The 144,179-nt window shown below is 43.3% G+C and overlaps 2 protein-coding genes across 3 annotated transcripts; both read left to right on the forward strand.

Moving 5' to 3' along the window:
* Positions 1–377: 377 nt before the first annotated feature.
* LOC143788194 (inter-alpha-trypsin inhibitor heavy chain H3-like) lies at positions 378–70,139 on the forward strand. 2 transcript variants are annotated; one of them, XM_077277634.1, is made up of 22 exons: positions 378–638; positions 3,962–4,075; positions 5,872–5,889; positions 11,905–12,071; positions 14,628–14,732; positions 16,895–17,057; positions 19,135–19,245; positions 21,493–21,618; positions 22,602–22,718; positions 24,271–24,439; positions 25,196–25,321; positions 26,633–26,814; positions 29,732–29,917; positions 32,826–32,965; positions 36,611–36,771; positions 37,441–37,482; positions 38,285–38,320; positions 43,607–43,720; positions 45,855–46,059; positions 46,769–46,941; positions 47,106–47,217; positions 69,484–70,139. In XM_077277634.1, the coding sequence occupies exons 1-22, from the start codon at positions 618–620 to the stop codon at positions 69,623–69,625; spliced, it is 2,730 nt and encodes a 909-aa protein (XP_077133749.1). In that variant the 5' UTR covers positions 378–617; the 3' UTR covers positions 69,626–70,139. The 2 variants fall into 2 exon arrangements, with proteins under 2 accessions (XP_077133749.1, XP_077133750.1); XM_077277635.1 differs by lacking the exon at positions 37,441–37,482 and having other exon boundaries at positions 521–638.
* Positions 70,140–97,022: 26,883 nt separating this feature from the next.
* LOC143788168 (uncharacterized) lies at positions 97,023–102,869 on the forward strand. Its single transcript, XM_077277596.1, has 8 exons — positions 97,023–98,353; positions 98,648–98,925; positions 99,250–99,341; positions 99,450–99,512; positions 100,029–100,167; positions 101,271–101,462; positions 101,765–101,893; positions 102,515–102,869. Exons 1-8 carry the CDS (start codon positions 97,081–97,083, stop codon positions 102,713–102,715), a joined length of 2,367 nt encoding a protein of 788 aa, XP_077133711.1. The 5' UTR covers positions 97,023–97,080; the 3' UTR covers positions 102,716–102,869.
* Positions 102,870–144,179: the final 41,310 nt, after the last annotated feature.

The raw sequence follows: 144,179 nt of genomic DNA on the forward strand, positions 1-144,179 counted from the left end.
GATCCAGAGCTCAGTCCAGACAGTACAAGCTGTATACTTATCTGCTGTACTGTACATGCATGACAGATGCTGCAAATTATTACGTTGGAAAACTGGACAAATGAATAAGGGCACTGAGACACAAGAAACGCCTCAGTGAATTTTCAGACCATGCCATGAGGATTTTAATCTTTATTTCTTTTATTTATTGATACAAAAAATGAAATTATTTTTTTAAATGAATTTTTAACTTAATTAGACAAATATTTAATAAAATGACATTTATGTTTTGACAAGGCTGGCGCGAACTGTGTTGGTGCACACATGATAGTTTTAAAACGTGCACACCCCTATCTCTAAACTGCTGCATGCTGATTGTTAGCTATAAGCAGAAATATTCCACATAAAATTCCTTTACTACCTCCTTGAAATACTGATAAATCTGAAAAATTCAGGAATGTGGAGGATGTTGAAAGCATTTTATCAATCAAGATAAGTAAAGTATCACATGTTAACAATTCCTGCACTATCAGACATAAGTAGGACCTTTTGAGTCAGGGAAATGTTGTAGGTGGGACACAAAACAGAAGACACTGGATTACTGGTGGGGCGGAGGTCCTAATATCTATGTTTATTACATGTACCTACGCAGCAAAACGGTGAGTGTTGTTACAGTTATGTTATGTTAAATATGTTTTATGCTTCAGATATTGTTTTTCTGTTGACACAGAATTGGTAAAGAATGTTTTCAGTACCCTCGAAATCCACAACTGCTTTTTTTAGTATAACATTTCCACTCCACATCCGAACATCGATTACAGACCTGAAAATCCACAATCATTAACAAGCAGTAACCCAGTTAGGAGTAGTTATAGCTTCCTTCCTTCCTTTTCCTGTTAACAGCGCGCAAAATGTTAATAACGTAACAATAAGAAAGTAAAAACACTTAGTTTTAACCCCTTCTGCACTGATCAATGTTGGGCTTTCAGGACAAATCCTTTGCATTCAAAAAGCTATAATATTATTTTCTCCGCTGATATAACTGTATGAGGGCTCTTTTTTTGCAAGACGAGTTGTATTTATTTGTGGCACCATTTTGGGATACATACAGCATACAACATATAATCAGCCAACTTTTATTAATTATTTTATGGAAAAGAATAGTAATAAACATCAATTCTCACGCTATTTTTTTACCTTTTATGTTTTATATTAGAGCCAAATTAAGGGTTATCTTTATTCTGTGGCAGTGCGGCATGGACATAATTATTATTATCTTTTACATAAGATGACCGTACATTTCTTTCTGAATCCCTACTGGAAAGCTGCAAAAAAAAAAAGGAATTATTTTCCTTCTGGTTGTTGCAAAAGTTGCTTTCACTTTCACAAATGAAAACAGGATAAAGTCACCAATCCAATCAGTCCACCGGTACAATCTCATTATTAACAATTCTAACGATTCCACGAATACTTCAATCATTTATTTCCTGGTTACTCTCAACCGAAAAAAAAAAAGAATTAAGACCCCAATGCATCAAACAATTTTCACCAGTTTTCTGGCATAAAACTGCTTGATATGTCACCCCAAAAGAGCAAAAGAGGTATAAATTACTACAGAAATATATATCAGCTACTGACGAGACTAAATTTCTGGCGGTGGCGCACGGCAGTTGAAAGATGGGACAAATTCATTCAGAAACATTGTGTCATGTCGGACGCTGTTCAGACCAGGTCGTCCGACAGACAGCGGTAATTCCGCTTTTGTCCACTATGTGCTCATTGGCGTCGGCTAGATTTTATCTAGCTGGTCCGGGGTTAATTTATCTGGTGCTCTGATTGGAAGCTGGGCCATGCCCACTGCCTTTAAATAGTTCTCCTGAACATTGGGCGTCGCCGATTATAGCTTCAGTCTAGTGCTTGGTTATCTCGGTCTGGAGTGGTGAGCTAGGAGTTGGAGTATCGTATCTGGTGGTGTATTTCCCTTTGTCTTATTTACTCCTTCCTATATTTGTATTTGTTTTGCCCTGTGCACTTATTGTGTATTCCTGAGTGACTGCGGCGTGGTGTATATTTTCAGTTATCCTTGTCTGTGCTAACTGTGGGTATTGGTGTATTATCTCTTCACTGGGTGGTGGGCAGTGGTTTCAGCCTAGGGTTGAAACAGGAGATAGGGTGAGGGTGGAGGCCTAGACATGCACACCATCAGTGTAAATTCTAGGTTGAGGGTCAGTCAGGATTTCCCTAGTCTTAGGGAAATTGCAGGGGCCCGGGTTATTAGCTCTTGCCCACCCAGGCTTCCCGTGACACATTGGTTGTAATTCACTTATTTAAAAAAATGTGTTGTATTGTAAAGGAAAAGAAATTTGCACATGAAGATTTTTGTATTGAGTTTGTTGGTTGTGTTATTCTCTGGGGTTGTGTGTCAGTCAATAAATTAAAACATGTACTATTAAATATCCACAAATTTGGAAAGTCAATTTCCCGCTATTGAAGAAGCCGTAAAAATGTTGGATATATCATATCAGGGGCAGATAAAGACATCTGAGAGCCTCTTTGCAAGAACAGTAGATGTGTAGAGTATATTCTGGTATAATGTCCCCCAACCTGGGCTCCTTTCAGTAATATATGCCCCCATCCTGGTATAATGTCCCCCATCATGGACCCCTTGCAGTAATGTACTGTATGTTCCCCATCCTGGTATAATGTGCCTCATCCTGGGCTTCTTCCAGTAATAATGTCCTAGGGCTGCTGCTCTTCTCCAATAAATATAACAAAAACCCTAATCTACTCACCTTCCGCCGCTCCCATGACGTGCTGCATCATCTTCTATAGGCGGCGCAGAAGCCGGCTGTAAGTGCAGAGACCCAGTGAGAATAGGAGTTGAAATAGTTGCTGGCGTCAGTGGACCCCCCGTCAACCGGGGTCTGATCACAGTTACACTCTTTGTGACCATGATCATTATGCTCTTGCCCCTCTATAAGTGAAAGTACTCCCTTATCTACTAGGTCCTGTGAAACTGCATCGGATGTACACATGGGTTCACCTAGGGAGGTGAATTCTGTAAGCCATAGGTAAGATAGAACACAGAGGGCATGATTTGCCAGATGACACATAGATCAGCTAGGACCATGACAATAAGGTATACAAGACTACAGGCAGATAAGAAGACCAGGAACAATAGAATACATAAAGCCAGGAGTGTGGATATACACAAGAACTGTAGATGTATAGTCAGCACAGCATTTGGATCAAATAAATAGTTAATGGAAAAGTTGTACGCTATCAGCAGACAAATGGTCAATGGCAGGGATGTAGGCATCCACAAATAACTCGTTAACTGCAGGCAGAAGTGATGATTTTGGATTCTTGCTAAAAAAAAATACACACTGCTGCAGTAACATTGTATTCTGAACAGCACCAGTATAGCATGAACAGGCAACAGAATACTTTCTTGCAGAGATTACTATGCGCTGCTTTAGCAGTGCTATAATGTAAACAGTACCAGTATCCGAGAAGAGTTTCTTATGCTTATAGCAGACAAATGGTTAACTGCAGGTTTGACACAGGAAATAAATGGAGATAGATGATAAGCAAGCAAGAGAATTCTGAAGATACATCTCTAACATATTAAATACCAAAGGATATTTCTCAACTTAAGCAAAACAGGAGCGGAGAAAATCCTCCTAAGGCAACAATACTGAGAATGCTATCTGGTACAAGAAACATGTGTGCGGAATTTAGGTACCCTTTGTCAAAATGTTAAAGTGGATATTCAAATGATAAAGTGAAACTAGCAGTTGTAAATGTATTAATTAAAACAGATTAATGTTTTCTAACAAGGAAATAACATTTCAAATTAAAAAATATCTGGATGTGGCGAATTAAAATGTGACAGTCAGTCCTCACATGCAGAGATCCTGTTGATATTGAATCTTTGAATTCCTATTGCTTATTTACACCCTTTTTATGCCTAAATGCCCAGGTAATAGCCAGGTTTCCAGGAATGGATCAACTCCTGCTGCTTTTTACAGTATTCATGCATGCTCTATCTCCAATAAATGGTGATCTACTGATTGAAGGACTAAGAAACATTCAGGTCAGTAAAATCTTTATTGGGCGTAACTGTTATATGCAAACGTACTTCTGAATATACATATATATATATATATATCTATAAATACATATATCAGCCATCTAAATCAGCCATAACATTAATGATCTTAATAATAATAATAAATAACATTAATTATATTCTTAGAATGTCATATGTCGAGGTGCACTATATTGGGTAGTAAGAAACCAGTCAGTCCTTGAAACTAATGTTAAGCAGGAAAAAAGTGAAGGATTTGGGATACTTTGAAAGGGTCAAATTGTGCTGATTAGACGTATGGGTCAAAGCAATTCTTTAGCAGTAGGGCATTCTCGATACTGGGTGAACAAAAAATGGTTCAAGGAGGAGCAACGGCAGAAGTGTCGGTAGAATCTTGGGTTTCAGGGCTCATTGAAACACTTGGGAAGCAAAAGCTAGTCTGTGTAATCCGATCCAACAGTAGAACTACTGTAGCACAAGTCTCTAAAAAAGATCAATGAATTGTCTGATTCTTAAAAAAAGAAAAGACAAATGGTATCAAGTACGGTAACAAAAAATCTACTCACCTTTTTGATCCCATACTAACAGATGATGCAGCGGTCCCATCAATGGTCGCTGCCAGTGATAATGTGATCACTTCACCAGTACAGTCAATGAGTGGCCTCAACAGATGTGTTGTACTGACTGGCATGAACTATTGAGGAGTCACAAGTGCATCTGACCTAAATTAGTGGAAAAATTAAGTGTTAGTGAGTGTTTTTTTTTTTTTTTTTTCTTAAACATCTTTGTCTCTTTTTATTTTTAAACAATGCAGTCTATTTGATTCTAGATATTGTAATGTCTGATGGCACCTCATCATGGTTCCCCTCCTTCCCCCATATGGTGATGCCAGCTTACTCAATGCTCCGGCTGCAGCAACTTCCTTGCTTGCCCCCTCCTCCTTCCCTCAACTTAACTTTCTCCAAGACTATTTGACAAATCAACTTTATGGTTCATGCACATGACCATAATAATCGAATGAGTGCTATGCATCGTTTTCACAGATAGCACTCGCCCCCCATGTTATTCTATGGGACTGTGCACATGTCCAACGTTTTCCTCGGACCAAGCAAGTCTGAGGAAAAAAATCTCAGCATGAACGATTTGCCTTTGAATTAGATGGCACTTGCCCATTCATGTCTATGGGTCCATGGAAAGGATCGGAAAGCACTTCGATGACATTCAAGTGCGATCTGAATTTCACGACACACTAAATGGACAAGATGGAAAAGATTTTTTTTAATTCTCCACATCTGAGAAAATTGGATCACAATCTGATCAGAGTGTAATTAGCATAATCAGCGCAATGAAAGAAAATCGGTCGTATGACCCCAGCCTAAGACGATACAGCCTAGTCAATTTTTCACTTCCACCATAAATGTTCTATCATATTGATCTAAACTGTTTTCTGGCCATGCCATTGAGTTCATATGTCTTTCCTGTACAAAAACTTCAGCACTCTTTGCTGAATGGCAAGTTGCATTATCCTCCTAAAAAATTACTTTAAAAAATACTCATCATTTGCTGGAGAGCAGGGAACCATCTGCAGGCATTTTGCTCTGTTTTCCTTATTTTTTTGGCTCTACGATTTTCAACAGATTGGACACAAGTGCTAAATATCTGAAGTGAAAAACATCTAAATTGAGAAGACACTATATAAAACAAAATAGCATTATTGTTTTACATAATTCAGTCATCGTTGGTAGGATGTGTTCCATTTTTTAATATTTTTAATATGTAATTTTTTTTCATTTCTTCTACAGAAAAGAAGCAATGATAAGGTAAGTACTGGGAAAGATACAACACAGCACAATACAGGTATAGAACAGAGACTGGTGCATTACATGGAGGTACAAAAGTTCTCAATGCCAGACAGACTTTAAACATATTTGTCTGTGTCTTTGTAGCATGGGTGAAAAAGCGTATGACACTTTAGATGTCCCCACTACACTATAGATGAGACAAGATGAGTTTACATAGACGGAACTTGATGCATTGTATCAAACTGTTTGTCTTAAGACCCCCATAAGTACTTGTCGATATTGATGGGTTCGGCCTTCAGTCTAATGTCTATCGAGGCTTCTGATTCTTCCCCAACAGATGATGTCGGTGGGGCTCAGGATCTAGCATGTCCAATTTCAGACTGTAGTTCCTTTTGTTCTTGAAAAGCTAACCCGCTGCCAGAGAAGTTTGGCAGTGTCTCTCTAAGAGAGAACACAGGAGCACTTGTCAGAACACGTGCTCATGGGTATGGGTGAAAATCAAAAAAGGTCCAAAGCACCGGACGTTCTCCTGCAAGTAACCTCTTTATCGGTTACCACATACAAAAGGTAAAAAGTACATGCAATGTTTCAGCCATACTGGGCATTTTTCAAGCCAAATGACCACCTTTTACTACATTTGGCTTGAAAAAGACCCTCTGTGGCCGATACATGGATTGTACTTTTTACATTTTGTATGCAGTAACCAATAAAGAGATTCCTTGTAGAAGAAGATCCAACGCCTTGGACTTTTCTTGATAATTAATGATCTGGTAGTACTCTGGGGAGTTGCCCCTAGACAGCATAGATCATGGAGTGATGCAAGGGAATAGACATTCTTAAAACATGGGTAATTGGTGAGTCAGAGGAGATAATTGCTATCTAATGACATATGTGTACTTCATGGATCCTCGAGGCAAAGCACTCCATAACATTTACATCATGGAGCACCAAGGAATTACATGGGTTGGCCACTTAAAATTTCGAAATGTGCTGGAATTAACATATAAAGCCACTTATACACAAAATCACTAATATATTGTTATTAGGCTCGACATTGCCGTGTAGAGCGCCATTTTACATTATACGAGACTTTGAATTAAAATGAAAATGTACCAAAGATCAACTGATCGCTAGTGTGTTGAGGACTCTCACAATCATGTGCTTGGATCTGCTTACTTCTCAATCCCAAACATAGAAAAAGTCCTGCAACCTAACAGTAACCAAACAGACACGATAGTAATTAATGGAGCTTGGTTGGCGCTTTCTGTGTCCTTCATAGAATGGATAATTTTACTGGCCAGTTCATGAGCGCCTGTATTTTTTCATACCCTATTTTAACCATGTTAAATGGGAATTCCCAAGTTTGAAAGGTATACCCCCTATCCAAGGGGAGTCTGACCGCCGTGGTCCCCAGCAATTCCATGAATTGTAGCTCTGAGGACCCTATGGCTGAATGGAGCAGAGGATGATCATGCATGCTGCCAGTCCATTCATTCTAAGCTGAGCGCAGTGCTTCACAATCACTGGTGTTTTCATTAGATGTAATAGTATCAGTGCATATGATAGATCACTGCTCCATTCAGCCAGGGGTCTTCAGAGCCCTGGTTCTTCGGATCGCTGGGACTCATAGTGGTCTGACCCCCAGTAATCAGAAAGTTATTCCCTATCCCATTGATAAGGGCTGATGTTTAAAATTGAGAGTACCCCTTTAAGTCTCATGGGATTATCTCTGCATTGATAGATTTTTTTTTATTTGTTTGGGACCTTGAAGTAAAATTATCCTTTCCATGAAGAACACAAAGAAATCCAAAATAATGGTGTCTCTTTGGTTTCCTTTAGGTTGTCAGTCATTTTAACAGAAAGAAATTGAGCAGCTACAGTATTGGAGTGTCTTGTGCAACAATAATCTGAGGCTTATAACGCATTTGTATAGAGCTGCCGCCTTGTTTAGGTCAATCTTTTATACCAACTACAGTTACATACCCCGGCAGAATTTTTGCTTTCTTGGCCTTTTGTCAGAGAATATGAATGATAACACCAAAACTTTTTCTCCACTCATGGTTAGTAGTTGGGTGAAGCCATTTATTGTCAAACTACTGTGTTTTCTCTTTTTTAAATCATAATGACGGCCCAAAACATCCAAATGACCCTAATCAAAAGTTTACATACCCCATTTCTTAATACCGTGTATTTAGCCCCCTCTAACATCAATGACAGCTTGAAGTCTTTTGTGGTAGTTGTGATGAGGTTCTTTATTTTCTCAGATGGTTAAGCTGCCCACTCTTCTTGGCAGAAAGCCTCCAGTTCCTGTAAATTCCTGGGCTGTCTAGCATGAACTGCGCACTTGAGATCTCCCCAGAGTCGCTCATTGACATTGAAGTCAGGAGACTGAGATGGCCACTCCAGAACCTTCACTTTGTTCTTTTGTAACCAATGACAGGTCGACTTGGCCTTGTGTTTTGGATCATTGTCATGTTAGAACATCTAAGTACGTCCCATGTGCAGCTTCTGGGCTGATGAGTATTTGCTGATAACGTGCTGCATTAATCTTTCCTTCAACTTTGACCAAGTTTCTTTGCCTTTGTAGCTCACAAATCCCCAAAACATCAGCGATCCACCTCTGTGCTTTACAGTAGGAATGGTGTTCCCTTCACCATAGGCCTTGCTGAATGTAATGTTATGGCTGTGGCCAAAAAGTTCAATTTTGGCTTCATCACTCCAAATTACCTTGTTCCAGAAGTTTTGAGGCTTGTCTCTGTGCTGTTTTGCGTGTTGTAGGCGAGATACTTTGTAATGGCTTTCTTCTGGCGACTCGACCATGCAGCCCATTTTTCTTCAAGTGCCTCCTTATTGTGCATCTTCAAACAACCACACCACTAGTTTACAGAGATTCTTGGATTTCAGCTGATGTTATTTGTGTGTTTTTCTTTGCATTCCAAACAATTTTCCTGGCAGTTATGCACAATATTTTTGTTGGTCTACCTGACCATGGTTTTGTTTTTACAGAGCCCCTGATTTTCCATTTGTTAATCACAGTTTGAACGCTGCTGACTGGCATTATTAATTCCTTGGATCCTTGGATATCTTTTTGCATCCCTTTCCTGTTTTATACAGTTCAACTACCTTTTTCCATAGATCCATTGACAATTCCTTTGCTTTCCCCATGACTCACAATCCAGAAACATCAGTGGCTGGATGAAAGATGCAAGAGTCTGTCTGGATCCCAGAAATTCACTCAGCTTTTATGCACAGACACACGCAAACATGTCACAGGTGAAGATGTTACCTTTAGTAGCCATTCAAATCCATTCGTGTCAACTTCTGTGCTTGCTATCAGACCAAAATCACCAGGCTATGTAAACTTTTGTTCAGGGTCATTTGGATGATTTGGGTTGTCATTATGATTTAAAAAGAGAAAACACAGTAGTTTGACAATAAATGGCTTCACCCAACCACTAACCATGAGTGGAGAAAAAGTTTTGGTGTTATCATTCATATTCTCTGAACAAAGGCCAAGAAAGCAAAAAATTCTGCTGGGTCATGTAAACATTTGAGCACAACTGAATATAAAATGACATGTGATCAGACCTGTCCATTTCATCAGTGCTCTCCAATAAATAACTGTCACATAGCTGTTGGGTGACCCGGGAGCAGGGGCTCCTTCCCTGTCCCTAACACTAAGGGGCACCCTAGATTGCCCTACTCCCCAAGATAAGATACTTCTGAAGGTGAAGAAGCCAGGGCTTCCACCTTTGCCTTATCTCCTGAATTAGCCCTCTGTCTGTTCTCTTCCCCCACCCAGGGAAGAGGGGTGGTACTGTGCACCGTAGTACACCAACCTGACAAACAAGGCAAGACAAACAAGGATTAACAGAAAACTCCAGGCATACAAAATATTCACTCGCTTATAATAGAGGAATGCATCGGGATGTGGAGGTAGGGGAATAATCCAAAATAGAAAAGGATAAGAAATTACCACACATACAATCCAAGCAACAGTCACTAATAACGCCTCTCCCTCCGTTAGCCATGCAGCAATTGCTACATCTGACAAGGATTTGTAATAGAGCCCAGATTATAAAGGGGAAAGGAGTAGCTAATGGAGCTCAGCTGTGAGCACAAGGATTTCCAACATGGCCGAGTAACCCCTGTTCTGCCAGAAGAAATAAACACATTTAAAATAAAGAAGAAGCGCTCCTTCTCAGCGCTGGAGTAGGAGCAATCAGACGTTGTGGTCTTTTGGCTCCACACTGTCAAGGTAACCCCGTGACAATAACACTGAATGCAGCACTGCACTTGTTTCCCTTACTATGCTCTGTGTTATCCAATATAGACAGCTGATGAACAAGTCCGATAATGCACCATGTTGGGACCGGAGCCCTGTTTAGTCAGCACCAAAAATTAGTGTAAACAAGGGGGAAGCACAAAGAACAAATTAAGACATCAACACATTACATTATATCAGAAAGTAACTTTATGTGCTGTTTCCAGCACATCTGGTAAACGATAATAGCCAACCCTTGTATGTGATTATATGAGAAAATGCAAGACTATATACTTTTCAATAAATCAATCAATATACAATGTGCCATAAGATAATCATTACCTCATTAGTTGTGAAGTCTGACATGGAGATGTCGGAGATAGTTGGACTTGGCAAGTACTGAGACTTCGACAATGGGGACTTTTTGCTATGCTCGGTGAACCTACACCTTGTTATACTTTGCGACTTTCTTCCTCCTATCTAGATACGAGGGGAAAAAAAATTCTGAATTATTATACGCACGACTACCTATGTATTTATTGAATAATTTGCAATATTGGTACTATGGTATTGGTAGAGGCTCATATAACAATTATTCTCACTTATTTTCTTTTTAGCCACTAATTACTCTTCAATATAGGTTTCATTATTTATCCGTTACTGATTTCACCACTAGCCTCTTTATTAGTAGAGCTCGAATATCCTACACAACATTCAAAATATTAGTATTCCTTACACTAACAATGCATATACTTTATATTTTATTTCTTTTCACAACACATTCTTTTTACACCACTGTCACTTTTGATATTAATTCCAGAACATTTGATACCCTTACACTTGTATTCTGTCACCCTTCTTACCTCCAGAGTAAATGCGCCATATAGTACACATTAAGCATATAGTTTGCTACTAACAGTTGTGAAGCGCATGATGAGTTGAGTGCCACCCCCCGACCTTACAGTTCACGCCACTCACACCCTGCTGGCACGCACTGCCATCATTTTCTTGACTGCACTGCTGGCCTGTGGGTCACTGCCCAGAAACCGGAGGTCAAGCGGTAGGGGTGGGCATATGATGTCATGCCCCATGTCTATTCAACCAAATGAAGCAGCATACAGCTACACGCCCTACATCACATGCTGTGATTTACGGCATTACATTGGACACACACGAGCATTTAATGGTTCGGTGTTCCCCTCCCTGACACATCCCCTGTGGAAGTGTTACAAAACGCGCGTCGGGGCAGAGGGACTCATGACCTGACCAATGCCCGTTATCATCACTGCAGTACATAAAGTAAATAAGAAATATTTATGCATATTGAGTCACTTTACTTATACTATATGGCCACAAAATTACCCTGTTGATCAGTTACTATTACCATCAGTTACTAGCACTGCTACAATATATGCAAACCTTACCTGGTGCATACATTATCTACTCTGTTACCAGTATATGGCCATTGAGCCACTGGGGAACTGATTATTTGCAATATATGCTTTTCATATTGTTGACATACAGTATATAATTACACTAATGTAGTATATACAGTGGGTACGGAAAATATTCAGACCCCTTTACATTTTTCACTCTTTGTTTCATTGCAGCCATTTGGTAATTTCAAAGAGTTCATTTTTTTCACATTAATGTACACTCTGCACCCCATCTTGACTGAAAAAAAACAGAAATGTAGAACTTTAGCAAATTTAAATTCAATCTCTCATACTATAATAACCTAGTTTATTATTCTGTGTTACACCATTCAGCCACTGAATGATATCGAAGTCTACAGTATAGACATCAGCAGCCTGGTGACATCTCGCTTTGCCCATAATGTCATCACAAGCAGAGCTGTTAACAGAGCCAACATATCAAAAGAAGCCATCTTTGATGTGGATTTACCAAAAACGGCTTTCATAACTAATTTTACCATGTAAGTACAACAAATGTATATGTGAAGACGTGGTAGAATTAAATTTATGGCTAGTAAAATGCTCACTGGTACCTGGAGTCTAGGACATAACTACAGGGAGGGTAAAGGCTGCAGATGCATCTGGGCCATAGGAACCATTTAAGGGTTTATCCAGGACTATTTTTTTCTCTATGAACCTAAAAACGAACAAGCAGGTAGTTGCTAACTACCTGCCTGTTTTATCCGGTGGTCATTGGTCACTCCTGCCGGCGATTCAGCTGCTCAACATCAACAGAGCAGCTCTTCTTGCTTAGAGACATGGAATGACTGCAGATATCATGCTGATTGACAGCCAATTCCTCGCAGTTATGCAGCAGGGAGCGTCTGTCAATCAGCATGACAACGGCAGTCACGCCCTATCAACAGAGCGGAAGAGAAGCTGCTGGTCTGTCAACTGGGTGTGACTGCAGACGTCTTGGTGATTGATAGCCAACTCCCCGCAGTTATGCAGCAGAGAGTGGCTGTCAATCAGCATGACATCGGCAGTCACGCCCTATTAACAGAGCGGAAGAGAAGCTGCTCGTCTGTCAATGTGACGTTAGCGGAAGCCACGGAATGTCTGGTAAAGATCAACGCCGGACACAACATGCAGGTAGTTAGTAACTACCTAAACGTTAGTTTTTAGATCCTTAATAAAAAAAATAGTCCTGTATAACCCCTTTAAATCCACATAAAGAAATACCAATGTTTGTTTTCCCTGATCTCTGAGATCACCGTGATACTTACCTTTTATTTCTCTAATGACTCAGTGGTTAGTTATCAGTACTATAAAATTCATGAAAGTTTACGGATCTTGTTATAAAGTTCGATTCAAGGCCCAGAAACTTTAAGATGCACCTCTGCTCTAAGTCCCCATTGCGGGGAATGAAACAAGACCAACTTACGTCTACTCAGCCCACGGAGCTTTCTGCTTCCTTACAAAAAGTAGAAATATTCTCAGCTAATCCTCACAATTTTGTTTCATAGTAACAAGTTTGGAGTTGTCTTTATTATTATTATTATTATTATTAGAGAGACGGTCCTATCCAAAGACTGGAAGTTGTACTGGACCCCCCAGGGCTACGCTAACCCTTTCCTGTAAAATTGACATACATGTACAGTACATCATTGTTATTATGTGGGTACAACTGCTGTGGGAGTATAGGACTAAGCTGATAGATGATGATTTAATAGAAAAAATTATGAGTGTGTCAAATATGCAATGTCCCATCATTTTATAGAATATAAGACAATCTGCCATTGAGCTGGCAGCGCCTTACAGTCTGATAATTAATAGCCACGGTCACATAATAGCTGCAGGCAATCAGCGGCTGCAGATCAGATGCAACCTTCACTGTTAGAATTAATAAATATATCCTCCATGTATAAGATTTTTTATTTTTATTTTAAAGCACAATAAATTCTAGTGCAATTTATACATGACAAAAAATTGCTGGCTGAGAATGAGTTAACTAAGAACTTGGCAGTGAGCTTGTTCCGAATAGAATTTTATCGAGTTTCTCAGCTGATTTATAATCCTGTGAATGTTTATCTCTCGTTTCATGTGATTTGTGGTCACATCACCTGAGCTCTGTAAAATACAGATAAAAGAGTTACAAACTCCCTGTTGGAACAAGCTCACTGACAGATTCTTAATTAATTGAAATCTGCAGCCAGCATTGAACAGGAAAACAAAGCCAAACGGTGCAAAGTGGCTCATGAAACACAACTGCAAACAAATTTTTTAACCAAAAAAGTTATGCTAAAAAATTCCCCCATATCATTTGTTTCATCTTCTATCAATATACTTTGGCACTCTGTATTTTCCTGTTATCACCCAGACCAATGGTACACCATTCCTTTATGTGTGATATTTTTATTAAAGGAAATCTGTCACCAGATTTTTGCTACCTCGTCTGAGAGTAGCATAAAGTAGGAAATAGACCCTGTTTCCAGCGATGTATCACTTACTTAACTGGGAGCACCAGTTCTGACACAATCAGAGTTTTTAGATGTAACATGTAGCAGAGCTCAGAAACCTATCCCCGCCCACACCAGGCCCTGTATATACAGCGTCTATGTACAATGAGCTGCTAATCAGGGGAGAGGGCGTGGTGTGACCAGGTCTCACGTGAGCTGTAGTCCAGGCAGTGATAATCTTCTGGTGATAAATCACTCATTGTATGGAAACAACAGTGCACAGCCTACTAAGTGACACATCCCTGAAATCTGTTTCTCAGCCTTATGCTGTCCTCAAATTATACAGCGAAAATCTACTGACAGATTCCCTTTAATGGATGGTTCATTTTATGTCATTTTCTAGTTTATTGTTTGCAATATTATAAGTAAAGCCTTAAAACATGTAAATTGAAACAAGGTTAAAAATCAATAGTATTTGGCCAAAAAGTATTTCTGAAGAACTCGGCACCTTGGCGTGACTTATGTTTATTATTGCTATGAGTTGATTTTAAAGTTGCATGTATTGAAGGTGTTGTATTGTTTTACTTGTAATGGCCATTACTTATATTAAACACATAGGATAATAGATGGAGTACCATATCCAGGAGTGATTAAGGGAAAAGAAGATGCAAAGAAACAGTATGAAAAAGCTGTATCCAGGGGCCAAACAGCCGGACTGGTCAGGTAATTCTTACTATTATACAGCATGAATTTATTTTTAATGTGTTACATACCAATATTCATTAGATAAAAGTTACTTCTTTCTGAGAAGTTTAGGGAAAAAACATCTAATTAAAGGGCATTTGTGAGAATTATCCTCTCCCCGAAGACGTCTATATGGGCATGTAAGTCATGTAGAAATGTAGAAGGTTGAACAAAATGAGGCCTTGATATCTGGGAACCGATATCTTATTCCTTAGTATCCATAAAAAGTACAAAATCCCTTATTTTGTACTTTTTATGGATACTAAGGAATAAGATATCGGCTCTTTGACTACACCTGACTTTGGTGTAGTAAAATAGCCCCTACCTGGTAGCAAAATAACCTCCCAACAGGATTATAACTGAACAGTATACACTAAACCAAACAGTCCATATATAATCAGAAAATAATGCCGTATCATCACAAAGGTGAAAGGAAGTGCTTCAGATAATATACCACGGAAGGGTAGTTCCAGTGAGCCCATGTCGGTTCCGGGTCTTGGAAACTCTCTGGGTCACTTCTTTGTAAACCACAACCAGAAAAAAAAGGGGAGTAGCAACAAACCACAAAATAGATAAAAATTACAAAAACTTTATTGTACAATTAGAGTTAAAAACAGATCAAGCAAAATCACCAAATCCATATAGACATAATATGTATAAATATAAATGGAGGAAACATGAAGGTAGGTGGAGTATGAATGGAAAGGTCAAGGCATACATGGATCAGGGGAAGCTGAATGAAAGAAATATCCCAAATGTGCCAGGGCAATATTACATTTGAAAAGTAAATAGATTATTGTGGCACCCCAGGAGTCCGGTTGCCACAGTGGCATTGCCTTCCTCATAGGGGGTGATGCCATGCCTGGAAGCAAGAGCGGTCCCCTTTCCAAAATGTGCCAGGGCAATATTACATTTGAAAAGTAAATAGGTTATGCCCATATAAAATGGCCATAAAAAGAGTGTATCATCCATAAAGAAGCTTACCCATAAAAAGTCCAGACCGTGGCAGCCCACCACCACCCCAGGGGCTGCTACCTCATCTATGTAAAGCATCTGAATTGTTGATGGCTTCCATATGTTTAGAAGTCGGTTTCCAAATGAGATGGCATGTAAAAGGGTCTTGGCCCTGCACTTACAGCTATCCGGTTTCTTTCTCCTTCCACCGCCGGCCTCTTGTCAGTGACTGACAGTTCGCTCTTCTCTGTGACCTACTCTGTTGCCTGATGTCTCACCTAAGCGCCATTATTCCTGAGTGCTGAACATACATAGTAATGTCGTGATGAAATTAGGAGAGCCGGACTTTCAACGGGTGCATGCCACTGGGAATGATATCATCTGCGTGAAATCTCGGGTAAGGAGCAGGTCACAGAGAGGAGAGACCTATCAGTAACTGACGGGAGGCCGGCGGTGGGATGAGAGGCCGGAGAGCTGTAGTTGCAGGCCAAGCCCCCTGCACTTGAGCTCATTTGCATAAACATTCGAGAAACAGACTTATAATACAAAGGTATGGACATAATCAACATTTCTGGTGCTTTACAAGATGACGTTAGTTTAGGGTCTAGAAAACTGATGATAGGTCCCCTTTAATGCTGGTAGAGGACCATGGGCAAAAAATGTAGTGGACCCCCATCACACCTCTATTTGACCACAAATAGTAGAAGCGGATATATATTCTTTAAAGTCTATGGAAGTTATCAGTGACCCCCCCAGACTTTAAAAGAGAGAGCCTCATTAAAGCACTTAGCCACTTCTGCACCAATTTTTAGCTGGTCAAGATTACCGAATGCCCACCAGGGAAGGTGCATGGTGGAGGCAAAGGGGGATGTTTTATCTAGTATTTCATCTACATAACATGGATCAGTGCTACCCTAGATTAGTCTTCCAGATTTACTAAAAATATACATTGAAAGTAGCAGGGTAACGTTCGCCTTCCCTTTGGTTACGCAGCACTATTGTCATCAGCTATTTTATTAATGGTGGGACATTTGGGCATCAGATTATCCAAATGAAAATCCTGATGCCGCCATAATGGCTTGGCCTTCTGTTCTATCTATTATCTCCACAACTTAATATTAGGTTGGTTGTGTAATATTATAGGTATGTGAGATAGTACATTTGAATAATGTGGATGGTTCACGCAGATCCTCTGGAAGAAAGATGGAGAAATTTACTGTGTCCGTTAATGTGGCTGCAGAAAGTCACGTCACTTTTGAGTTGGCCTATGAAGAAATGCTGAAACGTCGTCTTGGAAAGTATGAGATGTTCATCAGAGTTCAGCCTAAAACTCTTATTAAAAGCTTCCAGGTAAAGTTTATGTAATATTACACAGACTGATAATAAAATATTACGTTAATTGTATTTTAAGCTTTTCTTACTTATACACATAAGTAGTAAAGCTGTGTCAATGCACTAGATAGAACAAAATTTGGCGCATTATTGTCTTATCGTGATTTTCTCATGTGTAGCCTTTAGTTTAGCATAAACACCTAAATATATCCTCCGCATCAGACCATGAAGGAAATAATAGCAAAAGCACCAAAAGACTACCTTCATACAAGGCCAGTAAAATACATATAAACTTTATTAATTATAATAAAAACAGTAATCAGTAATGGGTATATAACTACAGCACAGGCAAAACGGTGGGACACCCAGGCAGAGGCTCCAATAATAGTGGTTATAGTAATCATTCCATAATATAATAAACCATGTGCAAATGTGCCATGTGACCATGTACAAACATGCCAGTAAGAATGAGCAAATAAATGATACAAGTGTATAAATCAACAAGTAATAATATAATAATTACCTATGGAGCGCTCCTGGGGACCCACCACACCCGACGCGCGTTTCGCACTGAAATGCTTCGTCCGTTTTTTTTAGTTTAGCATATACGAAAAGGTACATTTTTGACATTAACAACAGACAATTTTTGCCCATATGCTATTATTAAGGCCATTTATGAGCAGCCAGAGGGAAAAGCCTTTCTGTATGAGCAACTTGTAATACAACACAACAGAACCATGTGCATATCAGAATCATGTCCTCTTATGTCAGTTTACTGAGGCCGTGTAGCTCTTTAGCATGGAGAGCAGAGGTAAACATATATTTGGTGCAAAATGTGCAGCTGCGCAGTGGCCCAAGTGGTAAGGGGCAATGAGCTTCTATCATAGACCAACTTTTGGACTTCAAAGGGCCCATATATTGTGCTTGCACAGGGATACTTGTATATCTGTGTCCGCCATTGACGGAGCGGCACAACCTCCATGCACTGTTGTGCAAGCTGAGTTGGGTGCTGTATGAACAGGGATGTTCTCCCTTTATTGTTAAATTCCTAAAGAATATTGAGCCATATGGAGGAACATTGGAGGTCCTATGTATCTGTATGGTATCCATCCTAATAAGTGACACATCGCTGAATTCAGTGTCTCATCCCTTACCTGATGGTGTCCTCAGATTATATAGCAAAACCGGCTGACAGATTCTCTTTTAAAGGGGTTGTCCAGTTCTTGAAAAAAAAAACAGCTGTAAATAATGTAAAATAACAAACAAAATACTTTTCACTTCTTCAATCGCCTGCCAATTTCCATCATGGTTTATTTATAAAATGCCAGCTGTGACGCTAGTCACTACTCACAGACAAGCCGCGTTTTTAATTTTTTTCTTGTTAAGACGTTTATCGATTGAGTTAATTATTTTTTTATATTGATAGATTGGGCGATTCTGAATCCGGCGATACCAAATATGTGTATGTTTGATTTTTTTATTGTTTCATTTTGAATGAGGTTCAAGGGGGGTGATTTGAACTTTTATTTTTTTTATTTTTTCATATTTTTAAAAACTTTTTTTTTACTGTTTACTTGCTTCAATAGTCTCCATGGGACACTAGAAGCTGTAGATGATCAGATCACCTGTGTGTAGCAGAAATGCTCACTTGCTATGAGCGCTGACCATCGGGCGGTGCTCATAGCAATCCGGCTATGACAACCACAGAGGTCTGCTGGAGACCTCTGCTTGTCATGCCAACCCATTGGTGACCCGCGATCATGTGATGGAGTCATCGTTTGGCGAGATTTCTGGCGCGCTTCCGGTTAGCGCGAGTTAAATGCTGCTGTCAGAGATTGACAGCAGCATTTAACAGGTTAACAGCTGCGGGTGGATCGCAATTCCACCTGCGGCTGTTAGAGGCACTTGTCAGTTGTTCAAAACAGCTGACATGTGCCAGGAAAGGTGTAGGCTCAGCGCCGGAGCCAACATCAAAGGGAGGGATTTCGACGTAGGCCTACTATTACACCCAATGTCAAAAAGGGGTTAATTTACAGGTTGAATCACACAGTTTATACATTTTCTGAATAAGATGAATTTTGTTTCCTAACTTTAGATTGACATAAACATACATGAACAGCAAGGCATCAGCTTTCTAGATGCTCATGCTCCCTTCATAAACAATGATCTGCTTCCTGCTATCAAAATAACTCTTCTTGGAGAAAAGGTAATTTTTTTGTGAGCTGTGACATAGCGAATATAAGTGATATATAAACATCAGAAGACTCAGAATTAATGTATATGAATTAGTAATGAGCGAACGTGCTAACAGAGTGACTTCGGCGCGCTCGAATAATATGTTTGAGCCCCCGCAGCTGCATGTCTCGCGGCTGTTTGTTGGGCAATCCCTGCTTGTGTTGCGGCTGCCGAGTAGCCGCGAGACTCGCAGACACGGGTCCCAAACATACAATTCGAGTACGCCGAAGTCACTCTGCTAATATCTGCCTGTTGTAACATTATACTTCATAATAAATGGATTTGTTTGCTCTGCTGACACATCTGTTTTTTGTAAATACTTACGGTATAATCCCTATGAAATACCAATGATGGAGAAACTTGAAGCTTTGTGCCAAGGGCTGCAGAGCCGTAAGCCAAGCTTCAACCTCCACTGTTCACCTTCACTCCGACTCCAGCTCCGACCTCTTCATAAACAGCTCATGTATTTAATTTAGTAATAACAAATTTACTGTAGTAAATGGTAACATCACACTTGTCATTACCATCACCAGCATAATCTCATTCCTAAGAAAGTAAACTTGCAACAAGTTGTGCATTTAGTAAATAAATTATACAATATTAAGAATATATATTATTTCATATTTTTATGTGGATGTCAAAGGTGGAGTCAATACATATCTACCAGGTGCAACTTGATCCCAGAACAGTGCAATGTGGTTGCTCCTAATACTATACCACCTGTTTACCCCAATACTTCACCAAGTGTCTCCCAAACCTAATTTAATTCTATCCATTCAGTCGTGTCTGACCCTTGGACACTCTGTGAGCCAGTTCTCACCATGGTTTCTTGTTTTCCATGGCTTATTTCAATTGCTTGAAATGTCATTCTTGATGGTATCCAGCCAATGCCCTTTTGGTCTTACGCGTTTCCTTTCACTACTTATCATTCTGAGTAGTGTCTCCTTTTCTAATGAATTTGCTCTCATCATGTGTCCAAACTATCGACTACATCCTCTGCCAGCAAAATTTAAAGAGATCAATTTTCTCTACGAAAACACTACTAGACGAGACTGTGGGTCTGATCACCAACCGCTCGTAGCCAAAGTCGTGATCCAACTATGCAAGATCAAGCATGCAGCCATACAAAGGAAGTTTGACGTTAGTAAGATCCCTGGGCAATATGTAATCAAAGTGAGCAACAGTTTCAACTTGCTCGGTCAGGTAGAAGTGCGCCCAGATGAATTTTGGACAGATATCAAAGGAACCATCACTGAAACTGCTGAAGACCATGTACCATACAAGAAGCCAATAAATGGTGGGAATTCATTAACTGCAACCACCATCTTTATTGCTAGTAATAGGCGTGAGGCCCAGGCTAAGAGCAGATTGAATGAGGGAAGGAGACTTAACGACTGCTTCCAAAGAAAAGCGAGGAAGGACAAGAACAACTTCATGAATGCATGCACCTCAAGGAAGCCTAAAATTAAGATGACACAGGGAATTATTTGCCATGGTGCAACAAGTAAAGAAGCCTTTATTAGCACACCAAAGAATGATCAAAGACCATGATTGGAATGAAATTAGCGACCAGCAGGACATCAAACAGTGGTGGAAAGAATATACAGAGAAACTATAGGCCAGCACCAGCACTGACAATCATCATCATGAGGAGCACAGAGGCCAAGAGGAACCAGAAACAGTAAAGTGGATGGGAGTTGAGGCAGCTGTCAAACAAAAAAGCATATGGCATTGAAGCTGCTCAAACCAGTCCCAAGAGCCACTGGAGAAGACTTCTACAAATCTCATAGACAGCTAGGCTCAGCAACAAAGATGATCTCAATCATTTAAACCCAGAGATGTTCCTGGAAGGCAAGATCATCAGACAGACACTGACCCCACCTTCCCAAAATATATATATATACCTTTCTCTGAATCTGAGCCATGTTCCATGAAAATCCTCACCCAATCAAATCTCAGAAGGTCCCTCATTCATTAAAATGATAACTGCAAATTTTAATATATTCACTTTTTAACTGGAGACATTATTAATGCAGGTGAAGGTGAATGCACCACTCAGTAGAAAACATTTCTAGGTCTCCTTTATAAGGTCTATTACATGTTGAAGCATCAGTAAGCTACAGAATTATATTCTACATTCTTTAGATTTTTAAAACTTGCATAGTACTCTCAGCATGAAAACCTTCAAGATGCTATGTCTGTTTGCTTTTTTCTTCAGGGTCATGTCTCTTTTAAGCCCACCATAGATCAGCAGCGCTCATGTGCTAGCTGTACAACCACCTTACTAGATGGTGATTTTACTGTGACCTATGATGTTCATCGAGAATTCCCTGGAAACATACAGGTGAGTGTGGGATCATTTAGCTTTTATTAAATTGTAATTAATGATGAGCGAGTATGCTCGTTACTCAAGTTTCTCTGAGCATGCTCGGGTGGTCTCCGAGTATTTGGTGTGTATGTCAACGCAGCTGCATGATTTGCGGCTGCTAGACAGCTTGAATACATGTGGGGATTCCCTAACAAACAGGCAACCCCCACATGTATTCAAGTTGTCTAGCAGCCGCAAGTCATGCAGCTGCGTTGACAAAAACTAAATCTCCGCGTAAGCTGAAATACTCGGAGACAACCCGAGCATGCTCGGAGAAACTCGAGTAACGAGCATACTCGCTCATCACTAATTGTAATACATAATATATTTTGAAATGAAATTCAGCCCTGGCATGCAAACCTTGCAAAAAGCAGCCTACATACAAATCTTTATTATTAAAATGGGATTGCATCAGATTATTTGTATTATATACTACAATACTTTAGTATTGCAATATATAAAACAAGTCACAATTTTCCCTGCTTTTTATAGTTATATCAAGATGTTGACTGTTGACTAGTGATGAGCGAGTACACTCGTTACTTGGGTTTCCCCGAGCATGCTCGGGTGGTCTCTGAGTATTTTGGCATGCTCGGAGATTTAGTTTTTGCCACCACAGCTGCATGATTTGCGACTGCTAGACAGCCTGAATACATGTGGAGGTTGCCTGTTTGTTCGGGAATTCCCGCATGTATTCAGCCTAACAGCTGCAAATCATGCTCCTGTGGTGACAAAAAAATAAATCTCCAGAACAGGTGGAATGGTGCCTTATGATGATCTATTAGACTGCAAAGGGTCCAGATTTTGTTCTTGCACAGGAGCCTCCCTTGTCTGTGTCTGCCAGTGCCCTATCGTTAAGTATAGCTCATCAATATGTTTTAACCAGATAAGCCCTTTAGTATGTGACAATAAATATTCTATCTAACATTAATCAAATATAATTGTTCCGTATTTTTTAGGTTGTGAATGGATATTTTGTTCACTTTTTTGCTCCCCCCAAGTTGTCCGGTGTTCCAAAAAATGTAGTTTACGTCATAGACAAAAGTCAATCAATGTGGGGTAGAAAAATAAAGCAGGTAAGATAGGCTAATTTCAAGTTATTTCACATTAACATTCACATTCTTTGTTGTAATAATGGAGTTATTCCCTATTTTATGTTTTTAAAGTCATTAGAAATATGCAAGCCATAACTTACTGTATATATCAATATATAGTTACATACAGTAGGTTGTAAAAAGTCTCAGGTCCATATAGTTAAAAAAGCTTATGCATTAAGGCTCCATAAATGCTCCAAGAACCACTAAACCATTATATGGTGCCCATTAATATCTGTGTAACTTTACTGTATTTCCGAAAGTCTCCTATTAAAGTTTTTTCCAGGCCATGTTCCATCAGACCATGTATTTTGAACCGATGACTTTTGGAGAGAAGAAGTCTAGCATCTGGCACTGTACTGAAAAATCATAGGTGTCTGCAATATGCTAAGGCCAGATGCTAAAACCCTGCACAGATTTAAAGGGGTTGTCCGAGAAACAAAGTACATTTTAACCAATAGATGCTGGAATATTAAGTTCCATAGTTGGATGTCTTTAAAAACTGTTGTGCTGACATAATCTTATGAAGGTGCTTCTGCTGTGTACTGTGTAACCAGCTGTGCCCGACCATATAGAAATGCTGCAGCTTATGGTCGTGCACACACAGCTTGTTGCCTCTGGGGGAAGCATATGTACGAGGTAGCTCATTTTCCTGCCTAAGGACTTAATCAGATATCAGTTTTTCTTGTACAATTGCTATCTGTGTTTTTCGCTATTACTCACTCCTATGATAGTCTTAAGAGGTAGTTCACATGTCTGATCAAGTGGTCAGCACAAAAGCACAGAGGCTCGTACGATATTGATCCGAGTGTCAGAACACACTCACCAATGCAACTCTATGAGCTAGTGAAAAAATCAGACTCTGATGCCATTTGTGTGCTGTCCATTTTTCACGCACTGATAGCAGAAGCTTGAGAAACCTCCATCAGTTTTTTTTTTTCATCCAAGGGAGGATAGGTAGACACGAGCATATAAAAAAAGTCTCATCGTGGGACGATTTTTTTTCTCACTTGTCAACCTTATACAATGTTTTTTACAGCAGCTATTAATCCTTTACAAGACAATATATAGTTTCCTGTGTAACAGAATCGCACTGTATCCGTAAATTCGGATGTTATAATGTGGCGCCGTATGGCATCTGATTTTGTTTACGCACCCGTAGATTTAAACAGGCGAGTCTCATCCGATTTACGGAAGGAACTAGTGCATGTTGCAATTTTTTATCACACGCAGATTCGGTCCATCAAAAAAATTGCTTATCTGCACTGCCCGATTGATAGGAAGGGTGTCCGTTTTTTTCGTGGACAACACTTGGACCGAAACTATAGTCGTGTGTATGAGCGCTAAAACTGACAAAACTCTGATGGCAAAAACTGACATTGACCAAACTTTGATTAAAAAAAAACTTATGAAACTTCGACCTTTTTTGCGAAGGACAAAAATCACTGAAGCGCGAAGGAGCCCTTATTTCAGAGTGACGTGAGATTCCAGCATATATAAATGCATGCTTACTTAACAATTTATCTGTACTTAGACGAAAGAAGCCCTTCTGCGAATTCTGGATGACACTTCGGAGCATGATCACTTTAGTTTCATTCTGTTTTCCTACAATGGTAACATTTGGAAAGATTCTTTGGTAAAAGCTACTCCAGAAAACCTAGACGAGGCAAGAACATTTGTCAAGGAGATTACAACAGGCGGCAGTAAGTAAAATTGTCTCCTGAGCAGCAGTGTAAAATCTGTTATGAACCTTCTTATCCTTATGTACAAGGCGCCATTTAGCCCTGGCATCTTATTATGGAAACCTTGAGCCCCCTGAGGCCCTGGGTCTGAGTGCTGTCTATACCCGTTATAGCTACATCCCTGATCAACGGCGTGTATGCAAATTTTACTCGAATGACAGTCGATAATCGAGAACAATACTCTATAAGGACGCATTCAGATGACCGTAAAAAATCAGGATGATATCGAAATGTAGTGCATGGACTGGCCGGCAGCTCTCTTCTGACCCGAGCGTGACTGCTTCATGCATTTCCACAGAGCTATTACTTCCTGTTCTAACGCATTCTCTATTATGGAAGTTTGATTATCTTAAAGGATTCATCCCACAAACAACAGTTGTCACCGTTCCATAGGATAGTTGGTAAGTGTATGATTGGTGGGGAGATGATCTTGAGAAGGAGAGTCCTTTGTCCCCCTTGTGAATGGAAATGGTGGAGTATATACATTACCACCACTAAATTGAAGGGTGAGGCTCATGATTATCATGGACTACATAGCAACAGCTCATCATTGAGAGGACTAGCAGATCTGCAGGAGATAAAACAGAGTATAACAGCATTTTATCACCAATACATCAAGAAGTTCAGTTTCTGTAAACATTAATTCTATGTAGGAACTCTAAAACTTCTATAAATTGTGAATATAAACCTTAATCATTTTAATGTGTCTGCTTGTAGATACAAACATTAATGACCCGGTATTAATGGCTATTGAACTGCTGAATAAAGCCCACAATTCTAAAATTTTACCTAAGAGAAGTGTTTCGTTAATTATACTCCTCACTGATGGGGAAGCCAATGCAGGTAGGTAAAATAAAGGAGATTTTGTAAAATTTTTATAGTTTTTATACTAACATAATAGTGAAATTTGATACATCTGTCATGAGAACCCTTAAAAAGGCCAGAGGACAGAGAAAAGTGATACGTACCATGTCATCATACAGGTAGACAAGGTCTCCTGACATATAGATATATTTTAAACACAAATTAGGTTTGAAGCTACGCTGCAGATAAGGAGTGATGTTAGTGATTAAGAAACGCGTGCAGCTTACCCATATGGACATACTTCTTCTGTAGCTGTTAGCTGAATGCTCATTTGACCAACAGATTTTGCTCAAAATCCACCCACCCACATGCACAAGTGGTAAATACCTCTGGTAGGGGCCTATCTACCTGTTAACAATAGAATAATGAGCAGAAGTTAAACTGCCTTATCCTTGGAGACCATCTCCTATTGAATGTTGGGAAACGTCATTCACATAGGATGGTTGGCCAGTCCAGCCAATATTGGCAGGATCGACTGTCTTTGCTCTAATTTGTTTGGGCACCTTTTGTTGGGTGACTTCTTGGACTAGATCTATGAATTTGTGTCCAATATTGGTTTTTTTTTGTCTCAGATTCTGTGAAATTCCAGAAAACAAATAATAGTATGATCTACCACAGGCTATATTTTAGAGATATTCCTTTCGAAAAGTCTAAAGAACACAATACTTGAGTGGAGGATCCTATCGCTTGATTCATGCTTCCCAAACCATGGGCAACATGAATCAGAGACTGGCTGCCCGTTTCCAACTGGGTATATATTTCTCTGAAATGCTCCAGCCATGCGCCGATGCAGGTGATTGACACGTGTCTTCCATGTGTGTACTGTACATAGCAAGAGACCTGTCAATCTACTGGAGGGCTGCTAGGAAAAGCTAGAAGTGCTGGACTAGTCTTGTATTTGTCTATGGTCCCGACTCCCCAGTTATTGAAACAACACGTTCTTTGAAATGCTGGAGCTTTTCAAAGAAAAATATACCTGGTTGTACTTGAGCATCGGGGCTCTGATTCATGCTGCCAGTGGTTTTGGTAACATGGACATAGTGACAGGTTCCCTTTAATGCAAACACCATATTGCAATCACCATCCAACAACCTACAAACTGTAGAGAGTCCCTGTGCTGCCATAAAGGGTCTGCACACATAGCATTGCTACGTTCTTCAGCCCTTAGCAAATTAAAACCCTGCAGTTCTTTAGTGCAATGGTCAACTCATAGGTCATCTCTTCTGCATCATTGAGGAAAAGACAATGTGCAAGACAAAAATAAAGTAAAATTCACCATTTTCATTTAAGGTGAATCTAACCCAGCAAAAATCCAGGAGAATGTAAAGAAAGCCATTCAAGGAAAATATACCTTGTACAGTCTTGGCTTTGGTCATGGGGTTGATTATCCCTTTCTGGAGAAGTTAGCACTGGAAAATTCAGGAATTGCCCGTCGAATATATGAAGACTCAGACGCTGCTTTACAGTTGCAGGTAACTTTCTATAGAGAAGGAATATTATTATTTTATATTATTAGTATATAATTCCCAGGATAACCAAAGATATTAATTAGCAAATGGACCACTAGATAACCAAGGGTATCTAAAGAACTAATGAAACATCCATATCAGTTCGTATCAACTTGTTGCAGTGGGTGACTGCACCATCGTATAACTCGTGAGTGCAGGAATGGCTGTGCTTTAGTCTCTGGTTCTGGTCTGTGTTCAGTCTCACACAGACAGGCATACACAAAACCTCCTGCTCTGATGCTTGCAAAGCAATACTGACACACCCAACCCTTAACTCAAAGTTTAAATGGGAATCGTGGACATGAGCCACTTCGAAGACCTGGACTGGAGAAAGAGATTCGTCCCACTACCTTCCTACAAATCTCTCCAAAAATAAAAGTCCATCTGAGGTTTTCCTAAATCTAACTTGGTCAAATAGCTTGACCCAGTCCACACTCAATGTTATTTTGCGTTATAACCACAGCTGTGGATGAAATTACAACACTCTCCAGAGGGTTCAGGATGTTTGTATATCCTGGGGGACATATAATGACTCTCGTATATGATTCTCTTCACTGCCTCCGACATTATATGAGTTATCCTAGGGAGAATCAAGAGCCACCCATATACACACGATTGATGACCAGTAGAGTAGGTACTGGGGGACACAAGGTGCGGTCACCATGGGTGGCGAACTCTAAGGGCCCAAATCGGAGCTACGCTACTTTTAATTATATCGGCATGCGCAATTCACCAATACAATTAAACTCTCCCTCAGAACAGACGCGATCTCCCTGCGCTGCTAAGCGGCCGCTATGAGGCCTGTGAACTGGGGGTGCTTGAAAGCAGTTGATGCTCCCTGTCTCATCATTCCACCTCTGCGTCTGACATCTCAGCACATCGGGCGCGATGACATCACTACATGGCGCCCACTGTGCTGAGATGTGCGGGCACTCAGAGCTCTCACTGCAGAGACCAGAGGAACGGGGGAACGAGGAGGAGAAGTGAGCATTGTTTTTTTATTATTTGGAGTTCTATATACTATAGAGAGGCCTATGGGGGTACATTATACTGTATGACGGACTATGGGGAGTTTATTATACCATATAGAAGCCAGTGGGGAGTGCATTATGCTATATGGAGGCCTATGAGAAATGCATTATACTGTATGGGTTCCTGTGGGAAGTGCATTATACTATATGAAGGCTTATGTGGACTGCATTATACTATATTGAGGACTATGGGATGCATTATACTATATGGAGGACTATGGTGAGTGCATTATACTACACAGGGGTTTATGGGGAGTGCATTATACAATATAAAGGCCTGTGGGGAGTGTATTATACTATGTAGAGGCCTATGGGGAGTGCATTATACTATATGGAGGCTTATGTGGAATGCATTATGCTATATTGAGGACTATGGGATGCATTATAGTATATGGAGGACTATTATGAGTGAATTATACTATATAGAGGCTTATGGGGAATGTATTATACTATATTAAGGACTATGGAGAGTGCATTACACTGTATGAAGGCCTATAGGTAGTGAATTATACTGTATGGAGGCCTATGGGGTGCTTTATACTATATGGAGATGTATGGTGAGAGCATTATACTATATGGTGGCCTATGGGGAGTGCTTTATACTACATTGAGAACAATGGGGTGCATTATAGTATATAGAGGTCTATGGGCGGTGCATTATACTATATGGAGGACTATGGTATGCATTAAACTGTATGGAGGACCATAGGGAGTGCATTATACTGTATGGGTTTGTATGGGTAGTGCATTCTATATGGAGGCCTATGGAGAGTGCATTATACTGTATAGATGCCTATGTGGAGTGCATTATACTGTATGGAGACCTATGGGGAGTGCATTATACTATATGGAGGCTATTTAGGGGGCCATCATACGATGTGGAGATTTCAGTGACAGTCAATCATACTATGAGGGGGCTATCATACTGGGAACTAATCTGGGGTCTTTGAGCAGTATGGAGGTCATTATACAGTGTTGGAGCCATGAAACAGTTTGAGGGTTACTAAGGGGTCAGTATCCTGTGTGTGGGTACTATATAGTGCAGGGATCATTACACTATGCATAGGAGAGCTTCATATTGTGTAGAGGGGAGCTGTACAGGGTGAGACTCAGGACATTATTAAATGTAATGTGGGCCCTTATTGTTATAGGCACACTCAAGTTATTGTGACTGTCAATGGGGCACACAGAGGACATTATTATTTTTTAGAGGACAAAATGTGGGCACTTTTATTTTTAGCGTGCTTGCACATGGCATTAATATATTCTAGAGGGTTGTTTTACCATCTAGAGGCTATAGAGAACCACACAGCAGGTGCACTGATAGGGACAGTAATAGGGGCACAGCATTAGGATATCAGCAGGATAATTACTTTGCAGGTTGGGAATAGATGGGTATGGTGCAGGAAATGTAAGAAGTCACGTGTCTTTGTTGTAATTTCTGTAGACGAGTCCTGGCTGGAAGAAGTTGTCATGTCGGTCTGGGCCAGATGGAAAAGACTGGAAAAATGAACGATTCCATCAGAAAGAACATCAGCTGTAAGTCACTATCTGTAACTGTACTGGAATTTCTTACATGTCACCATAAGGCGGGAATATCAGTGTTGATCATTGTATAGATATTTTCAGTAACAGCATAGTCATCTGTTGTGGTTCATCTATACCCACTATTAGGATCTGCCATCGTAGTTGTAATCAAGGTTACCTGGTTAGGGGCTCACTGAGAAGTTACGCCTCCCCTGAACCAAAACCCCATAATCGGGTTTTGGCCAATTTGTGGTCTACCTTAACTGACGCATTAAAATTATTCTGAAGATTTCCATAAGTGACATTTTGCTCTCACATGGCAGGGTTTCTACACGGAAATTGCAAACCCAACACTGATTAACATAGCAATGCAGTATCCGGAGAACGCAATCGCTGACCTCACCGAGAACAACTTCAGACATTACTTTGAAGGGAGTGAAATTGTCGTTGCCGGACGTGTAACAGATAACGACATAAACTCATTTACTGTGGATGTAAAGGCTGAAGGGGTAAGTACAGATGGTGTTCTGTGAGTGCTATAAGATATGTTACTTTCTCTGTCAGTAGTCATTTAGTAGAACTCTGTCGTACGTATAAATGTTCATCTCTTGTAGATTGTGAGCCCTCGCGGGCAGGGTCCTCTCTCCTCCTGTACCAGTTGTGACTTGTATTGTTTAAGATTATTGTACTTGTTTTTATTATGTATACCCCTCCTCACATGTTAAGCACCATGGAATAAATGGCGCTATAATAATAAATAATAATAATAATAATAATCTAAGCTGAGTGTTTTTTTGTGTTTCCAATGGTGAAAGTGGACAACAAGAAGGGTTGGCATTTAAATTAAAACTGCCCAACTCTTATCCTCCCCGACATTATCTAGCGGGGGAGACTTGGGAGATTAGATTGCCAGATGATCCAGCTGAAATGTAACATGTATGGGAGCCTTCAGGCTTTGCTTTCGAAGAGCAGAACATTGGTGACTGGAGCTTCCATTGCGCATTCTGCTTTGTCCTTAATCCATGCTTTCAACATTGTGGACAACTTACTTAGAAGATGGTCTAATGACTTCCTCAAGGAAGAGCATTCAGCGTCATGATGAGCGTAGTTTGCATTTACATGTGCTGCTCATCTATATAAGTAAAAATATGAGCGAGGCACATTGGCATAGCATGGATCGCCAGCATGTCCTCTGCGACCCTGCCTCGAGTCCCTTACACCTATCTGGTTTTGAACCCCTCTCAGGCCTCAAACACGTGTATTGTCTTTTAAGAATATATTAACATAATTATATTATTTTACCTTTGACCCTCTAGTTTTTTTGTGATATTTGCTTCAATCCCATAAAAAATTGTAAAAATAAAGTTATAAATTGTTATTTTTTATGTAACTATTTAATTGCACTAACCCATAACTCTATTTCTTTGCATAACCCTATCCCCACATTCTAAACCTAACCCTAGCCCTAAACCTATGCCTAACAATAGTCCTATCCCTAGCCCAAACCTTAAACCTAATCCTAGCCATAGTTAGGGTTACAAATAGTGTAAAAATGTATAAGTAGCTCTTGATAAAAATGAATGCAGTATTGAATCATATAAAACTTGACATCTTGGTTACTGCCTATGCAGACTGCAGAAACCAATGACAAACTCATCTCTTTATCGCTCTGGACAGGTGCTGATGCCACTTCCTTGACAGTAGATGTAGAAGGGAAAATAGAAAAATGCTGTACCCCTATAGACTTTCCCATCATACTATTGGCAGGGAAAGTGCTTTCTATGCATACTAATATGTATTGTTGTATACAGATGTGGCAAACTTTAAACGAATATTGATTCAAGGTACCAAGCAATTGCAGATGGCATCAATACAAAGTGATTAAATGGAGTTTGTCAGCAGGTTTTGATATGCAATCTGAAGTTAGCAGGAGATAGGGGCTGACACACTGAATTGAGAGATATGTCACTTACCAGGCTGTGTGCTGTTGTTTACTTACAATTAAGGTTTTATCACCATGAGATCACCACTTCCAGTACTGGTACAGGTGTTTTCAGTGGTCCAACCACGCCCCCTCCTTTGATAAGCAGCTTACTATCAATTTACAATGTAGACAGAGAGCCTGGTGTGGGCAGGATTAGCTTTCTGAGCTCGTCTACACGCTACATATAAGACCTCTGATTGTGTCACAACTGATGCACCCAGTAAACTAAGTGATATACTGCTGGAATCAGGATCTTTCTTTCTACATTATGCTGCTATCAAATGAGGTAGCAAAAACCTGGTGACAAATTCCCTTTAAGTGGCTGTTTGCGCTGGTGCACTACAATACCACTGTAGCATATACAGCTCTGGCAAAAATTAAGAGACCACTGCAAAATGTTCAGTTTGTCTGATTTTTCTCTATATACTGTAGGTATGTTTTTGAGTAAAATGTAAATTGTTCTTTTATTCTATAAACTTCTGACAACATGTCTCCGAATTTCCAAGCAATAAATTTTGTATTTTTTTCTGAAAAGAAAACAAGTTTATGATCATTTAGAAACAACAATACTAATGTTTTAACTCGGGAAGAGTTCAGAAATCAATATTTTGTGGAATAACCATGATTTTTAATCCCAGCTTTCATGCGACTTGGCATGCTTTCCACCAGTCTTTCACACTGCTTCTGGCGCAAAAATGTAAGTCGTTCTTCTTTGTTTGATGTCTTATGACTATCCATCATCCTCTTGATTACATTCCAGAGGTTTTCAATGGGGTTCAGGTCTGGAGATTGGGCTGCCCATGACAGGGTTTTGAGGTGATGGTCTCTTAATTTTTGCCAGAGCTGTGTATGAACAGATTGTCACCATAATATTTTTTCATATAGAGAAATGCCCCATGCAAAAAAAAAAAAGTCCAGCAACAAAATAATTATAAATGACATGCCCAATGGAGTGCATGTATGCATGTGATAATGAATTGTGCTGGATAGATGCACACAATAGATTAGTCAAGGTTCAATACAAAAAAAGCGTGCAAACTAGAGTCGAAGAATGCATTGCTCATCCTGAAAGTCATTTGAAAATCAATAAAATACAAAGACGTTTACCAGTAGGGAGGATCACATATGGCCACCAAGCCCAACGCGTGTCGCAGCTTCGTCAGAGGAAGACTTTTTAATATGTATTGGTCCTCTGGCAATTGTTGTCTAATAGCTGTATTATTTATGATTATACTGTGTGTGCGCTATCATTTGCGCTACTTTTCTTTTCTCCTTTTTCTCGTGCACAATTTTTAGCGCCTAAGTTGCACCCAGTGTTATTATGTCCTAGATACACTTTTTTGCGGTGCCCGCCTTATTGGTTTTATGCCTAGACTTTCTATATCTGCAGAATTTTAGATTTTGTTCAGGTGTAACGTAAAGTTGTTGTGTAGGCAGATGCATCTTTAAAATACGCTGAAAACGTGCTACTACGAGAGAAAGATGATGTGAGCGAGCAGCAGAAATACATCTTTGGAGACTTTACAGAGAGGCTCTGGGCATATCTCACCATACAGCAGCTCTTGGAGAAACGGTATGTACAGGGATGAATGGTAGTCATCATGGTGTTATTGACTAGAACAACATGCTGGGATATGCCTAAGGGCCCCTTTCCACTTGCGAGGAAAACGGACGAGTGCAATCCGATAAAAAATCGGATTGCACTCGGACCAATGTTATATATAGGTGTCTTTTCATTTGCGATTTTCTTCTCAGCCGAAATCGGACTGAGAAAAATCTGGGTCGGCTGAGAAAAAAATCGCAGCATGCTGCGTATTGCTGCGATTCTCGGACGAGACTCGCCAATGCAAGTCAATGGGCGCGAGAAAAAAATCGCACAGCACTCGCACCATGCGAGTTCTGTCCGATTTTTACGCACCGGTGTCCTTTGAAAAGCCGGTAATTCAGCGCAGTGTACAGTAAAATCACACTGACAGGTTAGAATAGAGTAGATATATACACATAGAATAGGTATATATACATATATATATGTCAGTGAGACACCTATATATGTATATTTATATTTAATGCAGTGCTAGAGAGCAAAAAAGCCGCTAATTCAATTGCCGGCTTTTGCTCTCTCCTTCCCAAACCCAACATGATATGAGACATGGTTTACATACAGTAAACCATCTCATATCCCTTATTTTTTTGCATATTCCACACTACTAATGTTAGTAGTGTGTATGTGCAAAACTTAGGCGCTGTAGCTTGTAAAATAAAGGGTTAAATGACGGAAAAAATTGGCGTGGGCTCCCGCGCAATTTTCTCCGCCAGGGTGGTAAAGCCAGTGACTGAGGGCAGATATTAATAGCCTAGAGAGGGTCCATGGTTATTGGCCCCCCTGGCTAAAAACATCTGCCTCCAGCCACCCCAGAAAAGGCACATCTGGAAGATGCGCCTATTCTGGCACTTGGCCACTCTCTTCCCACTCCCGTGTAGCGGTGGGATATGGGGTAATGAAGGGTTAATGTCACCTTGCTATTGTAAGGTGACATTAAGCCAGATTAATAATGGAGAGGCGTTAATTATGACACCTATCCATTATTAATCCAATAGTACGAAATGGTTAAGAAAACACACACACATTATTACAAAGTCCTTTAATGAAATAAAGACACAGGTTGTTGTAATATTTTATTATTCTCTTAATCCAGCTGAAGACCCTCGTTCTGTAACAAAGTAAAAATAAAAAATAAACAATATCCCATACCTTCCGTCGTTCCGTCAGTCCCACGAAGTAAATCCATCTGAAGGGGTTAAATCATTTTACACCCAGGAGCTGTGCTAATGCAATTGTGCTCCTGTGTGTAAAAACCCCGGCGAATGAATGAAATGCAGAGTGACCTGTAGTTACCTTGAGTTGCGGTGAGGCGCCCTCTGCTGGATGTCCTCATATGAACTCGAGCGTGGGAACGTTTCCCAGGCTCCAGTTCATGAGGACATCTGTTATGATCCTAGTGGCAAGGATCGCAAATCTGACTAGCTAAGAAACTGAACCGACAACTAGCTCTGGGGAAGTGGTAACTGAATTGACCGCAACCTGATCCTATCCGCAAACAACTATAAGTAGCCGTGGAACGTTACCTGGAAATCCTAGACGTCTCGTCACGGCCTGAGAAACTGACTATTCCTAGAGAGAAAGTAAGTCCTCACTTGCCTCAGAGAAATTACCCCCAAAGATATAGAAAAGCCCCCCACAAATATTAACGGTGAGTTAAGGGGAAAGCACATACGCAGAGATGAAATAGATTTAGCAAATGAGGCCCACTAACACTAGATAGCAGAAAATAGGAAGAGAACTGTGCGGTCAATGAAAAACCCTATTCAAAATATCCACGCAGAGAATGCTCGAGCCCCCGCACCAACTAACGGTGCGGGGGAAGCAACTCCGTACCCCAGAGCTTACCAGCAGCAAGAAATCACATATTAGCAAGCTGGACTAAACTCATCATAAACAGAAATCATATTGCAGACAGATGAGCAAAAAATAATCAAACAGAACTTAGCTTCTCATGAAGAGACAGAAAACCAAGATAGTCAGGAGTAATCAGAATAGCACTGAATACATCGACAGCCGGCAACAAGTGGAGGTGAAGCAGAGCTAAATAGGAACCTCCCTAGAGAATAACGAGGCAGCTGATCCAGCCACAGACCCGCAAGATAACAAACAAAGCCACCAGGGGGAGCCCAAAAATAAAACTCACGCAATACCACCTGTGACCACAAGAGGGAGCCCGAAAACAGAGTTCACAACAGACATCCAGCAGAGGGCGCATCACCGCGAATGAAGGTAACTACAGGTCATTGACCTACATTACCTTCATTCGCCGGGGTTTACAGGCAGGAGCACAGCTGCATTATAGCAGAGCTCCTGCCTGTAAAATATTTTAACCCCTTCAGATGGATTTACATCGTGGGACGTTACAGATCTACGGAAGGTATGTATATTGTTGGTTTATTATTTTTAATTTGTTACAGAACGATGGTCTTCAGGTGGATTGAGAGAGCAATAAAATATTACAACAACCTGTGTGTTTATTTCATTAAAATACTTTGCAATATTGTGTGTGTTTTTTTTAAACATTTCATACAATTGGATTAATAATGGATAGGTGTCATAATTGACGCCTCTCCATTATTAACCTGGCTTAATGTCACCTTACAATAGCAAGGTGACATTAACCCTTCATTACCCCATATCCCACCGCTACACGGGAGTGGGAAGAGAGTGGCCAAGTGCCAGAATAGGTGCATCTTCCAGATGTGCCTTTTCTGGGGTGGCTGGAGGCAGATGTTTGTAGCCAGGGGGGGGCCAATAACCATGGACCCTCTCCTGGCTATTAATATCTGCCCTCAGTCACTGGCTTTACCACTCTGGCGGAGAAAATTGCGCGGGAGCCCACGCCAATTTTTTCCGCCATTTAACCCTTTATTTTAGCAGCTACCGCGCCCAAATTTTGCACATACACACTACTAACATTAGGAGTGTGGAATATAAAAAAAAAAAGGGATATGAGATGGTTTACTGTATGTAATCATGTCTCATATCCTGTCGGGTTTGGGAAGGAGACAGCAAAAGCCGGCAATTGAATTAGCGGCTTTTATGCTATCTAGCGCTGCATTAAATATAAATATACATATATAGGTGTCTCACTGACATATATATGTATATATACCTATTCTATGTGTATATATCTTCTCTATTCTAACCTGTCAGTGTGATTTTACTGTACACAGCACTGATTTGCCGGCTTTTCAAAGGACACCGGTGCGTACAAATCGGACAGTAATACGGATGTCATACGGATGATGCGATTACAAAAAATGGATGATGCGATTAAAAATCGCATTGCACTTGCATGACACTCGCATGACAATCGCAGACGTTACATCCGTATTTTTGGTCCAGATTATGGATCGTTTTTTCTCTCGCAAGTGGAAAGGGACCCTAAAGCTGAAATTCTTAACCTATTCTTACAAGTATTGGTATGCCCCTTATTCACTTTATACATAGGCTATATAGAATAAGTACAGAACGACAGAGCACATTTTTATTTTCCATAATGCATTAAAATGTGTGAAAAAGATCTTTACTAAGAAGTTTCTTTTGTATTAGTTATAGACGATGTAAAGCTTGTTACATGTCAGTCTCTAAACTCAGTTTCCTTCCTCTAAGACTTCTGGCTGACCCATCAGAAAAAGTGAACCTGACAGCGCAGGCGCTTGAGCTTTCCCTGAAGTTCAAATTTGTGACTCCGTTAACTTCAATGGTAGTTACTAAACCAGAGGAAACACATGGGGAAGAAGAAACATTAATTGCTGACAAATTTGTGGAAGGTAACAAAAATTTACGTAAAGCAACAGAAAAAATTGTAAACAAATTTTTGTTTGTTGCAGTTTGGGGTTTAGTCTTCATTCTGATGTCTGTTTCATGTATGGCATCTATTCATGTTTTTCACGGCTAGAACATGGGCCCATTATAGTCTACAGGGTTAATCAAATGTCAGTGTCTGCAAAGAAATAAAATGAAAACGTCCAATTTTGATCTGTCACAAATGGAAATTGCACATTTCAAGTCTTCTTCCTCGGTCCGCATAAAATCACAGAAACATGTCTGATTTTGATTCAATTATTGGATCAAAAATTGGCAATGCTAATCTATGGGTCCCTGGAAAAAATCAGACTGCACTCGGATGGCATCTGCGTGCAGTCTGATTTTCATGGGCAGTTAGACAAGAAAAGAATAGAGAAACTTTTTATATTTTTGTTTTCACATGCGCAAAAAACTGATGACACTCGGATAAAACTCTGACCAAAATAACTTTTTCTTGTACGTGAAAAAAACTGCCATGTGAATGGGGCCTTATTGTCTGCAAATATGGAAAAACTATGACATGACTTTATAATAAAATATCAATTTTAAGGTGTGATTATTGTCTACAAGAGGCACTAGCAATTTTTTGTAACATAATATTACCCTACCAACTTTTATTCTGTTGTTTGCAGAACAAGTTTTATCTCAAGAGTCCCATCTACAAGGATTTTTCGGTAAGGGCTCATGCCCTCTTGCGATGAAATCGGACGAATTCAATGCGAAAAATAATCGGATTGACTTTGGGCCAATGCTAATCTATGATTCTGTGCTCATCTGGGTTATTTTTTCCAGCTCGGATCAGATCACGATCGGGCTGGAAAAAAGTCGCAGCATGCTGTGATTGTAATCAAAATTTTGGATCGCATCCCGCAATAGAAGTTAATGGGTGCGAGAAAAAAATCACACTAACCACTAATCATTACTAACCCCACTCCTGTAATTGAAAGAAAGACACAGACTCCTTTAATATTCTTAATTAAACCATACTTATGACTTCACCTAATTCCAGCGAAGCCCTCGATATCCTGTAATAAAAGTAAAATAAAAAAGCAACAATATACCATACCTGTCTGTCGTTGTGTCCCACGCTGTAATCCATGTCTGGGGGATAATTCGTTTTTCAACCAGGACGCTGCCAAGATGCGACCGTCCCAGCTGAAAACCACTGGTGAATGAGCTGCTGGGAGCGCAGCTTCAGTGACGTCACCGAGGCTGCGCTCCCAGCCATGCTGAACTGGGATGGCCTCTGAACTGTGGGAAAATGCAAGCGATGAGGTCACCGCAGTTCAAGCACAGTGTCTTCACAGCAGATCACCATGAGAATATTTCAGTTGCATGGAATATAACTTGTCATGCGGTTTACAAGATTGATAGACAAGCTGAAGCAGAATAGATAAATGCAACAATAGAATATATGTAAGTCATATGCCATCAAACCATCATAATAAACCAACGGTTCTATCACTCTTTTAACAGGGCACAATATTTTTGCCATGAGGTCACGAATTTGGGGTAAGATATTCTTTAGATCTAAAGGCTATGTGGATACCTTTCACAGAATTTATTTTTCATATGTTACTGATTAAAGGGATTGTCATGGACTGAACTACTGATGATCTATCTGTAGGATTGGTCATCAACAAGAGATCGGTAAGGGTATGTGTCCACGTTCAGGATTGCATCAGGATTTGGTCAGGATTCTTCATCAGTATTTGTAAGCCAAAGGCCGGGGTCACACATGCGTGTTTTACGTACGTAAGAGCGCAAAAACTACGTACGTAAAACTCGCATTACATACGGCACAATGCTTCTCAATGGGGCTGCTCCTATTAGCCGTATATTACGGTTCAGTATTATACGGCTTTCTACGGCCGTACAAAATCGCAGCATGCTGCGTTTGTCAGCGTATTGCGCAAATAATACGCCAATGAAAGTCTATGGGGGCGAGAAAAATACGGATTCCACACGGACCTGCAGTGTGACTTGCGAGAAATACGCAGCGGTGTTATTGAAAAGTCGGTAATTCAATTGCCGGCTTTTTCCTTCTCCTTCACAAACCCGACATGATATGAGACATGGTTTACGTACAGTAAACCATCTCATATCCCCATTTTTTTTGCATATTCCACACTACTAATGTTAGTAGTGTGTATGTGCAAAATTTGTGCACTGTAGCTGCTAAAATAAAGGGTTAAATGGCGGAAAAAATTGGCGTGGGCTCCCGTGCAATTTTCTCCGCCAGAGTGGTAAAGCCAGTGACTGACGGCAGATATTAATAGCCAGGAGAGGGTCCATGGTTATTGGCCCCCCCGTGGCTAAAAACATCTGCCCCCAGCCACCCCAGAAAAGGCACATCTGGAAGATGCGCCTATTCTGGCACTTGGCCACTCTCTTCCCACTCCCTGTAGCGGTGGGATATGGGGTAATGAAGGGTTAATGTCACCTTGCTATTGTAAGGTGACATTAAGCCAGATTAATAATGGAGAGGCGTCAATTATGACACCTATCCATTATTAATCCAATTGGAGGAAAGGGTTAAAAAACACACACACATGATTAAAAAGGATTTTAATGAAATAAACACAGCGGTTGTTGTAATAATTTATTGTTCTCGCAATCCATTTGCAGACCCTCGCTTGGCAAAATAATAAACGCACAATATACATACCTTCTGATGTCAGATCACGTCCCACGAAGTAATCCATCTGAAGGGGTTAACTAATATTACAGGCACGAGCCCTGCTAATGCAGCGGTGTGCTCGTGCTTGTAATTCCCCGGCGAATGAATGAAATGTAGGTCATTGACCTACATTTCCTTCAGTCGCGGTGATGCGCCCCCTGGTGGATGTCCTCATATGACCTGGATCGTGGGAAAAAGTTCCCAGGCTGCAGTTCATGAGAACATCCACCAGAGGGCGCCTCACCGCGACTCAATGTAAGTACAGATCCAGCTTTCCTTTCAGCACCCGGGGATTACAGGCACGGAGCACAGCTGCATTTGCAGGGCTCCTGCCTGTAATATTAGTTAACCCCTTCAGATGGATTACTTCGTGGGACGTGATCTGACATCAGAAGGTATGTATCTTGTGCGTTTATTATTTTGCCAAGCGAGGGCCTGGAAATGGATTGCGAGAACAATAAATTATTACAACAACCGCTGTGTTTATTTCATTAAAATCCTTTTCAATAATGTGTGTGTGTATTTTTTAACCCTTTCCTACAATTGGATTAATAATGGATAGGTGTCATAATTGACGCCTCTCCATTATTAATCTGGCTTAATGTCACCTTACAATAGCAAGGTGGCATTAACCCTTCATTACCCCATATCCCACCGCTACAGGGAGTGGGAAGAGAGTGGCCAAGTGCCAGAATAGGCGCATCTTCCAGATGTGCCTTTTCTGGGGTGGCTGGGGGCAGATGTTTTTAGCCACGGGGGAGCCAATAACCATGGACCCTCTCCTGGCTATTAATATTTGCCCTCAGTCACTGGCTTTACCATTCTGGTGGAGAAAATTGCGCGGGAGCCCACGCCAATTTTTTCCGCCATTTAACCCTTTATTTCAGCAGCTACAGCGCTGAAATTTTGCACATACACACTACTAACATTAGTAGTGTGGAATATGCAAAAAAAGGGGGATATGAGATGGTTTACTGTATGTAACCATGTCTCATATCATGTCGGGTTTGTGCAGGAGAAATGAGAAGCCGGCAATTGAATTACCGGCTGTTCACAGATATCGCGCTGAATGAAATATAAATACAGAATATATATATATGTGTCTCAATGACATATATATATATATATATATATATATATATACTGTATATATGTTTTCCCTAACATTTGAGCACATAAATCCATTAGATGTCGGTTTTGCAAGCCTGCGCGAAAATCTCGCAGTACGGATGCCATACGGATTACATACGGAGGATGCCATGCGCAAAATACGCTGAAACACCCTGACTACGGATCACTATTTTGGGAACATTTCTCCGTATTACAGCCGTATTACGGACGTATAATACGTGGCGTATTGTCTTACGCCATGTGTGACTCCAGCCAAAACCAGGAGTGGGTGATAAATGCAGAAGTGGTGCATATGTTTCTATTATACTTTTCCTCTAATTGTTCCACTCCTGGTTTTGGCTTACAAATACTGATGAAAAATCCTGACCAAATCCTGATGCAATCCTGAACGTGGACACATACCCTAAGGGTCCGACACCTTGTACCTACATCGATCAACTGTTACTTGCCCCAAAGGCCAGATATAAGACATGTATGGGGCAGAACAGAGACGCTCCCGCCATTGCTTAGTGACTGCTGCCAAGTATTGCTGTACTTCTACCATTCAATTGGGAGATAAGGATCATTAATTATCAGCGGCAGCTGCTGTGTAACACCCAATACTTTACTTATTTCAGGCTTCTAAGGGAGCAAATTTCAGCAGATCAGTCAGGGTGCCAGGTGTCCATCCTCACCGATTTCATACTGATGACCTTTCCTTCAGGCTATGTGCACACATTCAGGATTTCTTGCAAAAATTTCCTGAGCAAAATCGGACATTTTCTGCAAGAAATCTGCATGCATTTTTTGCGCGTTTTTGACTCATTTTTGCGCGTTTTTGATGTTTTTTTGACTCGTTTTTTTTGCCGGAGCTTCCCAATACATTAAATAGCGGGAAAAACGCGAAAAAACTGCAAAATTAATGAACATGCTGCGTTTTTTACCGCAATGCGTTTTTTGTGTGGAAAAAAGGCATCATGTGCACAATGCGTTTTTTGTGTGGAAAAAACGCATCATGTGCACAAAAATTGCGGAATGTATTCTAAATGATGGGATGCATAATGTATGCATTTTTTATGCATTTTTATAGTGAAAAAAACGCGAAAAATCCACAACATGTGCACACAGTAGTTTAGTCCTAGACAAGACAATCCCTTTACAGGGAACCGGTCATGTCCCCAAACATTAATCTGAAGGTTAATAGTGTTCCAATGCAGTTGCCTTACTTAAAGTGTACAGTAGCTCCTGTAAGCAAGTAAACAATATTTCTCCTGAGAGCCGCTGGCTTTCAGTCATAGAGGCGTGCCTTCAGCGGTTACAGTCACCACTTTATACACAGTGGGCGGCAGCTGTAAGCTCACCCCAGCACTTTGATTGACAGCTCACACAGGTGCACCACAGAGCCACCTGTAAATCAAAGTTTCGGGGCTCACTGTGTGAATGTAGCCTTTCTGGGTACGCTTTTACATCTGAAAGCCTGTGGCTCCATAGGGTAAAAAAAGGTTTTTTTTTCTCCCGGTAGCCTCTCTTTCAGTAAGGTGGCCGGACAGCATAATTGCAGATGAAACCTTTATCAGCAGGTTAATAGCGATTGGGGACACAGCAGGTTCCCTTTAAGTTGCACTAAGCTTCAGACTGCAATATTTATTTGTTCTCAGCCACCTTGATATATAATTTATGATATGCTCCTACTATGATTTCACATTTTGCTCATGTGGTCATGTCCCTCTCTTTAACATATGATTGACGTGGGTTTACTATGCTGCTACGTTTACTAGCTCTCATGTACTAATGCAGCTTCCTTCTAGCATTGCTTTCCCCACCTGTAGATATTGTGCTGTTGACAAATCCTACGAATGGGTCATATGTTAATTTTGATGAGTGTTTCACCATTTCCTTTACAATTGTGCATGTCTAATATTGGATAATATTGGTTTCTAAGGCAGTGACCACTCTGGAATCTACTTTTACTTCTCATATGAACAAGATCTAATAAAGTGATACAGTTTAATATACAGAGGTAATCTAAAGCTGACATTAAAGTCCATCTTTACTACTTGTGTGAACGAGATCTGAGAGATTGTGTTAATTGACCTCTTCACTCTCCATAATGTATATATCCATCTTGAAGTGGGTATGATTGTATGGAGCGGGCACAGGAACTGAGCCCACTATCTCAGGGCAGGTGCCAACTATCTGCAGTAGTTTCGATCACTGGGACACCGGTAAGACTATTCAATCCAAGTACAATGTCGCACACAGTGTAGGAAAGGCTAAATGCATAGCAAAAGGGATAAGGGAAAGGGAACCAAACACTAGGAAGGGGGAAGTGGTGACCCCCTAGGCAGATCTAACAGCATCCTGTCTGCCCTATCGTCCCTATATTGGTTCTGCACCTATCGCCAAGCAGGATACCTAATTACTACCGCACTCTGGCGATAAACCCTGCACCGCGAAGGACAGGATGAGCGCTAGTCAATCTACACTACACTAAAAATAGATGGGACACACAAACAAGGGGGAACACTTAGATTGAGTAGAATCAGAGAGAAGCACAGACATCTTCCAGCAACACCAAGGAGGAAGATAGCTGACAGCAATAGCTCCAAGCCGCAACTGGCAACTGGAAATAGAAATATCAACCGCAACTTCCAGCAGCAAGCTGGGAGTTATATACAACCCAGTCCAGGTGTGTCAACTAGAGGCGGGGGAGGTTGCCACTGCATCTTATAGTCAGGAGGACTAGGAAGGAGTTTGCAAAGCCAACCGCTGAGACCTTCTGCAGCTAGGTGCAGTGCGACTGTCTGCAGCCTCTGACACATCCGTGACATACAGGCAGGCACTCAGTGCATCTTTAGCGTGGCCAAACATTTATGAGAACCTTCCCAAATAGTTGTTTTCCAAACTTGCAAATTTGCCATAATTTACAATCAGCAGCTCTCATGCTGGCAGAAAGTATTTTCTATGCTTACTTGTTTTTGTGTTCTTTCTTCATTTGTGTATTACAGTTGATTCAGACCCTCATTTTGTGATAAATGTTCCTCAGAAGAATGATGCTTTGTGCTTTAATATCCAAGAAGAACCTGGTGTGATCCTAAGTCTTATTAAGGATCAAGAGCTTGGTAATGCATATATAAATTCAATTATCATTAAAGATATTTTATTCAAGGTTTATTAACTCATCACAGTCGTACTGCACTTTTTTGGCCACAATTTTGAAAAATTGTGTCAAATGTGCAGGGTCCTGCTACCAAGGACACCACATCTAATGTGGGAGCCAAACATCTAGAATCTTATATCGTTGTCTTCTGAACTGTAGATGATAGACTTGCAGCCACAACACGACACTGTTTAGACTTCAGCCAATCCATGCTGCAGGCTAAGAGCAAAATTCCCTAGTCCACTGATTTAGTAGAGTAGTGGGCAATTATTTTTCTCAAGGGGCCATATCCGAGACTCTGACTGTTGTGGAACCAGCGGTGGAACTTAATTTTGCCTATTATTTAATATTAATATTTATCACTTAATAATGAGCAGCATTTAGTAAATTAAGCAGAAGCTCCTGCTAATACAGTACATGTTACCACACTGCTTACTGTAACATGTATTCTTACTAGTGATGAGCGAATACACTCGTTACTCGAGATTTCCCGAGCATGCTCGGGTGTCCTCCGAGTATTTTTTAGTGCTCGAAGATTTAGTTTTCATCTCCTCAGCTGCATGATTTACATCTGTTAGCCAGGCTGAGTACATAAGGGGGTTGCCTGGTTGCTAAGGAATCTCCCCACATGTAATCAAGCAGGCTAGTAGCTGTAAATCATCCAGCTGCGGCGAAGAAAACTAAATCTCCGAGCACTAAAAAATACTCGGAGGACCCCTGAGCGTGCTCTTGAAATCTCGAGAAATGAGTATATTCGCTCATCTCTAATTCTTACCTGTAGTACCTAATCAAAACCAAATCATTGACTGCTTTTTATAAAGTTTATAAATCATGCTGCTCCTGTTATTCACCCTTAAATATATTTAATAAGTGTAGATGTACATTGATCAACAGCTCCTCCACACACAGTATGACGTCCCCACAGCCCCCTCAACAGTTTGATGCCCCCACACATAGTATGATGCCCTCAAAAACAGTATTATGCCCCCAAAGCTCCGCCACACATAGTATTATGTCCCTACAGCCCCCAAGTATACTTTGATGTTCCAACAGTCCACACACACAATATTGATTCCCCCCAAACACAGTATGATGCCTCCACAGCTCCCACACACACAGTATGGTACCACCACACACAGTATAATGTCTTCACAGGGAGATGTTGATATGGCATGTCTGATTTCCGACTGCCAGTCGTATTGTTCTCCCAGCTGACATGTTAGCTAATGATTTTCTGATAGAGAACACAGGTGCACTCAGCCAAACGAGCACTCCTGTGTATGGTAGAGTCAGTTGAGAAGGTTTTCAGCAGGTTGATCTGCCAAAACGACGCTTTGGCTGGCGGCAATCTAATGTGTATGGTGGACTTAAGTCTCTCAGGTTGAATCATTGTATTCACTCATATCTTCAGGGGATGCAGATACCAGTGAAATTGAGAGGCAGGGCAAGGGTCGGCCGTGTGATATGGGTCACCATCGGGGCCCACTAGGCAATTCCCCGGTATCCCACCAGGCCAGCCCGACCCTGGTCACCACTGCATCCAGTCTTTGGCTGGTCCGCAGGCCACACTTTGGCCAGGTCTGATTTAGGAAAACAATTGAATGGGGATTGTACAAAAAGTCTGTATTCTGAACAGTGAACTGTGCGCAATTTAATACAGTGCACCCAATGTCTACATCGTATTATCATGCGTCTATGAATTTGTCTGAAACCCAGCACACTATGTCATAAAGCTAAAATTCCTACCGTATCTATCAAGTGTGAACATATTTTCTTAAATTGTAAAATGAAATTGGACGTAGAGATTTGATCATTTTTGGTTTTTTAGACATTTTACTATGAGTTGCAGCGACCATTTTTTTCAAAAAGGATAAATGTGCAACCGTATCAGTTATCACTTTTAAATAAACTGAAAATACTCAATTACCCAGAAAGTGACAGTTTTACCTGTGGATTCTAAGAAGTTAATTCAAAAATGAAAATTAAAGTGTCTGTACTTCCTATTTAACTGAAAAACTGTCGCACAAACCAATGCAAAAATGCAGCATCTTTTTAAAGAATTATCTTGACATTTGATTTGCTGTGTTCTGCTAAAGGTGTATCAGTAAATGGAGAACTTATTGGTAAAGAGATGAGAGGCAACAATGTCTTATCAAATGGAACGTTTTTTGGAAGATTTGGAATTATAAACAGTGATCTGAAAATAAAAATCGAGGTGACCACTGCCAAAATCACAGTTATGCACCATAAAAACAAGAAAATGTTCACATGGCACAAAGCTAGGTCTATAAGCAAGGAAGGGTAAGGAACTTTTTAAAATATATTATAGATAACAGTGGTTTTATAAGGGGCTTAATCATCAGCACCACAAACCTGGCTCCTGGATCTTCCAGTGATTTTCCGTTCATTGTCAGATGTATAGTTCGTCCAGTTAACCTGCAGTGACTGCTGCTTGGTATAGTGTAGTATTACATGTTGTAATGTACAGAGATAGATACAGATTGGGATAATTGTGGTAAATGCTGAATCACTAGAATTCTAGAATTATTAGTACATGTGGCTTTATTATTCTACGCGTTTCAGTTCAAGACTCCTTCATCAGGAGCACCACAGTTAGCTAGCTATTGCTAGTGGTCATAACCATGGATATGTAAGGTCCTGCAATGCCTGCACATGCAGAGACATAGTGCATCAGAAAAACTATACTACATTTCAAATTATTTTTTAATATAATTATTATACCTACTACATATTAGGGTAGGATCTTGGACATGGGAATACTTCTTTAACTCCGCTATGTACTGTGATAGATAGACGATGGATGTGGGAGCCGAACAACCGAAATGGACAAAAATACCCATTGCAAAATATGCTTTTCAGCTAAAACACATGCATTTAACAAAAAAATGATCCGAAGGCAGTCATAACATGCAGAACGCACTATAATCATGGACTGTATAAATGTTTAGTTTTAAGGTACAGAAAGGATCTCATGTATTATTCTCTTCAGGTTTAATCTAGTAATCAATATGGAAACAAATCTGACATTTTCATTTGGAGATGGAGCAACATTTTTCATTATTTTGCATGAAGTTCGGAAATATCATCCACTCCCTATGAAGTTTCTTGGCTTTTACACTTTAGATGATCATACATTTTCTAAAGACGTCCATGGACTGTTAGGTAAATACCATAATTCAATCATATTGTCTTCTGCCATTTCAATACTTTATTTTCTATTGATCTTTCATCATTGAGTAATATTTACAATCTGTTTTATATTACAGATTTTATCATTTTATTTCTATTTTTTTATATTTTTGCCTATTTTATTGTTTGTCTTTTAGGACAATTTTTTCATGGTATTGATTATGAAATATACAGCATTCACAAAAATGAAAAATCAGGCAAACAAACTGGGACAATGAAAGTGAAGAATAAGCTCCTGACTGTAACAAGGTAGCAAATGATTTGTAGTAGATATTTCCCTGTAAGGGCCGAAGTGTATAAAATAGTTCCCAAGTGTAAATGACTCTTCAGTTGAAATTGAAAGTATGACTATATATACAGTTGTGCTCAAACGTTTACATACCCCTGCAGAATTTTTGCTTTCTTGGACTTTTTTCAGAGAATATGAATGATAACACCAAAACTTTTTCTCCACTCATGGTCATGGTTGGGTGAAGCCATTTATTGTCAATCTACTGTGTTTTCTATTTTCAATCATAATGACAACCCAAAACATCCAAATGACCTAGATCAAAAGTTTACATACCTTGGTGATTTTGGTCTGATAGCATGCACAGAAGTTGACACAAATGGGTTTGAATGGCTACTAAAGGTAACATCTTCACCTGTGACCTGTTTGCTTGTGTGTGCATAAAAGCTGAGTGAGTTTCTGGGATCCAGAGAGACTCTTGCATATTTCATCCAGCCACTGATGTTTCTGGATTGTGAGTCACGGGGAAAGCAACAGAATTGTCAACGGATCTACGGAAAAAGGTAGATGAACTATATAAAACAGGAAAGGGATACAAAAAGACAAACAAAAATTTTGGCCACTGCCAGGAAAATTGCTCAGGACGCAAAGAAAAATCCACAAATAACATCAGCTGAAATACTGGACTCTCTGAAAACTAGCGGTGTGGCTGTTTCAAGATGCACAATAAGGAGGCACTTGAAGAAAAATGGGTTGAAAAGTTCAGTCACCAGAAGAAAGTCATTACTGCGCAGATGCCACAAATTATCTTGCCTACAATAAGAAAAACAGCATAGAGACAAGCCTAAAAACTTCTGGAACAAGATAATTTGGAGTGATGAGACCAAAATTGAACTTTTTAGCCACAACCATAAACATTATATTTGGAGAGAAGTCAACAAGGCCTATAATGAAAGGAACACCATTCTTACTGTAAAGCACGGAGGTGGATCACTGATGTTTTGAGTCAGGGTCACTTGGATGTTTTGGGTTGTCATTGTGATTTAAAAAGAGAAAACACAGTAGTTTGACAATAAATGGCTTCACCCAACCACTAACCATGAGTGGATAAAAAGTTTTAATGTTATCATTCATATTCTCTAAAAAAGGCCAAGAAAGCAAACATTCTGCTGGGATATGTATAATTTTGAGCACAACTGTAGGATGAGGAAATTTGTTTGGATGGAATTAAATTCTACTGAATACTACAAAATCCACATTCACCAAAATGCAGATTTTTTTGTAATTTCCTTCCGTGCAAAATGAGGAAAATGACAGTCATAAAGGGTCATCAAAAGGTTAAAAAAAAATTCTACTCTCCTTAACGTTCACTTGTCTGACCCCTCCGCTTTGCAATCCAGTCCTCAGTGCATCTTCTTATTACTACCACGGAATCACCTAGCTTATTCACGCTAGCCCTAGACTTGTGGCTCTGATAAGGCCCTGGACGATTCCGCGCATGCGTGTGCAAGGTCACTGCGCATGTTGTGACGTCATAACGAGACCTGGGAATGATAACAATCGCCAATGACCAGACAGAGCGGTAAAGAGTCAGATGAGTGGTAGGTGAGCATAAGTATTTTATAAATTCCTGGAGAAAACTTAGCTGGAAATCAAGTTTCCCTGAAAAAGACACACAATGTGGCGATTTTGATGTTTGTCATATCGGCTCCTTTCTAACATACTAGATGGTAGCCCGATTCTAACGCATCGGGTATTCTAGAATATGCATGTAGTTTATTTATGAAGATTTTAGAATAATACATTGAATACACGCTGATTGTTCACGGCCGGCCATGTAGTATATAACAGCCCATGTAGTAAATAGCACAGCCACATAGTATATTGCACAGCCACGTAGTATATAGCACAGCCACGTAGTATATAGCACAGCCACGTAGTATATAGCACAGCCCACGGAGAATATAGCACAGCCACATAGTATATAACACAGCCCACAGAGTATATAGCACAGCCACGTAGAATATAGCACAGCCCATGGAGTGTATAACAGCCCACATAGCATATAACACAGCCACTTAGTTTATAACAGCCCACGTAGCATATAACACAGCTCACGTACTGTATAATAGCCCACGCATGCAGTATATAACACAGCCCACGTAGTGTATAACACAGCTCACACAGTGTATAACACAGCCCACGTAGTATGTAACACAGCCCACGTAGTGTATAACACAGCCCACATAGTGTATAACACAGCCCACGTAGTGTATAACACAGCCCATGTAGTATATAACACAGCCCACGTTGTGTATGACACAGGCCACGTAGTGTATAACACAGGCCACGTAGTGTATAACACAGGCCACGTAGTGTATAGCACAGCCCACGTAGTATATTGCACAGCCCAAGTAGTACATTGCACAGCCCATGTAGCATATTGCACAGCCCACGTAGTATATAGCAGCCCACGTATTATATTGCACAGCCCACGTATTATATTGCACAGCTCACGTAGTATATTGCACAGCCCACGTAGTATATAGCACAGCCCATGAAGTATATAGCACAGCCCACGTAGTACATTGCGCAGCCCATGTAGTATATTGCACAGCCCACGTAGTATATAGCAGCCCACATAGTATATTGCACAGCCCATGTAGTATATTGCACAGCCCACGTAGTATATTGCACAGCCCACATAGTATATTGCACAGCCCACGTAGTATATAGCAATGTGGGCATCATATCCCTGTTAAAAAAAAGAATTAAAATAAAAAATAGTTTTATACTCACCTTCCGTTGGCCCCGGATCCAGGCGAAGCGGTTACCGATGCTTCTCGCGCCCTCCGGTCCCAAGAGCGCATTGCGGTCTCGCGAGATGATGACGTAGCGGTCTCGCGAGACCGCTACGTCATCATCTCGCGAGATCGCAATGCATGGAGCGGTCAACGGAGCGTCGCGAGGAGTGGGAAAGGCCTGTTCTGGATCCGAGGGGCCGACGGACGGTGAGTATATAACGATTTTTTATTTTTTTTATTATTTTTAACATTAGATCTTTTAACTATTGATGCCACATAGGCAGCATCAATAGTAAAAAGTTGGTCACACAGGGTTAATAGCAGCGGTAACGGAGTGCGTTACCCGGGGCATAATGCGGTCCATTACCGCTGCCATTAACCCTGTGTGAGCGCTGACTGGAGGGGATTATGGAGCGGGCACTGACTGCGGGGAGTAAGGAGCGGCCATTTTGCCGCCGGACTGTGCCCGTCGCTAATTGGTCGTGGCCGTTTTGCCGCGACCAATCAGCGACTTGGATTTCCAGGACAGACAGAGGCCGCGAACAATGAATATCCGTGACAGACAGACAGAAGGACAGACGGAAGTGACCCTTAGACAATTATATAGTAGACTAGACTGTGGCCCGATTCTAATGCATCGGGTATTCTAGAATATGCACGTCCCCGTAGTATATGGACAATGATGATTCCAGAATTCGCGGCAGACTGTGCCCGTCGCTGATTGGTCGAGGCAACCTTTATGACATCATCGTCGCCATGCTGTGCCCGTCGCTGATTGGTCGAGGCGAATTCGCGGCAGACTGTGCCCGTCGCTGATTGGTCGAGGCAACCTTTATGACATCATCGTCGCCATGGCAACCATTATGACATCCACGTCGATACTGTGCCCGTCGCTGATTGGTCGAGGCGAATTCGCGGCAGACTGTGCCCGTCGCTGATTGGTCGAGGCAACCTTTATGACATCATCGTCGCCATGGCAACCATTATGACATCCACGTCGATACTGTGCCCGTCGCTGATTGGTCGAGGCGAATTCGCGGCAGACTGTGCCCGTCGCTGATTGGTCGAGGCAACCTTTATGACATCATCGTCGCCATGGCAACCATTATGACATCCACGTCGATACTGTGCCCGTCGCTGATTGGTCGAGGCCTGGCGGCCTCGACCAATCAGAGATGCGGGTTTTCCATTATGACATCATCGTCGCCATGCTGTGCCCGTCGCTGATTGGTCGAGGCCTGGCGGCCTCGACCAATCAGAGACGCGGGATTTCCAGGACAGACAGACAGACAGACAGAAAGACAGACAGACAGACAGACAGACAGACGGAAAAACCCTTAGACAATTAAATGGAGCGCCCCCACACCGCCGCAGGGCCGAGGGGTACCCGGAGCCGGGCCTCTAGGTCTCAGTTCTGGGGTTGTCACGGTGCTAGACCCGGTCCGTGGCCCTGTCTGTCAGTGGGGGACGTCCGGTGCAATAAGTGATGTTGTAGCGGTGCAGTTGTGGGGTGCAGGTCGCGGTAAATAACGAGGACACCAGGTTGCAGTCTCTTTACCTCTTTACTGAAGCTCTCTGGGTCCTCAGTCCGGAATACGGCTCACCAGGCTGCGCAAGTCCGGCCGGTCCAATGGCACTTCCAGAGCTCTCCTTGCAGGTGGAAATCGGTGCCTTCCTTCTAGCGCTATGTGTTGCAGTCCTTCCCTGCTGTGCTTACGGAAAGTACCCCACAACTGTTGTGTCTGTTTCTCGTGTTCCCTCACAACAACTTAATTCGCAATGATCTTCCTCGTCCCTCCAGATACTATGGTAGGAACGCACCCGTATGACGGGGAGGCTCGGAGATCTTCCGGGACTCTATCTGCGCCCCTCTCCTGTTGGTACCCCCCTTTGCCTTCCTGGGTGATGCGTGAGACAGTCCGCCTCAAGCTAACTGCCCTGCCGTAGGTCTGAGGTATGGCTTGAAACTCTTTACCTCCTCGGCGTTCCGGCCACCGGTAGTGCGCCTCAGTAAGGTGCTGCCTCTTTCAGCACAACCCTCACTGGTATCTCCTTTCGCTTGATTTCGTTTCTCACTCAGCACAATCTATCTCGCTTCTTAGTCCTTCCTTGGGCACCGCCGCTATGCTGAGCAGGCACGGTCCCTTTACGTTCTTTCCATGCCAAGCCTCTGCCAGGATCCCACCCCTGGCAGAGACCCTACAGTCTCTCCCTTCACAACACCCCCTGCCACCAGGTGTTGCTCCGTTCAATCCTGTCAGCGTTCTCTCTAACTTTCTGCCTGACCCCCAGTTTACCCACTATGGTGGGGAGTGGCCTAATGAATAGCACCCTTAGCTCCCCCCGGAGGCCCAGCTGTGAAATGTCTTGGTGACTGTGATACCTGCTCAGAGAACTCCTTCCGTGCCATCGAACGCAGCATGGCCCCCCTTAGTGGCTGAACCATGCTACTGCAACGACCAGGACTCTGGGGCGCTGCATAAATATATAGATAAGTAAAAAAAAAACAACTATTTTTGAACTCACTCACATCAAGTAATGAATAGCTTTGCACCATGTTTGGGACCACTGCTGACCGGCAGAAATCTAGAAAAAGCAGTCGAAAAAGTGCAGGTGCTACCAGATCTGTCAGTTCACAGACATCTCTCTGACGCGTTTGGGGCATTATATGCCCTTAATCAGAGATATGGTGCTTTGTCAGAAACTATTTAAAATAGCAATCAGCAAATCAGTACACATAATACATATTATTTCGTAACATACATTATACTATATTGTAAGCTATATACATACCATTAATACAATAACATTGTGTCATTTCGGAAATTCATTCTGTTCAGCTGTTTTGTATTCATTCTAAGCATCCATTACATTTCTCTTAATAACACCTTCTTTTGCCAGTCTCCACCTTTATCCGGACAATTAACTTTTTCGATCCCATAACAATTTAAACTATTCAAATTGCCTTTATTTCTATAAAATGTTTAGTACCTCCTCAATATGTTCTATTGTTTTCGTTAATGTTGTATACATGTTCTGATATTGGTTTTTTTAATTTCCTAGTTATGTATCCAATATAGCACATATTGCAAACAGTACATTCTACACATTATACAACGTGGTCTGAGTCAGAATTAATAAAAAAAATGTTATGTCATATTTCTTACCATCTGGCAGGACTATACATCTCTTCTTTTTACTATAGCTTACACTTTTTACTGCAATTATAAAAACCTTTTTGGTATAACCAAGTGCTTTTTTCATTTTTGAATTCTGAAAATAAACTGGGTGAAGATAAATTTCCTAAAGTATTACCCTTTTTCATCAACTATTCTATAACCATCAGTCAAAATTTTATTTAATAGGGTATCCTGATATAAAATAGGCATATATTTATGACAGTATTTTTTCGTACTATAAGACTCACCAGACCATAAGACGCACCACAAATTTTGAAGAGGAAAATAGGAAAAAATGTTTTTTTTATAGATGTACATCCATCTTATATAGCCTAAATTTAAGGTATCATACCTGGGGGGGCCAGCCGTGGTGGTGCGGGGTCATAGGAAGCAATGTCCCTTCCTCAGGAAGCCGGCAGTGGCAGAAGTGGGGTAATTCTTTGGGCCCTTGGTGGGAGAAGTACATGCCCCAGCAGTGCAATGCTGCGGGCCTGTGTCAGCGGCGAGGCAGAGTGGAGTGCATACAATATATGGAATGAAGTGGTAGTTCCAGCTCCTTAAAATTCAAAGTCTTTATTTTCCAAGTTAAAACTTCATAGTCATCAAAGAATCCTTGTACATCATGGATGCATAGGCAGCGAAAAAGAAGGTATAAGCAACGCGTTTCGATCAACTAAGATCTTTATCACAGCTTAATCCTACATCTACAGTACCTTCTAGTTCTTATAAGGTGTTCCATCTACTCTTACACAGCTGATTTGATCACCTGGTATTAATTACAGAGTCTGCACCTATCAAAATTTCACAGAAAAATTACAAATCTTTAAAATGTCATAATACATATAAATGGCATAATACATACAATAACTATTTACAAATAATGGTACAATAATTCATTTCTCCTATTCAGGCCATTTGGATATCTTGTTTCTAGATTATAAATCCAAAATGCCTCTCTGGTTAAGAGGCGTCTTTTTATATCTCCACCGCGCGGTGATTTTTTTATTTGTTCTATACCTTGGACTTTCATTGCTGATATATTTCCAGCGTGGTGGGTTATAAAGTTTTTGGTACCATGGAAATATTGCGATTATTACTATTTCCTTTTAGTGTGTCACTCAAATGTTCGGATATGCGCGTCTTTAATTTTCTTGTGGTGCAACTCACATATGTTAAATTACAGATCTCACAATCTATTTTATAGACCACATTAGTCGTGTGACAATTTATGAATTGCTTTATATTATACATTGATGAATTTTTCTTGGCAGTGAAGGTTTTACTTGTAAGTGCATGTTCACATGTACTGCACGATGTGGTTCCGCACTTGTAGAAGCCATTGACTTCAAGCCATGTTCTCGATTTGGTTCTGGTCAGAAATAGTCCAGGGGAGATTAAGTTTCCTATTGTAGGTGCTCTCCTAGCTACCACAGCTTAATGCCCTCCCCCAATATATTGGATAGCGTAGTGTCCTCATAGAGAATTGGCAAGCGTTTATTAATAATATGTTTTATTTGATTAAATTGTGGGCTATATTGTAAACAGATGAATGGTTTCTTTTTTCTGTGATCTTTTATTTTCCTATCCTGTCTCCTAGGTGCTAACATGCTTTCTCTATCTTTTTTACCCACTTGATTTTCTGCTCTTTTTAAAGACCAAGTATGGCCTTTTGGGAGTACAAATATATATACTCTGTGGATAATCCTTATTCTGGGGGTGTGGTCTGGTATGGCAGATACATCGTTGACCTGCTCATCATATGGGGGGAGATGTGTCTGCCATACCGAACTTCGTTAAATACATAAATAACAACAGTTTTAATATTAAATTCACTCACAGGTGTGATAGGAAACATATTTCATTCCTGGATCTGGAGTTACTAGGCACAGAAGGTCATACCATTATTAGCAAGACGCATGTAAAACCTAACAGTGGGAATACTGTCCTGCATGCTACAAGGAGCCACCCCAAACACACCATTAAGTCGATACCAGTGGGGGAGTACACTAGACTAAAAAGAAATTGTAGCAGAGCAGATTATATGAATAAAGAATTTAAAGAACTGGAAATTAAATTAGGTGCAAGAAAATATCCCAGATGGTCACCAGATGAATATGCGGCTCCACCCCTACGCATATTCATTAATGTAATGAGCGGTACCATGTGACCGCTCAGTACAGGAAGAAGCTGCCGGCGCCGGGGAAAAGACGTGCAGGGACCGCGCCAGGAGCAGGTGAGTATAATTACACAGCCCCCCGCTCCCCCTCCCCTGCCGACCCCTGGGTATGACTCGAGTATAAGCCGAGAGGGGGACTTTCAGCCCAAAAAAATGGGCTGAAAATCTCGGCTTATACCCGAGTATACACGGTAATACCAGGTGATCAAATCAGCTGTGTAAGAGTAGATGGAACACCTTATAAGAACTAGAAGGTAGATGTAGGATTAAGCTGTGATAAAGATCTTAGTTGATCGAAACGCGTTGCTTATACCTTTCTTTTTCGCTGCCTATGCATCCATGATGCACAAGGATTCTTTGATGACTATGAAGTTTTAACTTGGAAAATAAAGACTTTGAATTTTAACCCCTTCACCCCCAAGGGTGGTTTGCACGTTAATGACCGGGCCAATTTTTACAATTCTGACCACTGTCCCTTTATGAGGTTATAACTCTGGAACGCTTCAACGGATCTTGGCGATTCAGACACTGTTTTCTCGTGACATATTGTACTTCATGATAGTGGTAAAATTTCTTCGATATAACTTGCGTTTATTTGTGAAAAAAACGAATATTTGGCGAAAATTTAGAAAATTTCGCAATTTTCCAACTTTGAATTTTTATGCCCTTAAATCACAGACATATGTCATGCAAAATACTTAGTAAGTAACATTTCCCACATGTCTACTTTACATCAGCAAAATTTTGGAACCAAAATTTTTTTTTGTGACGGAGTTATAAGGGTTAAAAGTTGACCAGCAATTTCTCATTTTTACAACACCATTTTTTTTTAAGGACCACATCTCATTTGAAGTAATTTTGAGGGGTCTATATGATAGAAAATACCCAAGTGTGACACCATTGTAAAAACTGCACCCCTCAAGGTACTCAAAACCACTTTCAAAAAGTTTATTAACCCTTCAGGTGTTTCACAGGAATTTTTGGAATGTTTAAATAAAAATAAACATTTAACTTTTTTTCACACAAAATTTATTTCAGCTCCAATTTGTTTTATTTTACCAAGGGTAACAGGAGAAAATAGACCCCAAAATTTGTTGTACAATTTGTCCTGAGTACGCTGATACCCCATATGTGGGGGTAAACCACTGTTTGGGCGCATGGCAGAGCTCGGAAGGAAAGGAGCGCCATTTGACTTTTCAATGCAAAATTGACTGGAATTGAGATGGGACGCCATGTTGCATTTGGAGAGCCCCTGATGTGCCTAAACATTGAAACCCCCCACAAGTGACACCATTTTGGAAAGTAGACCCTCTAAGGATCTTATCTAGATGTGTGGTGAGCACTTTGACCCAACAAGTGCTTCACAGAAATTTATAATGCAGAGCCGTAAAAATAAAAAATCATATTTTTTCACAAAAATGATCTTTTCGCCCCCAATTTTTTATTTTCCCAAGGGTAAGAGAAGAAATTGGACCCGAAAAATTGTTGTGCAATTTGTCCTGAGTACGCTGATACCCCATATGTGGGTGTAAACCATTGTTTGGGCACAGGGCAGAGCTCGGAAGGGAAGGAGCGCCATTTGACTTTTCAATGCAAAATTGACTGGAATTGAGATGGGACGCCATGTTGCGTTTGGAGAGCCCCTGATGTGCCTAAACATTGAAACCCTGTACAAGTGACACCATTTTGGAAAGTAGACCCCTTAAGGAACTTATCTAGATGTGTGTTGAGCACTTTGACCCAACAAGTGCTTCACAGAAGTTTATAATGCAGAGCCGTAAAAATAAAAAATCATATTTTTTCACAAAAATTATCTTTTCGCCCCCATTTTTTTATTTCCCCAAGGGTAAGAGAAGAAATTAGACCACAAAAGTTGTTGTGCAATTTGTCCTGAGTTCGACGATACCCCATATGTGGGGGTAAACCACTGTTTGGGCGCATAGCAGAGCTCGGAAGGGAAGGAGCGCTATTTTATTTTTCAATGCAAAATTGACTGGAATTAAGATGGGATGCCATGTTGCGTTTGGAGAGCCCCTGATGTGCCTAAACATTAAAAAACCCCACAAGTGACACCATTTTGGAAAGTAGACCCCCTAAGGAACTTATCTAGATGTGTTTTGAGAGCTTTGAACCCCCAAGTGTTTCACTACAGTTTATAACGCAGAGCCGTGAAAATAAAAATTCTTTTTTTTTCACAAAAATGATTTTTAGCCCCCAGTTTTGTATTTTCACAAGGGTATCAGGATAAATTGGACCCCAAAAGTTGTTGTCCAGTTTGTCCTGAGTACGCTGATACCCCATATGTGGGGGGGAACCACTGTTTGGGTGCATGACAGAGCTCGGAAGGGAAGGAGCGCCATTTGGAATGCAGACTTAAATGGATTGGTCTGCAGGCGTCACGTTGCATTTGCAGAGCCCCTGATGTACCCAAACAGTACAAACCCCCCACAAGTGACCCCATATTGGAAACTAGACCCCCCAAGGAACTTATCTAGATGTGTTGTGAGAACTTTGAACCCCCAAGTGTTTCACTACAGTTTATAACGCAGAGCCGTGAAAATAAAAATTCTTTTTTTTTTCACAAAAATGATTTTTAGCCCCCAGTTTTGTATTTTCACAAGGGTATCAGGATACATTGGACCCCAAAAGTTGTTGTCCAATTTGTCCTGAGTACGCTGATACCCCATATGTGGGGGGAACCACTGTTTGGGCGCATGACAGAGCTCGGAAGGGAAGGAGCGCCATTTGGAATGCAGACTTAAATGGATTGGTCTGCAGGCGTCACGTTGCATTTGCAGAGCCCCTGATGTACCCAAACAGTACAAACCTGTTGTGAATTTGCTTTTTGCTCCCTCTAGTGGTTACTAGTTTTTTGACTCTGGTTTTTCTGTCATTCCTTTTATCCGCACCTGGGTCGTTAGTTAGGGGTGTTGCTATATAAGCTCCCTAGACCTTCAGTTCAATGCCTGGCAACGTAGTTATCAGAGCTAGTCTGCTGTGCTCTTGTCTACTGATCCTGGTTCCAGTTATATCAGCTAAGTCTGCCTTTTGCTTTTTGCTATTTGTTTTGGTTTTGTATTTTTGTCCAGCTTGTTCCAAATCTATATCCTGACCTTTGCTGGAAGCTCTAGGGGGCTGGTGTTCTCCCCCCGGACCGTTAGACGGTTCGGGGGTTCTTGAATTTCCAGTGTGGATTTTGATAGGGTTTTTGTTGACCATATAAGTTACCTTTCTTTATTCTGCTATCAGTAAGCGGGCCTCTCTGTGCTAAACCTGGTTCATTTCTGTGTTTGTCATTTCCTCTTACCTCACCGTTATTATTTGTGGGGGGCTTCTATCCAGCTTTGGGGTCCCCTTCTCTGGAGGCAAGAAAGGTCTTTTGTTTTCCTCTACTAGGGGTAGCTAGATTCTCCGGCTGGAGCGTGTCATCTAGAATCAACGTAGGAATGATCCCCGGCTACTTCTAGTGTTGGCGTTAGGAGTAGATATATGGTCAACCCAGTTACCACTGCCCTATGAGCTGGATTTTTGTATTCTGCAGACTTCCACGTACCTCTGAGACCCTCGCCATTGGGGTCATAACAGTTTGCCAGGCCAGTATTAAATGTTTAATGCGTTGCAGAAGAGGGATTATAAGAAAGAAGATTCTGAGTTTTTTTTTTTTTCTTTCTTCTTCCCCTTTACCTCAGAGTGGCTATGCTTGCTGCAGACATGAATGTCCAGACCTTGATTACAAGTGTGGACCAGCTGGCTACTCATGTGCAGGGCATACAAGACTATGTTATCAGAAATCCTAGGTCAGAACCTAAAATACCGATTCCTGAACTGTTTTCCGGAGACAGGTTTAAGTTTAGGAATTTTGTGAATAATTGTAAATTGTTTTTGTCCCTGAGACCCTGTTCATCTGGAGACTCTGCTCAGCAAGTAAAAATAGTTATTTCGTTCTTACGGGGCGACCCTCAGGATTGGGCTTTTTCGCTGGCGCCAGGAGATCCGGCATTGGCTGATATTGATGCGTTTTTTCTGGCGCTCGGTTTACTTTATGAGGAACCCAATCTTGAGATTCAGGCAGAAAAGGCCTTGCTGGCTATGTCTCAGGGGCAGGACGAGGCTGAAGTGTATTGCCAAAAATTTTGGAAATGGTCCGTGCTGACACATTGGAACGAGTGTGCACTGGCCGCTAATTTTAGAAATGGCCTATCTGAAGCCATTAAGAATGTTATGGTGGGTTTTCCCATTCCCACAGGTCTCAATGATACTATGGCACTGGCTATTCAAATTGACCGGCGGTTGCGGGAGCGCAAAACCGCAAATTCCCTCATGGTGTTGTCTGAACAGACACCTAATTCGGTGCAATGTGATAGAAAAACCGCAAATTCCCTCATGGTGTTGTCTGAACAGACACCTGATTTAATGCAATGTGATAGAATCCTGACTAGAAATGAGCGGAAAATTCATAGACGCCGGAATGGCTTGTGCTACTACTGTGGTGATTCTACACATGTTATCTCAGCATGCTCTAAACGTATAGCTAAGGTTGTTAGTCCTGTCACCGTTGGTAATTTGCAACCTAAATTTATTCTGTCTGTAACTTTGATTTGCTCACTGTCGTCTTATCCTGTCATGGCGTTTGTAGATTCAGGTGCTGCCCTGAGTCTTATGGATCTGTCATTTGCTAAGCACTGTGGTTTTACTCTTGAACCATTAGAAAATCCTATTCCTCTTAGGGGTATTGATGCTACGCCATTGGCAGCAAATAAACCGCAGTATTGGACACAGGTTATCATGTGCATGACTCCTGAACACCGCGAGGTGATACGTTTCCTGGTTTTACATAAAATGCATGATTTGGTTGTTTTAGGGCTGCCATGGTTACAGACCCATAATCCAGTCCTGGACTGGAAGGCTATGTCAGTCTCAAGTTGGGGCTGTCGTGGTATTCATGGGGATTCCCTGCCTGTGTCTATTGCTTCTTCTACGCCTTCGGAAGTTCCGGAGTATTTGTCTGATTATCAGGATGTCTTCAGTGAGTCTGAGTCCAGTGCACTGCCTCCTCATAGGGACTGTGACTGTGCTATAGATTTGATCCCAGGCAGTAAGTTTCCTAAGGGAAGACTGTTTAATCTGTCGGTACCTGAACATACCGCTATGCGTTCATATATCAAGGAGTCTCTGGAGAAAGGACATATTCGTCCGTCTTCTTCCCCCCTTGGTGCGGGATTCTTTTTTGTGGCAAAAAAGGACGGATCTTTGAGACCTTGTATTGATTATCGGCTTTTAAATAAGATCACTGTCAAATTTCAGTATCCTTTACCGCTGTTGTCTGACTTGTTTGCCCGGATTAAAGGTGCCAAGTGGTTCACCAAGATAGACCTTCGTGGTGCGTACAACCTTGTGCGCATTAAGCAAGGTGATGAATGGAAAACCGCATTCAATACGCCCGAAGGTCATTTTGAGTACTTGGTGATGCCTTTTGGGCTCTCCAATGCGCCTTCAGTTTTTCAGTCCTTTATGCATGACATTTTCCGGAAGCATCTGGATAAATTTTTGATTGTTTATCTGGATGATATTTTGGTTTTTTCTGATGATTGGGATTCGCATGTGGAGCAGGTCAGGTTGGTCTTTAAAATTCTGCGTGAAAATTCTTTGTTTGTCAAGGGCTCAAAGTGTCTCTTTGGTGTACAGAAGGTTCCCTTTTTGGGGTTCATTTTTTCCCCTTCTGCTGTGGAGATGGACCCAGTCAAGGTCCGAGCTATTCTTGATTGGACTCAGCCCTCGTCGGTTAAGAGTCTTCAGAAGTTCTTGGGTTTCGCTAACTTCTACCGTCGTTTTATCGCTAATTTTTCTAGCATTGTGAAACCGTTGACGGATATGACCAAGAAGGGCTCCGATGTAGCTAACTGGGCTCCTGCTGCCGTGGAGGCTTTCCAGGAGTTGAAGCGCCGGTTTACTTCGGCGCCTGTTTTGTGCCAGCCCGATGTCTCACTTCCCTTTCAGGTTGAGGTGGATGCTTCAGAGATTGGAGCAGGGGCCGTTTTGTCGCAGAGAGGCCCTGGTTGCTCTGTTATGAAACCTTGTGCCTTTTTCTCCAGGAAGTTTTCGCCTGCCGAGCGAAATTATGATGTGGGCAATCGGGAGTTGTTGGCCATGAAATGGGCATTTGAGGAGTGGCGTCATTGGCTCGAGGGTGCTAAGCATCGTGTGGTGGTCTTGACTGATCACAAAAATCTGATGTATCTCGAGTCTGCTAAACGCCTTAATCCGAGACAGGCCCGCTGGTCATTGTTTTTCTCCCGCTTTGATTTTGTTGTCTCGTATTTACCAGGTTCAAAGAATGTGAAGGCCGATGCTCTTTCTAGGAGCTTTGTGCCTGATGCTCCTGGAGTCGCTGATCCTGTTGGTATTCTTAAAGATGGAGTTATCTTGTCAGCTATTTCTCCGGATCTGCGACGTGTGTTGCAGAGATTTCAGGCTGATAGGCCTGAGTCTTGTCCACCTGACAGACTGTTTGTCCCGGATAAATGGACCAGCAGAGTCATTTCCGAGGTTCATTCCTCGGTGTTGGCAGGTCACCCGGGAATTTTTGGCACCAGAGATCTGGTGGCCAGGTCCTTTTGGTGGCCTTCCTTGTCAAGGGATGTGCGGTCATTTGTGCAGTCCTGTGGGACTTGTGCTCGAGCTAAGCCTTGCTGTTCTCGTGCCAGCGGTTTGCTCTTGCCCTTGCCTGTCCCGAAGAGACCTTGGACACATATCTCCATGGATTTCATTTCTGATCTTCCGCTATCTCAGGGCATGTCCGTTATCTGGGTGATATGTGATCGCTTCTCCAAGATGGTCCATTTGGTTCCTTTGCCTAAGCTGCCTTCCTCTTCCGATCTGGTTCCTGTGTTTTTCCAGAACGTGGTTCATTTGCACGGCATCCCTGAGAATATTGTGTCAGACAGAGGATCCCAGTTCGTTTCTAGGTTCTGGCGATCCTTTTGTAGTAGGATGGGCATTGATTTGTCGTTTTCGTCTGCTTTCCATCCTCAGACTAATGGACAGACGGAGCGAACCAATCAGACTTTGGAGGCTTATTTGAGGTGTTTTGTCTCTGCTGATCAGGACGATTGGGTGACATTCTTGCCGTTGGCTGAGTTTGCCCTTAATAATCGGGCTAGTTCCGCCACCTTGGTTTCGCCTTTTTTCTGCAACTCTGGTTTCCATCCTCGCTTTTCTTCGGGTCATGTGGAGCCTTCTGACTGTCCTGGGGTGGATTCTGTGGTAGATAGGTTGCAGCGGATCTGGAATCATGTGGTGGACAACTTGAAGTTGTCACAGGAGAGGGCTCAGCGCTTTGCCAACCGCCGCCGCGGTGTGGGTCCCCGACTACGCGTTGGGGATTTGGTATGGCTTTCTTCCCGCTTTGTTCCTATGAAGGTCTCCTCTCCCAAATTTAAACCTCGTTTTATTGGGCCTTACAAGATATTGGAAATCCTTAATCCTGTATCTTTTCGTCTGGATCTTCCTGTGTCGTTTGCTATTCACAATGTATTTCATAGGTCCTTGTTGCGGCGGTACATTGTGCCTGTAGTTCCTTCTGCTGAGCCTCCTGCTCCGGTGTTGGTTGAGGGCGAGTTGGAGTACGTGGTGGAGAAGATCTTGGATTCTCGCCTCTCCAGGCGGAGGCTTCAGTACCTGGTCAAGTGGAAGGGCTATGGTCAGGAGGATAATTCCTGGGTGGTCGCCTCTGATGTTCATGCGGCCGATTTAGTTCGTGCCTTTCATGCCGCTCATCCTGATCGCCCTGGTGGTCGTGGTGAGGGTTCGGTGACCCCTCACTAAGGGGGGGGTACTGTTGTGAATTTGCTTTTTGCTCCCTCTAGTGGTTACTAGTTTTTTGACTCTGGTTTTTCTGTCATTCCTTTTATCCGCACCTGGGTCGTTAGTTAGGGGTGTTGCTATATAAGCTCCCTAGACCTTCAGTTCAATGCCTGGCAACGTAGTTATCAGAGCTAGTCTGCTGTGCTCTTGTCTACTGATCCTGGTTCCAGTTATATCAGCTAAGTCTGCCTTTTGCTTTTTGCTATTTGTTTTGGTTTTGTATTTTTGTCCAGCTTGTTCCAAATCTATATCCTGACCTTTGCTGGAAGCTCTAGGGGGCTGGTGTTCTCCCCCCGGACCGTTAGACGGTTCGGGGGTTCTTGAATTTCCAGTGTGGATTTTGATAGGGTTTTTGTTGACCATATAAGTTACCTTTCTTTATTCTGCTATGAGTAAGCGGGCCTCTCTGTGCTAAACCTGGTTCATTTCTGTGTTTGTCATTTCCTCTTACCTCACCGTTATTATTTGTGGGGGGCTTCTATCCAGCTTTGGGGTCCCCTTCTCTGGAGGCAAGAAAGGTCTTTTGTTTTCCTCTACTAGGGGTAGCTAGATTCTCCGGCTGGAGCGTGTCATCTAGAATCAACGTAGGAATGATCCCCGGCTACTTCTAGTGTTGGCGTTAGGAGTAGATATATGGTCAACCCAGTTACCACTGCCCTATGAGCTGGATTTTTGTATTCTGCAGACTTCCACGTACCTCTGAGACCCTCGCCATTGGGGTCATAACACAAACCCCCCACAAGTGACCCCATATCGGAAACTAGACCCCCCAAGGAACTTATCTAGATGTGTTGTGAGAACTTTGAACCCCCAAGTGTTTCACTAGTTTACAACGCAGAGCCGTGAAAATAAAAAATCTTTTTTTTCCCACAAAACTTATTTTTTGGCCCCCAGTTTTGTATTTTCCCAAGGGTAGCAGGAGAACTTGGACCCCAAAAGATGATGTCCAATTTGTCCTGAGTACGCTGATACCCCATATGTTGGGGTAAACCCCTGTTTGGGCATACGGGAGAGCTCTGAAGGGAAGGAGCACTGTTTTCCTTTTTCAACGCAGAATTGGCTGGAATTCAGATCGGATGCCATGTCCCGTTTGGAGAGCCCCTGATGTGCCTAAACAGTGGAAACCCCCCAATTATAACTGAAACCCTAATCCAAACACACCCCTTACCCTAATCCCAACAGTAACCCTAACCACTCCTCTAACCCAGACACACCCAACCCTATTCCCAACCGTAAATGTAATCCAAACCCTAACCCTATCTTTAGCCCCAACCCTAACTGTAGCCCCAACCCTAGCCCCAACCCTAGCCCTAACCCTAGCACTAACACTAGCCCTAACCCTAGCCCCAACCCTAGCCCTAACCCTAGCCCTAACCCTAGCCCAACCCTAGCCCTAACCCTAACCCTAGCCCCAACCCTAGCCCCAAACCCTAACCCTAACCCTAGCCCTAACCCTTGCCCTAACCCTAACCCTAACCCTAGCCCTAACCCTAGCTCTAACCCTAGCCCTAACTCTAGTCCTAACTCTAGCCCTAACCCTAACCCTAATGGGAAAATGGAAATAAATACATTTTTTAATTTTTCCCTAACTAAGGGGGTGATGAAGGGGGGTTTGATTTACTTTTATAGCGGGTTTTTTAGCGGATTTTTATGATTGGCAGCCGTCACACACTGAAAGACGCTTTTCATTGCAAAAAATATTTTTTGCGTTACCACACTTTGAGAGCTGTAATTTTTCCATATTTGAGTCCACAGAGTCATGTGAGATCTTGTTTTTTGTGGGACGAGTTGACGTTTTTATTGGTAACATTTTCGGACACGTGACTTTTTTGATCGCTTTTTATTCCGATTTTTGTGAGGCAGAGTGATCAAAAACCAGCTATTCATGAATTTCTTTTGGGGGAGGCGTTTATACCGTTCCGCGTTTGGTAAAATTGATAAAGCAGTTTTATTCATCGGGTCAGTACGATTACAGCGATATCTCATTTATATCATTTTTTTTATGTTTTGGCGCTTTTATACGATAAAAACTATTTTATAGAAAAAATAATTATTTTGGTATCGCTTTATTCTCAGGACTATAACTTTTTTATTTTTTGCTGATGATGCTGTATGGCGGCTCGTTTTTTGCGGGACAAGATGACGTTTTCAGCGGTACCATGGTTATTTATATCAGTCTTTTTGATCGCGTGTTATTCCACTTTTTGTTTGGCGGTATGATAATAAAGCGTTGTTTTTTGCCTCGTTTTTTTTTTTTTTTTCTTACGGTGTTTACTGAAGGGGTTAACTAGTGGGGCAGTTTTATAGGTTGGGTCGTTACAGACGCGGCGATACTAAATATGTGTACTTTTATTGTTTTTTTTATTTTATTTAGCAAAAGAAATGTATTTATGGGAATAATATTTTTTTTTTTCTTTATTTAGGATATTTTTTTTATTTATTTTTTTACACATGTGGGGAATTTTTTTTTTACTTTTTTACTTTGTCCCAGGGGGGGGGACATCACAGATCATTGATCTGGCAGTGTGCACAGCACTCTGCCAGATCTGCGATCTGCTGTGCAGGGCTGCAGGCTTACCAAGTGTCTGCTCTGAGCAGGCACTCGGTAAGCCACCTCCCTCCCTGCAGGACCCGGATGCCGCGGCCATCTTGGATCCGGGACCTGCGGCGAGGAGGGAGGTAGGAGACCCTTGGAGCAACGCGATCACATCGCGTTGCTCTGGGGGTCTCAGGGAAGCCCGCAGGGAGCCCCCTCCCTGCGCGATGCTTCCCTATACCGCCGGTACACCGCGATCATGTTTGATCGCGGTGTGCCGGGGGTTAATGTGCCGGGGGTGGTCCGTGACCGCTCCTGGCACATAGTGCCGGATGTCAGCTGCGATATGCAGCTGACACCCGGTTGCGATCGGCTGCGCACCCCCCGTGAGCGCGGCCGATCGCGTATGACGTACTATCCCGTCGGTGGTCATACGGGCCCACCCCACCTCGACGGGATAGTACGTCAGATGTCAGGAAGGGGTTAAGGAGCTGGAAATACCACTTCATTCCATATATTGTGGTCAGGACGAGTTCCGCGCACTTGTAGTATCGGTGAGCTGGCAGAGGTTTAGCCTCTATTTCTTTTTTTATTCCCAACTACCATTTTCCTGAAATGAATTTCCGTGTGCAGCCAGAGGCAGCGCATGCGCAGACTGGGATGTTGGCCTGGCTGAGATCTCAATCTGCGCAAGCAACGCCTCCGGAGACCATCTTTCTGAAGTCGTTGGTTCAGGGAAACAGCCGACGGAGGAGGTGCTTGCATGGATTGAGATGTAGGGCGAGAACACTGGCTGCACCTTGCAATGCCTCTTGTGACCCAAAGGTCCAGGAAAATGGGACCCTGCCTCCTGTGATCCTGCTTCACCATCGCTGCAACGCCCCGTAAGCTACATTCGGATTATAACCCCCCCATTACTCCAACCCCCAATTTGGGGGGGAAAAAGTTTGTCTTATAGTCTGAAAAATGCGGTAATAATTTTTTAAAATATCTTTATATTGAGAATTATATGGGGTACTAAAGGTAGCTATTGAATTATTCTGTGTATTGCTTCTTTTAGCTTTATTACAGCTTTTTAGTACATCTTCTCGTCGTTTACCCATTGTTTTTTCAATGAATTATTTTTTTAAATTATTAATATCACTATTTTTTGTAACCTCTATTCTTTAATCTTATCTTGCTGGTTAAACTTTCTTCTTTAAAATTACTATTCTCTGAGCAGATACATTTTGACCTTAAAAATTCATCATATAGTAAGGCCCTGATTGTGTGGCTGGGGTGACAACTGTTTGCACATAACAGTGTATTCTCACTAACCGTTTTATGAAATGTAGTACGAGTAATACCTAAAGCAAAAACGCCCCTATGTTCAATATCCAAAAACTGAATAAATGTTCTAGAATAATTGGCTGTACTACAAAAGTGAGTATATACCTCACATTTTTGTAAATATTTTATTTTATCTTTTCATGGAACAACACTGTGAAGACATGATACTTTGATACAATGTAAAGTAGTCAGTGTAAGCTTGTGTGACCGTGTAAATTTGGTGTGCCCTCTAAATAACTCAACATACAACCATTAGTATCTAAACCGCTGGCAACAAAAGGGAGTACACCGCTGAATTGGTGTGCATGGCTGTCATCATAGAAGGAAGCCTCTTCTAAAGATCATGCACAAGAAAGCCCACAAACACTTTGCTGAAGACAAGCAGACTAAGGATATAGATTACTGGAAACTGTAGTCTGATGAGACCAAGATAAATTTATTTGGTCCAGATGGTGTCAAGCAATTGTGGTGGCAACCAGGTGAGGAGTACAAAGAAAAGTGTGTCTTGCCTACAGTCAAGGGGAGTTACAGTTTATTGAGGGAACCATGAATGCCAACATGTACTGTGATATACTGAAGCAGAGCATCATGTTTCCCTCCCTCTGGAAACTAGACCTCAGGGCAGTATTCTGACATGATAACGACCCCAAACACACCTCCGAGACGACCACTGCCTTGGAGTGAAACTAAGGGTATAGGTGCTGGACTGGCAAAGCATGTCTCCAGACCTAAACCCTATTGAGCATCTGTGGGACATCCTAAAATGGAAGGTGGAGGAGCGCAAGGTGTCTGACATCTACCAGCTCCGTGATGTCGTGGAGTAGTGGCAGAAAATTCCAGTGGCAACCTGTGCAGCTCTAGTGGCCTCCATGCCCAAGAGTGCATGAAAATATTGGTGGCCACACAAAATATTGACACTTTGCACACAATTTGGCCATTTATGGTTGCAGGCACACCTGCATTTTTGCTATGAACGATCCTACTGCAGTCCTTCTGTCCTGGTCCTACTTTTTCATCTTTCTGTTCTGGTCCTACTTTTTCCATCTTCATAAAATGACCAACCTTCTCTCAACCTGTTGCCCTTTGATAGACAAACACTGATGTCATTGCAGATGTATCCATCCTTCTTGTGTTTTCTCTGGTGAGGGGAGGATGTCACCAGGCAGATTTATTATACATTTGCTTTGAGTAGTCAAATTTTCTATTTGGATTAGAGGATAACTTTATAGGATCTATTTTCAACCTATACCACCAATGAGGGAAGCCTGGGACAAAACACACAAAAGTACACAAAGTTTATGATGCAGCTCTGTGACAGATCAACCATCTTTGTTTATGATTTGCAAATATGTTTCTACTGCAGGTTCCTTTTGCACAATACTTCCTTTTTGTGAGCAGTCACTTAACGTTGTGCTTAATACGTGCATTAATAAAAAAAAATCCACTTAAATGGTCACAATTATACAACTTATTCAACCAGGTAGTCAGTGAAATACTGCGATGGATTGTGATATTGCCGGCAGTGGTGTGTCTAGGCTTTCCGGCATCCGGGGCAAGAATTCACTTTGGTGCATCTTCTTTTCACTACTGCTGAATCCCCTAGCTTATTCACACTAGGCCGGGACTTGTGGCACTAATGAGGCCTTGGACGATTCTGCACAGTCACATACAGACTAGCTGCTCTTCCTTATTCTCTCTATGTTCAGTGAGAAACTGAGAGAAGCAGGAAGAGAAGATAGTTGTCACGTGACGGTTAGTATGCAATTCGCATATGCGTGAAGTGCCATGTAACACACTGTTGGGATTGGCATGCTATAGTGCTTCATTTTATAATGAAATGGTTTGTCCAGGTTTGAGATGAAAGTCTGCAGTCAAGTCTGCAATCTCTCCCACTATCGGGGGCAGCAAAATGCAGCTTCTGGTGCGACACCTCGAACCACTACATCAGGTGGCCCGACAGCACCCCATGCCGGCTGCGCCTAGGGCAAATGCCTCATCTTCCCCCCTAGGTAAGCCCCTGATTGCTGGAATATTTGGACAAATATATGACCCCTCTGTAGTGGAAGTAGGACTGAAGAGAAGCTTCTTACTACCTATACTCCCTCTTGCTATTACAGCAGGTGGACTTTGCAGCTTCCTGTGGGACATGGAGACTCTTTTGCTAATTAGTATCGTAATGGTGGGATCTAGACATGGGATTTGCTAGAATGCCCATTGCAGTGCTATTAATTCATGATTCTTTTGCATGACAAAAATATACAGTATAAATATGTAAAGAATCATTCCTCTCCCTCTGTTTTAGGCCAGAATGTTTCTTTGTACAATATATATATATATATATATATATATATATATATATATATATATAATGCCTGTTAATATTATTTCTTATATTTTAGGAGTTCAGAAAAAGACTACAGATCAGACCCCCGGAATGGCACTAAAACTCCTTGCTGGTTTGTGAATTCCAATGGAAAAGGACTACTTGATGGAACCCATACAGATTATATTGTGCCTGATATCTTTAGCAGTGCCTACTAGCACACTTTATTGTGTTTCATTGACAAAAATTCTGAAAATCCAACTTTATTTTATTCAATGGGTTGTCCCATGAGTATAGATAAAATGGTGATTGTAGCTACATGTGTCCCTATGACATCTCTGCATTATCTATAAAGAGGTTCTACCATCAGGATATCCTCCCATATTTTCCATTACGGCATATATTCATTATAGTGAGGAGTCTCCCACTTACGACTCTGCTCCTTTTAACAAGAGCAGATTGTCACTACATTGATGGAGGGGGCAGGGGATTGGGATTTTGTTTAGGAGGAATATGAAAGCTCCTATTTTTGTACTAATATCTATTTTTCCTGAGTAGTTTCCATCCACACTGCAAAAATATATTCCATAGTTAGTGGGGTAGTGCCCTTTAAACTACTGAATTAGTAGTAACATAATAGTTAATAGTATACAGACTCTAATGTATCCAGTATGTTGTGCCTGAAAATAAATATTATGTGTATGCTTATATTAAAAAGTTTACATTAATCAACTTTTGTTATACGTCTCATGTTTTAAAAACAGAGATGAGAGACCTGTTTTCGCCACGGTCATATTTTGCCAATTTCTAAATTTGATCACAATTCATGGGCTAAGCAGCTTTGAGAGCATTGATCAACCGGTTTGGGATTCACTTTTGGTGAGTTTAAGAGATTGGCCAGGGTCACACTTGCGAGTGCAATGCGAGAAACTCGCTCGAGACTCTTGCCTCAATACCCAGCACAGCCGCCGGCACTCAGGACCGGAGCGTGCAGTTGCATGTATTTCTATGTAGCCGCATGCTCCAATCCTGAGTGCCGGCGGCTGTGCCGGGTATTGAGGCAAGAGACTCGAGCGAGTTTCTCGCATTGCACTCGCAAGTCTGACCCCAACCATTTTCCAATGATAATGTTGCCTGGTGACTACAAATTTTGCAAAACAATTCTTTTAACTTTGTAATTCAATAGTTTCAAAGTGAAAGACCTGTCATACATGATTGTTTTTTGACTCTGGTCCTTTGAATGAAAGTATAACTAATATTATATGTAGGTAGAGTATATGCATGGAGGCAGCAGAGCAGGAGGTCTGTGTGCGGTGCCACTTATTATTGGACTTTGCTTATATCGCGCCATCATATTCCGCAGCGCTTTACAGACATCATCACTGTCTCCATTAGGGCTCACAATCTAAATTCCCTATCAGTATGATATTTGGGAGTGTGGGAGGAAACCGGAGAACCCGGTGGAAACCCACACAAACATGTGGAGAACCTACAAACTCCTTACAGATATTGTCCTTGGTGGGATATGAACCCAGGAACCCAGCGCTGCAAGGCAACAGTGCTAACCACTGAGCCACCGTGCTGCCCACTTCAACCAATTACAGCAGAGCAGGAAGTCTGTAAACTGCCACTTCAGCCAAATGCTGCAGAGTAGGAAGTGATGTCAGACGTGCTGTTTTAGACACTTCTAGCACATGGCCAATGAAGTGTATAGGACACCTTCAAAATAATTACTGTTTTTGTTTCTTAGATAAAAAACTAATTAATTAAACCCAGATAATACTTTTTATTATCTTCCAACATAGAATTGATTTAATAAAGCTCATTTACTTTTCAATACTAAGTCATTCTTAAATTGTTGGTTGTTTACCGCCTGTTTTGAGACAGGACAAAGTATTTCAGTGTGCTCTGAAAGATAAGAAATCCCATCATCTCCCTTTTTTGCCCCTTTAGTTGTTGCTTTTTCACTGAGACAGGAACACAAACAGGATAATATGTAACTAGTATACTGTGATACACACATCAGATATTATATACAGGATAATATGTGAAGTTAAATATTATACTATGGCTACAGAAATCAGATATTATACTAGTCACACATTTTACTGAACATAATATCAGATGTTTGTGCACATAGTATATAACATACAGTATACAGGAGAATATGTGACTGGCATATGATACATTGTGACTACAGACATCTGGTAGTATATAATAATGTGTATTTTGTAAAACATCTGATGTGTGTATCACTGAATATACTAGACCTGGGGTTTGGCAATTCATTTTCACGAGGGGCCACCATGACTGTTGTGGAGGCCTAACCAATAGACTGAAATTAATTCTGCTCAATATTAATATTAACATATTACGTATAATTATTTTATATTACTTGTATCACTTAATATTGAGCAGAATTAAGTATGCTGACATCCCCCTATTTGCTGTATGAGCCCAGACACAGCCCCCTATATACCATAAGAGCCTCACACAGTCCCCTATATACCTTAAGAGCCCACACACAGTTCCTACATACAATATAAGCCTCCTACATACAGTATGAGTCTCCATATAGCCCCCTTTATACAGTATGAGCCCCTACATAGCCCCTCTATATAGAATATGAACCCCCACATAGCCCCTGTATACAGTGTGAAAACAAATATAGCCTTTCTATATACAGTATGAGCCCCACATAGCCCCCTATATACAACATGAGCATGCACATAAGCTCTCAATACACAATATGAGCTGTCACATAGCCCTCTGTATACAGTTTGTGCACCCGCAAAACCTTTCAATACACAATATGAGTCCCACATAGTCCCCTTTATACAGTATGAGTTTTAACATATACAGTATGAGCCCCATAAAGCCTCCTATATACAGTATGAGCCCCTACATAGCCTCCCTATATACTATGAGCCCTCACATAGTCCCCTGTATACAATATGAGCCCCCCACAGAGCTCCTATATACAAATGTTGGGTGTATCCAGCATCACGTCCACAGGTAATAATTAAAATCAGAGTCCTTTATTATTCCATGTTAAAATTAGAGATTAAAAACATCCTTGAAAAATATTTGGGATGATCTTACGCGTTTCAAACAATTCAGTTCTTATTCACTGCCTGAATTGTTCGAAACATGTAAGATTCAATATTTTTTACAATATTTTTCAAGGATACATTTAATCTCTAGTATTAACATGGAATAATAAAGGATTTTGATTTTAATTATTACCTGTGGACGTGATGCTGGATACTCTCAACATTTGCATCTTTGCCTGGTGCTGAGACAGCTTCTATCTGTGCACCACCCTAGGATAATGTCCACACACTGAATTTCAACTAGGTGAGCTGGATTGCAACCTTTTTTTCCCCCCATATACAGTATGAGCCCCCATCTCTTCCGAGGACTTTGCCACCTACTTCAAAAACAAGATCGACCAAACAAGGCAAACCTATACTGTTCCACCACCCCAAAACACTCCACATACTAGACCTCTGCCCTTCTTACCTAATAACTTCCCTCTCCAACATAACTGAAGGAGAGCTTACTCAACTCCTTTCCAAATCACACCTCACCACCTGTGCACTTGACCCCATCCCTTCCCACCTGCTCCCCAACCTCACTAACATGCTCATTCCAGCCCTAACCCACCTCTTCAACCTATCGCTGTCTTCTGGTACTTTCCCCTCTGCCTTCAAACATGCCACCATCACACCCATCCTCAAAAAACTAACCTTGACCCCACTGCTATGCCCACCTATCGCCCCATATCACTTCTCCCGTTTGCTTCAAAACTCCTTGAGCAGCATGCCCATGCTCAACTTTCCTCCCACCTCTCATCTAACTCTCTCCTTGTCAACCTCCAATCTTGCTTCCGCCCTACCACTCCACCGAAACTGCCCTGACCAAAATTACTAATGACTTACTCACAGCCAAAGCTAACAGACAGTTCTCCATCCTCTTCCTTCTCGACCTGTCCTCTGCTGTCGACCACTGCCTACTGCTACAGATTCTTTCTTCCCTTGGCATCAAAGGCCTTGCCCTGTTCTGGATTGCCGCATATCTTTTCGACCGCACATTTAGCATTTCCCACTCCCACACTACCTCCTCATCCTGCCCTCTCTCTGTTGGAGCCGCTCAAGGCTCTGTCCTAGGGCCCCTACTTTTTTCCATCTATATACCTGGCCTAGGACAACTCATAAAGTCCCATGGCTTCCAGTACTACCTGTATGCGGACAACACTCAGATCTACCTCTCTGGCCCAGATGTCACCTCTCTGCTGTCCAGAATCCCGGATTTTCTATCAGCCATATCCTTCTTCTTCACCTCTCGCTTCCTAAAACTCAATGTAGACAAAATCGAACTCATCATCTTTCCCCATCTCGCGTATCCCCCCTACCTGATCTATCTATTATGGTAAATGGCATCATGCTCTCTCCCGCACCTGAAATCCGCTGTCTCAGGGTAACTCTCGACTCTGCCCTGTCCTTCAAACCGTATGTCCAAACTCTTGCCACCTCCTGTCGCCTCCAACTCAAAAATATTGCCAGAGCCCGTCCCTTCCTCAGCCCACAATCTACTAAAACTCTTGTGCATGCCCTCATCATCTCCCGCCATGATTACTGCAACACCCTCTTCTGTGGCCTCCCTGCTAACTCTCTTGCACCACTCCAGTCTGTCCTCAACTCTGCTGCCCAGCTAATCCACCTCTCTCCTCGCTATTTTCGCTAAATTTCCATTTTTTTCACAAATAACCGCAAGTCATATCGAAGAAATTTTACCACTATCATAAAGTACAATATGTCACGAGAAAACAATCTCAGAATCACCAGGATCAGTTCAAGCGTTTCAGAGTTATGACCTCATAAAGTGACAGTGGTCAGAGAATTGAAAAAAATGGCTGATCAGGAAGTTGAAAACAGGCTGCGGATGAATGGGGTTAAATGAATCTAAATACAAAATTTTGATTTTATTAACTGAAGCTGGATCTCTTCACTTTCACTTGAACATCCACTGCTGCTTGTTTCTGGAAAACACTCATGGAGTCAAAATTGTCACTACACAGGTAGGTAAATTACCAAAGGGTTATAATTTCCAAAATGGGGTCACTTGAGGGGGGATTCTGCTTTTCTAGCGCTTAGGGGCTCTTATTATGGAATCTTCAAACTAGTCTAGGAAAATCTGCAAATAGCGCTCCGTCCCTCCCGAGTCTCTCCATATAGCAAAGCAGTATTGTACAGCTACATATTCGGTATGTCTACATTCAACAGAAATTGTGGGACAAATTTTGGTGCCATTTTTACCCATTTCCCAGTGGGAAAATGTAAAACTTGGGGCTAACACACAATCTTGGTGGCAAAAATGTACATTGTTTTTTCTTCACTGCCCAATGGTTTAAAAGTCTGTGACACACCCGTGGTGTCAATATAACACTGCACCCTTAGGCTACTTTCACACTAGCGTCGTTCAACGCACGTCGCAATGCGTCGTTTTTGAGAAAAAAACGCATCCTGCAAAATTGCCCGCAGGATGCGTTTTTTCTCCATAGACTTTCATTAGTGATGCATTGCGACGGATTGCCACACGTCGCATCCGTCGTGCGACGGATGCGTCGTGTTTTGGCGGACCGTCGGCACAAAAAAGTTCCATGTAACTTTTTTTGTGCGTCGTGTCCGCCATTTTCGACCGCGCATGTGCGGCCGAAACTCCGCCCTCTCCTCCACGGAACGCACAATGGGGCAGCGGATGCATTGTAAAACTGCATCCGCTGCTCCCGTTGTGCAAATTAACACACTGTCCGTCGGTACGGACTAGTGTGAAAGTAGCCTTAGATGAATTAATTGAGAGGTTTAATTGGTAAAATGGGGTCATTTATGGGGGATTCTGCTGTTCTGGCACCTCAGGGGCTCTGCCAATGTAACATGACATCCTCAAACAAGTGCAGCAAAATCTGCACAGTAATATGGCGCCTCTTCCCTTCTGAGCTTTGCACTGTGGCTCAAAAATAGTTTTCGACCACATATGGGGTATCGGCCTGGTTTTACAGTACCATATAACGGTTGTTAGTTTGGTTACATTTTTCCAAGAATGAGGAAGTCTGGTGGAAGAGGTCGTGGCTGTGGGCGGTCATTGGCAGCTGGTAATGATGGTAGTGGTGGTGGTCGTGGAGCATCAGGTGGTCGTGGGAAAAGCAATATAGCCCAAAAAAGAAAAGAATGTCCAGCTTCACCGAATCCGTAAAAAAGAGTTTTCTTTATTCATGGTCATGATTAAGGGAGCTTAGTCTCCAGAAACGCGTTGAGATTCTTACCCATATGGCTTGTGCTGAAGTCTGTATCCTCTATGCTTAATAGTATGTGAATAAAGAAAACTCTTTTTTACGGATTCGGTGAAGCTGGACATTCTTTTCTTTTTTGGACTCTATACGCCCGAACACAGCGGGTCTGTGCTCCCGAGGATTGGTTTATGCATCACGGGTGAGCTGGTTTATATTCCTTCTTTAAAAGCAATATAGCACCTAAGTCTCGAGTTGGCTACACAAGGCCTCGAACGCTCCCTTTTCTGGGAGTAGGAAAACCGCTTTTAAAGCCGGAGCAGCAGGAAAAAGTTTTGGCTTTCCTTGCTGACTCTGCCTCTAGCTCTTTCGCCTCCTCTTCGGAAAGTGCAAAATTTAAAAGCAGCGCGTCGTCAGTGAATGCTCCCGGTCAGGTACAAGTCGCTACCTTGTGTCCTTCACCCAGAACAACAGTGAAGGATGCATCAGGCAACACAACAGGTTACTCCATGGAGCTCTTTACACATACCGTGCCTGGGTTAGAAAGGTAAACTGTTAACAGGCCATGCCCATTACAAGATGAATCAGACATGGAGTGCACAGATGCACAGTCACAGCTAGATCATTATGCTGTTCCATTGACTCAGATCACAACATTGCCCTCGCAGTGTACTGAGCCAGAATCTGACCCTCATGAGACTATGGTGCCCCGTCCAGAATGCTGTAGCACTGGCTTACACGGTGACACAGAGGAAGGTGCACAGGACATAGAAGAGGAGGTGATAGATGACCCAGTTGTTGACCCAGATTGGCAGCCATTGGGGGAACAGGGTGCCGCTGGCAGTAGTTCTGAAACGGAGAAGGATGAGCAGCAGCAGGAATCAACATTGCAACAGCTTTCATCTGGCAGGCCCGCCTCAGGCCCAAAACGTGTGTCAAAAACCACAACAGGTGTAGGACAGCGTTGCAATCCGGTGATAGTAGCATGGCGTGCAAAGCCTGAAAAGGTATTCCATAGTAGGATGAGTGCAGTGTGGCAATTTTTTAACCAAGATCAGAATTATCAGTCCAAAGTAATATGTAAGAAATGCTCCAAGACCTTTAGCAGAGGGAAGAATCTACAAAGTTTAAATACAACGTGCATGCGTAGACATCTAACCCGCAGGCACTTGGAAGCATGGACTAACTACCAAACTTCCCTACCATACTTCCCATACCATTGATGCACCTCCTCATATTGAAGTTAGTCAGCAACGCAACTTTGCTTCCCTCACTGGAAGCCCACCAGTTATGGCACCACCAGTAACAAATGTGGAGATATTGTCGCAAGGTCAAAGCGGTCAGGGAATCACAAGGTTCTTGGTTGGAAACATTCTAGGTAGGCTCGCATCAAGAATACCATCACCAAGCCTCTCTCAATCTGCCATGTCCACCCCCCCCCCCCCGCTAGTTCCACCATATGCAGCTCTCCAGTCCAGCTCAGCCTACAAGAGACTCTAGATAGGAAAAGAAAGTACTCTTCCTCTCATCCGCGTACTGTTATGATCTGGTGACCTTGGAGCCGCATGAGACTTTCTCTGGAGTAGGTGGAACCTGTACTGACCGCAAACCCTAAACTGACACCGCAACTAGAAGTAGCCGTGGGGTGTACCTAACACATCCTAGACACCTCGACACAGCCGGAGGACTAAATACCCCTATAGATGGAAATGGGAATTCTATCTTGCCTCAGGGCAGACCCCCAAAGGATAGGCAGCCCCCCACAAATATTGACTGTGAGTATAAGAGGAAAGACACACGCAGGCAGAAAACAGGATTTAGCAAAAGAGGCACCTCTAGCTAAATAGAAAAGGATAGGACAGGGTAATAAGCGGTCAGTATTAAAATCCTAAAAATATCCACAGCAGATAATACAAAAATCCCACATCTAACTAAAGACATGGAATGTACAGTATATCTGCATCTCCTGAGAATCCAACATGACTGAAAAAATCCAAACACAGTCTAAGCTGGACAAAAAACACAATGAATTGCACTGAATTGTAAAGCACACAGCATGTGTGCTGCAGAGACAAAAAACAGACACTTATCTTAGCTGAATTGGCTGCAGGGCAGGAGGAACAGGACAGAGATGCAAAACCTCCAAGAACAATGGACAACTGGCAAGGGCTAATGGATCCTGCAGACCTAAATACCCCAATCAGAGCTGCAATCAGCAGAAACACCTGCCCAGGATTGTAACCCAGAGACGACTGCACTACCACCAACAACCACCAGAGGGAACCCAAGAGCAGAATTCACAACAGTACCCCCCCCTTGAAGAGGGGTCACCGAACCCTCACCAGAGCCCCCAGGCCGATCAGGACGAGCCAGATGAAAGGCACGGACCAAATCAGCAGCATGGACATCAGAGGCCAAAACCCAAGAATTATCCTCCTGGCCATAACCCTTCCATTTGACAAGGTACTGAAGCCTCCGCCTCGAAAAGCGAGAATCCAAAATCTTCTGAACCACATACTCCAACTCCCCATCAACCAACACAGGGGCCGGATGATCAACAGAGGGAACAACGGGCACCACATATTTCCGCAATAAAGATCTATGGAAGACATTAGGGATAGCAAAAGAGGCCAGAAGGGCCAATCGAAAAGACACCGGATTAATAATCTCAGAAATCCTATATCCTATCCTATCCTATCCTAACATGGTAATTCTGCTTCATGTCACCTGTCTTATCCATGGTTTTTTTCCCCTCTCCCTTTTTTTTTTTCTATACTATGTTGTGCATAAATATGTGATTCTTCAGAATTTGTTTTAGTCTTTGCCTGATGAAGAGACGTATGTAGTCTCGAAAGCTTGCAATTTGTTACCATCTTTTCAGTTAGCCATTAAAAGGTATCAACCACTGAGGACTCTCAATTCTAAATATTTTTCTATCTACTGGCTAACACGGTACCAAGATATATTTCTTTCCTGTATCAGAAACCCTATAAGGACCAATAAACCGAGGCTTAAACTTAGGGGAAGAAACCTTCATAGGAACATGACGGGAAGACAACCAGACCAGATCCCCAACCCGAAGCCGGGAACCAACACACCGACGACGGTTAGCAAAACGCTGAGCCTCCTCCTGAGACAACACCAAGTTGTCCACCACATGAGCCCAAATCTGCTGCAACCTGTCAACCACAGAATCCACACCAGGACAGTCAGAAGGCTCAACCTGCCCCGAAGAAAAACGAGGATGAAAACCAAAATTACAAAAGAAGGGCGAAACCAAAGTAGCCGAACTAGCCCGATTATTAAGGGCAAACTCGGCCAATGGCAAAAAAGCCACCCAATCATCCTGATCAGCAGACACAAAGCATCTCATTAGTTCGCTCGGTCTGGCCATTTGTCTGAGGATGAAATGCGGAAGAAAAAGACAAATCAATGCCCAGCCTAGCACAAAAGGCCCGCCAAAACCTAGAAACAAACTGGGAACCTCTGTCGGACACAATATTCTCCGGAATACCATGCAAACGAACCACATGCTGAAAAAACAACAGAACCAAATCAGAAGAAGAAGGCAATTTAGGCAAGGGCACCAAATGAACCATCTTAGAGAACCGGTCACAAACAACCCAGATAACCGACATCCTCTGGGAAACCGGAAGATCTGAAATAAAATCCATAGAAATATGCGTCCAGGGCCTCTCAGGGACCGGCAAAGGCAAAAGCAACCCACTAGCACGGGAACAACAAGGCCTGGCCCGCGCACAAGTCCCACAGGACTGAACAAAAGAACGCACATCACGCGACAAAGAAGGCCACCAAAAGGACCTTCCAACCAAATCTCTGGTACCAAAAATACCAGGATGGCCAGCCAACACAGAATAATGAACCTCAGAAATCACTCTACTAGTCCATCTATCAGGAACAAACAGTTTCCCCACTGGACAGCAGTCAGGTTTGTCAGCCTGAAATTCCTGAAGAACCCGTCGTAAATCAGGGGAAATGGAAGAAAGGACCACCCCTTCTTTCAGAATGCCGACCGGTTCAAGAACCTCAGGAGAATCAGGCAAAAAACTCCTAGAGAGGGCATCAGCCTTAATATTCTTAGAACCCTGAAGATACGAGACCACGAAATCAAAACGGGAGAAAAACAGGGACCATCGAGCCTGTCTAGGATTCAGCCGTTTGGCAGACTCGAGGTAAATCAGATTTTTATGATCGGTCAAGACCACAATACGGTGCTTAGCTCCCTCAAGCCAATGTCGCCATTCTTCAAACGCCCACTTCATAGCCAACAACTCCCGATTGCCGACATCATAATTGCGTTCAGCAGGCGAAAACTTACGGGAAAAGAAGGCACACGGTTTCATCAAGGAACCAACAGAATTCCTCTGAGACAAAACGGCCCCTGCCCCAATCTCAGAAGCGTCAACCTCAACCTGAAATGGAAGAGAAACATCTGGTTGACGCAACACCGGGGCAGAAGTAAATCGGCGTTTAAGCTCCTGAAAGGCAGAGACAGCCGCAGAGGACCAATTTGTCACATCAGCGCCTTTCTTCGTCAAATCGGTCAAGGGTTTAACCACACTGGAGAAGTTCGCAATGAAACGGCGATAAAAATTAGCAAAGCCCAAAAATTTCTGAAGGCTCTTCACGGATGTGGGCTGAATCCAGTCATGAATGGCCTGAACCTTAACGGGATCCATCTCTATAGATGAAGGAGAAAAAATGAAGCCCAAAAAAGAAACCTTCTGCACTCCAAAGAGACACTTAGACCCCTTCACAAGCAAAGCATTGTCACAAAGGATCTGAAATACCATCCTGACCTGTTCCACATGAGACTCCCAATCATCGGAAAAAATCAAAATGTCATCCAAATATACAATCATGAATTTATCAAGATAAGTCCGGAAGATATCGTGCATGAAGGACTGAAAAACAGATGGAGCATTAGAGAGCCCGAATGGCATCACAAGGTATTCAAAATGGCCTTCGGGCGTATTAAACGCAGTTTTCCATTCATCACCCTGCTTAATACGAGCAAGATTATATGCCCCCGAAGGTCAATCTTCGTAAACCAACTAGCCCCCTTAATCCTAGCAAACAAATTGGAAAGCAAAGGTAAAGGGTATTGAAACTTGACCATGATCTTATTCAAGGGGCGATAATCAATACAGGGTCTCAAGGAGCCATCCTTCTTAGCAACAAAAAAAAATCCCGCTCCCAACGGTGAAGAAGATGGCCGAATATGCCCTTTTTCCAAAGACTCCTTAACATAACTCCGCATGGTGGTATGTTCAGGCACAGACAGGTTGAAAAGTCGGCCCTTAGGAAACTAACAGCCTGGAATCAAGTCAATAGCACAATCACAGTCCCTATGCGGTGGAAAAGAACTGGACTTGGGCTCATCGAATACATCCTGAAAATCAGACAAAAACTGGAATTTCAGAAGAGGAAGAAGAGGAGATTGACATCAAAGGAACGCCATTATGAACCCCCTGACAACCCCAACTAGTCAAAGACATAGACTTCCAATCGAACACAGGATTATGTATCTGCAACGATGGAAAACCCAGCACAATAGCATCATGCAAATTATGCAACACCAGAAAACGACAATCTTCCTGATGGGCTGGCGCCATGCACATGGTCACCTGTGTCCAAAACTGGGGTTTATTTTTAGCCAAAGGTGTAGCATCAATGCCCCTTAAAGGAATAGGGTTCTGCAAAGACTGCAAGGGGAAACCACAACGCCTGGAAACTCAAAGTCCATTAAGTTCAAGGCGGCGCCTGAATCCACAAACGCCATGACAGAAAATTATGACAATGAGCAGATCAAGGACACAGATAACAGAAATTTAGGTTGTACAGTACTGATGGTAACTGTACTAGCGATCCTCTTTGTACGCTTAGAGCAGACTGAAATTACATGAGAAGCATCGCCACAATAAAAACACAACCTATTCTGACGTCTGAATCCTTGTTGTTCCGTTCTAGACAGAATTCTATCACACTGCATTGGCTCAGGCATCCACTCTGAGGAAAACACCACAGCGCGCACAACTCTGCGCTCCCGCAAGCGCCGATCAATCTGAATGGCCAGAGACATAGAATCACTCAGACCGACAGGTGTAGGAAACCCCACCATAACATCTTTAACGGATTCAGAAAGACCCTTTCTGAAAATAGCCGCCAAAGCATCATCATTCCATTTAGTCAACACAGACCATTTTCTAAATTTCTGACAACACAATTCTGCCGCTTCTTGACCCTGATACAGGACCAACAAGGTCTTCTCCGCTTGATCCACAGAATTTGGTTCATCATATAATAATCCTAAAGCCTGAAAAAAGGCATCTACATTAAGCAAGGCCGGATTCCCAGATTCCAGGGAAAATGCCCAATCCTGAGGATCGCCACGCAGCAGGGAGATGACAATTCTAACCTGCTAAATGGGATCACCAGAGGATCGAGGTCTCAGAGTAAAAAACAGTTTACAGTTGTTTTTAAAACTCAAAAATTTGGACCTGTCCCCAAAAAACAAATCAGGAGTAGGAATCCTAGGCTCTAAAACCGGAGTCTGAACAATATAATCAGAAATACCCTGTACCCTAGCAGCAAGCTGGTCTACACGAGAAGCCAATCCCTGAACATCCATGCTAGCACAAGACTCCTCAGCCACCCAGAGAAAAAGAGGGAAGGAAAGACAAAACTGAAGGGAGATCCCACTTTTAAAATCCAGAACTCGTTGCGGTCTCTTTTAAGGTCTTATATAGAGAACGGTACTATATCTAAAATACAGGCGGAAAAACTCTTTCCAGAATATCCTAGAAAACCGCACTGGTACCACCTGCCTAAAGTACATAAGTCCCTAGTAGAACCACCCGGACGCCCCATTGTGTCCGGGGTTGGCTCAATAACAGAACCATTATCAGCGTATATAGACTGGCTTCTGCGCCCTCTGTTATGTGACACACCCTCATACGTAAAGGATACCAAACATTTCCTGAGAACTCTAAGGGATTTTGACTGGCAGGAAGGCTTCTCTCTAACGTCAATTGACGTGGAGAGCCTATACACCCGCATCCCACAGGACATGGGTGTGGAGGCTATCCAAGAAGTTCTATAAAATACCCCCACAGACGAGAACACTGTTTCGTTCATCAGCGAAAGCCTCATGTTTATCTTGAAAAACAACACCTTTAAATTTGACAACACTTGGTACAGACAGGTGGAGGGCACTGCCATGGGTACACCCATCTCGTGTACCCTGGCAAACCTCTTCCTGTCTGTATTCGAGGAAAGATACATATATTCCTCTAAAAATCCATATTTGAAGCATATAAAATTTGATGTCAGATTTGTGGACGACATGTTCGTGGTGTGGGACGGCGACCAGGTCTCCTTCACGGAATTCGTGGAGTACCTGGGGCTGTCCAACACCATGAACATGCAGTTTACGCATCAATTTGGAGGCTCAGAACTGACATTCCTTGATGTAAATTTAAGAGTAGTCAGGGGCAATCTGCACACAGAAGTGCACCGTAAATCCTCTTCCTGTAACTCGTTGTTACATTTTGATAGTGCTCACCCTTCATACGTGAAAAAAAGCCCTGCCTTATAGCCAATTCCTACGAGTGAAAAGGATAAACAACAGCGTTGCAGGTTTCCAGAGACAATCTCAGGAACTCTATGAAAGGTTCAGAAGTAGAGGGTACCCCCGTTCCATTCTCAATTCAGCATTAGAACAGGCAAAAGGGAACTGTGCTGATAATACAAAAAAAGAACTAAAAAATGATAAAAAATTTGTGTTCTGTTTTAAATACGGACCAATGGACACACAAATCAGAACAGCAATTCGTAAAAACTGGCAGATTCTCTGCCAGGACCCTACATTAAAAGAAATGACAGAAAGAGGTCCTTTGTTTGCCTGTCGCAGCAGTAAAAATATAGGAGACCTTATAGTCCACAATCGGGTGACCTCTCCGCGTAATGATTGGCTTCAAACTACAGCCCCCAAAGGTAATTTCCGCTGCGGACACTGCAACTATTGCAGTTATCATCTAACAGGTACCTCATTAAAAATCGGCTCCATAACGCACGTAATACGGGATTTCATTTCATGTAGAACAACCCATGTAGTCTACGTAGTCTACATTCTATACTGCCCATGCGGTTTTTTCTATATTGGAAAAACAATCCGTCCAATGTTTATACGCTTTAGAGAACACCTAAATTCAATACGCACGGGCAAAGGGGTTCCCCGCCTAATAAAACACGTTAATGAACAACATGGAGGCGATGCCCAAATACTTCATTTTGCAGGAATAGAAAAAACCTCCCTGCCACAAAACGGAGGTAACTTAAACCGTATGCTGCTACGAAATGAGGCTAAATGGATTTTGCGGGCAAACGCATCTGGCCCAATAGGATTCAATGAAAAAATAGACATGTCGGTCTTCTTGTAAAAAAAAGCCTTGTGTAAATGTAATTGTGATTCATTCTTCTTGTAATGATATTATTGATCATGTGTTATTTGTTTTATCTTGTTTTTAAAGTTATTTCACTGTCTCACTTTTATCCGAACAGTGGCTACCTATCCACTAGGACGTAGTGGGAGGGGGGCGGGGCTTCGAGCCTTTGTCAGCTCAAAAGCCCAACTCCCCCCCACCAGTCATAGGATCTGTTGAAGTGCTTGGTAGCACGAAACAGCTGTCATCCGCCATGTGTTTTCTACCCTCCCTGCATTGCATCACTGCACTTGAATAAAATCGCTTTTGCTGAACACCGGTGAGTGCGCTTTTCATCTTCTCTACCTTGGATATTTTTCTACAGAAAAAAAATGGCTCAACACCTTTCTTCCCTTCTTCTGAGATGCATTTAACTCATTGTTGGCCAGTTGTACTGTTATGATCCGGTGACCTTGGAGCCACATGAGACTTTCTCTGGAGTAGGTGGAACCTGTACTGACCGCAAACCCTAAACTGACACCGCAACTAGAAGTAGCCGTGGGGTGTAACTAACACATCCTAGACACCTCGACACAGCCGGAGGACTAAATACCCCTATAGATGGAAATGGGAATTCTATCTTGCCGCAGAGCAGACCCCCAAAGGATAGACAGCCCCCCACAAATATTGACTCTGAGTATAAGAGGAAAGACACACACAGGCAGAAAACAGGATTTAGCAAAAGAGGCACCTCTGTTGTGAATTTGGTTTCTGGGCTCCCCCGGTGGTCACTGGTGGTACTGAACTTGTGTGCTTCATCTCCTCTGTTCACCTGTTTCCATCAGGATGTGGGAGTTTTCTATTTAGCCTTGCTCCTCAGTCATTTCTAGGCCGGCCAGCAATGTTACCAGAAACCTTTCTGTTGCATGTTCCTGCTCCTAGACTACTATCAGCTAAGTTGGACTTGTAGTCCTAAGTTTGTTTTGCATTTTTGTTCCAGTTCTCTGTGTTTGAATATTTCTGAGGCTGGAAGCTCTTGTGAGCTGAAATTGCCACTCTGGTGTCATGAGTTGATATTAGAGTCTTAAAGTAATTTCAGGATGGTGTTTTGAAAGGGTTTTCAGCTGACTGTGAAGTTCCCTTTTCTGTCTTCCTACTATCTAGTAAGCGGACCTCAATTTGCTAAACCTATCTTCATACTTCGTATGCCAATTTCCTCTAAAATCACCGACAATATATGTGGGGGCTACTGTCTGCCTTTTGGGGAAAATTTCTCTAGAGGTAAGCCAGGTCTGTATTTTCCTCTGCTAGGGTCAGTCAGTCCTCCGGCTGGCGCTGGGCGTCTAGGGATAAAACGTAGGCACGCTACCCGGCCACTGTTAGTTGTGCGGTAGGTTTAGCTCACAGTCAGCTCGAGTTCCCATCTTCCAAGAGCTAGTCCTTTTGTATGCTTTACTACGGTCTCTTGCCATTGAGAACCATGACACACCTCTAGCTAAATAGAAAAGGATAGGACAGGGTACTAAGAGGTCAGTATTAAAATCCTAAAAATATCCACAGCAGACAATACAAAAATCCCACATCTAACTAAAGACATGGAATGTATATCTGCATCTCCTGAGAATCCAACATGACTGAAAAAATCCAAACACAGTCTAAGCTGGACAAAAAACACAATGAATTGCACTGAATTGTAAAGCACACAGCATGTGTGCTGCAGAGACGAAAACCAGACACTTAGCTGAATTGGCTGCAGGGTAGGAGGAACAGGACAGAGATGCAAAACCTCCAAGAACAATGGACAACTGGCAAGGGCTAATGGATCCTGCAGACCTAAATACCCCAATCAGAGCTGCAATCAGCAGAAACACCTGCCCAGGATTGCAACCCAGAGATGACTGCACTACCACCAACAACCACCAGAGGGAACCCAAGAGCAGAATTCACAACAGCGTACACAGGGTTTGAACGGCTACATTGCTCGACTAATCTCGTTAGAGATGATGCCTTACCGGTTGGTTGAAAGCGAAGCTTTCAAAGCCCTGATGGCCTACGCAGTACCACGCTATGACCTACCCAGTCGACACTTATTTGCGAGAAAAGCCATCCCAGCACTCCACCAACATGTCAAAGAATGCATTGTCCATGCACTGAGGCAATCGGTCAGTAGAAAGGCGCACCTAACAACTGATGCTTGGACCAGTAGGCATGGCCAGGGACGTTACATGTCCATCACGGCACACTGGGTTAATGTGGTGGATGCAGGGTCCACAGGGGACAGCCATAGTGGCACAGTTCTGCCTAGCCCACGGTCTAGGAAACAGTTGGCTGTAGGCGTTTGCACCTCCTCCTCCTCCTCCAGAAGCGAAAGCTCGTCCACAGAGCTCAGTCGCAAGAACACTCCATCCGCAGCTGCCAGTATTGCACCCGTGGGGTCCCATTATGGAGCAGCTTGTGGTAAGTGTCAGCAGGCTGTGCTGCAAATGAAGTGTTTGGGCGACAACAGACACACCGCGGAAATACTGGCCGAGTACTTGCAGCAAGAAACTCAGTCATGGATGGGCAGTGTACATCCTGAGGCAGGCAAGGTAGTCAGTGATAACGGAAGGAATTTTATGGCTGCCATAGCCCTTTCCGAAATGAAACACAAAGCTTGCCTGGCTCACACATTGAACCTTGTGGTGCAGTGCTTCCTCAAGAATTACCCTGATTTACCAGCCCTGCTCCTGAAGGTGCGCAGACTTTGCTCGCACATCCGCCGGTCGTCCGTACACTCCAGCCGTATGCTGAACCATCAGCGATCACTGAATCTTCCCCAGCACCGCTTAATAGATGTTGCAACAAGGTGTAACTCTACACTGCACATGTTTCAGAGGCTGTGCGAGCAGAGGCGTGCTGTCATGTATTTGTGGGAGGATACACATACACGGGCAGGCAGTTGGATGGCAGACATGGAGTTGTCTGCTGTGCAGTGGTCGAAGCTCCAAGACCTCTGTCAAGTCCTTCAGTGTTTTGAGGAATGCACACAGCTGGTCAGTGCGGACAACGCCATCATAAGCATGAGCATCCCACTAATGTGTCTGCTGATGCAAAGTTTGACGCACATCAAGGAGCAGGCATCTGCGGTCGAGGAGGAGGGAAGCCTTGATGACAGTCAGCCATTGTCTGGTCAGGGAAGTCTCCGGGATGAGGTGGCGGATGAAGAGGATGATGGGGCTGAATATTTATGGGAGGAGGATGCTTCTCAGGGGGCAATAGAAACTGGTGGCATTGCAAGGTCAGGTACAGGGTTTTTGTGGGCCACAAGTGAGGTAGATTTTCAAGAAAGTGCTCCTCAACCCAGCACAAGCAGTGAATTGACAACTGGAACTTTGGCCCACATGGCAGAGTATGCCTTGCGTATCCTAAAACGGGACCCCCGCATTATCAAAATGATGACCGATAACGATTACTGGTTGGCCTGCCTCCTGGATCCACGATACAAAGGCAAATTAGAAAATATCATGCCACATGAGAACCTTGAGCAAATATTGGCTACCACACAAGCAACTCTTGTAGACCATTTGGTTCAGGCATTCCCAGCACACAGCGGCGCTGATGGTTCTCACACAAGCTGTAGGGGCAACATGGCAGAGGTGCTAGAGGTGCATAAAGCCAAAGTGGCATTGGACAGAGGGTATTTCTCACCAGGTTGTGGAGTGATTTCGCAATGACCGCAGACACAGCAGGTACTGCTGCATTGATTCAAAGTGACAGGAGACAGCATTTGTCCAGTATGGTTACCAACTATTTTTCCACCATTATCGATGTTCTCCCTCACAGGTCATTCCCCTTTGATTACTGGGCATCTAAACTAGACACCTGGCCCGAATTGGCAGAATATGCATTACAGGAGCTCGCTTGCCCAGCTGCTAGTGTGCTCTCAGAAAGAGTTTTCAGTGCTGCTGGTTCAATACTGACCGAAAAAGGGACACGTCTGGCTCCCCGAAATGTTGATGATCTAACCTTCATTAAAATGAACCAATCATGGATTTCGAATTATTTTGCCCCACCTGCACCTGCTGACACGTAGCTTGCCAGAAAAATTTCTTGTTTTTGGCCTAATCTTACTGACTGCTCCAATTCCGCCATTTGCAGGTGCCGAATGTCCACCATAGGCCATTTGTATACCTCCCTAAATGGGCTGACTCCCCCCACAGGGCCGTGGTCACAACATGGCGCAAGCACCCGTGTGAGTGCCGCTTGCCAGGACAGGTGGGTGTGCCCACTCTTGGGCCACGGCACTGGCACAGGGTCCCTCATAGTACAATGAAGTGTCTCTGACGGTGGTGGTGCACAACCAATGTCAGACACACCGTCGTAATATGAGGGGCCACGGTCCAGTACCGCCGCCCACGAGAGAGTGTTCCCCCCAGCTCGAACTGTGCTCTACCACTTGCAAAACTTACCTCTCCCTGCCCCACCACTGTGTAGTCTGTGCTGTTAAATCCTTAGATGGCACTGCCATAACAAATTTGTTGCAATGATAGATGATAGTAAACATATACAGGGGCCCTGGCCTCCATTTAGACCCCTTAATACTTTGCGCCAACTACCCCTGTCTGCAACTCTGCCGAGGAGCCCACCCCTGTACCTTGCTATGCCACCAGTTTATTTATGACCAATTCCTTGGCTGACATTTAGCCCACTTACGTATTTTGGCATACTAACTGTGTCAGCCACTTCTAACAGTTGACCTCTGCTGAACAAAGCTATGCCACCTCTGTATTCCTGTTACCAATTGTGAACTGCATGTAGCCTACTTACTTTTTTTTGCCTAGTAACTGTGTCAGCCTCTCATAACAGTTGTCCTCCCACGCTGAAACAAGCTAGTCAGCCTGCTTCGTCCTGCTAGCAGATTTGAACTGCATTTAGACACCTTTTTTTTAGGTTAGGCCTCTGTCTGTCTGTCTGTCTTCGCCACACATTACAACTGTCCCCCCCTGAAAAAAGCTAGGCCGCCTGCTTAGTCCTGCTAGCAGTTTTGAACTGCATTTAGACACCTTTTTTTAGGTTAGGCCTCTGTCTGTCTGTCTGTCTTTGCCACATATTACAACTGCCCCCCCCTGAAACAAGCTAGGCCGCCTGTGTACTCCTCTTACCAATCTAGAACAGCATTTAGCCTACTTATTTATTTTGTCCTCATAACTGTGTCAGACTCTCACAACAGTTGTCCTTCACCGATGAACCCAGAAAGGCCGCCTGTGTACTCCTCTTACCAACTGTGAACTGTATATAGCCTTCTTTTTTATTTTACGCCTACTCAGTGTGTCAGAGCCACTAATTACACTTGTCCTCCTCCGCTGAACCACACTATGCCGACTGTGTACTCTTATTACAAATTTTGAACTGCAAATTAGCCACTTTTTTTAATTGTAGGCCTACTCTGTCTGTCTGAGCCACTTATTACAGTTGTCCTCCGCTGAACAAAGCTATGCCGCCTGTGTACTCCACTAACCAATTTTGAACTGCATTTTGCCTACTTTCTTATTTATGCCTACTAACTGTGTCTGCCTCCCATTACAGTTGTCCTCCACTCAACAAAGCTGAGCCTCAGTTTTCATCTGATGTCAGATATTAAACTGCATTAGGCCTACTTGTTTGGTTGTGCCTACTAACGGTGTCTGCCGCTGATTGCTTTTCTCCTCCACTGAACAAAGCTGAGCTTCAATCTTCAGGCTTTCGGCCTATAGGAAATTTTAAACTGCATTTGGCCTACTTGTTTGGTTGGGCCCTAGTAACCTAGTAACGGCGTTTGCTGCTCCTTGCTGTTCTCCTCCACTTTACAAAGCTGAGCTTCAATCTTCAGGCTTTCGGCCTTTATCAGATATTAACCTGCATTTGGCCTACTAGTTTGGTTGGGCCCTAGTAACGGCGTCTGCCGCTCCTTGCTTTTCTCCTCCACTGAACAAAGCTGAGCTTCAATCTTCAGACTTTCGGCCTGTATTTAGAATTTTAAACTGCATTTGGGCTACTAGTTTGGTTGGACCCTACTAACGGTGTCTGCCGCTCCTTGGTGTTCTCCTCCACCGATTAAAGCTGAGCTTCAATCTTCAGGCTTTCAGCCTGTATTTAGAATTTTAAACTGCATTTGGGCTACTAATTTGGTTGGGCCCTACTAACGGTGTCTGCCGCTCCTTGGTGTTCTCCTGTGCTTTTCTCCTGAGCTTCAATCTTCAGGCTTTCGGCCTGTTTTTAGAATTTTAAACTACATTTGGGCTACTAGTTTGGTTGGGCCCTACTAACGGTGTCTGCTGCTCCTTGGTGTTCTCCTCCACCGATTAAAGCTGAGCTTCAATCTTCAGGCTTTCGGCCTGTATTTAGAATTTTAAACTGCATTTGGGCTACTAGTTTGGTTGCGCCCTACTAACGGTGTCTGCCACTCCTTGGTGTTCTCCTCCACCGATTAAAGCTGAGCTTCAATCTTCAGGCTTTCGACCTGTATTTAGAATTTTAAACTGCATTTGGGCTACTAGTTTGGTTGGGCACTACTAAAGGTGTCTGGCGCTCCTTGGTGTTCTCCTCCACCGATTAAAGCTGAGCTTCAATCTTCAGGCTTTCAGCCTGTATTTAGAATTTTAAACTGCATTTGGGCTACTAGCTTGGTTGGGCCCTACTAACGGTGTCTGCCGCTCCTTGGTGTTCTCCTCCACCGATTAAAGCTCAGCTTCAATCTTCAGGCTTTCGGCCTGTATTTAGAATTTTAAACTGCATTTGGGCTACTACTTTGGCTGGGCCCTACTATCAGTGTCTGCCGCTCCTTGGTGTTCTCCTGTGCTTTTCTCCTGAGCTTCAATCTTCAGGCTTTCGGCCTGTATTTAGAATTTTAAACTGCATTTGGGCTACTAGTTTGGTTGGGCCCTACTAACGGTGTCTGCCGCTCCTTGGTGTTCTCCTCCACCGATTAAAGCTGAGCTTCAATCTTCAGGCTTTCGGCCTGTATTTAGAATTTTAAACTGCATTTGGGCTACTAGTTTGGGTGGGCCTACTAACTGTCTGCCACTCATTACAGTTGTCATCCACTGAACAAAGCCATGCCGCCTGGTTAGTCCTGTTACCAATTTTGAACTGCATTTAGCCCACTTTATTATTTGGGCCTATATCTGTGTTTCCTCCTCATCCTGCCCATTGCCCAGCCACTGCTACATGACTCTGCTGGTACATTGACCCAGACCACTACATTCCCCTTGCACTCTACACAGCCAGAATCTGACCGTGATGAAAGTCAGGTTCCCTTTCCCGCATACTATACCACCTTACACGGGGACAAAGAGGAAGGTGCAGATAAAAGTGCAGGTTCCTTTATCAGGTGGGGGGGCATACTCGTTGGCGACGTCACTGGCACAGGGCCCCTCATAGTACGCAAAAGTGTCTCTGCCGGTGGGAGGCGCCACCCGCCATCAAACACACCGCTGTACTATGAGGGGCCCTGTGCCAGTGCCAATGCCAACGAGTGGGCCCCCTTGCTTGCTCAGGATCACAGCACTTGCAAAGTTGAAATACTTACCTCTCCCTGCTCCACCACCATGACGTATTCCGCGTTTCCTGGGCCCACGAAAATCTTGAGCCAGGCCTACCCTCCCACAACTTTAGCCAAATGACCCCCAGTTTTCAATGCCTAACTATTATTATAAAGTAAATTAAGATTGACAAGCTTCAGTAATAAGAATTGATGTTTTTGACATTAAAATGGGCACTGTAGGTGTTTTCCTGTCCTCCACTCACTGCCGACTTTGAATCCCCATTGACTTGCATTGGGTTTCGTGTTTCAGTAGGCCACTGACTTTTCGCAATAATCGGCCGATTTCACCCAACCCGACTTTTGACAGTCGGGTTTCGCGAAACCCGACTCGATCCGAAAAAAGTAAAAGTCGCTCAACTCTACATTTAACCCCTTTACCCTCAGGATGGTTTGTGAGTTAATGATCAGGTCAATTTTTGCAATTCTGACCATTGTCACTTTATGAGGTTATAACTCTGGAACGCTTCAACGGATCCCGGTCATTATGAGATTATTTTTTCGTGACATATTGTACTTGATGATAGTGCTAACATTTCTTTGGTATAACTTGCATTTATTTGTGAAAAAAATAGAAATTTGGTGAAAATTTGGAAAATTTTGCAATTTTCAAACTTTGAATTTTCATGCCCTTAAATCACAGAGATACCGTAGGTGCAGAAAGTATTCATACCCCTTTAAATTTTTCACTCTTTGTTTCATTGCAGCCATTTGGTAAATTTAAAAAAAGGTCACTTTTTTCTCATTGATATACACGCTGCACCCCATCTTGACTTGAAAAAAAACAGAAATGTAGTAATTTTTGCAAATTTATTTAAAAAAAAAACTGGCAAAACTGACAACTGACAAACTTACTCATCATACACTGGGCATGATCAGAACGTTTGCTAAGTCTGGTTACCTGGATGTCTTTATGGCCACATTGAGTCACCATGCCAATAATCAGGACCTGCGTCATGTCGCGGAGTCTCCGATCCAAAGGCAGAGGGGTTGTCAGTCTTCTGGCTGCTTCCGGAATGGAATGATGTGATCGTTTTCGATCACAGCATTTCGAGGGTTAAAGTGCCGGGAGTGGTAACCGCTCCTGGCACTTAGTGCCAGGTGTCAGCTGTCAGAATCATCTGACACCTGGCAGCGATCGCCCACACACACCCTGTGTTAGTGGGCGATCGCGAAGACGTAATATTCCGTCCATGGTCAAATAGGCCCAGGGCACAGAGATGGAATGTCATGTCCAATTTCAGAAAGAGGTTAATGTATTAAAATCACATGAAAAACTGATTTTTTTTTTACACTTGTGTAAACTTAGCCTATGCTAAGCTTTCCCGTGATCTAGAACAATATAGAGAAAAAATAAGTTATCTTCCTGGGACTTTGGGGTTTATCAAAATAACTTTTATACACAACCTTAAAATTATCCTTTGTCACTCGTAGCACTCCGGAAGCACCATTAGCTACTCCAAATCATTTGTGCTAAATCTGTATTTCAGTGGCAAATCAGAAGGCCACATTTCCACGTAAAAATTGTTAAGCCTAATGTAGTGTTGCAGCCACGAGGCGCAATTAGCTATTCTGGTCAGCCTTCACACATAATAATTGAAGCATGGGCATGGATGTCTGACATTTGTACGGTTCTCCAAGACTTTTAAGACTCCACAAATATGGTAAGCAGCAATGATGCCATCAGCGCAACGATTCCGCTTTTTTGCCTACTAAAACAGTCACTGCTGATAATGAAGCATGAAGCTTTGAATGCAGACCAGTTTGAGATGGAGGAAGACATGAGATTGAGTAACAATGAGGATGTAGAGGCTGAGGAAGAGGAGGGGGAACAGGAGCTGGCTGATAGCGCAAAAGCTTTGTCCTGTCTCTACAGTAAGAAGGGGAATGAGGTGGAAGAGATGGACGATGAGGAGGAGATGGAGAGTAGTCATCATGTTGGAGACCGGGAAGTGTAGGCTGTAGGCACCTAGGCACATATGGCAAACTTTATATACTGCTGCCTTTCCTGTGACCATTGCGTTACATTCATCTTGCACAAAAAGAGTATTGGCTGTTAACTCTGCTAGACCCATGCTACAAGGAGAACTTTGCATCTATTCTTCCTGAGGGAGAGAGGTCTTCTAAAATGGTGCTATACCCGTATGCCAGTAGGCCATTGTGGAAAATATGTTGAAAAAAATCCCATCATACAATGCTAGTGGCAGGGCAACCTTCCTTGCCCATCCAAGGAAGAGAGGTGAGGGAGACCCACAGCAGAGGCAGGGGTACACATTCAAAGGCCTGGACTAATTTCAAGATGCTCTCCCAACGTCCATGCTTTGATGACTGGATATTTTTAACAAGGAGGGAAATGTTTTTAGAGATGGTCAAGCAATAGTTAGCTGACAAAACCAGCATACTCGCTAATTCCCCTGCGACCTTCAGTTGTTGGGTCTCAAAGTTGGACACCTGGCATGAGCTATCCCTCTATACCTTGGAGTTGTTGTGCTGCCCTGCCGCTAGTATTTTGTCTGAGCGGGTTTTTAGTACCACCAGGGGGGTCATAACAGAAAATGCTGACAGGCTCACTCTGATAACAATGAACAAAGCCTTGATTAGACCCAACTTTTCCACACTACCAGATGACAGCAGCACATAAAGTGTTTTTAATGTTTAATATTTGAATGAGGCCTGCCAGTCGTTACCTTATTGTAGATGGATGACTGGATGACCCTACTTATAGCTTGTTCCTGACTTTGCACTTTGTGCAAAGCCTTTATGAGTGTAGAAGTACCACATATACACTTTCTTTTTTTATTAAATCACTACAATTGGTGCCTTTAAGGTTGCATGAATGACACTGCTTGTAATTATTGACAGAGTTGCACTGTGTGCAGAGCTTTTATGAGTGTAGGAGTACCACAACTACACTTTGTTCACAATGCTTGAGTAAGGCAGTACAGTGTGTGCCTTCAAGGATGTGTAGATGACCTTTCTTGTAATTTTGGGCAAGATTTGCATATAACCTTCATGAGTCTAGGAGTACCACTACATGACAATTTAAACAGAATGCCTATGAGGACTTCCTTTAGGTCTAATACAGAGTGTATCTGAGTCCCTCTGAGTCACTAATTTTTTGCACTTCTTCCTTTCTTCATAAATTACACAGACATTCTGTCATCAAAAATTCAATTTTGGTTCATTTTAATTGTATATTTTAAAAATCTGTTTTAAATTTAGCCTAATATACAAGTCATTATACAGTAAAAAGTGTTTCTTAACATTTATTTTCCTATAAATTCCAATTTCTCGTCGATTTTGAATGTTTTATTGTCACTCATTAAAGTGGAGTAAAAGTGTGACACGATTGTTGCCATCCGCGATCTAGGAGTTAACAGGAACATGCTGTTCTCCTTCCGTTCAGCACTTTTTCCATCCATTTCAACATGTTTACTGCCCCCCAGAACTCCTTGTAGGTTGTACTGGAAAAATGCTCCGATTTCCAATTGACTCCCATTATACTTGTTACTTGAAACGAGCACCCGAGCATTAGGAATTGCTCGATTCGAGCAACGAGCATCAGAGCAGTTTAGTGCTGGCTCATCTCTAGTTTTCACTCTGCAGATTATCACTATAGAGGCAGGTAAATATTGCTTTGGCTTGTTTAATTTTTTTTTCTGATTTAATCTTTTGAGCAGTGTACAGTACAATGGCATATACTTTATATTTCGGAATCTGTATCTCTGTGTTTTTAGATGAAAATATAAAATAAATAATAATTTTCATTGAATTAATCATTCTATTTATAATGCAAAAATATAATTCAGGGTAGAATTAAAGTTCTTTTTATAAAACTGAAGTGTTACAAATTAACTATTAGGAAAGCAAATCACACCTCTGCCTATGTGTACATTCACCCCACAAAATTTTCCGCCTGGATGCCGTGCAAGAAAAAAACTGACCTTACAAGAACCAATGTAATTCAATAGGGCTGTGCAGATAACATCAATCTATTTGGTATTTCGGATGAAATTTGCCTCTTTGATGGCATACATTTGGCACACAGATGACAATACAGATGAAAAATCATCCGTTTTGCTGGATACCAGTCCTTTTCAAATTATTCCTCGGTCCCCACCTCCCGAATCTTATGGCTTTTAGTTATTACTAGGCAAAGTAACATAACATCCATAGAGAGATAAAGTCATGAACTACGTCATCCTATGTCTACTGCAGAGTATAATATCACTGTGGACAAAATGCCTCCGAGTATAAAAGACACTGGACAATGTGGAGATTTTATATACTTGTGTGCACAGTATGTAGATGAAATGTCACTGTGGCCTCTACACAACACAGGGCTGTGGGATGGAGGTGTGGGGGGCACAATGTGAAATATAAGGATATTTTGTTATTTTCATTGACGTGCATCACTGCAGATTTGCACCTATCAGCCATAACATGGAATGCACCTACTTAATATTTTGAGTATTTTGGAGACCCGAGTGATGTTTGATGTGTAGCACGGCACATTCTCCTACTGAAAGGGACCTCTGCCAGTAAGGAACATGGATGCCATAAAGGGGTATACTTTATTTTTAGCTGAGTCCTGGGACATAATACCAAATTGGTAAATCCACGTTAGTTTGGTGAATAGGAGGGTGAAGGGGAAGACAGAGAAATATTCACCTCGTGGGTAATTTGAGTCTGAATCCACCAGGATTGACTTGTCTTCACCTGTGTTATGGTGTCATATACTGGAGCACAGAAATATTTCTCTTATACTGTATGTACTCGGGAAGCCACGTTTCCTCTTCTATCTGCAATCTTTATGTGCACCCTAATGTTACAATTTATTATTTCTCCTGCTATATTTAGTCGACTTGGTGCCCTCCTTACTATATTCTGTAACACTGCTGTGTTCCTCCATCTCCGATGGTTATTTTAATATGTCTTTGTGCATATGTTGTTTTTAGTGAGATCATGTCCAGCAATTTTGCATATTTAATGCATAAGATACATTTATTTATTAAACTTTATATTTGTTGGTGCATAAGTTCTTGTATTATTCCTAGGTGCTCACAGTTTTTTGAACAGTTAGATGCAAAACATTTAAGGCCCATCAGTAAAATCTTAAAAAATAAAAATATGTTACATTGCAAAATAAAACTTTTCATATACTGGGTCATGTTGTTATGTCAAACTTAGTCCTGCAGCAGTTGATGACATCATCGCTTACACTCAGACCGATGATGTCACAATGGCGATGATGTCACAATACTAGGTGACTGTTAGGTTAAGGATTCCGTTGTCACTTTTCTCACTTTACCTTCAACTGTTGGAGAGTGAAGACAACTTTTGCGTACTTCGTAAATTCGTTATTTTCGATATTAACTTATCATGGAACGAAAAAGGAAGTGCACTGAAGAGAGTTTTTCTCAGAGAGGAGAAACTTCTCAGGACATTGTACAGGACGTACCTGTTGAAAAAACAGATGATCCCTGTACAACATCTTCAGGATATCCACCAGAGATGAAGACCCTTAAAAAGGGGACAAAAAGAGGGAACTCATCTCCTGAGAAGGAATATGAAACCTCAAATAAGAGAGGAAAAATTGTGGAAACTTTTCAGGACATTGTACAGGACGTACCTGTTGAGAAAACAGATGATCCCTGTACAACATCTTCTGAATATCCACCAGAGATGAAGACCCTTAAAAAGGGGACAAAAAGAGGGAACTCATCTCCTGAGAAGGAAGATGAAACCCCAAATAAGAGAGGAAAAATTGTGGAAACTTCTCAGGACATTGTACAGGACGTACCTGTTGAGAAAACAGATGATCCCTGTACAACATCTTCTGAATATCCACCAGAGATGAAGACCCTTAAAAAGGGGACAAAAAGAGGGCACTCATCTGCTCAGAAGGAAGATGAAACCCCAAATAAGAGAGGAAAAATTGTGGAAACTTTTCAGGACATTGTACAGGACGTACCTGTTGAGAAAACAGATGATCCCTGTACAACATCTTCTGAATATCCACCAGAGATGAAGACCCTTAAAAAGGGGACAAAAAGAGGGAACTCATCTCCTGAGAAGGAAGATGAAACCTCAAATAAGAGAGGAAAAATTGTGGAAACTTTTCAGGACATTGTACAGGACGTACCTGTTGAGAAAACAGATGATCCCTGTACAACATCTTCTGAATATCCACCAGAGATGAAGACCCTTAAAAAGGGGACAAAAAGAGGGAACTCATCTCCTGAGAAGGAAGATGAAACCCCAAATAAGAGAGGAAAAATTGTGGAAACTTCTCAGGACATTGTACAGGATGTACCTGTTGAGAAAACAGATGATCCCTGTACAACATCTTCTGGACATCCACCAGAGATGAAGACCCTTAAAAAGGGGACAAAAAGAGGGGACTCATCTGCTGAAAAGGAAGATGAAACCCCAAATAAGAGAAGAAAAATTGTGGAATCTGAGAGTGGAAAGGATGTTACCTCTGAAATAAGGTTTAGTGCATCAGCTAAAACCAGGAGCTCTCACCTACATCAAGAGAGAGTTGAAAATCAAAGTTGTAGAGATCAACATAAGAGAAAGAGGACATCCGACACTGAGACCACCACAAAGAGAAGATGTGAGAGTGACAACTCCATCGATCAAGCTCCAGAAGGTAAAGTCTATAGTCATTTAGTCACAGGCCACATCCATGTTTTATATACAGTGTTCATTAATTTTACAAAATGTAACCTAATGACATAATCGTATCCTGTACATCTTACCATTCACATCAGAGCTCTCCACCTTCTATACTTGGGGCTCTCCAGCCAGAACATGGTGGTAACCAGGTTCATCATGGTTCAAAGTTTATGATAGCTTTTTAAAAAAATGCCAATTTATTGTAGCATTATATGTGAGTGTGACTGTAAGATTAATTGTTGGTTCTTATATCTGTTTTCTTTTCTAGGTGTAATCGGTGCTCAGACCACCAGCCCTTCAGAGCAAGTGACTGCCTGTCTTTCCCTGGAGAGTTTTATCTTTACCAGGAAGCTTGGAGAAGGCAGTTTTGGCAAGGTGATGCTGGCGACACATCAACCCAGCGGACTTCAGCTGGCTGTCAAGATGGTCAAGAAGAGGAAATTGTTGGAGAACGCTAAACACACCATCCGCATAGAGAGAGGTGTCCTGGAAATCACTGAAAAAAGCAGATTCTTCACACATGCCTATGGGACCTTCCAGACAGCGGTAAGAGACTCCTCGCCTTCTAGAAATTCTCTCCTTTCTCCCCATCATGTCCAGTTGCTTCCATTAGATTGTAAATTCAATCTTTGCCTGTGCAAATGAGTAGCCCTGCTGCATGCTCTGTGTGCCTGTATTCCCTGGGCGCCATTACTGGTGGCTATCATTAGAGGATTTTGACTTAGTTTTCACCCTGGACACCTCTCCAGTGTGTGCAGACACAGAGACATGTCTTCTGGACACACAGTAGAGGTCCCAGAACCATAGTAAATGTTATCAGGATGGATAAAATCTGCATTATTTACCATGATCTTCCCTCCTCTCGCACAGGACTATGCATTTTATGCCATGGAATATCTGACTGGTGGCGATTTGACTGCATTTATCAAATCCAGAGGCCCCCTGGATGTCTGCACGACCAGGTAAGAGAACAGCCGCTCTGTGATTTCTGTGCCCGCTGTCTCCCCTCATAGTTATTAGTGGTTCAGTAGAACAATTAATGCTGATAGGATTTTTTTCTTCCTTATTAGGTTCCTTGCAGCAGAAATCTTGAGTGGAATACAGTTTCTCCACAGTCGGGGGATTATTCACCGGTAATAAGTCATTTATTTTTTTATACATAGTGAAAGATTTACTATGGAAAATAGTTAAATGTGCCAAAATTGTGGTGTTATTTGTGCCAAAAATCTGGTGAACATGACTTATACCACATTTATGAAGTGTTTTAGACACTTTTTGGGGCTCACTCGAAGAGGGGTCAAGGCTTTTCTGGAAATGGGAATAGTTTGATAGGAATCCATGTGGCTTACAATGTCACAACATGCAACTAAACTGTAACCAGATTTTTTGAAAATTATTGGCTGTAAGTAATGAAAACAATAGTGGTGTAACATCGGACAAAATTCTGAAGATGCTCCTAATTTGTCGAACAGTCACTGTGATGAATGTGGCGTGTTTTCAGACAGCCTGGTGTATGTCTACACAAGATAGAATTAGTGAGTCTGCCCCCAGTGTTTAGTGAGTGGTCCTGTGAAGCCCCCACAGTAACCCCAGCACTACAGCTCATCTATGTCTGATTCACAGAACTATTTTTCTTTATTTTTTAAAAGGGATTTAAAACCAGACAACATTCTTCTGGACGGCGATGGACACGCTAAGATTGCTGATTTCGGCCTTGCTGCTATGAATGTATTTGGCTCTCAGAAGATCAGTGAATTTTGCGGCACTCCTGGCTATATGGCTCCTGAGGTGACTATGTGACTACTAATATCTCATACTTTATTATCCACCTGCAATTCTCACTTAATGTGGAGCTTGTGGAATCACAGATCTATCACCACAGCGGCCCACATTTACTAACGCTATCTAATAGATGGACTGTGTAAGAGCCCCCATACATATTAGACTAAAGTCAGCCGAACTGGCCAATATCAGAAGAATCAGCCTAGAGAAGAACGGTGGCTCAGTGATTAGTAATGCAGCCTTACAGCGCTGGGGTCCTGGATTCAAATCCCACCAAGGACAACATCTGCAGCGAGTTTGTATGTTCTCCCCGTGATTGTGTGGGCTTCCTCTGAGTTCTCCGGTTTCCTCCCACACTCCAAAGACATACTGATAGGGAATTTAGATTGTGAGCCCCAATGGGGACAGTGATGATAATGTATGTAAAGCGCTGTGGAATAAGATAGCGCTGTATAAGGCTACTTTCACACTAGCGTTAACTGCATTACGTCGCAAATGCGTCGTTTTGCCGAAAAAACGCATCCTGCAAAAGTTCTTGCAGGATGCGTTTTTTCTGCATTGACTAACATTAGCGACGCATTTGCGACGCAATGACACACGTCGCAACTGTCCTGCGACGGTTGCGCCGTGCTGTGGCGGACCGTCGGGAGCAAAAAACGTTACATGTAACGTTTTTTGCTCCCGACGGTCCGCTTTTTCCGACCGCGCATGCGCGACCGGAACTCCGCCGGAACTCCGCCCCCACCTCCCCGCACTTCCCCGCACCTCACAATGGGGCAGCGGATGCGCTGGAAAAATGCATCCGCTGCCCCCGTTGTGCGGCGGGGACAACGCTAGCGTCGGGGACCTCGGCCCGACGCACGGCGACGGGCCGAGCCCGACGCTAGTGTGAAAGTAGCCTAAGAAAAGCATAATAAATTAACAGTCTAATGTGTACTGGGGCTTCAGAGGTAGCCATCAACCAAATGATCTTTTGGCTGACATGTAATACTCTATGTATGGTGCTTAGGTGTGGAAAAACACTACCAGTAAACATGGACCACGGTTGTTTTCTCTCTCCCAGGATGGACAATAAACTAACTTACTCTTTTAATCTTATGTTTCCACAGATGGTTCGTCAACAGCCCTTTAATTACACGGCCGACCTGTTCGCTTTTGGGGTCATGGTCTTCCAAATGGCCACAGGATCTTACCCGTTTTACTCTGGTCCGTGTTTACGAAGGCTTGCCTATTCACTGCAATGTGATGAACCTTTCTATCCAAACACCATGGATTCTCAGCTCAGGAACGTCATAGAGAGAGTGAGTAAATAGACACTTAATATCCTATCCTGTACTATCCTATCCTGTACTATCCTGTACTATCCTGTCCTGTACTATCCTATCCTGTACTATCCTGTACTATCCTGTCCTTTAATATCCTAGCATGTACTATCCTATCTTGCACTATTCTGTCCTATCGTATTTCTTTCTAGCAATGGTTGCTTTAATAAATCCATCGTTCTATAAGAAAATGAGAAAATAATTCTGTAACTGTTTTTTTCTGAAATTAATATTATTATATTATTACTTGTGATATAATAATGGTTCTTATTTATTTGCAGCTCTTGTGCAAATCGCCAGAGAAGAGGCAGGAAGTTTGCAGCAATTTAAAAGGACATCCATTCTTCTCGACCATAAACTGGGAGGAATTAGAGGCGGGAAGGTCACGTCCACCATTTACAATGACACCTGTAAGTGCACAGCGTTATTTTATTATAATGTCACCTCCTCGTCTGTGTAATGTGATAAAATGTGTAAGAAATACTCAAATAATGAGTAACAATCTACATAGTGTAGGCCAGAAAGTGTTTATCCTCCCCTGCTGGTAAATGGGAGGAATTACAGTATGGGGCAGGATGGACAGGCTTTTACATATTTCTCAAAAGTGTAATTATTGTCCCCAATACTTCAGAAGGCCACTTAGTGAATAACTCGGATCTATTAAGCTGCGTTCACACTGTGGATTTTTTTTTTTTGCAAAAAAGCCATAATACTCTCGACATTTTAGTGGGGAAACCAAAACAAAAGTATGAATGTTTGTTGATACTGCAGCAAAACAACCCAATGTGGTTGCAACGTGTGAACACAGCTTTATGGTGCAGTTGTAGCAGATGTGGATACCGCAGATTGCCGGGCAGCACCAGTAGTTGACTTGTTCTCAAGCTGCAGGTAACGATGCATCATGGCGATTAGCGGTAATCTGCACTCGGCTACCACGGCTCATCCACAATCTGTACAGGTGCCCTCAGGAGGGGACGGATATAATTAAATACCTAATGAAGTAACCAGACTGATTTGTCTTTCTTCTATAGATCCCAGTTTTGGAAACCAGCAAACAAATGGAATTGGACCAAGTGATGTCTGGCACTGAAGCTCAGAAACCACCTATAACCCCGGAGGACCAGCAGCTGTTCTGTGGCTTCTCCTATATCAGCAACAGGTGGAAGAACATTAAAAGCCGCAGAAATAACAGCAATGGAAATATAACGTATTCCCCTCCCCCCAATACCTGACTACTGGGTCAGGGAGGCGTGGACCTGGGTGTGGTCTGAAGAAACAGGCGGGGTCTGTTGGAATCCCACCCCGAGTTCTTCCATCTACTCTGTTACATATCAGAGACCATAGTGTCCTGCATTCTCTATTGCTGCCCCATAACTCACCTGGCTGGCATGCTGCTTGGAGATGTAGGACCGTCATACTACAGGACGGCACGGTGGCGCAGTGATTAGCACTGTTGGCGAGCAGCGCGGTGCTCCTGGGTGGAAATCTGGGACACCATCTGCACAGAGTTTGTTTGTTCTCCCCGTGTCTGTGTGGGTTTTCCCCGGGTACTCCGGTTTCCTCCCACAACTCAAAACATACTGCTAGGAGAAAAAAAAAAAAATAATTAATTATTGAACATCATCATCCTGGATCTCGTGTATTTCTGTATTTATCACCAGTATGTGACATATAGAAAGGTGGTAACACTGCACAGTGTCAGGACGTTCATATACTATTACTTATCCTCTACATTACACACCTGTAAGAATTCACTGATGTCCACAGTGACATAAAACATGAATTTCTGAATAAGTAGGTTTTGAGCCTCTAGTAGTCTGCACAGTTACGATGTAACACGTAAACTCACCGGCTCCTTCCTACAGCCCTCCCTATACGTTGTTATTGCTTCCTCCTGAGAATGAGGTTGTGTTGTTACTAGAACTCCGGGTTTTATGTTACTACGTGCGCTATGAGGATTTTATTTAGCGGTATATGTACAGCGGATGTTGGTTGTGAGTGCATGGAGCGGGCTCAGGAGCGGAGAGCGCGTCCTACAAGGCGGCAGTGGGTTGGATACACAGCTGACTCGCATCTATAACTGACTGAGGTGGCATTGTTACTAGAACCATGGGTTTATGCATCTTCCTGCAGCCTCTAACTCTGACATTATCACTCTCTTCCATCTCTCCATGAAGCCTAATGTCCATCAGTCACTAATCTATTGTATATCTGTCATATCACAAGCAGAATAAAGTTACATCAGTCGCCCAATAACTTGGCAGGGCAGTAATGTCCCTGACTACATGGGTGGAATACTATAGCCGCAGGACTCTGCTGGTGATACACAGCACAGAATAGCGCAGTATGGCGTCACATGGCAGAGAATTATCATGACATGTACTGTACATAGCACTGAGAATATTCTGGGAACTGGGTGATATTTCTGTGGCTCCAGGTTCAGCAGTAACCCATAATATCTATCACAGAATGTGACCGTCCAGTCTACTCTATCACAGAATTACACAAATTCTCCACATTTCTAGTGATCTCAATGGTTAATGTAAGTTTTCCGTTTCTCATCAAGCATACTTCCCCACATCTCGGTGTCTACAGTAGGAATGTTCATGTCCTGCCCCCGAGAATACAAGAACCTGTACAGGACGCCTACTTTTGAGTGGGTATGTAATCCACACCAGTTTTTGGACCAGGACAAGGCCAAGTTGTCTGTGATTTGACACATTGAAGGCAAAGTGATAAATATTAAATAAAAAAAAACATAAATTCACAGCTTTATCCCCTTTCTGACCTTGGATGTACGGGGTATGTCATGGCGATTTCACACATTCGCTGCCAGGTGTTCAGCTAACATGAAAACTGACCCCCAGCTCTCACTGCCAGGAGCGGCGCCCCCGCTGCCCTCGGCAGTTTAACCCCCTAAATGCTGTGAATGATATCAATCTCAACATATAGGGGGCAGGGAAAGGTAGGGAGGCTCTCTCTCCGCTCTGATCGGCGCCCCTGTGAGGGCCTGATCATTGCCATGGCGACCCGGGTCACCAGGCTAGCAAGCTTGTTACATTATGCTCAGCGCATGGTCTAACAAGCTTGTGTGTCAGTGCAGACCTGACAGCTGTAAATCATTGCAATGCTTTATAACCAGCGATCACAGTGATAAAAGTGAACGTTCCATAGGGGGACTAAGTAAAAAAGAAAAGTTAAGTAAAAAAAAATATATATTTTGTTAAATATTAAAAAAAGAAAATCACTAAATATTAACGGTAAAAAATATATATTGAACCCATATATTTGTATTATTATTCAAAACAAAATAAGTAAACAACTATTTGGCATCGCTGTGTCTGGAATGACCCACCCCATGGAAAACATAAATTTGTCACACTAGTTAGCCCCTTCAGTGAATACTGAAAAAAAAACCAGGGTAAAAAAACTATGCTTTTTTCATCATACCGCCAAACAAAAAGTGGAATAAAACGTGATCAAATAGACAAACTGTAAATAAAAATGGTATGTCTAGAAACGCCATCTTGTCCCACAAAAAATCAAGCCACCATACAGCATTATCTATGGAAAAAAAGTTATAGTTCTCACAATATAGAGATGCAAAAATTATTTTTCCTATAACATAGTTTCTATTGCATAAAAGCACCAAAACATAAAAAAATGTATAAATGTGGTATTGCTGAAATTGTACTGACCCGAAGAATAAAGCTTCCTTATCAATTTTACCACACGCGGAACAGCATTTAAAAAAAAAATTAGAAAGCGATTAAAAAATGTCATGTGCCTGAAAACGATACCAATAAAAACATCAACTTGTCCCATAAAAAAGAAGCCGTCACATGACTCTGTCGGCAGAAATATAGGAAAATTATAGCTCTTAAAATATCACGATTAAATAATAAGCATCTATCAGTGTGTGACAGCAGCCAAGCATAAAAAAAACTATATAAATCTGGTATCGCTGAAATCACACCAACAAGAAAAATAAAGTTTTTTTATTACTTTAACCACATGAGGAACAGTGTAGGAAAAAAATAAAACCAATTCTTCTCCTGCTACTGATTTTTTCATTCTGCCTCCCCAAGATTGTAGTAAGGTTCAGCTCACATTTATCCTGCACTCTGCACTGAGCGCTTACATCAGGGTTTCCGTCTAAATCTCTGAAATATGTGATTCAGATGGAACCCCCGGAGGAAGATTCCCTATAATAAGGCAGATGGGTACACTGTGGATACTGTCTGACCTTTGATCTGGCTGTATCCATCTTTTTCTGCGTTTATACAAGCGTGGTCCGCCACACTAATATGTACAGTGAGTACGGAAAGTATTCACACCCCTTTAAATTTTTCACTCTTTGTTTCATTGCATTTGTTTCATTTTTGGTAAATTCAAAAAGGTTAATTTTGTTCTCATTAATGTACACTCTGCACCCCATCTTGACTGAAAAAACAGAAATGTAAAATGTTTTGCATATTTATTAAAAAAGAAAAACTGAAATATCACATGGTCATAAGTATTCAGACCCTTTCCTCAGACACTCATATTTAAGTCACATGCTGTCCATTTCCTTGTGATCCTCCTTGAGATGGTTCTACTCCTTCATTGGAGTCCAGCTGTGTTTAATTAAACTGATAGGACTTGATTTGGAAAGGCGCACACCTGTCTATATAAGACCTCACAGCTCACAGTGCATGTCAGACCAAATGAGAATCATGAGGTTAAAGGAACTGGCCAAGGAGCTCAGATACAGAATTTGGCAAAGCACAGATCTGGCCAAGGTTACAAAAGAATTTCTGCAGTACTCAAGGTTCCTAAGAGCACAGTGGCCTCCATAATCCTTAAATGGAAGAAGTTTGGGACCACCAGAATTCTTCCTAGACCTGGCCGTCCAGCCAAACTGAGCAATCTTGGGAGAAGAGCCTTGGTGACAGAAGTAAAGAAGAACCCCAAGATCACTGTGGCTGAACTCCAAAGATGCAGTGGGGAGAAGGGACAAAAGTTCCACAAAGTCAACTATCTCTGCAGCCCCTCCAACAGTCGGGCCTTTATAGCAAAGTGGCCCAACGGAAACATCTCCTCAGTGCAAGACATATCAAAGCCCGCATAGAGTTTGCTAAAAAACACATGAAGGACTCCCAGACTATGAGAAATGAGATTCTCTGGTCTGATGAGACTAAGATAGACCTTTTTGGTGATAATTCTAAGCGGTATGTGTGGAGAAAACCAGGCACTGCTCATCACCTGCCCAAAACAATCCCAACAGTGAAACATGGTGGTGGCAGCATCATGCTATGGGGGTGTTTTTCAGCTGCAGGGACAGGATCAATGGTTGCCATTGAAGGAAACATGAATGTGGCCAAGTACAGAGATATCCTGGATGCAAACCTCTTCCAGAGTACTCTGGACCTCAGACTTGGCCAAAGGTTCACCTTCCAAAAAGACAATGACCCTAAGCACACAGCTAAAATAACAATGGAGTGGCTTCAGAACAACTCTGTGACCATTCTTGACTGACCCAGCCAGAGGCCTGACCTAAACCCAATTGGGCATCTCTGGAGAGACCTGAAAATGGCGGTCCACCAACGTTCACCATCCAACCTGAGGGAACTGGAGAGGATCTGCAAGGAAGAATGGCAGAAGATCCCCAAATCAGGTGTGAAAAACTTGTTGCATCATTCTCAAGAAGACTCATGGCTGTACAAGCTCAAAAGGTGCTTCTACTCAATACTGAGCAAAGGGTCTGAATACTTATGACCATGTGATATTTCAGTTTTTCATTTTTAACAAATATGCAAAAGTTTTGACATTTCAGGTTTTTTTTCAGTCAAGATGGGGTGCAGAGTGTACAATAATGAGAAAAAAATGAACTTTTTTGAATTTACCAAATGGCTGCAATGAAACAAAAAGTGAAAAATTTAAAGGGGTCTGAATACTTTCCTTACCCACTGTACTTCTGAAAAGATTGCTGTAAAGAGGCCAGACAGAGTCCAGAGTAACTTTGCTGCCTAATTATAGTGAAAGGATCCCTCAGGAGTTTCATCTGAATCACGTCACTCACAGATTTAGGTGGAAAACCAAAGTAAGTACTCAGCATAGAGCGCAGGATAAATGTGATCCAAATGTTATGTAAAATTTTGCTTATAAAACTTTCAAGTCAATCCAAATAGCTCCTTTCCCCCAAAAGAATTTCAGGAAATTCTCAAATCCAATGCCCCCTCCCTTCTGAGCCCCACAGTGCGCCTAAACCACAGTTAGTGCAGCGCCCCAGAGTCCTGGTCGTTGCAGTACTGTGGCTCCGCCACTAAGGGGAGCTATGGTACGTCTGATGGCACTGAAGGAGTTCATCTGACCAGGTATCACAGACACCAATACATTTCACAGCCGGGCCTCCAGGGGGAGCTAAAGGTTCTATTCATTAGGCCACTCCCCACCATCGTGGGTAAACTGGGGGTCAGGCAGGAAGTTAGGCAGAAGCTGACTGGGTTGGAACCAGGCAACATCCTGTGGCAGAGGGTGTTGTGGGAGAAGATTCGGTAGGGTCCCTGTCAGGGGTGGGATCCTGACAGAGGCTTGGCAACTTGAGCGAACGTAACGGGACCGTGCCTGCTCAGTATAGCGGCGGTACCCAAGGAGGGATTGGAAGCGAGATAGATTGTGCTGAGTGAGAAACGAGATCAAAGCAACAAGGAGAATACCAGTAGGAGTCGTGCTGTAAGACCGAGGCAACATCCTACTGAGGCGCACAACCGGCGGCCGGAACGCCGAGGGAGTATTACAATATTCAGCTTCAAGCAATACTCTAAACCAACGGCAGGACAGTCAGTCTAAGGCGGGCTGTCTCACCTAAATCACCTATGCAGTCTTGGGGGGCAACTAGTGGAGAGGGGCGACTCTAGGGTCCCGGAAGAGCTCCGAGCCTACCCGTCATACGGGTGCCGTCCCAACCGTAACATCAGGGAGGGACGGAGGATTAGCAGAACATCATCTAATCGAGTTGTGAGGGAACTTAAGAAACGGACACAACAGTTGTGGGGACTTTCCGTAAGCACAGCAGGGAAGGACCACAACACATAGCGCTAGCAGGAAGGCGCAGATTTCCACCTGTTAAGAGAACTCTGGAGGTGCCATTGGACCGGCCGGACTTGCGCAGCCTGGTTATCCGGATTCCGGACTGAGGACCCAGAGATCTTCAGTAAAGAGGTAAAGAGACTGCAACCTGGTGTCCTCGTTATTTACTACAATCTACACTGCACCGCAACACCACCATTTATCACCGACATCTATCACTGTACGCCCCTCAGCAGGGTCACGGACCGGGCCTAGCCACCGTGACAACCCCAGAGCAGAGACTCAGAGGCCCGGTACCGGGTACCCCTCGGCCCTGCGGCAGTGGGGGCGCTACAAATTGGCGTCACGAACAGGATCTACTTAAGCCTGAAGAATCAGGTCATGTGTGCCTTGGAACTGTGATTAACTGTGCTTTATTGAGAGGATTGTGTATTGCCGTTTGCCGCCAGAAGTTCCCGCCAAAAACCGCCACCATTGCTACACCAAAGAAGAAGGAGGGCGTGCCATGGGAGGAGACTACCAAAGTGGCGCCAGAAGCGGCGACCGCCCCCTGCGCCTCTTGCTGCAAAGCGAAGACCTGCCTCAAAGCAGGGGACCACCCCTTGATTTGCAACGGCGGGAAGCGGGTGACGGAGCAGCTCGACCCCAGAGAAATTGCGGAGCCAGGTGCATGCACTGCCACCGACTATCAGGCAGCGATGATGAACAGCAAGTGCCTGAACGAGGAAGGAGCAATCCCGGCTTGCCCTCATCCACTAGAGGCGGACCCACATCCACCGCAGCGGAAGGACCTGAATTCCTTGGAACCGGCAGCGGAGCCGAGTCTACCCACCCCGACCTCGGAGCCAGCGGAGGAGGAACCATGGAGGCAGGAGCCGCGGTCCGGGCTGCAGCCGACTCCAGCGTCCTCGTTAGTGGACCGGATCGACATCGGTGGAATCACATCAGGCGCAGGTATGGAAGACGCCCCTGCTCCCCCGCTCGATCCCGCTCCAGCGACCGGCCCTCACCCCAGTAAAAGCCGTCTCCTCTCGGCCGAGTTAATGGTGTTAACCCCCGACGCAATGGGGAAGCTGGTACCACCGCTGCCGACTAGGATGGGGGAACCCATAGACGTGGGCCCAGACGGGGTGATCCTCCAGTGGGACACCCCCCGGATTGGGCCGGATGGAGCTCGAGAGGAAGGGTTCACCCTTGCTGTGCTTACCTGGGAACAATACAAACAATGCTTGATCCTACATTGGAAAAGGCAAAAAGAGGCAGAGCTGACTGACCCACCGAGAGTACAACAATCACCTCTTGCATGTGGTGATAAGGACGTGGTAAAGCGGGGAACTGTATTGGCCTTCCACCCGAAGAGGGGATGGGGCTCCATACAGGAACCGGGGCTACCAACTGACGTCTTCGTTACTAGTTGCAACGTGAAGACTCCCTGCTGCAGCCGAGATGGTGATTCATTGCAAAAGGGGGATCAGGTGACCTACACCCGTCATCGGAATGCATACGGGTGGTATGCCCAGAACGTTCGCCGCTGTGAACTTGGGAGAGCGTCATCTGTTACTTCAATCATGATGGAACCAGATGTGACAGATCTTACCAATATTGCCGCCGTACGTCTCATTGCAGCGACTGAGCTGGCGGCTAGAGTCCGCCTTCAGGTTCAGGCATCAGGCGGTCTGACTGCACCCGGGAAATCCACCAGTGACACTGGTGTGGCATCAGCCGTTGATCAAGGATCGAAGCCTGCACAGTCGGAAGGTGTCCACTTCCGGCTGATGTCTTGTGATTTACTAGGAGAATAAACCTCGATACCATGAGAATGTAAATAGTTACTGTTCTACTGTTTTGCTGCTAGACCCGTACAGGGTTAACTCTTAAGGGGATCCCTTTGTTGACCCGGGATCCCTATTGTTTTGTTTGCTTTTTCTAAGTTTGCACAAGTTTCCAGAACTGCCGCAATCATGAACAGTGCATGATACAAACTGCTTGTAAATAGTTTGCACCTTATTAAAGGTGCTCCCTACTGGTTTTACTTAAAGAGAGACTCTTTGCGAAGATACCGCACTGGAGCTTTTGCTGAGTATGGACTGGTAACTTGAGAAGATGTGCTACCTCATAAAGACTTGGTCCCCTCATAAAGGGGATGTTCACGTATTGCGCTGATGAACCGTATTGCCTTAAGACAGTTGGGTGGCAATAATGTCTTGGAAAGAGAAAGTAATAATGTTGATATGAACACGTTAAATGTACCTAACTAGTTAAATGTGAAAAGTGTTTGATAATGTTGATGGAAGAACGAGGACAGGAAGTGAACCCGTAGGGGTTAGGGGTGAGTCCTCTTAGGAGCCATATAGAGATGGCTCATTGATCCAAAACTGAAAGTAATGTTATGTTCTATACTGTGTATAGTAGTTGAAAAGGCAGTAGGCCCGGGCTGAACGGGGCGGTCCTGTAACAGAAAGGAGAGGCAGAAGGTCTGGTGCCGTTAGGACAGGCGGTCCTGCAGATTTAAAGAGGGAGAATGAAAAAGTTAAATTGCCTTATGATGTGATTATAAGAAGGTCTTTAGTGGATTCAGAGTGTACGTCCTTAAAGGCAAAGTTAAATTATTGTTCGAGCATTTGTACTAAGTAGAATACCCGGTTGGGTAAAGAGAGTTATTTATAGAAAAGTTATTTAAAAGTATTTAACCATGTTTGTAACGTTCAAGTGTCCTCACCTCCCATAAAGGGAAGCTCTGTTCAAGTATACTTATTGTTATTGCACTCAACAAAATTGTATGTCTTTTTGCTAACCTGTATTGTTGTTTTCTTCCCAGTCCGGGAGTACTGGATTTAACCGGGGGGGAGTGCAGCGCCCCAGAGTCCTCGTCGTTGCAGTACTGTGGCTCCGCCACTAAGGGGAGCTATGGTACGTCTGATGGCACTGAAGGAGTTCATCTGACCAGGTATCACAGACACCAATACATTTCACAGCCGGGCCTCCAGGGGGAGCTAAGGGTTCTATTCATTAGGCCACTCCCCACCATTGTGGGTAAACTGGGGGTCAGGCAGGAAGTTAGGCAGAAGCTGACTGGGTTGGAACCAGGCAACATCCTGTGGCAGAGGGTGTTGTGGGAGAAGATTCGGTAGGGTCCCTGTCAGGGGTGGGATCCTGACAGAGGCTTGGCAACTTGAGCGAACGTAACGGGACCTTGCCTGCTCAGTATAGCGGCGGTACCCAAGGAGGGATTGGAAGCGAGATAGATTGTGCTGAGTGAGAAACGAGATCAAAGCAACAAGGAGAATACCAGTAGGAGTCGTGCTGTAAGACCGAGGCAACATCCTACTGAGGCGCACAACCGGCGGCCGGAACGCCGAGGGAGTATTACAATATTCAGCTTCAAGCAATACTCTAAACCAACGGCAGGACAGTCAGTCTAAGGCGGGCTGTCTGTTGTGATCCGCTTTTTGGGCTCCCCTGGTGGTGGTTGGTGGTACTGGAGACTTGTGTGTACTTTTCTCCTCAGCTCACCTGCTTCCATCAGTTTTGGGAGTTCCCTATTTAACCTTGCTCTCCAGTCACTTCCTTGCCGGTCATCATTGTAACCTGAGTCATTCAGTTGCATGTTCCTGCTACTAGTCTGCTGATCAGCTAAGTGGACACTTGTCCTTTTTGTTTTGTATTTTTGTCCAGTTTACAGTTTTGTCATTTCCTGTTACTGGAAGCTCTTGTGGACTGAAATTGCCACTCCTGTGTGATGAGTTGACACAGGAGTCTTAAAGTAATTTCAGGATGGGTTTTTGAAAGGGTTTTTCAGCTGACCGTGAAGTCCTCTTTTGTATCCTTCATCTATCTAGTAAGTGGACCTCGCTTTGCTAAATCTACCTTCATACTGTGTATGTCTTTTCCTCTTAACTCACCGTTAATATATGTGGGGGCTACTATCATCTTTGGGGTTTTCCACTAGAGGTAAGCCAGGTCTGTTCCTTCCTCTGCCAGGCGTAGTTAGTTCTCCGGCTGGCGCGTGGCATATAGGCAGCCGTAGGAATGCTCCCTGGCCATGGCCACTGTTAGTTGTGTGGTAGATTTAGGTCACGGTCAGCTTGAGGTTCCATCACCCGAGAGCTAGTTTGTTATTTTGTGTTTCTGATTTTCCCATGCCATTGGGGAATCATGACAGTATGACCGGCCGACAAAGTGTTAATTGTTTGGGCTGAAGCAGGAGAAAAAGAAGTGTTGAAGGGAAATTTTTTTTTTTTTTTTCCCTCAGAGTTTTGCTGCCTAGCCCTTAATTGCTGTCTAGCTGCTTCTTACCTCCTCTTAACCCTTGAATGGCTCTGACCTTAGCTGTTTAACATGGATGTCCAGAGTTTTGCTTCCAGCCTCAATAATCTTGCTACGAAGGTTCAGAATTTACAAGATTATGTTATACGTACTCCTATTTCTGAACCTAAAATTCCTACACCAGAGGTATTTTCCGGAGATAGATCACGTTTTCTTAATTTCAAATGTAATTGTAAATTATTCCTTTCTCTCAGACCTCACTCCTCTGGAGATCCTGTTCAGCAGGTTAAGATTGTGATTTCTTTACTGCGAGGTGACCCTCAAAATTGGGCATTTTCATTGACACCAGGGGATCCTGCGTTGCTCAATGTGGATGCGTTTTTTCTGGCTTTAGGATTGCTGTATGAGGAACCTAATTTGGAGATTCAAGCTGAAAAAGCTTTAATAGCCCTGTCTCAAGGGCAAGATGAAGCTGAGATATACTGCCAAAAATTTCGTAAATGGTCTGTGCTTACTCAGTGGAATGAGTGTGCCCTAGCGGCAAGTTTCAGAGAGGGCCTTTCTGATGCCGTTAAGGATGTCATGGTGGGGTTTCCTACGCCCACAGGTCTGAATGAGTCCATGACAATGGCGATTCAGATTGATCGGCGTTTGCGGGAGCGCAAACCCGTGCACCATTTGGCGGTGTCTTCTGAAGGGACGCCAGAGAAAATGCAATGTGACAGAATTCTGTCAAGAAGCGAGCGGCAGAATTATAGGCGCAAAAATGGCTTGTGCTTCTACTGTGGTGATTCCGCACATGTTATATCAGCATGCTCTAAACGTACTAAGAAGGTTGACAAGTCTGTTTCTATTGGCACTTTACAGTCTAAATTTCTTCTGTCTGTAACTCTGATTTGTTCATTATCAGTTACTACCGTGGATGCCTATGTGGACTCTGGCGCCGCTTTGAGTCTCATGGATTGGTCCTTCGCCAGGCGCTGTGGGTTTGATTTGGAGCCTCTGGAAGTTCCTATACCTCTGAAGGGTATAGATTCTACACCTCTGGCTTGTAATAGACCACAGTTCTGGACGCAAGTGACTATGCGTATGACTCCAGACCATCAGGAGATGATTTGCTTCCTCGTGTTGTATAATTTACATGATGTTTTAGTGCTTGGATTACCATGGTTACAATCTCATAACCCAGTACTGGACTGGAAAACTATGTCTGTGTTAAGCTGGGGATGTCGGGGGGCTCATGGGGACATACCTTTGGTTTCTATCTCGTCATCTATTCCCTCTGAGATTCCGGCATTTTTGTCGGATTTTGGGGATATTTTTGAAGAGCCTAAGGCCATGTGCACACGTTCAGGATTGTTAGCGTTTTTTTCGCGTTTTTTCGCTATAAAAACGTGATAAAAACGCGAAAAAAAACGCTTACATAAGCCTCCTATTATTTACAGGGTATTCCGCATTTTTGGTGCAAATGTTGCGATTTTTTCCGCGAAAAAATCGCATAGCGGAAAAAAAAGCAACATGTTCGTTAAAAATGTGGAATTGCAGGGATTCCGCACACCTAGGGGTCCATTGATCTGCTTACTTCCCGCACGGGGCTGTGCACACCATGCGGGAAGTAAGCAGATTATATGCGGTTGGTACCCAGGGTGGAGGAGAGGAGACTCTCCTCCACGCACTGGGCACCATATAAGTGGTCAAAAAATAAGAAATAAAATAATAAACAGTCCTATACTCACCCTCGATGTCTTGCCGCCTCCTCGCACGCTGCCGTTCGGTTTCTGTACCTGGTGTGCGCTGAAGGACCTCGCCGAATGACGTCACTGTCCTGTGATTGGTCGTGAGCGGTCATGTGACCGCTCACGTGACCGTGACGTCACGGGAGGTCCTGTGCGCACAGACCAGCTATACGGAACGGACGCCGGTGAGATGTCTGGGTGAGTATAAGCATTTTTTTATTTTTTTTATTATTTTTAAACATTCTATCTTTTACTATAGATGCTGCATAGGCAGCATCTATAGTAAAAAGTTGGTCACACTTGTCAAACGCTATGTTTGACAAGTGTGACCAACCTGTCAGTCAGTTTTCCAAGCGATGCTACAGATCGCAGGGAAAACTTTAGCATTCTGCAAGCTAATTACGCTTGCAGAATGCTAAAAAAACGCGAAAAAAACGGAAAAAAAACGCAAAAAAAAAAATGCGGATTTCTTGCAGAAAATTTCCGGTTTTCTTCAGGAATTTTCTGCAAGAAATCCGCAACGTGTGCACATACCCTAAGATTGGTTCTCTCCCTCCCCACAGACAGTGTGATTGCGCCATAGATCTGATTCCGGGCAGTAAATTTCCTAAGGGTCGTTTGTTTAACCTATCTGTACCGGAGCATGCTGCCATGCGTGAGTATGTTAAGGAGTCCCTGGAAAAGGGACATATTCGTCCTTCTTCGTCACCTTTAGGAGCTGGGTTTTTCTTTGTCTCTAAAAAGGATGGCTCGCTGAGGCCTTGTATTGATTATCGACTCCTGAATAAAATTACAGTCAAATATCAGTATCCGTTGCCGCTGCTTACTGATTTGTTTGCTCGCATAAGGGGGGCTAAGTGGTTCTCCAAGATTGATCTCCGTGGGTCGTATAATTTGGTGCGAATTAAGCAAGGGGATGAGTGGAAAACCGCATTTAATACGCCTGAGGGCCACTTTGAGTATTTAGTAATACCTTTCGGCCTTTCTAATGCACCTTCAGTTTTTCAGTCCTTTATGCATGATATTTTCCGTGAATATCTGGATAAGTTTATGATTGTGTATTTGGACGATATTTTGATTTTTTCTGAGGACTGGGAGTCTCATGTTCAGCAGGTCAGGAAGGTTTTTCAGGTCTTGCGGGAGAATTCTCTGTGTGTAAAGGGTTCTAAGTGTGTTTTTGGGGTTCAAGAGATTTATTTTTTGGGGTACATTTTTTCCCCTTCCTCTGTTGAGATGGACCCTGTCAAGGTTCGGGCTATTTGTGACTGGACGCAGCCTACTTCTCTAAAAGGTCTTCAGAAATTCTTGGGCTTTGCTAATTTTTATCGTCGATTTATAACTGGTTTTTCTGGTGTTGCTAAGCCTCTTACGGATTTGACTAAGAAGGGTGCTGATGTTGCCAATTGGTCCTCTGCTGCTGTGGAGGCCTTTCGGGAACTTAAGCGCCGCTTTTCGTCTGCCCCTGTGTTGCGCCAGCCCGATGTCTCTCTCCCCTTTCAGGTTGAGGTCGATGCTTCCGAGATCGGAGCGGGGGCGGTTTTGTCGCAGAAAAGTTCCGATTGCTCAGTGATGAGACCTTGTGCGTTCTTTTCTCGAAAATTTTCTGCCGCCGAAAGAAATTATGATGTCGGTAATCGGGAGCTTTTGGCCATGAAGTGGGCATTTGAGGAGTGGCGTCATTGGCTTGAGGGTGCTAGACATCAGGTGGTGGTTTTGACGGATCACAAGAATCTGATTTACCTTGAGTCTGCCAGGCGCCTGAATCCTAGACAGGCGCGCTGGTCGTTGTTTTTCTCTCGGTTTAATTTTGTGGTCTCATATCTACCAGGTTCTAAGAATGTGAAGGCGGATGCCCTTTCTAGGAGTTTTGAGCCTGATTCCCCTGGTGATTCGGAACCTACAGGTATCCTTAAGGATGGGGTGATATTATCCGCTATTTCCCCAGATCTGCGACGTGCTTTGCAAGAGTTTCAGGCGGATAGACCTGATCGCTGTCCACCTGGTAGACTGTTCCTGATGATTGGACCAGTAGAGTCATCTCGGAGGTTCATTCTTCTACGCTGGCGGGTCATCCTGGAATTTTTGGTACCAGGGATTTGGTGGCTAGATCCTTCTGGTGGCCATCTCTGTCTCGAGATGTGCGTGTTTTTGTGCAGTCTTGTGATGTGTGTGCCCGGGCCAAGCCTTGTTGTTCTAGGGCTAGTGGGTTGTTGTTGCCCTTGCCTATTCCGAAGAGGCCTTGGATGCACATCTCTATGGACTTTATTTCTGATCTTCCTGTCTCTCAGAGGATGTCTGTTATCTGGGTGGTGTGTGACCGTTTTTCTAAGATGGTTCATTTGGTGCCATTACCGAAGTTGCCTTCCTCGTCTGAGTTGGTTCCTTTGTTTTTTCAAAATGTGGTTCGCTTGCATGGTATTCCTGAAAATATCGTTTCTGATAGGGGTACCCAGTTCGTTTCTAGATTTTGGCGGGCATTTTGTGCCAGGTTGGGCATTGATTTGTCTTTTTCGTCTGCCTTCCATCCTCAGACTAATGGCCAGACGGAGCGAACTAATCAAACTTTGGAGACGTATTTGAGGTGTTTTGTGTCTGCGGATCAGGATGATTGGGTTGCCTTTTTGCCGTTAGCGGAGTTTGCTCTTAATAATCGGGCTAGTTCTGCCACTTTGGTTTCCCCTTTCTTTTGCAATTCGGGGTTTCATCCCCGTTTTTCTTCTGGTCAGGTGGAGTCTTCGGATTGTCCTGGAGTGGATACTGTGGTGGATCGGTTGTATCGGATTTGGGGACAAGTGGTGGACAATTTGAATTTGTCCCAGGAGAGGACTCAGCGGTTTGCTAACCGCCAGCGTCGGGTTGGTCCTCGCCTTTGTGTTGGGGACTTGGTGTGGTTGTCGTCCCGTTTTGTTCCAATGAGGGTTTCTTCTCCTAAATTTAAGCCTCGGTTCATCGGTCCCTATAGGATTTTGGAGATAATTAACCCTGTTTCCTTTCGTTTGGACCTCCCGGCATCTTTCGCTATCCATAATGTGTTCCATCGGTCGTTGTTGCGGAGATACGAGGTGCCGGTGGTTCCTTCTGCTGAGCCTCCTGCTCCTGTGCTGGTTGAGGGTGAATTGGAGTACGTTATAGAGAAGATCTTGGACTCCCGTATTTCCAGGTGGAGACTCCAGTACCTAGTTAAATGGAAGGGCTATGGTCAGGAAGATAATTCTTGGGTAACTGCCTCTGATGTTCATGCCTCGGATTTGGTTCGTGCCTTTCATAGGGCTCATCCAGGTCGCCCTGGCGGTTCTTGTGAGGGTTCGGTGCCCCCTCCTTAAGGGGGGGGTACTGTTGTGATCCGCTTTTTGGGCTCCCCTGGTGGTGGTTGGTGGTACTGGAGACTTGTGTGTACTTTTCTCCTCAGCTCACCTGCTTCCATCAGTTTTGGGAGTTCCCTATTTAACCTTGCTCTCCAGTCACTTCCTTGCCGGTCATCATTGTAACCTGAGTCATTCAGTTGCATGTTCCTGCTACTAGTCTGCTGATCAGCTAAGTGGACACTTGTCCTTTTTGTTTTGTATTTTTGTCCAGTTTACAGTTTTGTCATTTCCTGTTACTGGAAGCTCTTGTGGACTGAAATTGCCACTCCTGTGTGATGAGTTGACACAGGAGTCTTAAAGTAATTTCAGGATGGGTTTTTGAAAGGGTTTTTCAGCTGACCGTGAAGTCCTCTTTTGTATCCTTCATCTATCTAGTAAGTGGACCTCGCTTTGCTAAATCTACCTTCATACTGTGTATGTCTTTTCCTCTTAACTCACCGTTAATATATGTGGGGGCTACTATCATCTTTGGGGTTTTCCACTAGAGGTAAGCCAGGTCTGTTCCTTCCTCTGCCAGGCGTAGTTAGTTCTCCGGCTGGCGCGTGGCATATAGGCAGCCGTAGGAATGCTCCCTGGCCACTGTTAGTTGTGTGGTAGATTTAGGTCACGGTCAGCTTGAGGTTCCATCACCCGAGAGCTAGTTTGTTATTTTGTGTTTCTGATTTTCCCATGCCATTGGGGAATCATGACAGCTGTCTCACCTAAATCACCTATGCAGTCTTGGGGGGCAACTAGTGGAGAGGGGCGACTCTAGGGTCCCGGAAGAGCTCCGAGCCTACCCGTCATACGGGTGCCGTCCCAACCGTAACATCAGGGAGGGACGGAGGATTAGCAGAACATCATCTAATCGAGATGTGAGGGAACTTAAGAAACGGACACAACAGTTGTGGGGACTTTCCGTAAGCACAGCAGGGAAGGACCACAACACATAGCGCTAGCAGGAAGGCGCAGATTTCCACCTGTTAAGAGAACTCTGGAGGTGCCATTGGACCGGCCGGACTTGCGCAGCCTGGTTATCCGGATTCCGGACTGAGGACCCAGAGATCTTCAGTAAAGAGGTAAAGAGACTGCAACCTGGTGTCCTCGTTATTTACTACAATCTACACTGCACCGCAACACCACCATTTATCACCGACATCTATCACTGTACGCCCCTCAGCAGGGTCACGGACCGGGCCTAGCCACCGTGACAACCCCAGAGCAGAGACTCAGAGGCCCGGTACCGGGTACCCCTCGGCCCTGCGGCAGTGGGGGCGCTACATTAGCATCCACAGTTAGGGTATAATTTACTGGGCACTATAACATGCTGGGCACTACAATGGCAGATTTGCAATTTTCATTCAGAAACATGCACTGATGCTTGTTTCAGAAAAACACCTATGGAATTAAAATCGTCTCTACACCTGTATATAAATGCTGAATATTCTGCTTTTCTAACTTTTAGGGCCTCTGTATATGGAGTCTGCAAACTATTCTAGGAAAATTTGAGCTCCAGGAGACAAACTGCGCTCCATCCCTCCTAAGCTTTGCACTGTGCCTCAAAAGTAATGTTCTACCACATGTGGGGTATCTTCGTACTCAGGAGAAATTACACAGCAAACTTGGAGTTTCATTTTCTCCTGTTACCCTTGTGAAAATAAAAAAGTTGGGGCTAAAGGAACATTTTTGTGGGTAAAATTAGATTTTTTTATTTTCACGGCTCTACTTTATAAACTTCTCTGAAGCCCCTGGGAGTTCAAGATGCTCACCACATATCTCGGTACATTCCTTGAGGGATCTAGTTTACAAAATGTGGTCACTTGTCGGGGTGTTCCACTGTTTAAGCACATCAGGGGCTCTCCAAATATGACATGGCATCTGATCTCGATTCCAGACATTTTAACTCAAAAGGTCAAACAGTGCTGCTTCCCTTCCGAGCCCTGCCATGTGCCTAAACATATCTGGGGTATCGGCATACTCAGGAGAAATTGCATAACACATTGTAATATCCATTTTCTCCTGTTACCATTGTGAAAATGCAAAATTTGGGGATAAAGTAAAAATTTTACGAAAATAAAATAAATGGTCATTTTTCCTGCCACATTGCATTGATTTCTGTGAAGCACCAGAAGGGTTAATAAACATCTAGAATGTGGTCTTGAAAACTTTGAGCAGTGCAGTTTTTAGAATGGTGTCACTTTTGAATATTTTCCCCCTCCAAAAGTCACTTCAACTTAGATGCGGTCCCTAAAAAAATGGTTATGTACCGTGAATTTTGTTGGAAAAATGAGAAATTGCTGGTCAACTATTACAGTGGCATGTCAAAGTTTGGGTACCCCTGGTCAAAATTACTATTATTGTGAATAGCTAAGCAAGTTGAAGATTAAATGATCTCTAAAAGGGTTAAAGATGACACATTTACTTTGTATTTCAGGCAAAAAATATATAAATTGCAATTTTTTACATTTGAAAGGAAAATGAGCCAAAACAAAAGTTTGGGCACCCTGCATAGTTAGTACCTAGTATCAGCCCTTTGTGTGTGTAAATGCTTTTTTTAGCCAGCCAAGAGTTTTCCACTTATTGATTGAGGGATTTTCATCCATTGATCCTTGGAAAATTCTTCCAGTTCTATCAGATTCCTTGGACGTCTTGCATGCACTCCTATTTTGAAGTCAAGGCACAGATTTTCAATGATGGTCAGATCAGGAGACTGTGAGGGTCATTGCAAAACCTTTGGCTTGAACCTTTATCTATATGTAGAAGCCTTCCTTGTTAGGAGTCGAGTTCCCGCTGCTGTACAGGGGGAATCTCGAACCATGTCTGCTGCGGTCTCTCATTTTGCATCAGCCGCAGTGGAGCCAGTGGAGACGTCGGTCCCAGTGTCTTGCTCAGTCTCACTCTGTGCAAAGAGTTACTGCTGCTTTTCCAGCTTCTGCCATTGAAGCCAGTGCTGGGCAGCGGCGAGCAGATGCTTTTGGGACTAAGTCCTGCTTTTCCCCTTCTGAGCATGCCCAGGGCAAGATCTCCCGTTGGAGATCGAGGGTCACATGCTCATATACTGCAGCAGATCCCATTGGTCCTCCAGGAAGGTCCTGAAGGTGCTGAACTTCTGTGGCATCCTCCCATTGGTCCTTCTAGGAAGGTCCTGTACATGCTGCAGCTATAAAAGGTTTGCATGGCTGCACGGCCATGCGCTAGTATACACTTGTTTATGTGTGTGTGTTGTGAGAGAAAGTCGCTCTTAATCATCCCCTCCCTTGTGTTTGAATGCTCGCGTAAGGAGGATAATTGTAATCTAGCGCCCGACTTGTAACCAACACTGGTACACAAACAGCGTCTATTGCTGTGACCGCCAGTGCGGCGCCGTGCGCTATCACCGCGCTTTCCAAACCCAAGTCTGGGTGGTTAGTGGCGTCCGCCAGTGCAGCATCGCATGCACTCTCGTGCTATTTAATTATTAGTTTTGTTACGTGCGGTACTGCGGCCCTGTGACTCAACAGGGTTCGCCTATTTCACACAGGGTGAAGCTAACCCTTGTGTATCCTCATTGTACCACCATATAGTCCGTCATTGCTTAGCAGCAGGTTCCATCTCTGCACGGTGGACCCCGGGCTGCGACCGCACCTTATTCCTTTTCTCTAATTATTTGGTGCGTTCCGCTAGCCCTAACATTATACTAGCGCCAAGGTCTGGCTAAGTAATGATGGACGAACAGCGATTGCAGAGGTACATCCAGCTGCTGGAGGGCAGGTTGGCGGCTCTCGAGCGTGCAACCTCAGCGGTGGATGTTACCGCAATAGCTGTTCAGGCTGCTAGCGTGGCTGCTGCAGCTTTACCCACTGCCATCTCTGTTCCGACCTTATCTCACCTCCCGCTGCCAGAGAAATTCTCTGGTGACAGTAAATCCTGTAGGGGTTTCGTGAGCCAGTGCGGTATACACCTCGAGCTCCTGGCTGCATGTTTTCCCACAGAGCAGGCAAACGTGGGATTCATAATTTCTCTGCTGTCGGACAGGGCATTGGAGTGGGCTACGCCGCTGTGGGAGCGCGACGATCATGTAGTGCAGAGTGCTCTTCGGTTTTTGAGCACTCTGAAACAGGTCTTTTTAGGACCCCAAGTCACCCAGGATACGGCGCTCCAACTGCTGGCATTGACTCAGGGTTCGTCCATGGTCAGCCATTTTGCCGTCCACTTCCGGACATTAGCATCTGAGCTGGAATATCCGGATATGGCCCTTATCCCGGTATTTTGGAGAGGGCTGGCTGACCATGTGAAGGACGCTTTGGCCACTTGGGAGATTCCCGCCACACTGGGGGAGCTCTTAGCTATATCAACCCACATCGAGCTTCGTTTTCACGAGCGAATGTTGGAGCTAGCCCAGTGTAGGCAGAGGTTTAGGCTGGCTCCCACCTTCGCCAAACCTCAGGAATCTCCGGTCCAGGCGTCCGAGTCACATGAGGCCATAGAGGCGTTGCGTGCGGGATCTAAGTCCCGGTCTGCTCGTGCACCTATGGTCTGTCATGTCTTCCGGCATTCAGGACATCTTGCCTCCAAGTGTTCTCAGCGGTCGGGGGAACGTCGGCGTCTAGTGGTAGTTGGAGGAGGTACACTAGACACAGAGGCGTTTTCCTCTAAATTGTCCTTCTATGAGACAATAACCATAGGCCCATCCACTCTTATGATAGAGCTTTGCCTGGACTCCGGGTCGGAAGGCAATTTCATGTCATCTGCTTTCGCCCAGCGTCACACAATACCCCTGGTGATGCTCGCCAAACCTGTGACCGTTCGAGTGGTAAATGGGTCGACACTACCCTCACAGATTACACATCAGACCATTCCATTCACTCTTTCTATGTCTCCATCACATCAGGAGATTATCTCCCTATTAGTCATTCCTGAGGGAATTGATGAGGTCCTGTTGGGGATACCATGGCTTCGCTATCATTTTCCTCATATAGAGTGGTCCTTAGGGAAAATTTTGGGATGGAGTAAATCATGTGAGGGTAGATGTCAGAGGGAGTGCGTTCAGGTTACTTCTACAGAGGTACCCGCAGATCTTTCCTCTCTCCCCAAGCACTATTGGTCCTATGCGGACGTGTTCTCCAAAAGGGCTGCGGAGACCTTTCCTCCTCACCGGCCCTATGACTGTCCTATTGACCTCTTGCCTGGTGCTGAGCCTCCCCGGGGTCGAGTATATCCGTTATCTCTCCCGGAGACGGAGGCAATGTTCCAGTACATTCAAGAGAATCTGGCAAGAGGATTTATTAGAAAGTCAGTGTCACCTGCAGGGGCTGGGTTCTTCTTCGTGCAGAAGAAGAATGGAGAACTACGTCCATGCATAGACTACAGGGGTCTTAATGCCATCACCGTTAAGAATAAATACCCAGTGAAGTTAAAAAATCGAGCGGGCACCACCATAATGATATTTAAAGTACACACCGGGTGCTACCAATGCGCCAGAGACACCATATAATAGAAAATAGAAGAAAGAAGCGCAATAAAGGTGCACACACAGTCTTGATCTTAAATGTGAAAAAAATGCTTTATTGAGACCATATAAAGTGCATTGTACCATAAAAACATTTAAAAAAGCATGTAAAACACACCCGTATTCAATCAAAATCTCAGAAATATGGAGATATAAAAAATGGCAGGTAACCCAGGGGTAAAATAATCCCTATGTATCTCCCAGTGAGTAACCCACAATATTCTCCAATAATGTTTGATACATACAAATGCTTAGCAATTGGCTAGCTATATCCTTACATAGAGCTGCACCACTGAGATCTAATTCTACAAATAATTCTAATAGATCTGATGCTGTTTGTTCCAATATATCAAATGATTAATTAATAACCTTCACAACCGTACTGTATATGGACACCGACGCAATCCTAAATATGAGGGACTATGTGCACAATATATATGATTTACCCAAAATTAATAATAAGTACTAGGAAGTCCCTGGATAGCAACATGTGTCCATATTATCCCCACGGTTGTGTGTATGAGAATCTCTAGTAAGGGTCTCTAAGAATCTCTAGTAAGGGTGTCCCCACCAGAAATAAATGCTGCATGCAATGTCCATAGCTCTTAGTTAAATGAGCATATATGTTATACTCCCCAGGAGATGTGGGGTCTGCCAGCTCCCTACGCGTATCGCTACTACCTGTAGCTTCGTCAGGGGAAGTGTTAGATTGAATATGTTGTCGGGTATTTATGCTGTCAGTGCACTTATTTAATTGGCTAATGATCGCCGGCACCTGTGTCCGGCAATCATTAGTCTGTGGAACAGTCCATCTGGGTCAGGTTGTCTACGTCCAATCATATCACAGAACTGGCCTGCTCAGTGCCTATTGTTTACTTATCTGATGTGTCGTTGCCGGGTGTTATGACCTGGTGGTTAAGGAGCAACATGGGACGTGCTCTGGAGGAGGTGGTACCTGTACTGACCGCAGTTCCTGAGCTTAACACAACACTAGAAGTAGCCGTGGGATGTTCCTGTCACTCCCTAGACACCTCGTCACAGCCGGAGGACTAATTACCCCTAAAGATAGAAACAGGAAAGCTATCTTGCCTCAGAGAAAATCCCCAAAGGATAGGACAGCCCCCCACAAATATTGACTGTGAGTGGAGAGGGAAATGACATACGCAGAATGAAACCAGGATGTAGCAAAGGAGGCCAGTCTACCTAGAAAGAAAGAACAGGACAGAATACTGTGCGGTCAGTATTAAAAACTAGAAAAATCCACCACAGAGTTTACAAAAATCTCCACACCTGACTAAAGGTGTGGAGGGTAAATCTGCTTCCCAGAGCTTCCAGCTTAACTGAATAAATCCATACTGACAAGTTGGACTAGAAAAAACATAGAAAGTGCAGAAAGATTAAGTCCACAACAAGTGGACTGCAAAAGAACAAAGCAAGGACTTATCTTTGCTGAACTGGTCAGAATATCAGGGAAATCCAAGCAGAGATATGAATCCAACCAGGAACCATTGACAACTGGCACAGGCTGAAGGATAGAACCAGGCTAAATAGCCGAGCCAGAAAGACAATCAGTGGAAGCAGCTGCTGACTACTAAATCCAAGGAGCAGCAGTACCACTTAAAACCACCGGAGGGAGCCCAAGAGCAGAACTCACAAAAGTGCCACTTACAACCACCGGAGGGAGCCCAAGAGCGGAATTCACAACAGTACCCCCCCCTTGAGGAGGGGTCACCGAACCCTCACCAGAGCCCCCATATTCCAACTCCCCATCAACCAACACCGGGGCAGGAGGATCAACAGAGGGAACAATGGGCACCACATATCTCCGCAACAAAGATCTATGGAAAACATTATGGATGGCAAAAGAGGCTGGAAGGGCCAAACGAAAAGAAACCGGATTGATAATCTCAGAAATCTTATAAGGACCAATAAACCGAGGCTTGAACTTAGGGGAAGAAACCTTCATAGGAACATGACGAGAAGATAACTAGACTAAATCCCCCACCCGAAGCCGGAGACCAACACACCGACGGCGGTTAGCAAAACGTTGAGCCTTTTCCTGAGACAACGTCAAATTGTCTACCACATGAGTCCAAATCTGCTGTAACCTGTCAACCACAGAATCCACACCAGGACAATCAGAAGGCTCAACCTGCCCCGAAGAAAAACGAGGATGAAAACCAAAATTACAAAAGAAAGGCGAAACCAAAGTAGCCGAACTAGCCCGATTATTAAGGGCAAACTCGGCCAACGGCAAGAAAGCCACCCAATCATCCTGGTCAGCAGACACAAAGCATCTCAAATAGGTTTCCAAGGTCTGATTAGTTTGCTCAGTTTGGCCATTTGTCTGAGGATGAAACGCCGAAGAAAAAGACAAATTAATGCCCATCCTAGCACAAAAGGCCCGCCAAAACCTAGAAACAAACTGGGAACCTCTGTCAGACACAATATTCTCCGGAATGCCATGCAAACGAACCACATGCTGGAAAAACAATGGAACCAAATCAGAGGAGGAAGGCAATTTAGGCAAAGGTACCAAATGGACCATTTTAGAGAACCGGTCACAAACCACCCAGATAACAGACATCTTCTGGGAAACAGGAAGATCCGAAATAAAATCCATGGAAATATGCGTCCAGGGCCTCTCAGTGACCGGCAAAGGCAAAAGCAACCCACTAGCGCAGGAACAGCAAGGCTTGGCCCGGGCACAAGTCCCACAGGACTGCACAAAAGAACGCACATCCCGCGACAAGGAAGGCCACCAAAAGGACCTAGCAACCAAATCTCTGGTACCAAAAATCCCAGGATGACCAGCCAACACCGAACAATGAACCTCAGAAATTACCATACTTGTCCATCTATCAGGAACAAACAGCTACCCCACAGGGCAGCGGTCAGGTTTATCAGCCTAAAATTCCTGAAGCACCCGCCGTAAATCAGGAGAGATGGCAGAAAGAATCACCCCTTCCTTAAGAATGCCAACCGGCTCAAGGACTCCAGGAGAATCTGACAAAAAACTCCTAGAGAGGGCATCCGCTTTAACATTCTTAGATCCCGGAAGATATGAGACCACAAAATTGAAACGGGAGAAAAACAGGGACCATCGAGCCTGTCTAGGGTTCGGCCGCTTGGCTGACTCGAGGTAAATCAGATTCTTATGATCGGTCAAGACCACAACGCGGTGCTTGGCTCCCTCAAGCCAATGTCGCCACTCCTCAAATGCCCACTTCATAGCCAACAACTCCCGATTGCCGACATCATAATTGCGGTTCCGCAGGCGAAAACTTTCGGGAAAAGAAGGCACACGGTTTCATCAAGGAACCATCAGAATTCCTCTGTGACAAAACGGCCCCTGCCCCAATCTCAGAAGCGTCAACCTCAACCTGAAAAGGAAGAGAAACATCCAGCTGACGCAACACAGGGACAGAAGTTAATCGGCGTTTAAGCTCCTGAAAGGCCTCAACAGCCGCAGAGGACCAATTCGTCACATCAGCGCCTTTCTTCGTCAAATCGGTCAGGGGCTTATCCACACTGGAAAAGTTGGCAATGAAACGGCGATAAAAATTAGCAAAGCCCAAAAAATTCTGAAGGCTCTTCACAGATGTGGGTTGAATCCAGTCATGAATGGCTTCGACCTTAACAGAATCCATTTCTATAGACGAAGGAGAAAAAATAAACCCCCAAAAAGAGACCCTCTGAACTCCAAATAGGCACTTAGACCCCTTCACAAACAAGGCATTATCATGAAGGATCTGGAACACCATCCTGACCTGCTTCACATGAGACTCCCAATCATCGGAAAAAATCGAAATATCATCCAAATACACAATCAAGAATTTATCAAGATAATTGCGGAAAATATCATGCATGAAGGAATGAAATACAGAAGGAGCATTAGAAAGCCCGAAAGGCATCACAAGGTATTCAAAATGGCCTTCGGGCGTATTAAATGCAGTTTTCCATTCGTCACCCTGTTTAATACGAACAAGATTATATGCCCCTCGAAGGTCAATCTTGGTAAACCAACTAGCCCCCTTAATCCGAGCAAACAAATCAGAGAGCAAAGGTAAAGGGTATTGGAATTTGACCGTGATCTTATTAAGAAGGCGATAATCAATACAGGGTCTCAAGGAGCCATCCTTCTTGGCAACAAAAAAGAATCCTGCTCCCAATGGTGACGAAGACGGCCGAATATGCCCCTTCTCCAAAGACTCCTTAACATAACTCCGCATGGCGGCATGCTCTGGCACAGACAGATTGAAAAGTCGTCCCTTAGGGAACTTACAGCCAGGAATCAAGTCAATAGCACAATCACAGTCCCTATGTGGAGGAAGGGAACTGGACTTGGGCTCATCAAATACATCCTGGAAATCCGACAAAAATTCAGGAACATCAGAAGAGGGGGAAGAGGAAATTGACATCAAAGGAACGTCACTATGTACCCCTTGACAACCCCAACTAGTCACAGACATAGATTTCCAATTCAGCACTGGATTGTGTACTTGTAACCATGGAAAACCCAGTACAACAACATCATGTAAATTATGCAACACCAGAAAACGGCAATCTTCCTGATGTGCTGGAGCCATGCACATAGTCAGCTGAGTCCAATACTGAGGTTTATTCTTGGCCAACGGTGTAGCATCAATACCCCTCAAAGGAATAGGGCTCTGCAAAGGCTGCAAAGAAAAACCACAGTGCCTGGCGAATTCTAAGTCCATTAAGTTCAGGGCAGTGCCTGAATCCACAAATGCCATGACAGAAAAGGATGACAATGAGCAAATCAGGGTCACAGACAGGAGAAATTTAGGCTGTACAGTACTGATGGTAACAGATCTAGCGACCCTCTTAATACGCTTAGGGCAATCAGAAATAGCATAGCAGAATCACCACAGTAAAAACACAGCCCATTCTGACGTCTGTATCCCCGCTGTTCTGCTCTAGTCAAAATCCTATCACACTGCATAGGCTCAGGACTCAGTTCAGAGGACACCGCCACATGGTGCACCACTTTGCGCTCGCGCAGGCGCCGATCAATCTGAATGGCTAGAGACATAGATTCGCTCAAACCAACAGGCGTGAGGAACCCCACCATAACATCTTTAAGGGCTTCAGAAAGACCCTTTCTGAAAATTGCTGCCAGAGCATCCTCATTCCATTTAGTGAGCACAGACCATTTTCTAAATTTCTGGCAGTATAATTCTGCATGATCCACAGAGTTAGATTCATCATACAATAACCCGAGCGATTGAAAAAATGCATCTACATTAAGCAATGCCGGATCCCCTGACTCAAGGGAGAATGCCCAGTCCTGAGGGTCACCACGCAGCAGAGAAATAACTATTTTAACTTGCTGAATGGGATCACCAGAGGAACGGGGTTTCAGAGCAAAAAACAATTTGCAGTTATTTTTAAAGTTCAAAAACTTGGATCTATCCCCATAAAACAAATCTGGAGTAGGAATTCTAGGCTCTAAAGCCGGAGTCTGAACAACATAATCTTGGATACTCTGTACTCTTGCAGCAAGCTGATCCACACGAGAAAACAAACCCTGAACATCCATGCCCGCGCCAAAATCCTGAACCACCCAGAGATTAAGAGGAAGAAAAAAGACAAAACAGACTAAAGAAAAAAAAAATGGCTCAGAACCCTTTTTTTTTCCTTCTTTTGAGATGCATTTAACTCATCTTTGGCCAGTTGTACTATTATGGACTGGTGATTTAGGAGCGACATGCGACAAGCTCTGAGCAGGTGGTAACTATACTGACCGCAGTTCCTGATCTCAACACAACACTAGAAGTAGCCGTGGGATGTTCCTGTCACTCCCTAGTCACCTCGTCACAGCCTAAGAGCTAACTACCCCCAAAGGTAGAAACAGGAAAGCTATCTTGCCTCAGAGAAAATCCCCAAAGGACAGGACAGCCCCCCACAAATAACGAATGTGAATGGAGAGGGAAATGACATACGTAGAATGAAACAAGATGTAGCAAAGGAGGCCACTTCTAGCTAGATAGATAGTACAGAACAGAACACTGTGCGGTCAGTAATAAAAACTAGAAAAAGTCAACCGCAGAGAATGTAAAAATCTCCACACCTGACTAAAGGTGTGGAGGGCAAAATCTGCTGCCCAGAGCTTCCAGCTTAGCTGAATAGATCCATACTGATAAGCTGGACTAAAGAGAAAAAACATAAAATGTGCTGAACAATAAGTTCACAACAAGTGGACTGCAAAAGGACAAGCAATGACTTATCTTTGCTGAACTGGTCAGAGTGTCAGAGAAATCCAAAAGAGCTGTGACTCCAAGCAGGAACAATTGACAACTGGCATTGGCTGAGGGATAAGGCCAGACTAAAATAGCCGAGCCAGAAAGACGATCAGTGGAAGCAGCTGCTGATGCTAAATCCAAGAAGCAGCCATTCCACTCAAAATCACAGGAGGGAGCCCAAGAACAGAACTCACAAAAGTACCACTTACAACCACCGGAGGGAGCCCAAGAGCGGAATTCACAACAGCTATCTTGCCTCAGAGAAAATCCCCAAAGGATAGGACAGCCCCCCACAAATATTGACTGTGAGTGGAGAGGGAAATGACATACGCAGAATGAAACCAGGATGTAGCAAAGGAGGCCAGTCTAGCTAGATAGAAAGAACAGGACAGAATACTGTGCGGTCAGTATTAAAAACTAGAAAAATCCACCACAGAGTTTACAAAAATCTCCACACCTGACTAAAGGTGTGGAGGGTAAATCTGCTTCCCAGAGCTTCCAGCTTAACTGAATAAATCCATACTGACAAGTTGGACTAGAAAAAACATAGAAAGTGCAGAAAGATTAAGTCCACAACAAGTGGACTGCAAAAGAACAAAGCAAGGACTTATCTTTGCTGAACTGGTCAGAATATCAGGGAAATCCAAGCAGAGATGTGAATCCAACCAGGAACCATTGACAACTGGCACAGGCTGAAGGATAGAACCAGGCTAAATAGCCGAGCCAGAAAGACAATCAGTGGAAGCAGCTGCTGACTACTAAATCCAAGGAGCAGCAGTACCACTTAAAACCACCGGAGGGAGCCCAAGAGCAGAACTCACAAAAGTGCCACTTACAACCACCGGAGGGAGCCCAAAAGCGGAATTCACAACAGCCGGGTACACATTACACCAATCGCTAGCGGCTTCCGGTCAGGTGCTATCCCAATGGGCTCTTCTGCTGTACACAGAAGGATATCCCCCTGTGTGCTGCCTTCAGCTCGACATCCTGGTGACCATCTGTGCATGCACCAGAACGTTAGTGCTGACTCAACTGCGCACGCGCCCACCCATCTGTAGGAGCGCATGCTCCATGTAAGTGGGTATCCTAGATACCTGTAAACAATGCCCGCGGCTGGTGAATTTTGCCTGCGCTATATGTGTCTGATCACCAACCTGGTTTCGCTGTACTAGATATTCCCCCTGCTGTGCTTACCCTTGGTCTATCAACTAATCTATGTGCGCGCTCGTGGTTCAGTTTGGGCGCATGCGCTAAGCAAGTTTGTGTCTTAAAAATACAAGCACTACAGATACCATAAACGGGTAGCGCCCTTACTATAAAGTAAATCCCAGATGCTCAGCTGTTTAGATTTATACCCCTAGTGCGCATATCCGTAGTCATCTATAATAGATGGCTACTTAGTATTTAAATGTACTTCTATGTAAGCGCTATGGTAATACTGCTAGCTCCATTAGAGGTGCGCATACGCTATACTATAAAAGCTAGAGTACTGAGACCCTTAGCTGACATCTATAGTGGTCTACTGGCGCATGTACTGTATGGTAAAGCATGTATTTATATCTGACTGGTGGTGACGGAAAAGTTACACCTCATATCACCTGCACCATTTCTAATCAGCATCCATGTCCAAGGACAAGACTAAAAGATCTCCTTTGCGGACATATATAGGGGCAAAGCCCATCACCAATTCAACACAAGGCCCACCAAGGCCATACAGTCTTCCCCTATACCCAGGGTCTATATACAGCAGAAACCGCATCTGAGAAAAAAAACCAAAAACACAACATAGTATATGTTTTGCTGACATGAACAAGTTAATATCTAACTTCCCTGTTCATGGAAGAATAAATACCCACTACCCCTGATATCTGAGCTTTTTGATAGGCTACCGGGAGCATGGGTATTTACTAAGTTAGATCTGCGGGGTGCTTACAACCTGATTCGCATCCGTGAGGGGGACGAATGGAAGACGGCTTTTAACACCAGGAATGGGCATTATGAATATCGGGCTCTGTAATGCCCCAGCCGTTTTCCAAGACTTTGTGAACGACATCTTCCAGGAGATGCTCACCACCTCGGTCGTAGTCTATCTGGATGATATTCTCATCTACTCTCCAGATATTGACTCCCATCGGAGAGATGTTCGCAAAGCTTTTGACCTCTTACGGGCAAACTCCCTCTACGCCAAGTTGGAGAAGTGTGTGTTTGAGCAGGAGTCCTTGCCTTTCCTTGGCTATATCATCTCTGCCCAGGGATTGGCTATGGATCCTGCCAAGCTACAGGCTGTGATGGACTGGCAAGAACCCCATTCTCTTAAAGCGGTGCAGCGCTTTATGGGGTTCATTAATTACTATCGCCAGTTCATCCCACACTTCTCAACTTTGGTAGCTCCGTTGGTTGCCCTCACCAAGAAGGGAGCAAATCCCAAGTTGTGGTCGCAGGAGGACTCCAAGGCCTTTCTCTTGATTAAGTCACACTTTGCTAGCGCTCACATCCTACATTGCCCCGATGTAGATAAGCCATTTATTATGGAGGTGGATGCCTCATCCGTTGGTGCTGGAGCAGTCCTCTTCCAAAAGGATCCTCAATGTACGATACATTAATGCTTCTATGTCTTTATTAACTTGTGCCTCAAAGATGTCTATGGGGCTACCCGGGGGAACAGGTGGTACAAAGGTAGATCAAACCCCCCATAAAGGGTTCAACAGGTGGGAGGCCGGAATCAAATACTCCCCCTGCAGAGTCTGTGAGGCTCAGCAATAGGTGCGTGTCTCTCTGAATATCTGCCTCCTGGTTATACATAGCCATAAACCCCAAAGGGCCCACCCGGCACGGCGTCTCTCAAGGACTCCTATTTCTTCCAACCTGTTTAAAGGATTTAAAAGATTTGTATAAGTGGATCTTTCTAACAGCCTTATACAAATCCACTTTGAATTGCACTAAATCAAATGGCTCTGGCAGGCAATAGTTAAGACCTTTGGAAAGAACTGAATACAATGTGCCACATTAAGAGTGTGATTTGTTAGATTAATAACAACATTGGCCGGCACAGGGTCTAAGTTGTTGGTCTCCACGAGACTTGTTTCCTTTTTCGAGATGCCATTTCTGCGCCCCCCTCGCCGTGTCTTGCGTCTAAAGGGACCGCCGATGGCTTGCCTAGACTCGAGGGATCAGCAGGAACAACCACCAACGCTCCGTCCTCATTTGCACTAGAATCCGAGTCCCACATTAAGATTTAATAATGATTTGCGTACCTTTTTGAGGCGTTATGTGGAAAAGGGGGTCTTGTAAAAAAAAACAGGCTGAGAAATTGATATTTGATTTCCCTAACAAACCATGTTGGTACCATATCCCTAAAGTGCACAAGAGTTTGGTAAGTCCGCCGGGCCGCCCAATAGTTTTGGGGGTGGGGTCAGTCACGGAATCCCTGTCCAAATATTTAGACTGGTTACTGAGACCATTATCACGGGATGTACCTTCATATTTGAAGGACACTAATGATTTCTTACGTAACATCAGGGGTTTTCAATGGCAGGAAGGTTTGAATCTGACCTCCAGAGATGTGGAGAGTCTTTATACCCGGATTCCTCAGGCAATGGGGGTAAAGGCAATCAGGGAAGTTTTGTCGCACACATCTATGGATGGGGGTACTATTGATTTTATTTGTGAGGCTCTGTCTTTTGTTCTCAGCCATAATGTTTTTCGATTTGATGATTCATGGTATATTCAGGAGGAAGGTACTGCCATGGGCACGTCGGTCTTCTGTACTCTGGCTAATCTTTTTCTGGCAGTTTTCGAGGAGAGATTCATCTACTCTATTGATAACCCGTTTTTGAAGTATATCAAGCTCTATGTAAGGTATGTCGACGATATCTTTATGATTTGGGATGGCGCTCAGGATGTATTTAAACAGTTTGTTGAGTATTTGGGGGGTGTTAACACAATGAACATGAAGTTCACATCCCATTTTGGGGGTGCGGCTTTAGATTTTTTGGATGTTAAAGTAGAAATGAAAGAGGGTGTCGTTCACACTGGCGTTTTCCGAAAACCGACCTCTTCTAATTCTCTACTTCATTATGGTAGCGCTCATCCGCAGTACACGAAACACTCTTTACCCTATAGCCAGTTCCTCAGAGTAAGGAGGATAAACAGCACAGTGTCGGGTTTTAAGGAGCAATCTTTGGAACTACACAAGCGGTTTCAGAATCGGGGTTACCCATGTTCCATTTTGGATGCAGCTTTGTCAAGAGTAGAGAATAATGTTATGAATCCCCCTTCTGATAGCTTGTCAGATAGAAGAGAAAGGATACGGAGGGTGATAAACGATTTATTTTTTCTTTTAAATTTGACCTCATGGATAATGTAATTAGGTCAGTTATTAGAAAGAATTGGGACATTTTGAGCAGGGATAGTGACCTTAAGGATAGAGCTGGTAATGGTCCTCTTTTTGCCTGCCGCCGTGGTAAGAATATAAGGGACTTGCTGGTGCATAATCAGGTACGATCTAAGGGTAGTAATTGGCTAAAAGAGGGTGTTCCCAGAGGTAACTTTAAGTGCGGGCAGTGTAACTTTTGTCTTTTTCATCTGGTTGGTAGACTTGTAAAATTGGCCCTGTGGATCATGTGGTGCGCGATTTTATTTCTTGTAACACCACGCATGTGATGTATGCCATATTGTGCCCTTGCGGCTTTTACTACATTGGCAAAACTTTTCGTCCTCTTTTTGTCCGCATAAGGGAGCACTTCAATTCGATTCGCACAGGGAAGGGTGTTCCCCGTCTCATTGGTCATGTCGGACAGGTACACAATGGAGATACAAGGTCACTCGTCTTTGTAGGGTTGGAAAGAGTTTTTTTACCGCAATGAGGCAGTGATGTGAATAGGCTCCTTTTCAGAAGAGAGGCGACATGGATATTGCGTACGAACGCATTGGGCCCTATGGGCCTCAATGAGAAAATTGATATGTTGGTCTTCCTGTAGGTTTTTCTACCAAAAATATGTAGAATGTATAATATTTATTTGCCTCCTGCTTTTGTTTCTTGTTTTTTGTTTTTTGCTGATTCGTTTTGTATTCTTTTTAATATGTGTTTATTGATGTTTTATGCTTTTGTTTTTTGATTATTGTTTTCCTTTTTTCTTCTTTTTTTTTCACATTTTGGGGAAGGGGAGTTTTCTTGTATGATGTCATTCCTGGGGAGGGGTCGCATTTGTATAAATGGTTACCTCATTTCCCGTTTTGGCATCGGGATCTGTGGAAGCGCTGTGTGCGCGAAACAGCTGTCATCCTGCGGGCAACATGATCTCCCTGTCCATATCACACATGTCCTAATAAAGACTAATTTGTTTTATCAGGCTTGGTGAGTGCTAACCATTTTTTTCTTTTTCTTCTGGATTTGATGTACTTTTTTGGTTATGCACCCGAAGCGCCCATGTGTGGAGTAGTTGGTATTGGTACTGGTATAGCAGCATAGGGCACGCCAATAGGTGATCGCAGTAGGCAGCAGTTCGGGTATCTATTGTTTTCTTTTTTTGGGTCAAAACACAGTATTTTCCATCTTACTGCTGTCCTCACATGGCCTCAACAGATCTCCCACGGACAGCACACTTATCAATGTTATTCTATAGAGCTGTTCAGATAATATCATTCTCTTTGGTATTTTGGATGAGACTCACCTACTCAAGCCTATGGCTGTGCAAAACAATAAGTATATCATACAGATGTTTTACATCCAATTTTTAAGGATACATTGGAATTGCAAATTTTATTTACTGCTGATTTATCGTACGGAAGCCATACGAATGGAAAAAAGTGCGCACAGATAACATACAGATAACATGCAAGGATATGACAAAAAATATAAAAATAATAGCTTTTAACCCCTTTACCCCCAGGATGGTTTGTGAGTGTTAATGATCAGGCCAATTTTTGCAATTCTGACCATTGTCACTTTATGAGGTTATAACTCTGGAACGCTTCAACGGATCCTGGTCATTATGAGATTGCTTTTTCGTGACATATTGTACGTGTTGATAGTGTTAACATTTCTTTGGTATGACTTGCGTTTATTTGTAAAAAAAAATAGAAATTTGGTGAAAATTTGGAAAATTTTGCAATTTTCAAACTTTGAATTTTTATGCCCTTAAATCACAGAGATACAGTAGGTACGGAAAGTATTCATACCACTTTAAATTTATCACTCTTTGTTTCATTGCAGCCATTTGATAAATTTCAAAAAGTTCATTTTTTTCTCATTGATATACACGCTGCACCCCATCTTGACTGGAAAAATAACAGAAATGTAGTAATTTTTGCAAATTTATTTAAAAAGAAAACAACTGACAAACTTACTGCACTGGGCATGATCAGAACGTTTGTTAAGTCTGGTTACCCGGATGTCTTCATGGCGACATTGAGTCACCATGGCAACAATCAGGACCTGCGTCACGTCACCGAGTCTCCAATCCAAAGGCAGAGGGGTTGTCAGTCCTCTGCCGGCTTCCGGACTGGAATGCTGCAATCGTTTTCGATCACAGAATTTCGAGGGTTAAAGTGCTGGGAGTGGTCACCGCTCCTGGCACTTAGTGCTGGGTGTCAGTTGTCAGAATCATCTGACAACTGACAGTGATCGCCCACACACCCCCTGTGTTAGTGGACGATCACGATGACGTAATATTCCGTCCATGGTCAAATAGGCCCAGGGCACAGAGATGCGATGTCACGTCCAATTTCAGATAGGGGTTAATGAATTAAAATCACATGAAAAATTTATTTTTTTAATACACTTGTGTTAACTTAGCCTATGCTAAGCTTTCCAGTGATCTAGAACAATATAGAGAAAAAATAAGTTATTTTTCTGGGACTTTGGGGTTTATCAAAATAACTTTTATACACAACCTTAAAATTATCCTTTGTCACTCGTAGCACTCCGGAAGCACCATTAGGTACTCCAAATCATTTGTGCTAAATCTGTGTTTCAGTGGCAAATCAGAAGGCCACATTTCCACGTAAAAATTGTTAGGCCTAATGTAGTGTTGCAGCCACGAGGCGTAATTAGCTATTCTGGTCAGCCTCCACACATAATAATTGAAGCATGTCATGGATGTCTGACAGTTGTACGGTTCTCCAAGACTTTTAAGACTCCACAAAGATGGTAAGCAGCAATGACGCCATCAGCGCAAAGATTCCGCTTTTTTGCCTACTAAAACAGTCACTGCTGATAATGAAACATGAAGCTTTGAATGCAGATCAGTTCGAGATGGAGGAAGACATGAGATTGAGTAACAATGAGGATGTAGAGGCTGAGGAAGAGGAGGGGGAACAGGAGCTGGCTGATAGCGCAAAAGCTTTGTCCTGTTTCTAAGAAGGGGAATGAGGCGGAAGAGATGGACGAGGAGGAAGAGATGGAGAGTAGTCATCATGTTGGAGACCGGGATGTGTAGGCTGTAGGCACCTAGGCACATATGGCAAACTTTATGTACTGCTGCCTTTCCTGTGACCATTGTGTTACATTCATCTTGCACAAAAAGAGTATTGGCTGTTAACTCTGCTAGACCCATGCTACAAGGAGAACTTTGCATCTCTTCTTCCTGATGGAGAGAGTTCTTCTAAAATGGTGCTATACCAGTATGCCAGTAGGCCATTGTGGAAAATATGTTGAAAAAATTCCCATCATACAATGCTAGTGGCAGGGCAACCTTCCTTGCCCATCCAAGGAAGAGAGGTGAGGGAGACCCACAGCAGAGGCAGGGGTACACATTCAAAGGTCTGGACTAATTTCATGATGCTCTCCCAACATCCATGCTTTGATGACTGGATATTTTTTAACAAGGAGGGAAACTTTTTTAGAGATGGTCAAGCAATAGCTGCCTGACAAAACCAGCATACTCGCTAATTCCTCTGCGACCTTCAGTTGTTGGGTCTCAAAGTTGGACACCTGGCATGAGCTGTCCCTCTATACCTTGGAGGTGTTGTGCTGCCCTGCCACTAGCATTTTGTCTGAGCGGGTTTTTAGTACCACCAGGGGGGTCATAACAGAAAATGCTGACAGGCTCACTCTGATAACAATGAACAAAGCCTGGATTAAACCCAACTTTTCCACACCACTAGATGCCAGCAGCACATAAAGTGTTTTTAATATTTAATATTTGAATGAGACCTGCCAGTCGTTACCTTATAGGGTAGATGGATGACTGGATGACCCTACTTATATTTTGTTCCTGACTTTGCACTTTGTGCATAGCCTTTATGAGTGTAGAAGTACCACAAATACACTTTCTTTTTTTTATTAAATCACTACAGTTAGTGCCTTTAACCCCTTAAGCCCCGAGGGTGGTTTGCTTGTTAATGACCGGGCCAATTTATACAATTCTGACCACTGTCCCTTTATGAGGTTATAACTCTGGAACGCTTCAGCGGATCTTGGCGATTCTGAGATTATTTTCTCGCGACATATTCTGCTTCATGATAGTGGTAACATTTCTTTGGTATTACCTGCATTTATTTGTGAAAAAATGGAAATTTGGCAAACATTTTGAAAATTTTGCAATTTTCCAACTTTGAATTTTTATGCCCTTAAATCACAGAGATAGGTCACCCAAAATACTTAATAAGTAACATTTCCCACAAGTCTACTTTACATTAGAACAATTTTGGAAAGACATTTTTTGTTTTGTTAGGGAGTTGTAAGGGTTAAAAGTTGACCAGCAATTTCTCATTTTTACAACAAAATTTACGAAACCATTTTTTTTAGGGACCACCTCACATTTGAAGTCACATTTAGGGGTCTATATAGCAAAAAGTACCCAAAAGTGACACCATTCTAAAAACTCCCCTCATGCTGAGCAAAACCACATTCAAGAAGTTTATTAACCCTTCAGGGCTTCATGAGAGCTAAAGCAATGTTGAAGGAAAAAATTAAAATTTAACTTTGACCTCATTTTGGAAACTAGACCCCCCTAAGGAACTTATCTAGATGTGTGGTGAGCACTTTTATCCCCAAAGTGCTTCACAGAAGTTTATAACGCCCGAGCATGAAAATAAAAAATCATATTTTTTCCACAAACATGATGGTTTAGTCCCCAATTTTTTATTTTCACAAGGGTAAAAGAAGAAATTAGACCACAAAAATTGTAGTCCAATTTGTCCAGAGTACGCAATACCCCATATGTGGGGGGGAACCACTGTTTGGGCGCATGGCAGGGCTCAGAAGGGAAGGAGCGCCATTTGACTTTTTCAAGCTAAAATTAGCTGGAATTGAGATCGGATGCCATGTCGCGGTTGGTGAGCCGCTGATGTGCCGAAACAGTGGAAACCCCCCACGTGACCCCATTTTGGAAACTAGACCCCCTTAGGAACTTATCTAGATGTGTGGTGAGTAGAGTTGAGCGACTTTTACTTTTTTAGGATCGTTTCGCGAAACCCGACTTTGTGAAAAGTCGGGTCGGGTGAAATCAGCCCATTATTGCAAAAAGTCGGGGGCCGACTGAAACACAAAACCCAATGCAAGTCAATGGGGAATCAAAGTCGGCAGAGAGTGGAGGACAGGAAAACACCTACAGTGCCTATTTTAATGCCAAAAACATCAATTCTTATTACTGAAGCTTGTCAATCTTAATTTACCTTATAATAATAGTTAGGCATTGAAAATTGGGGGTCATTTGGCTAAAGTTGTGGGGGGTAGGGCTGGTTCAAGTTTTTTGTGGGCCCAGGAAACGCGGACTACGTCACGGCGGTTGAGCAGGGAGAGGTAAGTATTTTAACTTTGCAAGTGCTGTGATCCTGAGCAAGCAGGGGGGGCCCACTCGTTCGCATTGGTACTGGCACAGGGCCCCTCAAAGTACGGCGGTGTGTTTGATGGCGGGGGCACCTCCCACCGGCGGAGACACTTTTGCGTACTATGAGGGGCCCTGTCAATCAACATCACTTGACTCCCGCAAAAACCCTGTACCTGACCTTGCAACGCCACCCGTTTCTATTGCCCCCTGAGAACCATCCTCCTCCCATAAATATTCATCCCCATCGTCCTCCTCCTCCTCCTCTTCGTCCGCCACCTCGTCCAGGAGAGTTCCCTGAGCAGACAATGGCTGATGTTATGACCCCAATGGCAGAGGGTCTCTGCAATAAATACCAAGTCTGCAAACACAAAAAAACAGCTCATAGGGCAGTGGTAACTGGGCTGACCGTATAGCTAATCCTAGCACCACAAATAGCAGCAGCCGGGGAACGTGCCTACGTTGGTTCTAGACATCTCGCGCCAGCCGGAGAACTAACTAACCCTAGAAGGGAAAAGATAGACCTTTCTTGCCTCCAGAGAAAAGACCCCAAAAGTTGGATACAAGCCCCCAACAAATAATAACGGTGAGGTAAGAAGAAAAGACAAACGTAAGAATGAACTAGGTATTTAGCAAAGAGAGGCCCACTGACTAATAGCAGAATATAGTAAGATGACTTATACGGTCAGCAAAAACCCTATCAAAAATATCCACGCTGGATATTCAAGAACCCCCGAACCGTCTAACGGCCCGGGGGGAGAATACCAGCCCCCTAGAGCTTCCAGCAAAATCAGGAATCACATTTAGTACAAGCTGGACAAAAATAAGAGCAATACAAATAACCAAAAAACAAGGAAGCAGGACTTAGCTTAATTTTGCATGAACCAGGACCAGCAGACAGGAGCAAACAGAAAGGACTGATTACAACGATGCCAGGCACCAGACTAAGAATTCAGGAAGTTCATATAGCAACACCCCTGGACTAACGACCCAGGTGGGTGCCAAACTAGGGAAAGACAATCTCAGAGTCATACCACTAGTGACCACAAGAGGGAGCCAAAAAAGTCTAATTCACAACAGTACCCCCCCTTTAAGGAGGGGTCACCGAACCCTCACCAAGACCACCAGGGCGATCAGGATGAGCAGCGTGAAAGGCACGAACTAAATCGGCCGCATGCACATCAGAGGCAACCACCCAGGAATTATCCTCCTGACCATAGCCCTTCCACTTGACCAGATACTGAAGCCTCCGTCTGGAGAGACGAGAATCCAAGATTTTCTCCACCACGTACTCCAACTCGCCCTCAACCAACACCGGAGCAGGAGGCTCAACAGAAGGAACCACAGGTACAACGTACCGCCGCAACAAAGACCTATGGAACACGTTGTGAATGGCAAACGACACCGGAAGATCCAAGCGAAAGGACACAGGATTAAGGATTTCCAATATCTTGTAAGGACCGATGAAGCGAGGCTTGAATTTAGGAGAGGAGACCTTCATAGGAACAAATCGAGAAGACAGCCATACCAAATCCCCAACACGAAGTCGGGGACCCACACCGCGGCGGCGGTTGGCAAAACGCTGAGCCTTCTCCTGTGACAACTTCAAGTTGTCCACCACATGATTCCAAATCTGCTGCAACCTATCCACCACAGAATCTACCCCAGGACAGTCAGAAGGCTCCACATGTCCCGAGGAAAAACGAGGATGGAAACCAGAGTTGCAGAAAAATGGCGAGACCAAAGTAGCGGAACTAGCCCGATTATTAAGGGCAAACTCAGCCAACGGCAAGAAGGTCACCCAATCATCCTGATCCGCAGAAACAAAACACCTCAAATAAGCCTCCAAAGTTTGATTAGTTCGCTCCGTTTGTCCATTAGTCTGAGGATGAAAGGCAGACGAAAACGACAAATCAATGCCCATCTTAGCACAAAAGGATCGCCAGAACCTGGAAACAAACTGGGATCCTCTGTCAGACACGATATTCTCAGGAATGCCGTGTAAACGAACCACATTCTGAAAGAACAAAGGAACCAGATCGGAAGAGGAAGGCAGCTTAGGCAAAGATACCAAATGGACCATCTTGGAAAAGCGATCACATACCACCCAGATGACAGACATGCCCTGAGACACCGGAAGATCTGAAATGAAATCCATGGAAATGTGTGTCCAAGGCCTCTTCGGGACAGGCAAGGGCAAGAGCAACCCGCTGGCACGAGAACAGCAAGGCTTAGCTCGAGCACAAGTCCCACAGGACTGCACAAATGACCGCACATCCCGCGACAAGGAAGGCCACCAAAAGGACCTAGCCACCAAATCTCTGGTGCCAAAAATTCCCGGATGCCCTGCCAACACCGAGGAATGAACCTCGGAAATGACTCTGCTGGTCCATTTAACAGGAACAAACAGTCTGTCAGGTGGACAAGAGTCAGGATTACCAGCCTGAAATCTCTGCAACACACGTCGCAAATCCGGAGAAATGGCTGACAAGATTACTCCCTCTTTAAGAATACCAACCGGTTCTGCGACTCCAGGAGAGTCAGGCACAAAGCTCCTTGAAAGAGCATCAGCCTTCACATTCTTTGAACCTGGTAAATACGAGACCACAAAGTCAAAACGGGAGAAAAACAATGACCAACGGGCCTGTCTAGGATTCAGGCGTTTAGCAGACTCGAGATACATCAGATTTTTGTGATCAGTCAAGACCACCACACGATGCTTAGCACCCTCGAGCCAATGACGCCACTCCTCAAATGCCCACTTCATGGCCAGCAACTCCCGATTGCCAACATCATAATTCCGCTCAGCAGGCGAAAACTTCCTAGAGAAAAAAGCACATGGTCTCATTACAGAGCAACCAGGGCGTCTCTGCGACAAAACGGCCCCTGCCCCAATCTCAGAAGCATCCACTTCAACCTGAAAGGGAAGTGAGACATCAGGCTGGCACAAAACAGGCGCTGAAGTAAACCGGCGCTTCAACTCTTGGAAAGCCTCCACGGCTGCAGGAGCCCAGTTAGCAACATCAGAACCTTTCTTGGTCATATCCGTCAAAGGTTTAACAACGCTAGAAAAATTAGCGATAAAACGACGGTAGAAGTTAGCAAAGCCCAAGAACTTCTGAAGACTCTTAACTGACGTGGGTTGAGTCCAATCATGAATAGCTCGGACCTTGACTGGGTCCATCTCCACCGCAGAAGGGGAGAAAATAAAACCCAAAAAGGGAACCTTCTGTACTCCATAGAGACACTTTGAGCCCTTAACAAACAAAGCATTCTCACGCAAAACCTGAAACACCATCCTGACCTGCTCTACATGCGAGTCCCAATCATCAGAAAAAAACAGAATATCATCCAGATAAACAATCATAAATTTATCCAGATACTTCCGGAAAATATCATGCATAAAGGACTGAAACACTGAAGGAGCATTAGAGAGCCCAAAAGGCATCACCAAGTACTCAAAATGACCTTCGGGCGTATTAAATGCAGTTTTCCATTCATCTCCTTGCTTAATGCGCACAAGGTTGTACGCACCACGAAGATCTATCTTGGTGAACCACTTGGCACCTTTAATCCGGGCAAACAAGTCCGACAACAGAGGCAAAGGATACTGAAATTTAACAGTGATTTTATTCAGAAGCCGATAGTCAATACAAGGTCTCAAAGATCCGTCCTTCTTGGCCACAAAAAAGAATCCCGCACCAAGAGGGGAAGAGGATGGACGGATATGCCCCTTCTCCAGAGATTCCTTGATATACGAACGCATTGCGGTATGCTCAGGTACAGACAGATTAAATAATCTTCCCTTAGGAAATTTACTACCCGGAATCAAATCTATAGCGCAGTCACAGTCCCTATGAGGAGGAAGAGCACTGGACCTGGACTCGCTGAATACATCCTGATAATCAGACAAATACTCAGGAACTACTGAAGGAGTAGAGGAAGCAATAGACACCGGTGGGGAATCACCATGAATTCCCTGACAGCCCCAACTTGACACAGACATTGCCTTCCAATCCAAGACTGGATTATGGGTCTGTAACCATGGCAGACCCAAAACGACCAAATCATGCATTTTATGCAGAACAAGAAAACGAATCACCTCCTGATGTTCAGGAGTCATGCACATGGTTACCTGTGTCCAAAACTGCGGTTTATTTTCCGCCAATGGCGTAGCATCAATACCTCTAAGAGGGATAGGATTTACCAATGGCTCAAGAACAAAACCACAGCGCATGGCAAACGACAGATCCATAAGACTCAGGGCAGCACCTGAATCCACAAACGCCATAACAGGGTAGGAAGACAATGAGCAAATTAAAGTCACAGACAAAATAAATTTAGGTTGCAAATTACCAATGGCGACAGGGCTAACAACCCTTGTAAGGCGTTTAGAGCATGCTGATATAACATGTGTAGAATCACCACAGTAAAAACACAACCCATTCTGCCGTCTATGATTTTTCCGTTCATTTCTAGTCTGAATTCTATCACATTGCATTAAATCAGGTGTTTGTTCAGACAACACCACCAGAGGATTAGCAGTTTTGCGCTCCCGCAAACGCCGGTCAATTTGAATAGCCAGCGCCATGGAATCATTCAGACTTGTAGGAATGGAGAAACCCACCATCACATTCTTAATGGCTTCAGAAAGGCCATTTCTGAAATTTGCGGCCAGAGCACACTCATTCCACTGAGTAAACACGGACCATTTCCGAAATTTTTGGCAATACACTTCAGCTTCATCCTGGCCCT

This window comes from Ranitomeya variabilis, chromosome 8, assembly GCF_051348905.1.
Source record: "Ranitomeya variabilis isolate aRanVar5 chromosome 8, aRanVar5.hap1, whole genome shotgun sequence".
In the NCBI taxonomy this organism is placed as follows: Eukaryota; Metazoa; Chordata; class Amphibia; order Anura; family Dendrobatidae; genus Ranitomeya; species Ranitomeya variabilis.

Bases quoted from the DNA above. Each gene is read 5' to 3' on its own strand.
- LOC143788168 (XM_077277596.1), top strand. From the start codon at position 97,081: ATGGAACGAAAAAGGAAGTGCACTGAAGAGAGTTTTTCTCAGAGAGGA. The intron at 98,354-98,647 runs GTAAAGTCTATA...TTTCTTTTCTAG, and splicing joins CATCGATCAAGCTCCAGAAG to GTGTAATCGGTGCTCAGACC. The intron at 98,926-99,249 runs GTAAGAGACTCC...CCTCTCGCACAG, and splicing joins ATGGGACCTTCCAGACAGCG to GACTATGCATTTTATGCCAT.
- LOC143788194 (XM_077277634.1), top strand. From the start codon at position 618: ATGTACCTACGCAGCAAAACG. The intron at 17,058-19,134 runs GTAAAGTTTATG...TCCTAACTTTAG, and splicing joins CTCTTATTAAAAGCTTCCAG to ATTGACATAAACATACATGA. The intron at 46,942-47,105 runs GTAAATACCATA...TTTGTCTTTTAG, and splicing joins AGACGTCCATGGACTGTTAG to GACAATTTTTTCATGGTATT.